Below are 144,179 nucleotides of genomic sequence, written 5' to 3'. Positions count from 1 at the left end.
TACTTGCGTTTGTCGGGAGGTAACTCAGTTATTCATGAACAAGCGAATTAAATGAATAAGGTCAGGCAGAGTAATGTAAAGACTTAACCTGCAGGCTTTTATTACCTGTGTGTGTGTGTGTGTGCCTAATATTTAACTGCTATATATTCAACCACAGGGCCATTATTTACACGACCACAGTTATTACAATCTGACATGCCTCAGCATTAATTTATGACGTTTTTACTTCTGTTCATAAATACATAGAGTTGAAGTCGGAAGTTTACATACACTTAGGTTGGAGTCATTTCAACCACTCCACAAATTTCTTGTTAACAAATTAAAGTTTTGGCAAGTCGGTTAGGACATCTACTTTGTACATGACACAAGTCATTTTTCCAACAATTGTTTACAGACAGATTATTTCACTTTTCATTCACTGCATCACAATTTCAGTGGGTTATAAGTTTACATACACTAAGCTGACTGTGCCTTTAAACAGCTTGGAAAATTCCAGAAAATTAGGTCATGGCTTTAGAAGCTTCTGATAGGCTAATTGACATCATTTGAGTCAATTGGAGGTGTACCTGTGGATGTATTTCAAGGCCTACCTTCAAACTCAGTGCCTCTTCGCTTGACATCATGAGAAAAGCAAAAGAAATCAGCCAAGACCTCAGAAAAATAAAAGTCTGGTTCATCCTTGGGAGCAATTTCCAAACGCCTGAAGGTACCATGTTCATCTGTACAAACAATAGTACGCAAGTATAAACACCATGGGACCACGCAGCCATCATACCGCTCAGGAAGGAGTCGCGTTCTGTCTCCTAGAGATGAACGTACTTTGGTGCGAAAAGTGAAAATCAATCCGAGAACAACAGTAAAGGACCTTGTGAAGATGCTGGAGGAAACAGGTACAAAAGTATCTATTTCCACAGTAAAACGAGTCCTATATCGACATAACCCGAAAGGCCGCTCAGAAAGGAAGAAGCCACTGTTCCAAAACCACCATAAAAAAAGAAAACTACGGTTTGCAACTGCACATGGGGACAAAGATTGTACATTTTGGAGAAATGTCCTCTGGTCTGATGAAACAAAAATAGAACTGTTTGGCCATAATGACCATCGTTATGTTTGGAGGAAAAAGGGTGAGGCTTGCAAGCCGAAGAACACCATCCCAATCGTGAAGCACGGGGGTGGCAGCATCATGTTGTGGGGGTGCTTTGCTGCAGGAGGGACTGGTGCACTTCACAAAATAGATTGCATCATGAGGAACCAAAATTATGTAGATATATTGAAGCAACATCTCAAGACATGAGTCAGCAAGTTAAAGCTTGGTCGCAAATGTGTCTTCCATATGGATAATGACCCCAAGCATACTTCCAAAGTTGTGGCAAAATGGCTTAAGGACAACAAAGTCAAGGTATTGGAGTGGCCATCACAAAGCCCTGACCCCAATCCTATAGAAGATTTGTGGGCAGAACTGAAAAAAGCATGTGTAAGCAAGGAGGCCTACAAACCTACACCAGCTCTCTCAGGAGGAATGGGCCAAAATTCACCCAACTTATTGTGGGAAGCTTGTGGAAGGATACCCGAAACGTTTGACCCAAGTTAAACAATTTAAAGGCAATGCTACCAAATACTAATTGAGTGTATGTAAACTTCTGACCCACTGGGAATGTGATGAAAGAAATAAAAGCTGAAATAAATCATTCTCTCTACTATTATTCTGACATTTCACATTCTTAAAATAAAGTGGTGATCCTAACTGACCTAAGACAGTGAATTTTTACTAGGATTAAATGTTAGGACTTGTGAAAAACTGAGTTTAAATGTATTTGGCTAAGGTGTATGTAAACTTCCTACTTCAACTGTACATGAACACCTTAATCTAAATACATACATGAATACCTTAATCTAAATACATACATGAATACCTTATTCTAAATACATTTAGAGGAGGAAAGAGGGAGACAGAAAGAGGGAGGCAGACAGACAGAGGGAGACAGAAAGAGGGAGGCAGAAAGAGGGAGACAAAAAGAGGGAGAGAGACAGAGGGAGACAGTCATGACGTGGCCCTTTTTGGGTATAGCTAGTGGCTTCCCTCTCCCTCTCTCTCTCCTACACCCAGGTTCTGTTATCTCAGGTCGTAAATTCCTGGAGGAGACTCTCTCCCTCTGACCATGCAGAAAGAGACACATAGAGAGAACAAAGGATTTCACATGGCTAACATCTAAATCCCCAAAATGGGGATTTGATACAAAAGGTCCACTTTTGAGAAGCTACATCCACAGGGAGAGAGGGAGGGGACAGACAGACGGACGGACGGACGGACGGACAGAGAGACAGACAGACAGACAGACAGTGTGAAAGAGAGAGAGACAGAGAATCTGTGGGAATTTCAGTGCTTCCGCATGTTTTCTACAGGTTGGTTCTATTTCAAGTCATGTTCTCAGAACATTCAGTGAATGTTAAACAACGTTCTTCTGTGGGAATTTCAGTATTCCAGCATAACGTTTACTGCATGTTTCCTCATGGTTCTATTTCAAGTCAAATCACATTTTATTTGTCACATACACATGGTTAGCAGATGTTAATGTGAGTGTAGCGAAATGCTTGTGCTTCTAGTTCCGTCAATGCAGTAATATCCAACGAGTAATCTAACCTAACAATTTCACAACAATTACCTTGTACACACAAGTGTAAAGGAATGAATAAGAATATGTACATGAAAAAATATATGAATGAGTGATGGCATAGAACGGCATAGGCAAGATGCAGTGGATGGTATAGAGTACAGTATATACATATGAGATAAGTAATGTAGGGTATGTAAACATATAAAAGTGGCATTGTTTAAAGTGACTATTGATACATTACATCAAGATGGCAAGATGCAGTAGATGGTATAGAGTACAGTATATACATATGAGATTAGTAATGTAGGGTATGTAAACATTATATGAAGTGGCATTGTTTAAAGTGGCTAGTGATACATTTATTACACCAATTTATCCATTATTAAAGTGGCTGGAGTTGAGTCAGTATGCTGGCAGCAGCCACTCAATGTTAGTGATGGCTGTTTAACAGTCTGATGGCCTTGAGATAGAAGCTATTTTTCAGTCTCTCGGTCCCAGCTTTGACGCACCTGTACTGACCTCACCTTCTGGATGATAGCGGGGTGAACAGGCAGTGGCTCGGGTGGTTGTTGTCCTTGATGACCTTTATGGCCTTCCTGTGACATCGGGTGGTGTAGGTGTCCTGGAGGGCAGGTAGTTTGCCCCCGGTGATGCGTTGTGCAGACCTCACTACCCTCTGGAGAGCCTTACGGTTATGGGCGGAGCAGTTGCCATACCAGGCGGTGATACAGCCCGACAGGATGCTCTCGATTGTGCATCTGTAAAAGTTTGTGAGTGTTTTTGGTGACAAGCCACATTTCTTCAGTCTCCTGAGGTTGAAGAGGCGCTGCTGTGCCTTCTTCACCACACTGTCTGTGTGGTTGGACCATTTCAGTTTGTCCGTGATGTGTACGCCGAGGAACTTAAAACTTTCTACCCTCTCCACTACTGTCCCATCGATGTGGATAGGGGGCTGCTCCCTCTGCTGTTTCCTGAAGTCCACGATCATCTCCTTTGTTTTGTTGATGTTGAGTGTGAGGTTATTTTCCTGACACCACACTCCGAGGGCCCTCACCTCCTCCCTGTAGGCCGTCTCGTCGTTGTTGGTAATCAAGCCTACCTCTGTAGTGTTGTCTGCAAACTTGATGATTGAGTTGGAGGCGTGCATGGCCACGCAGTCGTGGGTGAACAGGGAGCACAGGAGAGGGCTGAGAACGCACCCTTGTGGGGCCCCAGTGTTGAGGATCAGCGGGGTGGAGATGTTGTTATCTACCCTCACCACCTGGGGGCGGCCCGTCAGGAAGTCCAGGACCCAGTTGCACAGGACGGGGTCGAGACCCAGGGTCTCGAGCTTGATGACGAGTTTGGAGGGTACTTTGGTGTTAAATGCTGAGCTGTAGTCGATGAACAGCATTCTCACATAGGTATTCCTCTTGTCCAGATGGGTTAGGGCAGTGTGCAGTGTGATTGCGATTGCGTCGTCTGTGGACCTATTGGGGTGGTAAGCAAATTGGAGTGGGTCTAGGGTGTCAGGTAGGGTGGAGATGATATGGTCCTTGACTAGTCTCTCAAAGCACTTCATGATGACAGAAGTGAGTGCTACGGGGCGATAGTCATTTAGTTCAGTTACCTTAGCTTTCTTGGGAACAGGACCAATGGTGGCCCTCTTGAAGCATGTGGGGACAGCAGACTGGGATAAGGATTGATTGAATATGTCCGTAAACACACCAGCCAGCTGGTCTGCGCATGCTCTGAGGACGTGGCTGGGGATGCCGTCTGGGCCTGCAGCCTTGCGAGGGTTGACACGTTTAAATGTTTTGCTCATGTCGGCTGCAGTGAAGGAGAGGCCGCAGGTTTTGGTAGCGGGCCATGTCAGTGGCACTGTATTGTCCTCAAAGCGAGCAAAGAATTTGTTTAGTCTGTCTGGGAGCAAGACATCCTGGTCCGTGACAGGGCTGGTTTTCCTTTTATAGTCAGTGATTGACTGTAGACCCTGCCACATACCTCTCGTGTCTGAGCCGTTGAATTGCGACTCTACTTTGTCTCTATACTGACACTTAGCTTGTTTGATTGCCTTGCTGAGGGAATAGCTACACTGTTTGTATTCGGTCATGTTTCCGGTCACCTTGCCCTAGTTAAAAGCAGTGGTTCGCGATTTCAGTTTTGCGCGAATGCTGCCATCAATCCACTGTTTCTGGTTTGGGAATGTTTTAATAGACGCTGTGGGTATGACATCGCCGATGCACTTGCTAATAAACCTGCTCACCGACTCAGCGTATTCGTCAATGTTGTTGTTCATCGCAATGCAGAACATATCCCAGTCCACGTGATCGAAGCAATCTTGAAGCGAGGAATCCGATTGGTCGGACTAGCGTTGAACAGACCTGAGCGCGGGAGCTTCCTGTTTTAGTTTCTGTCTATAGGCTGGAAGCAACAAAATGGAGTCGTGGTCAGCTTTCCCGAAAGGAGGGTGGGGGAGGGCCTTATATGCGTTGCGGAAGTTAGAATAGCAATGATCTAGGGTTTTGCCAGCCCTGGTAGCGCAATCGATATGCTGATAGAATTTAGGGAGCCTTGTTTTCAGATTAGCCTTGTTAAAATCCCCAGCTACAATAAATGCAGCCTCAGGATATGTGGTTTCCGGTTTACATAGAGTTAAATTAAGTTCGTTCAGGGCCATCGATGTGTCTGCTTAGGGGGGATATATGCGGCTGTGATTATAATCAAAGAGAATTCTCTAGGTAGATAATGCGGTCGGCATTTGATTGTGAGGAATTCTAAGTCAGGTGAACAGAAGGACTTGAGTTCCTGTATGTTGTTATGATCACACCACATCTCGTTAATCATAAGGCATACACCCCACGGCCCTTCTTCCTACCAGAAAGATGCTTGTTTCTGTCGGCGCGATGCATGAAGAAACCAGCTGGCTGTACCGACTCCGATAGTGTGTCTCGAGTGAGCCATGTTTCCGTGAAACTGTCACGTCCTGACCAGTAAAGAGGTTATTTGTTATTGTAGTTTGGTCAGGACGTGGCAGGGGGTGTTTGTTTAATGTGTTTCGGGGTTTGTTGGGCAATGTTCTATGTTAGTCTATTTCTATGTCGGTGTCTAGTTTATCTATTTCTATGCTTAGTTTATTGGTTTGATCTTCAATTGGAGGCAGCTGTTTCTCGTTGCCTCTAATTGAAGGTCCTATTTAGTAGGGGTGTTTTTTCATGGGTTTTTGTGGGTAGTTGTTCCATGTGTAGCTGTATGTCTCACAGGACTGTTTTTTCATCGTTGTTGTTTTGATTAAGTGTTTTTGTTTCGTTTTCTTCTCAATAAACAAGAAGATGAGCATACCCATTCCCACTGCGCCTTGGTCCCATCTTTACGACGATCGTGACAGAAACAAAGAACGTTACAGTCTCTGACGTCTCTCTGGAAGGCTACCCTTGCACGGATTTCGTCTACCTTGCAGTCAAGAGACTGGATATTGGCGAGTAGTATGCTCGGGAGCGGTGCGCGATGTGCCTGTCTACGGAGCCTGACCAGAAGACCGCTCCGTCTGCCCCTTCTACTGCGTCGTTGTTTTGGGTCGCTGGCTGGGATCTGATCCATTGTCTTGGGTGATGAGCAAACAGAGGATCCGCTTCGGGAAAGTCGTATTCCTGGTCGTAATGTTGGTAAGTTGATGTTGCTCTTATTTCCAAAAGTTCCTCCCAACTGTATGTAATAAAACCTAAGATTACCTGGGGTAACAATGTAAGATACAACACATAAAAAAACTGCATAAAAAAATACTGCATAGTTTCCTAGGAACGCGAAGCGAGGCGGCCATCTCTGTCGGCGCCGGCTGTCATGTACTCAGAACATTAAAAAACCCATTCCATAAAAACCACAAGTAAACATTAGTAGACTAATGTTCAAAGAACATTCTAAGAATATTATTTAAAAGTGTACATTCCGTTCTCAGCATCAACAAAACTCTGTCTTGTTAAGTGTGTTCAGGTGTATCGGCCATGCCCACTAATTGGTCACACCTGATCTTAATGAGTGCTTGTTTCCTTTAAATAGGTTCTGTTTGAATACACTAAAATGAACATGAGTTAAAAAAAAACATGGCAACTTTTAGGGAACCATAGAAATACGTTATCACAACCTGCCTGGAAACAAAAACAATTGCATTCCCTGAACAGGCATAATGTTCACTTCTGTTCTCAGAATGTTAAAAAAAAGTTCAGTTTTAACAGTCAAGAAACTTCCAAGACACTAAATCTGCTAGCTGGGATGTACTGTATGCAGTGTTGCCAACTTAGTGACTTTGTCGCTATATTTAGCAAGTATTCAGACCCCTCTAGCGACACATTTTCAAAAAAGCGACTAGCGACAAATCTAGCAACTTTTTCTGGTGTTATTGGAGATTTCGGAGACTGACGTGAAAGCACGTGTCGTTCTTATTCTTCTCAACGAGCAGCGTGTGCTGCCATGGGCCCCACCCCAGTCCCAAAGCACTCACAGACGGCCCAGTCCTCACGCAGCAGTCCCTCCCAGCTGCAGTCAGAGCAGGAGATGTTCACCCCTCCGCGTCTAGACTGCAAATGAATTGCTCATGGGGGAAGCCGCCGCTGGCTGATCCCGCCATGGCTTACATTCAGGGCGGGATGTAAATGTAAAAAACTAAACTAAAAACAAAAAAATTAAATAAAAAATTAAATAAAAAACTAAGTAACTCTGCCAGAGTGTCTCTTTTGGGTCACTTTTGCCGGTCCCAAGCCCGGATAAAGGAGGAGGGTTGGAATTGTGACATAAAAAAATACAAGAATTGACAGAAGAAAGTTCATTTGTAGTTCTAAACATATTTAGTGTGTTATTTACTCACTTTTTGTCACAATTACATGCACGTGGCCAATTATGCAAATTCGGTCATGACGTCATTTAGTGACTTCTAGCGACTTTTAGGAAAGCCATAGCTACTTTCCTTACTGAGGAGTTGGCAACACTGACTGTATGTTGTTGCTGCATCAGAAATACTTCATCATCATCATCATGCGGTTTGTTGTTGAGCATGCGTGTCAGTAAACTATAGGCCTTTAAGCCAATCATGTCGATTGTTTTTTTTTTAACACATTTTTTTTATTTAACCTTTATTTAACTAGGCAAGTCAGTTAAGAACAAATTATATTATTTACAATGACGACCTACAGTGAGGGGAAAAAAGTATTTGATCCCCTGCTGATTTTGTACGTTTGCCCACTGACAAAGAAATGATCAGTCTATAATTTTAATGGTAGGTTTATTTGAACAGTGAAAAACAGAATAACAACAACAAAAAATCCAGAAAAATGCATGTCAAGAACGTTATAAAATTATTTGCATTTTAATGAGTGAAATAAGTACACACATGACAAGAGAGAGACAACACAACACTACATAAAGAGTGACCTAAGACAACAACATTGCATGGCAGCAACACAAACCATGGTACAAAAAATACTGGGCACAGACAACAGCACTAAGGGCAAGAAGGTAGAGACAACAATACATCACACAAAGCAGCCACAACTGTCAATAAGTGTCCACGATTGAGTCTTTGACTGAAGAGACTGAGATAAAACTGTCCAGTTTGAGTGTTTGTTGCAGCTCGTTCCAGTCGCTAGCTGCAGCTTCTTAGAAATGGTTCAGTACTACTTCTTACCTGATCATAATCCAACCAAAATCTGTTGCATGGACATGAAAAAGTTTAGCTTTGATAATGTTTTGGCCAATGTCAATCTCGCGAACGGGAGCCAAACAACCGAAGTATGTTTTACACTCGTGGATTTCTATTCCTTTGCTACTACTGGTATGTAACTGACATTTGGCCCTAGTTGCAGGTGGAAATGTTACATGCTTGATTCAGTGAATGTGACTGTCGCCAAATTGTGTTCCTTTCAGTCCCATTGTGTTCAGGGTTGCCGGGTCAAAGTAACATTTCTCGCCTAATGACTTTCAAAACCCGCGCACAAGGCCAGAAAACTAGCCCAAAATGTTTGTTTTTTCGCAGCAAGACAGAAGTTGCCACATTTATCCAATAAACCCTTTTTCCTTAACGTTATCGACTGAATTAAGAAGGAGACTCGATTTAGCGTCTAACACCTAAGATCAAAATTGGGTTTTCCATCTAAATAATAATTATTGCGAGCTAACGATAATGTGACTAATAAAGGAATTTGAATATGTCGCAAGAGTAAATATAAATAACCCTTATTAAACTTTTAAAAAGTTTTGTCTATTTTCTGGTAACTGTGCCATTACTAAGTACCAGATGTTAAGACTACAAACCGTTATAAATGGCCTGTTTGGGAGATTGATGTGTTATTTCATTAGGCATTGGATAGGCCTACTGACTAAAATCTGGGTTTATGATTGTAATTCAATTTTGCCATAGTTTGCTTAGCTAGATGCAGGTAACCTATAGCCCCTGATAGGCCTACATCTAATTTCAGGTAGCCTATAGTAGTGAAAAAGTTTAGGCAAGATGTAAGATGAACGATCAACATGAACAGCGAGGCGATTTCGAGGTAGTGCTTCGGTTGCCCAGTAGCCAGCTGGAATAGGCTACTGAATCAAATATTAAAATATGGATATGAACTGAATAGGCCTATGCTTGTCAACAACAGCCAGTGTTTTTATTTTATTTTAACCTGTATCCTAATCTGACTGATTTACCTTCAATCTAATACATTCTAACAATAGCTGATCGGCAATTGCGATAGAATTGGTGACCATGATCACAATTGATAAGTTCCAATTTCATTAGCTAAACATGGCCATTAACAATTGCATAATAACACAGCTCCAGGTAGGCTACACAAGTGGCACAAATTGATTTGCAATGACTCAGTGATATCGTCATTTTAACATATTTACTGTATAAATGGTAGGCTACAGGAGCCTACATTGGGCTACAGAGTGGCGCAGCAGTCAAAGGCACTGCATCTCAGTGCTAGAGGCGTCACTACAGACCCTGGTTCGATTCCAGGCTATATCACAACCGGGCGTAATTGGGAGTCCCATAGGGCGGAGCACAATTGGCCCAGCGTCTTCCGGGTTAGGGCTTGGCCAGGGTAGGCTGTCATTGTAAATATTTTTTTCTTAACTGACTTGCCTAGTTAAATAAAGGTTAAATAACATTTATTTGAATTTAATATAAAATTAAAATAAATAGGCTACTTGATAGCCAACATATGCAAATGTGTCATTCTCCACATTTAATGTCACTTTCATTGAGGACTTTTAACCATAACAGAAGCATGCAAGTGAGTTCCATAAGTCCCATTTCAAATTTCCACTCCTGCAGCATGCAGTCGTGAGCATGCGTAAAACCATTCGAATGATATGGTTTTACATTAGCAACGTCGACATTAGAATGCAGTTTAAACCACCTCCGAGAGAGTTTATCTAATGCCTAAAGTCGTTTTCCTGTGCTTTGTCACCGTTATTTTCCGATGCGCATCAGTTCTAGCGCGTTAATATGTTTTATGAAAAAAGGGTTGGAAATAGGTGTCTCCATAATGACAATTTAAATAGCCTACATACAACTGGTAAAAAGTTGTCACGACCTGCGCGTGGCTGCTCTGTCTCCTCTCACTCACGAGATTCCGCTGCAGCGCTCAGTCTCAATACACACCTCTCCAGCCCTCCTCACCAGTCACTCACTCACTCACTCACTCACTCACTCAGAAATAGGCTGCCTCACTGCCTGATAGTCAGCAGCAACTGACAGCCGTTGAGTTACATTTTAAGAAGCCCAAAAACCTGCGACCAATACATTTTCACCCGCGATATCGTTTTGAAACTGCCCCAATTTTGGGAGAACGGCAAACATGGCAACCCTGATTATGTTTGGAGTTGGTCTCACGGAGGACCGATTTGACGGACTTTTAGGTTGTAGTTACAGCTCTGAAGCTCTAGAGGGTATCATTGGACAGTGCATTAGCAGTGGATAGACAGTAGGTTATGGTCAATTTTTCACATTTCTTTTTCACCTTTATTTAACCAGGTAGGCCAGTTGAGAACAAGTTCTCATTTACAACTGCGACTTGGCCAAGATAAAGCAAAGAAGTGCGACACAAACAACACTGAGTTATACATGGAATTAACAAACATACAGTCAATAACACAATATAAAAGTATATACAGTGTGTGTAAATGAAGTAAGATTAGGGAGGTAAGGCAATAGATAGGCCATAGTGTCGAAATAATTACAATTTAGCATTAACACTGGAGTGATAGATGTGCAGAAGATGAATGTGCAAGTAGAGACACTGGGGTGCAAAGGAGAAAAAAAAAGAACAATATGGGGATAAGGTAGTTTGGTGGGCTATTTACAGATGGGCTGTGTAAAGGTGTAATGATATGTAAGCTGCTCTGACAGCTGATGCTTAAAGTTAGTGAGGGAGATATGAGTCTCCAGCTTCAGTGATTTTTGCAATTCGTTCCAGTCATTGGCAGCAGAGAACTGGAAGGAAAGGCAGCCATATGAGGAGTTAGCTTTGTGGGTGACCAGTGAAATATACCTGCTGGAGCGCGTGCTACGGGTGGGTGCTGCTATGGTGACCAGTGAGCTGAGATAAGGCGGGGCTTTACCTAGCAAAGACTTATAGATGACCTGGAGCCAGTGGGTTTGGCGACGAATATGAAGCGAGGGCCAGCCGACGAGAGCATACAGGTCGCAGTGGCGGGTAGTATATGGGGCTTTGGTGACAAAACAGATTGCACTGTGATAGACTGCATTCAATTTGCTGAGTAGAGTGTTGAAGGCTATTTTGTAAATGACATTGGCGAAGTCAAGGGTCGGGAGGATAGTCAGTTTTACGAGGTTCTGTTTGGCAGCATGAGTGAAGGATGCTTTGTTGCGAAATACGGAGCTTATTCTAGATTTAACTTTTGATTGTAGATGCTTAATGTGAGTCTGGAATGAGAATTTACACTAACCAGACACCTAGCTTTTTGTAGTTGTCCACATATTCTAAGTCAGAACCGTCCAGACTAGTGATGCTAGACGGGCGGGCAGGTGCGGGCAGCGATTGGTTGAAGAGCATGCACTTAGTTTTATTTGCATTTAAGAGCAGTTGGAGGCTATGGAAGGAGAGTTGTATGGCATTGAAGCTCGTCTGGAGGTTTGTTAACACAGTGTCAATACAAGGGCCAGAAGTATACAGAATGGTGTCGTCTGCATAGAGGTGGATCAGAGAATCACCAGCAGCAAGAGCGACGTCATTGATGTATACAGAGAAAAGAGTTGGCCGAGAACTGAACTCTGTGGCACCCCCATAGACACTGCCAGAGGTCCGGACAACAGGCCCTCCGATTTGACACACTGAACTCTGTCTGAGAAGTAGTTGGTGAAGCAGGTGAGGCGGTCATTTGAGAAACCAATGCTGTTGAGTCTGCCGATAAGAATGCGGTGATTGACAGAGTCGAAAGCCTTGGCCAGGTCGATGAATACGGCTGCACAGAACTGTCTTTTATTGATGGCGGTTACGATACCGTTTAGGACCTTGAGCGTGGCTGAGGTGCACCCATGACCAGCTCGGAAACCAGATTGTATAGCGGAGAAGGTAAGGTGGGATTCGAAATGGTCGGTGATCTGTTTGTTAACTTGGCTTTCGAAGACCTTGGAAAGGCAGGGTAGGATAGATATAGGTGTGTAACAGTTTGGGTCTAGAGTGTCTCCAACTTTGAAGAGGGGGATGACCGCGGCAAATTTCCAATCTTTGGGGATCTCAGACGATACGAAAGAGAGGTTGAAAAGGTTAGTAATAGGGGTTGCAACAATTGTGGCTAATAATTTTAGAGAGGGTCCAGATTGTCTAGCCCAGCTGATTTGCAGGGGTCCATATTTTGCAGCTCTTTCAGAACATCAGCTATCTGGATTTGGGTGAAGGAGAAATGGGGGATGCTTGGGCAAGTTGTTGTGGGGGGTGAAGAGATTTTGAAAGGGGTAGGGGTAGCCAGGTGGAAAGCATGGCCAGCCGTAGAAAAATGCTTATTGAAATTCTCGATTATCGTATTTCTCGATTTATCGGTGGTGACAGTGTTTCCTAGCCTCAGTGCAGTGGGCAGCTGGGAGGAGGTGCTCTTATTCTCCATGGACTTTACAGTGTCCCAGAACCTTTTGGAGTTTGTGCTACAGGATGCAAATTTCTGTTTGAAAAATATAGCCTTTGCTTTCCTAACTGCCGGTGTATATTGGTTCCTAACTTCCCTGAAAAGCTGCATATCGCGGGGGCTATTCAATGCTAATGCAGTATGCCACAGGATGTTTTTGTGCAGGTCAAGGGCAGTCAGGTCAAGAGTGAACCAAGGGCTTTAACTGTTCTTAGTTCTACATTTTTTGAATAGGGCATTGTTATTTAAAACCTGTTGGGGCTCGGGGGCAGTATTGAGACATTTTGAAAAAAATATGTGCCCATTTTTAACTGCCTCCTACACCAACTCAGAAGCTAGGATATGCATATTATTAACACATTCGGATAGAAAACACTCTGAATTTTCTAAAACAGTTTCAATGGTGTCTGTAAGTATATCAAAACTCATATTGCAGGCAAAAACCTGTGAAAAATAGATAAAAAAAATATGTGAATTTTGTGACTGTACTATTTAGTGTCATTGTTTTATAGATACCATAGTGAGAAAGGATTCATTTCGCAACACCTACGGCTTCCACTAGATGTCAACGATCTTTATAAAGTTGTTTGAAGCGTCTATGATAAACAGAGAGCAAATTAGAATCCGAGGAAGTTGACATGTCATCGCTTCATTTTTTTGCGCCTGCGCATAAATCTGAGAAACGTGAGTTTTGTCTTCATTGTTTATCTAGACATAGGATAGGTTGTGTGAAAATATTACTGATGTTTAACGTTAAAAATGGACCAAAAGATTAATGCTAAACAACATTTGACATGTTTGAACGAACATAAATAGATTATTTACTAGGTTTTTTTTAGCTTTTCGGCGTGAATTACACTCCCCCCACCACGTTTGGTGGGAGCATAATAAACGCTAAGTACTTGGTGTTATTTGGACATAAATTATTAACTTTGTCAAAAGAAACCACATTTGTTCCGGACCTGGGATGCCTTCCGGACCTGGGATGCCTGCCTTCTGATGGAGATAATCAAAGGTAAGGGGATATTTACAATGTTATTATCGATTTTAGATGATGCTAACTGTATAGCATAGCCTGTTGTTCTTAGCATAGCACCCCGTTTATTGCAAAATGTGATTTCCCAGTAAAGTTATTTTGAGATCTGGCCATTCGGTAGCAATTACGAGATGATAATATATTATTCTTTGAATGACAATATTATAATTTACCAATGTTTTCGAATAGTAATTTTGTTATGTTCACCGGAAGCATTTCAGAGAAGAAAAAATCTGAATTTCACGCTACTGTAAAATGCTGTTTTTGGATATAAATATGAACTTGATGGAACAAAAAATGCATGTATTGTATAACATAATGTCCTAGGAGTGTCATCTGATGGAGATTGACAAAAGTTAGTGCATAATTCTAGCTGGTTTCTGCTTTTGGTGACGCCTGACCTTGAATTGAAAATGGATGTTTGTACTTTTGTGGCTATGTACTGTCCTAACATAATCTAACTTTATGCTTTTGCCGTAAAGCCTCTTTGAAAATCGAACAATGTGGTTAGATTAAGGAGATGTTTATCATTTAAATTGTGTAAAATAGTTGATTGTTTGAGAAATTGAAATTATTAGATTTTTGATGTTTTGAATTTCCAGCCTTGTTAGCAATCCCGGCTCGGGGTTCATTGCTAACCTGTAGCCCCAACAGGTTAAGATGGTGAGGAAAACACTTTTAAAGAATAACCAGGCATCCTCTACTGACAGAATGAGGTCAATATCCTTCCAGGATACCCGGGTCAGGTCGATTAGAAAGGCCTGCTCGCAGAAGTGTTTTAGGGAGCGTTTCACAGTGATGAGGGGTGGTTGTTTGACCACAGACCCATTATGGACGCAGGCAATGAGGCAGTGATCGCTGAGATCCTGGTTGAAGACAGCAGAGGTGTATTTAGAGGGCAGGTTGGTCAGGATGATATCTATGAGGGTGCCCGTGCTTACAGATTTAGGGTTGTAACTGGTAGGTTCATTGATAATTTTTGTGAGATTGAGGGCATCTAGCTTAGATTGTAGGACGGCCGGGGTGTTAAGCATATCACAGTTTAGGTCGCCTAACAGTACAAATTCTGAAGATAAATGGGGGGCGATTAATTCACATATGGTGTCCAGGGCACAGCTGGGAGCTGAGGGGGGTCTATAACAAGCGGCAACAGTGAGAGACTTACTTCTGGAAAGGTGGATTTTTAAAAGTAGAAGCTCGAACTGTTTGGGAACAGACCTGGTTAGCATGACAGAACTCTGCAGGCTGTCTCTGCAGTATATTGCAACTCCACCCCCTTCAGCAGTTCTATCTTGGCAGAAAATGTTGTAGTTGCAGATGGACATTTCAGAATTTTTGGTGGCCTTCCTAAGCCAGGATTCAGACACGGCTAGGACATCAGGGTTGGAGGAGTGTGCTAAAGCAGTGAGTAAAACAAACTTAGGGAGGAGGCTTCTGATGTTAGCATGCATGAAACCAAGGCTTTTACGGTTACAGAAGTCAACAAAACAAATGAGAGCGCCTGGGGAATAAGTGTGGCTATGGGGGCTACAGGGCCTGGGTTAATCTCTACATCTCCAGAGGAACAGAGGAGGAGTAGGTTAAGGGTATGGCTAAAGGCTATAAGAACTGGTCGTCTAGTGCGTTGGGGACAGAATAAAAGGAGCAGATTTCTGGGCGTGGTAGAATCGATTCAAGGCATAATGTTCAGACAAGGTTATGGTAGAATGTGAGTACAGTAGAGGTAAACCTAGGCGTTGGGTGACGATGAGAGGTTTTGTCTCTGGAGGGATCAGTTAACCTAGGTGAGGTCTCCGCATGTGTGTGGGGTGGGACGAAAGAGCTATTTAAGGCATTATCCAGCAAATCTGAATTGTGAGTTTATTTTAAATCCAGTTTAGAGTTTGACTTGATGTAGTGCTGATTTAAATCCAGGTATAATGGTATATATATTACAATGGTTATAATGGGATTATAAATGGGCCAACATTCACACACAATAATTACAAGTAGAACACCTTTTAAAACCAAAACGTTTTTATTTTTCTTCTGATACAAAAGTATTTTATTTTTATAAACTTTTTTTTGTGTTTTTTTATGTATTTTTACAAAGATAAATTAGCATTTCTTATAAATTTTATAAACATCAAAACACCTGTTTCTCTTTACAAAAAAGTACTTCATGGAGTTGTGGGGTTGGCAGTACCCAAAGGTCTTAGGTACTAACAGGTTATTAAAATCACACTTCAAAAGGACACTTCCCAAACCACACCTATTCCTCATAGTGTGTAGTGTAGTCACTATATGGGGAATGATAGGGTTGCATTTGAGACCATTTAACCAGAGGACTTGTCCGTCAGACTGGCAACACAGTAGAGATGTCGAGAGACAGGCTGCAGTAACAGAGTCGAGAGACAGGCTGCAGAGTCCCTCTGTCTCTGCTGTGTGTTGTATTTTACTGTTTCTCTGCTGTGTGTGTGTGTGTGTGTGTGTGTGTGTGTGTGTGTGTGTGTGTGTGTGTGTGTGTGTGTGTGTGTGTGTGTGTGTGTGTGTGTGTGTGTGTGTGTGTGTTGTATTTGACTGTCTCTCTGCTGTGTGTGTGTTGTATTTGACTGTTTCTCTGCTGTGTGTGTGTGTGTGTATTGTATTTGACTGTCTATCTGCTGTGTGTGTGTTGTATTTGACTGTCTATCTGCTGTGTGTGTGTTGTATTTGACTGTTTCTCTGCTGTGTGTGTGTGTGTTGTATTTGACTGTCTCTCTGCTGTGTGTGTGTTGTATTTGACTGTTTCTCTGCTGTGTGTGTGTGTGTGTTGTATTTGACTGTTTCTCTGCTGTGTGTGTGTGTGTTGTATTTGACTGTCTCTCTGCTGTGTGTGTGTTGTATTTGACTGTTTCTCTGCTGTGTGTGTGTTGTATTTGACTGTCTCTCTGCTGTGTGTGTGTTGTATTTGACTGTCTCTCTGCTGTGTGTGTGTTGTATTTGACTGTCTCTCTGCTGTGTGTGTGTTGTATTTGACTGTTTCTCTGCTGTGTGTGTGTGTGTTGTATTTGACTGTCTCTCTGCTGTGTGTGTGTTGTATTTGACTGTTTCTCTGCTGTGTGTGTATTGTATTTGACTGTCTCTCTGCTGTGTATGTTGTGATGGTTGCAGCTTAATGCAATAATAACTCAGCTGGTGCAGCAGATTTGATGGGAGTGGATTGCATAAGTGGCAACTCTACAGACTGTATGAGTGTGACTCTCTCTCTCTCTCTCTCTGTGTTTCACTGTTGGTGTATTATAGCATTTGCATAATGTATTTTGGGGGTTGATTGTCTAAAATCATTCATAATAACCCTTAATTCACTTCCATAACCGGTAAAAAGAAATACAGAAAGAACCTTACACCAGTTCATTAATGACCGCCATTCCTAAGGGTTCCATGAGTGACTGAAGAAGGTCAAGGGTTAAAGTTCAGAGTTCATAGTTGAGTGTCTGTTTCCTCATTAAGACTGCGTGTACGTTGGTGGAGGTCAGCTGTGCTGCTTGCTGAGCACTGAGGTAAAGGACATAGGCCTACGTTTCCCAGGTGCCTTAGCTGCAGCACCATTGAGTCAATTCACTACAAATCCCAGGTGCCTTTGCAGTGGCATAGCTTCATAGCCTCCAGAGTGTGGCTGGCCCCAGCCTCCCGTTCCACATAAGGCAAGTTAACCAAGCTACATCCACATCAGCTAGTCATAGTGCATTTCAGTGTGGCTGTAGTTTAGATCTGTACATCATCTGGACCATGACTCTCCAGTGTAAATTCAACCTTTAAAACAACTCTCTAAAGTCAGAAGTTTCTATAGATCAGCCCAGAGCCTGCTGTAGGCTACAGGCTGAGTCTCTTCTCTGGCAGTGGGTTAGTCTGCTAGTAGGGAGAGAACCACAGACAACGTGGGCAAAGGAGACCACTGTCTGATTAGTGGGGCTATTTATCTGTCTGTCCTTCTCTCTTTCGCTCTCTACATCAGGTAGTAGCACTAGCAGTGGGTTTGGGGCCAGGTTTGCTTTAAAAAGCCACCTGGTTCCCATCTTCCCCTCTCTCTACTCACACCACCGTCTCATTGCCCTTGCCAGGTTTTATCCAGCTGTCCCCCGGTGCCCGCTTGCCCCTCCCTGCCCGGCCGTCCCTCCACAGGTGGGCAGAGCAGCGTTGCCAGGTGTGAAGGGTCTTGGCCGACCAGATCCACATGCCCGACGTGATGCCCACCAGCAGAGACATAAAGATCCTCAGCATCTCTGCTGCCACGTATGAGTCCCTGGCACTGGCCCTGAAGTCCCCCCAGTGGGACAGCTGGTAGAGGTAGCAGCCTATCACGGTGGACGCAGGTACCATGTACAGCACAGAGAACACCCCGATCTTCACCATCAGACGCTCCAGCTTGTCCGTTTTGGCCCCGTCCTTCTGTAGGTTGGAGCGGATCTTGAACAGGGCCACCAAGCCGGCGCAGATGAACAGTGTGCCAATGAGGAGGTATGCAGCGAGCGGGGCGACCACGAAGCCCGTCAGGGCCTCCTGCTGTAGGTTACCCACGTAGCACAGCCCCGTGAGGTCATCAGCGTCTACTAGTCGCATGATGAGGATGACGATGGTCTTGACGGCGGGGATGGCCCAGGCTGCTATGTGGAAGTAGGAGCTGTGCATCTCGATGGCCTCGTGACCCCACTTTAACCCTGCAGCCAGGAACCAGGTCAGAGTCAGAATCACCCACCTGGGAGGAGGCAGAGAGACGGGTTAGAGAGCTGGGAGTCCACTGTTCTAACAGTTTCATTAAAGTCTATTCCTTACAGTGTAATACTTTTGTCCAGAGTTTGTGTGTGTGTGTGTGTGCTCACCACAACGAGGAGGCCATGCCAAAGAAGTAGAGCAGGAGGAAGACGATGGCACAGCTGGTACTCTTTAACCCCTCCTGTACCAGAACAGGTACCGCTGCCTCCTCCAGGTCACAGGACACACGCTCCCGACCCAGAGTCAGGCGCACCTACAGGGAAAGACAGAGACACAGGGGTTAGACATGGACCAGGTCATCCAGGAGACCAGGGGTCATCAGGTCATCCAGGAGACCATGGCTAGGTCTACGTACTCTAGCATGTCTTCCTGTCCTTGTCTACTTTCCTCATTACCACTGGTACCTGAAAGGACTGGACAGGTTTACAACAAACTGCTTCCACAGGTCATATTAGTGATCATGGAGAAGAGGAGACTAATTTAAACTATTGAGAAACATCCCAGTGCTTTAAGCATTAGTTTAATCATTTAACTCAGGGGAAGGCAAACCATTTTTTTGTTCCAACTATGCACCCTGTAGGTACAGTATGCCTCCAGTCTTGTATATATTATGGATTGATTGTTGTGTATGTATGTATGTATGTATTATGTATGTATGTATATATATATATATATATATACACACACAACAATAAATCCCTAAAATAAATATATATATATATTAGGGGTATGTGAGACAAGGGAGATGTACCTGCCCAAAGTTGTTTATTAGGAAATGGAACTGTACTAATTAGCTCATTTTATGAAACAAACAATTTTGTCTGTCATTCTTTGTTGCCACTACCATTGCGCCTAACCTTTCTGCAGCCCCCCACCCTTCCCCCTCCAAAAGGACCACAATGGAAATAAGCTTTCTAGCCTTATTGTGTTATCCTTGATGATTTTCTTAAATTGTATGTGGAGGCGTCACTGGCTGGAACACCCTTATGTATATGTTTTAAACGTTTCAAAGTCAAATCAATCAATCAGTTCAGTGGTTGCCTAAATTAGAACACACCTGGTCTTCCAGGTCAGTGAAATCAAACCATGAAGTGACTGCAACAGTCCAGTACCAGGGCTACCTACCCCTGCTCTAAGTCCTATGTCCTCACCAGGTAGGCCACGCTGTAGAGGTTGGAGCACATGGAGAGGAAGATGATGGGTCTCTCGGGGTAGGAGAAACGTGTTGAGTCCAGGAGGAAGGTGAGGACGGTCAGGGTGGTAGAGAGGAAACACAACACTGCCCACACTGCCATCCACACGTCTGTAAACACCTTGGCCCCGCGCCGGTACAGCCCCGCGTCATACCCACACTGCAGTGCACAGCTGTGGCTCCGCCTCACCCAGGCATACTGGTCTGGCCCGGCCCCCAGGGCCTGGCACTCCTCCTCCTGCGGGGGCAGAGGTCGGACGGGGTGGAACGAGGCCTCCTCGTCCCCCGGACCCTCCATACACATGTGGTTGTGGTCGTTCTGAGGGGGAAACAGGCTGCAGTTCAGCAGCTCTGGCCAGACGAAGCCAAACTCTACTAGGACTGGCAGACACTTCCTCTTGACAGACAGACACATGCTGCCACACGGCCCGATGGGGATGGGAACCTTGTCTGTACACATGGGCACGTACACCGCACACAGGAAGAACTGGAGAGAGAGACAGAGAGGGGTGTTATCTTGGCATATTCATTCATTTCTAAAATAGTTTCTACGATGATTCTGTGTGCATTGCTCTGTCTGCTTTCCCTGTGTTGCATCATGGTCCTTAGTCTGCTTCCTATTCTAATTTCAGACAACAACTGGAAATCAAAGGAATTGTGTTTCAAGCTTAGTCAGGAAAACCAGCCAAGTAGCAGAAAACATTGTGTTGAAACCTTTAGGGAATTTCAAAATGATTATTAAAGCTACTACAACAAATAAACAGGTGATTGAGGTCGTACAGATAATTCCCTGGAGAGATGGATGTCTCAGGGCCACAGGGGCTACCCTGTAGCATGGGAAGCGCAGGGCAGCATTGTGGGTGAGAGACGATATATATCAGTGACGCTTGTCTCTGTTGGAGCTGTGCTACTGTTCTCTGATCACTAGCTGGACCGGAGAAGGCTTGTTTTCCTCCCTCTGCAGCAGGTAACCGGACTGCTACCACTGTTCACAGCCAAGTGTGTGTGTGTGTGTGTGGATACCTGAGGGATTCTTCCTATTAGAAAAGCAATGTGCAAGATCTAGTTTCCATTTCCTCGGGTGAATGTCTGAGAGTGTGTAAGAAAAAGCCTAATCTGAGGGATGTTTCTGTGCTCAGATAGGAAATGGCAACATTTCACCTCCGTCACTCCAGAGAGCTCACATAACACGCTCACACACTGAACCACAAGAGACAGACAATCACAACACAAACTCATAATAACCTATAGCATCCAGACAACTACAATGCCACAGTAATACCACAAAAGCTCGTAAATCAATTAGAATTGGACTAATGGACTGAATGTTTGTTAATATATGTCAATGGTCAGGATAAGGGATGTCCTTAGAGACAGAGTAGCCAGTGGGTTGCTGTGTCTACAGACTATGGAGTGGTAAACCACAGTAAATATCCACAGAACTGGGTGTCTTCATCCTCACATTTCCATCTAACCACACAAATAACTACACTTAAAGGGTTCTGCGGCTGTCCCCATAGAACCCTTTTTGGTTCCAGGTAGAACTCTTTTGGGTTCTACCTGGACCAAAAGGGTTCTACCTGGAACCTAAAGGGGTTCTCCTATGGGGACAGCCGAAGAACCCTATTTGGTTATAGATTGCACCTTTTTTTGTAAGCGTGTACTCATTGGTCATTTCAGTCAAGACAATAAAAACCTTATGAAAAATACAAAATGGGAAAGGATTTAATTTCCAGCTTCATGGTGGTTCAGGCAGACAAGCGGCCTTACAGAGAGTAGTACTGAGAGCAGTATTGTTGTTGCCATGTGGAGCTGGCCTGGCCCTCTCCTCAGATATGTATTATCTCATTGCCCCGTGCTGCTGAACCAAGACTGGCTGCCTCCCTGCAACTCTGTCATGTGCTCTCTTTTTCTCTTTCCACTATACACTGCCTGCTCAATCACACATCCCAGCCTGAGAACCAACAGTCTGTGTGTGTGCACCTTTAGTCGGCTGGAGTAGCTAGAGTGTGTGTGTGGGTACCGGAAATCCGCCAAAGTCCACACAAGGATAGTAACACAAGGAAAATTCTCCCATGTGAGGACATTTCCCTGGTCCCCACGAGGACAAAAGCTATTTTAGGCTTAGGGCTAGGTTTAGGGTAACAATTAGGGGTAAGGGTTAGGGTTACGTTTAGGGAAAATTTGGATTTTTTATGGAAATCAATGTGGTTCACACAAGGATAGTAAAACATATGCAGGTAGCCTAGTGGTTAGAGCATTGGGCTAGTAACAGAAAGGTTGCTGGATTGAATCCCAGGCTGACAAGGTAAAAATGTAATTCTGCCCCTGAACAAGGCAGTTAACACACTGTTCCCCGTAGTCCGTCATTGTAAATAAGAATTTGTTCTTAATAACTGACTTGCCTAGCTAAAAAAAGGTAAAATATGAAAATAAAAGTGTGTGTGTGTGTGTGTGTGCCTACCTTTAACTGGCTGGAGCAGCCATACTGTATGAGTGGTGTGAAGGTGGTGAGTTGGAGCTCGGCGTCTGACTGCAGGACGTTGCCCACCAGGTTGGGCATCTTGGTAACGTTGTAGCCCAGGTCCTGGCACATGGCGATGCGTATCGGGTCGCACGTCATCTCCTCTGTCTCGTCGCCGAATGCACGCACCAGACCAATGGATCCTGGACCGCACAGCAGCAAGAGGGAGAGCGCTACCGCCGCAAGAGTGTACACAGCCCGACTCATTGTTACGAAGGGGGAAAGGTCCAAACTAATCCCACTAAGAATCCAAACTGATCAACTGATTGGGTTCCGGGCGTTGCCTGGTAGTCCACCGGGTGCTGGGGAAAGATTAGTCCACTTCAGAGTTCACGGTCAGCGGCTGTTTATATCCGCTCCTGTCTCGCCAAGACGAAACTCTCCACTGGAAGCACAGTTGGTAGCCCACTCCGACCCGTCAAGCAAAGTTGGAAACAACGTATCCAACGGCAATAATAAGAGGAACTGTTATATCCAGATTTCCTTCTAATTAAAACTCCTGCCTCGCTTTGCAGTGTCTGTTTCGATAGTTCCTTATGTGGTTTCTCACGGACGAGACATCCCGGAGCCCTGTCCGTTCCAGTTTCCCAGTATAGTAGCTCTGTTAGGTCTGCGCTCTATACGCTGTGGTGACAGGTTGCTGGTCGGTCTCTGCGTGTTCTGCCCGCGCGCCTCCGTCCCACTCCGTAAAGAACAAATTCTCCGTTTGTCTCGCGAGGGACAGCCAACCAGCGGCCAGGAGAGGTCTCAGAAGCCAATCAGAAGGCGGAACAGTACTCAAAGGGCGGTGTTTTATGATGAGGAACGTTGCCTGTGGCCCTCTTCTCATGTTCAGAATCAGAGCGGACTCAACAGTTCTTCTGACGAAATCCAGAACAGAACTAGTATTTCTTTTGGCTTTGGGTCTTATTTTTATTTTCCGTATTTTTAGATATAAAAGGCAGTCTCGCTCCTGAAACGGGACAGTTGTATTGGTATTTTTAAATCACTAATGGTCTTAAAAACAGGCTGCATCTCCACCACAGGCCCATATCTTCAGCTCTTCAACTAAAGTGTTTATGACATTCTAATGGATGTAGTCTACAGCAGTGGTTCCCAACATTTTTCCCTTACTGTACCACCAACGGAATTATGCTCTTCCTGGAGTACCCCTGATTTACCCCCTTATGTGCATTTTACCAGTAGGCCTATAGCCTCATGAGTCTTCTCAAGTACCCCCTGTGGATAGGCCAAGTACCCCTGGTTGGGAACCACTGGTCTGCAGTAACCACTGGTCTGCAGTAACCACTGGTCTGCAGTAACCACTGGTCTGCAGTAACCACTGGTCTGCAGTAATGCTGTTGCATTGGACACCTCTAGCCTATTGGACATCCACAGACTAAATGCTGTTATTTGGACTGGAATGCCTAGTCACTATCACTGTGTGTGTTTATGTTGGTGTGATGACCCCTGGGTGGGGACGCCCCTGATGCTGGTAGAGATATGACCGGCATATAAGCATTCCATGCCCGACCAACCTAAACACAGGGTTGGTGGGGGTAGGTTATTCAACAGCTGCCTGTCTCCTACTTGTAGTTTATTCATATTTACAAGAGATAAAGAAAATACAATAGAAGAAAAGCATGATCAGCGGGCTGCTTTTGTCTGTGCGTCCTAATTGAAAGGCCACTTGGTTTTCCCTAAAGTGATCCCGTTCAGGGGTATTTAACGTGACACCGACCTCCACCCGCTGCCATACATGATGGATCCTCCCCGCGCTCCAGGTCAACTCTTCAGTAATCAGCCCGCAGGTGAAACAATGGCACACGCGCCATGTCGCTGATGCTGATCGGAGTGGGGGAGAGCGCGCTGTCTGCAGCGGTGTCAAATACTTACATAAAAATAAACTACTACTTAAGTCGTTTTTTGGGGTATCTGTACTTTAATTTACTTTTATGTATATTTTTTACAACATTTACTTTCACTACATTCCTAAAGAAAATAATGTACTTTTTACTTCATTTTCCCTGATACCCAAAAGTACTCATTACATTTTGAATGCTTAGCAGGACAGGACAATTGTAAAATTCAGACATTTATCAAGAGAACATCCATGGTCATCCTTTGCCTCTGATCTGGCGGACTCACTAAACACAAATGTTTAATTTGTAAATGATGTGTTGGTGTGTGCCCCTGGCTATCTGTAAATAAAACAAAAAACAAAATGGTGCCATCTGGTTTGCTTAATATATGGAATTTGAAACGATTTATACTTTTACTTTAGCTTTAAAAACATAAGTGTATTTTAGCAATTACATTTGACTTTTGATTACTTAAGTATATTTAATACAAATACTTTTAGACTTTTACTCAAGTAGTATTTTACTGGGTGACTTTCCCTTTTTCTTGAGTAATTTTCTATTAAGGATTCTTTACTTTTACTCAAGTATGACAATTGGGTACTTTTTCCTTCGGGCTCAGCTCACCATAAAGAGCTGGCTCTTTTGGCTCCCAAACGGCTCTTTAAAAAATATATGTTTTTTATTATTTCAAGTCAAACAGTTTGTGATAGTTTGACTATGATTGGTGTTAAAACAATTCTAATTAAATGATTAAATGAAATCATACTCTACCTTAACCACAATGCATTTAAAAATGCATTGGTTTGTTATGAAAAATAGTGCTATTAAACATTTGCATTTAAAGTGTACCTTTTTAATGTATATAAACAAAGTGCATATAAATCTAAACATTCAAAACAAATACAATCTGAACAGCATAATAGAATATTGCACCATATCAAAGAAAAATAAATAACAATGTGCACAACTGCAGCATCCCACTTAAAACATTCAACTGGTCCCTCTTTTCTCTCTCTTCTTTATTGCCATGTTAAAACCAGCAGCACACAGCAATGCTGACCATATTTTGCTTTTATGAGAGATTTGCATTCAGAAATGCAAGCTGCCTCACTTTCGAGGGGCTGATGCGGTTTTTTCTCTCAGTAATTATTTGTCCCGTTTTCGAGAAGACCCTCTCAGAGGGAACGGATGAGGCCACTATGCAGAGTCTCCCTGTCATGACTTTAGTAAGCCATGGGTAGACAGAGGCCTTGTTCTTCCACCAGCTTATTTTTTCATTTTTTGAATTAGTTAATTCTATTCATTTAAATCTTTTGATTATTCATATCTTAATTTTTGTATATTTTTATAAATAGATTCGGCTCTTCTGATATGCGAGCCGGGTCCCAACGTTCACCTACAAGAGCCGACTCGTTCGCCAACGACCCATCACTAGTGTGGGGGGGGGGGGGGGTCTGAATGGTGGCTGGTGGGAGAAGCTGGTGTGGTTGAGGAAAATAATGCGCCATCTGATGCATTTATTGTTCCCGATTAATAACATAACATAAACTGTTAAAACACAAGACCCATGTTTACTTAACAGTAAGAGGGTACACACTCTATTACTACGGAACTGTTGTATTTACCAGGACACAAACATATGCCATAATAAGGGGTTCTTCTTCTAACCTTTCAGTCAGTGAATTGCAGTATACCCTGCAGACAGAAGTGTGTATCAGTCACCCGACAGCGTCTCATGGCTCATTGCCCAATCCCTCAGTCCTTGAAGTAGGCTATCAATAGGGATGCAAACTCCTTGGAATGACAAGTGTGTGTTGGAATGGCTGCTTAGAGAGACTGGGGGTCCACAGATGATGGTTCCCCTCTGGTGCAGTTAGCTAGCTCACATTACATTGCTTCAGCGTAATAAGGGGCTCTGAGGGGCTGTCAATAGTCTTCTCTCTCTACCCTCACCCTCTCCCATCCCTCTCTCTACCCTCACCCTCTCCCATCCCATCCCTCTTTCTACCCTCACCCTCTTCCTCTCTCTATCATGTTCTCTTTCCCAAATGCCCCTCCCTCTCCCTATCATGTTCTCTTTCCCACTCTGCCCTCACCCTCTCTCCACCAAAATACAGTGTTTCGTTGCAGAATTCTTAATACTCTCAGCTGGTAATAGTATTGTGGAGACCTACAGTACAGCTTGTACAGATTGTGTGTATGCTCTCTGATAGCTGGTAGTAGTATTGTGGAGACCTACAGTACAGCTTGTGTGTGTTCTCTGATAGCTGGTGGAAGTATTGTGGAGACCTACAGTACAGCTTGTGTGTGTTCTCTGATAGCTGGTAGTAGTATGGTGGAGACCTACAGTACAGCTTGTGGGTGCTCTCTGATAGCTGGTGGAAGTATTGTGGAGACCTACAGTACAGCTTGTGTGTGTTCTCTGATAGCTGGTAGTAGTATGGTGGAGACCTACAGTACAGCTTGTGTGTGTTCTCTGATAGCTGGTAGTAGTATGGTGGAGACCTACAGTACAGCTTGTGGGTGCTCTCTGATAGCTGGTAGAAGTATTGTTTTCTTTGTTTTGATTTGTAAATGTCTACATAGCATATCGGTTTGCATTATCTCTTGTGCGGGAACGTTACAGTAGGCCTATACCAATATGCTGAGGTTATCGAATGTCTTTCCGTGCTGGGGTGGCAGTGTTGAGGTTGAGGAGGCCAATGGGGTAGGGTCGGAATGCCTCAACAGAATTCCGGGAGGACTCGGGAGTCTGGTGCTCCTGATGATTGTGACAATGAGCAGAGCGCTGATGAATGGCCGGTGTCCGCGGCAGTAAATCTGGCCTCATTGTAGCGTCAACCCCTCTTCACCCTACAGCGTGAGGCTTGCAGTGGCACTAAAGAGTCAGCTGAAGCAAGGACTTCCTTCTCGGAAATAGTGAGACTAGACTAGGGTCTGATGTCTATACGTGACAGGCCTATCAGTCTAATGGGAGGGCCTGTTGTCCGGACCTCTGGCAGTCTCTATTGGGGTGCCACAGGGTTCAATTCTCAGGCCGACTCTTTTCTCTGTATATATCAATGATGTCGCTTTTGCTGCTGGTGATTCTCTGATCCACCTCTATGCAGACGACACCATTCTGTATACTTATGGCCCTTCTTTGGACACTGTGCTAACAAACCTCCAAACGAGCTTCAATGCCATACAACACTCCTTCCGTGGCCTCCAACTGCTTTTAAATACTAGTAAAACTAAGTGCATTCTAGCATCACTAGTCTGGACGGTTCTGACTTAGAATATGTGGACAACTACAAATACCTAGGTGTCTGGATGGACTGTAAACTCTCATTCCAGACTCACATTAAGCATCTACAATCAAAAATTAAATCTAGAATCAGCTTCCTGTTTCGCAACATAGCCTACTTCACTCATGCTGCCAAACATAACCTCGTAAAACTGATTATCCTACCGATCCTTGACGTCGCCGATGTCATTTACAAAATAGCCTCCAACACTCTACTCAGCAAACTGGATGTAGTCTATCACAGTGCCATCCATTTTATCACCAAAGCCCAATTTACTACCCACCACTGTGAACTGTATGCTCTTGTTGGCTGGGCCTCACTACATATTCGTCGCCAAACCCACTGGCTCCAGGTCATCTATAAGTCTTTGCTAGGTAAAGCCCCACCTTATCTCAGCTCACTGGTCACCATAGCAACACCCACCCATAGCACGCGCTCCAGCAGGTATATTTTACTGGTCACCCCCAAAGCCAACACTCCCTTTGGCCGCCTTTCCTTCACGTTCTCTGCTGCCAATGACTGGAACGAATTGCAAAAAAAATCACTGAAGCTGGAGACTTATATCTCCCTCTCTAACTTTAAGCATCAGCTGGCAGATCAGCTTACATATCATTACACCTTTACACAGCCAATCTGTAAATAGCCCACCCAACTACCTCATCCCCATATTGTTACTTATACACTTGCTCTTTTGCACCCCAGTATCTCTACTTGCACATCATCATCTGCACATCTATCATTCCAGTGTTAATGCTAAATTGTAATTATTTTGTCTCTACGGCCTATTTATTGCCTTACCTCCCTACTCTTCTACATTTGCACACACTGTACATTTGCACACACTGTATATAGATTTTTCTATTGTGTTATTGACTGTACGTTTGTTTGTGTGTAACTCTATGTTGTTGTTTTTGTCGCACTGCTTTGCTTTATCTTGGCGAGGTCACAGTTGTAAATGAGAACTTGTTCTCAACTGGCCTACCTGGTTAAATAAAAGTGAAATATATATTTTTTAAATCTACTTATTGTCATGTGGGGTCTACTAGGCTGTTTATTTAGCATAATCAAATTAAACACATGACAAAACAAGTTTACAAAATCACATCAGATGAACAAAAGCCAATAAATATATTGTCAAAATGCCCCCCCAACCCACCCCATTCTCAGCTCTCTCTCTCATTCTCTCTGTCTCACACACACACACACACACACACACACACACACACACACACACACACACACACACACACACACACACACACACACACACACACACACACACACACACGCATGCACACTAAGAGAGTGAGAGGGGGAGAGAGACCTCTCCTCCTGCTGACCTTCTGAAGGGACAGCTGGATCTCATCGTCTGACTGGGGCGTTTTTAATGTGTTGTAACTAAGTAACCCCATAATATGTGTCTGCAGGCCTGTTCACATGGTGATTTGTCCTCAGCATGTGTGTGCATCAATGCATGTCTTTGTGTAGGGTATATCTAGTGTGTCCCCGGGCCATTCCTACTGTATGAAAAATATCTCTGTGGGAGAAAGGCAGCATTACAGAATGTGTGTGTGTGTGCTTTTATGTCTGTGCATTTCTGTATAATAATTGTCTGGATGACTGTCATCCTCTGTAGGTCACTGTAGGCCTACTGGTGTATATAATGTGTGAGTTGTAGTGGCTTGCCTGTCTTTGTATTCCAGTGATGTGTGTGGGTGTGGGTGTAACGTGTGAGTTGTAGTGCCGTGTCTGTCTGTGTATTCCAGTGATGTGTGTGGGTGTGTGTATAATGTAGGGAAGTGTGTGTGGGCTATGCGGTTTATGATCCACCTCTCACTCCCTCTGAACGTGTGTCTGTGGTGTTTACATAACAATTCCCTGTGTGTGTCGGCAGCACACAACCATTTGTGTGTATGTGTGTGTGTGTGTGTGTGTGTGTGTGTGTGTGTGTGTGTGTGTGTGTGCACACATTCAGCTTGTACACTGGGAATGTGTCCAAGACATGGACTCTGCTGGACCGTGGCGACACCATCAGGCGAGAATGTGGGTCTCGTCAACCCCCTGTGTGCTTTGGGGGTGTACGGGGAGGATGGGGTGGGGGGGTGGGGTATGCTGAACAGTTTTTGGGTGATATCCTGTGGCCATGGAGGTAGGGGGCTGAGAGGGGGAGGTATGGATTGGGGAGTTGTACAGTGCTTGGCTGAGTGGTGTGTGGTGTGTGTGGGGGGAGACACTAAAGGAGTCTACACAATCTACACAAACGGAGCCGACGGAGGTCCATTTGCGTTGCTCGCTACGTAGTTCTACGTACATTTGTGCGGATGAATTTTTCTAATGCGACTCAAACTGATCTCTGTCGGCTCTGTTTCCGAGGACTATTTAGAGTCCTTATTAAAGTGAAAATGTTCTGTCAAATGCTGTGCTGAAAAGGTGAAGGGCTGGGGGCTAACAGTCAGCTGTGGTGAGAGAGAATCTAGTGTGTGAGAAAGAGAAAGGGTGTGTGTGAGGGAGGGAGACAGAGAAAGAACCAGAGAAACAGAGGGAAGGAGAGAGGGGAGAGAGAGTCAGAGAGAGATGCAGAGAAACAGAGGGAAGGGGGGAGAGAGAGTCAGAGAGAGACGCAGAGAAACAGAGGGAAGGAGAGAGGGGAGAGAGAGTCAGAGAGAGATGCAGAGAAACAGAGGGAAGGGGGGAGAGAGAGTCAGAGAGAGATGCAGAGAAACAGAGGGAAGGAGAGAGGGGAGAGAGAGTCAGAGAGAGATGCAGAGAAACAGAGGGAAGGGGGGAGAGAGAGCGTCAGAGAGAGACGCAGAGAAACAGAGGGAAGGAGAGAGGGGAGAGAGAGCGTCAGAGAGAGACGCAGAGAAACAGAGGGAAGGAGGGAGGGGAGAGAGAGAGTCAGAGAGAGACACAGAGAAACAGAGGGAAGGAGGGAGGGGAGAGAGAGTCAGAGAGAGACGCAGAGAGACTGTGGGAAGGAGGGAGGGGAGAGAGTCAGAGAGAGATGCAGAGAAACAGAGGGAAGGAGGGAGGGGAGAGAGAGTCAGAGAGAGATGCAGAGAAACAGAGGGAAGGAGGGAGGGGAGAGAGAGTCAGAGAGAGACGCAGAGAGACAGAGGGAAGGAGGAGGGGAGAGAGAGTCAGAGAGAGAGTCAAAGAAACAGAGGGAGGGAGGGGAGAGAGAGTCAGAGAGAGAGTCAAAGAAACAGAGGGAAGGAGGGAGGGGAGAGAGAGTCAGAGAGACACTAGAACTCAAAGAAGATCTGAAGCCAAAGCAGATAAAATAAAATAAAATACAATGTTATTGATCACATACAGATATTTAGCAGATGTTATTGGTCACATACACATATTTAGCAGATGTTATTGGTCGCATACACATATTTAACAGATGTTATTGGTCACATACACATGTTTAGCAGATGTTATTGCGAGTGTAGTGAAATGCTTGTGTTCCTTGATCCAACAGTGCAGTAGTATCTAACAACTCACAACAATACACATAAATGTTTTGCAAAATAATGGAATTAAGAAATATATAAATATTAGTAGATTGAGCAATGTCGGAGTGGCATTGAGTAAAATACAGATGTGAAACCAAAGCAGATGTGAAACCAAAGCAGATCTGAGGTGAGAAGACATTAGTGTATAATCTATGTAGGCCTAGTGTATATAGCTGTGTGTGTTGTCTGTTATAATTAGTGTTCCTCACTGGTTTCCTTGGCACCTGTCTCTTCGCTGTCTCGCTCCTCCTGCTTCTTGAAATAGACTGCGTCTCCAGAGGGAGAGGGAACAGTCTCAGCCGTGGGAACACAGCACATCACCACTGGCAGTTAACATTTAGCCAACCTCAGAGCTAACAATTGCTAGCCTCATAGCTAACACTCAGCTAGCATTAGAGCCAACAATCAGCTAGCCACAGAGCTAACAATCAGCTAGCCAAAGAGCTAATAATCAGCTAGCCACAGAGCTAACAATCAGTTAGCCATCAAGCTAACACCCCACTTGCCACAGAGAAAACAGTCAGCTAGCACAGAGTTAACTAGCTATGATTCTAATGCTCAGCTTGCAATAGATCCTGTTACAGAGCAAACACTCTGCAAGACACAGAGCTATCTCTTAGTAGAGTATGTGTGTGTGTCAGGGCTTTAGCTGCATTAGTGGTAGGGGTTATTAGGCGGGTATCCAGTCCAGCCCCAGTGCCAGAGTCAGAGTCCAGAAGCCACATCCAGCTCCTGAGTGCTGCTGAGTTGTGCTGGCATCTGGGCCTGGTAACCTCTTCCCCTTATCACTGATAGGGCTACTGATACTACAGAGAGAGGGAGAGACAGAGAGATAGAGGAAGAGAGAAAGTTAAAAAGAGAGGAAGCTAGAGAGAGAAAGCGAGTGAGAGAAAGCTAGAGAAAGCGAGAGAGAAAGTAAGTGAGAGAGAAAGTGAGGGAGAGAGAAAGTGAGGGAGAGAGAGAGGGAGCAGGGAGGGGAGGAGAAGGAGTGAGGGAGTAGGGAGGAGAAGGAGAGAGGGAGTAGGGAGGGGAGGAGAGAGGGAGTAGGGAGGAGAAGGAGAGAGGGAGTAGGGAGGAGTAGGAGAGAGGGAGTAGGGAGGAGAAGGAGAGAGGGAGTAGGGAGGAGAAGGAGAGAGGGAGTAGGGAGGAGTAGGAGAGAGGGAGGAGGAGGAGAGAGGTTGGGAGGAGGAGAAGGAGAGAAGGAGTAGGGAGGAGAAGGAGAGAGGGAGTAGGGAGGAGAAGGAAAGAGGGAGTAGGGAGGAGAAAGATAGAAGGAGCAGGGAGGAGGAGGAGAGAGGGAGGAGAAGGAGAGAGGGAGTAGGGAGGAGGAAAGGGGGAGTAGGGAGGAGAAAGAGAGAAGGAGCAGGGAGGGGGAGGAGAAGGAGAAGGAGAGAGGGAGTAGGGAGGAGAAGGAGAGTGGGAGTAGGGAGGAGGAGGAGAGAGGGAGTAGGGAGGAGATGGAGTAGGGAGAAGGAGGAGAGACGGAGGAGGAGAGAGGGAGGAGGAGGAGAGAGGAAGTATGGGACCTTCAATGCTGCAGAAATGTTTTGGTACCCTTCCCCAGATCTGTGCCTTGACACGATCCTGTCTCGGAGTTCTATGGACAATTCCTTCGACCTCATGGCTTGGTTTTTGCTCTGACGTGCACTTTCAACTGTGGTACCTCATGTAAACATGTGTGTGTCTTTCCAAATAATGTCCAATCAATTGAATTTACCACAGGTGTTCTCCAATCAAGTTGTAGAAACATCTCAAGGATGTTTAATGGAAACAGGATGCACCTGAGCTCAATTTCGAGTCTCAAAGCAAGGGATCCGAATACTTCTGAAAATAAGGTATTGCTTTTTAAAAAAATATATAAATTAGAAAACATTTCTAAAAACCTTTTTTCACTTTGTCATTATGGGGTAGATTTACTTAACCTTTATTTAACAAGGGAAGTCAGTTAAGATCACATTCTTATTTACAATGATGGCCTACTCCAGCCAAACCCAGACAACGCTGGGCCAATTGTGCGCTGCCCTATAGGACTCCCAATTATGGTCAAATGTGATACTGCCTGGTTTTGAAGCAGGTACTATAGTGACAACACTTTCACTGAGATGCAGTGCCTTAGACCACTGTGCCACTCGGGAGCCCAGATTGATGAGTATTTTTATTTATTTAATCCATTTTAGAATAAGGCTATAACGTAAAAACATTTGGAGAAAGGGAAGGGGTCTTACTTTCTCATGTTCTTCTTATTTCTATTTCTCTTGTGTTTTTGTTCCACATTACTTTATTAGTACTATTGATATTGATTACTGCATTGTTGGAAAAGAGCTGGCAAGAAAGGCATTTACAGTGAGGGAAAAAAGTATTTGAACCCCTGCTGATTTTGTACGTTTGCCCACTGACAAAGAAACGATCAGTCTATAATTTTAATGGTAGGTTTATTTGAACAGTGAGAGACAGAATAACAACAACAAAAAAATCCAGAAAAACGTATGTCAAAAATGTTATAAATTGATTTGCATTTTAATGAGGGAAATAAGTATTTGACCCCCTCTCAATCAGAAAGATTTCTGGCTCCCAGGTGTCTTTTATACAGGTAACGAGCTGAGATTAGGAGCACACTCAGCGTCTCATCCCGTCAGCGGGATCAAAATCCAGCGAAAAATCATATCGTCAATTAGCATTAAAAAAAAAATCATAATTAAATTTTAGATACACCTCTTCTGAATCGACCCACGTCGTCCGATTTCAAAAAGGTTTTACAGGAAAAGCAAATCATTAGATTATGTTAGATGAGTCCATCGTAAAAAAGCAGCAACATAGCCATTTTCCGACCAACCACTTGCATCACAAATAATCAAAAAACAGCTAAATTCAGCACTAACCTTTTACAAACTTCATCAGATGACACACCTAGGACATCATGTTATACAATGCATGCATTCTTTTGTTCAATAAAGGTCATATTTATATATAAAAACAGCATTTTACATCGGCGTCTGACATTGACTAAATAATTTCCCCTCAAATGCGTCCCGGTAAACAATGCTACAATTCCCTAAATTACTATCCGATAACGATTTTTTAAATTTATATTGTCAATCTAACATTTATAGATGAATATCTCTTGAGAACACCTGTCATACCAGATTTTAAATTAACTTTACTGGGTAATCACACTTTGCGATAAAAGGAGATGCGATACTCAGAAAATGAGCTAATATACAGAGCTCGGCGCCATCTTGGAACAATCGCATGTCACATCTCATCTTGTATAATATTGTCAATAATCGCCTACCTTTAGTTGTCTTCATCAGAAAGCATCCCAGGTCCACAACAGATGTATTTTTCGGTCGAAAAAGTCCATACTTCACGTTCCATTAGCCTGCTGTTGGTAGCGCGTCCTAGGGCTCTCTCCAAGCGCAGGGCTGAAGTTCCGGATAAAATGAGATTCTCCCGCCTGTAGGTTCGTTCAAACATGTCAAACGTTGTAAAACATTAATCTTCAGGGCCTGTAACACCAAGAGAGCCAATAAGATTCGAGGGGGATGATTTCATTGCCTTTAAAACCGTTTCCAAAGGTGGGGGTAGACATGGCCGCCGGCGTCATAATGGTGATGGCCCATTCCCTGTGACCAATTTCCAATGAGTCTCATTCACTGAGTTTCGACTGTATAAGGCTCAAACCACTGTGAAAAGACTGGCGACATCTAGTGGAAGAAATAGGAAGTGCTCACTGAACCATGGTTAACGGTGTGATTTATAGGGAAAGATGAGAAGTCGAGTCCACAATTCTGAATTCCACTTCCTGTTTCAATCGGTCTCGGGGTTTTGACTGCCATTTGAGTTCTGTTATACTCACAGACACCATTCAAACAGTTTTAGAAACTTTAGGGTGTTTTCTATCCATATATAATAAGTATATGCATGCCCTAGCTTCTGAGTTTGATTAGTAGGCCGTTGAAAATGGGAACGATTTTTTTTCAAAATGCGCTGTGGCGCCCCCCTATCCTAGGGTATCCTCAAGAGGTTTTAAAGGAAGTGCTCCTAATCTCAGTTTGTTACCTGTATAAAAGACACCTGTCCACAGAAGCAATCAATCAATCAGATTCCAAACTCTCCACCATGGCCAAGACCAAAGAGCTCTCCAAGGATGTCAGGGACAAGATTGTAGACCTACACAAGGCTGGAATGGGCTACAAGACCATCGCCAAGGAGCTTGGTGAGAAGGTGACAACAGTTGGTGCGATTATTCGCAAATGGAAGAAACACAAAATAACTGTCAATCTCCCTCGGCTTGGGGCTCCATGCAAGATCTCACCTCATGGAGTTGCAATGATCATGAGAACGGTGAGGAATCAGCCCAGAACTACACGGGAGGATCTTGTCAATGATCTCAAGGCAGCTGGGACCATAGTCACCAAGGAAACAATTGGTAACACACTACGCCGTGAAGGACTGAAATCCTGCAGCGCCCGCAAGGTCCCCCTGCTCAAGAAAGCACATATACATGCCCGTCTGAAGTTTGCCAATGAACATCTGAATGATTCAGAGGACAACTGGGTGAAAGTGTTGTGGTCAGATGAGACCAAAATGGAGTTCTTTGGCATCAACTCACCATGTTTGGAGGAGGAGGAATGCTGCCTATGACCCCAAGAAAACCATCCCCACCGTCAAACATGGAGGTGGAAACATTATGCTTTGGGGTGTTTTTTTGCTAAGGGGACAGGACAACTTCACTGCATCAAAGGGACGATGGACGGGGCCATGTACCGTCATTGAAAATGGGTCGTGGATGGGTATTCCAGCATGACAATGACCCAAAACACACAGCCAAGGCAACAAAGGAGTGGCTCAAGAAGAAGCACATTAAGGTCCTGGAGTGGCCTAGCCAGTTTCCAAACCTTAATCCCATAGAAAATCTGTGGAGGGAGCTGAAGGTTCGAGGTGCCAAACGTCAGCCTCGAAACCTTAATTACTTGGAGATGATCTGCAAAGAGGAGTGGGAAAAAAATCCCTCCTGAGATGTGTGCAAACCTGGTGGCCAACTACAAGAAACGTCTGACCTCTGTGATTGCCAACAAGGGTTTTGCCACCAAGTACTAAGTCATGTTTTGCAGCGTGGTCAAATACTTATTTCCCTCATTAAAATGCAAATCATTTTATAACATTTTTGACATGCATTTTTCTGGATTTAGTTGTTGTTATTCTGTCTCTCAATGTTTACGTTTTAGTCATTTAGCAGACGCTCTTATCCAGAGCGACTTACAGTAGTGAATGCATACATTTCCGAAATTTTTTCTCCGTACTGGTCCCCCGTGGGAATCAAACCCACAACCCTGGCGTTGCAAACACCATGCTCTACCAACTGAGTCACACAGGACTCAGCTGGTGTTCAAATAAACCTACCATTAAAATTATAGACTGATCATTTCTTTGTCAGTGGGCAAACGTTCAAAATCAGTAGGGGATCAAATACTTTTTTCCCTCACTGTAACTGTACTTGAAACCTCATGTTTAAGAAAATAAAAACTGTATTCTGAATTGAAATCTCCCTGGATGATTTTGTGGCTGTGTGGGACTGGTGCAGTAGGCTAGAGGGCACTCCAGTGGGATTCTGCTGTGTCTGCAGTGTAGACAGTTAACCAGCCAACTGGCCATTGTAGTGTGTTGAGGTGAGTGTGTGTGACTGTGTGTTTCCCTCTCAGGACAATGCTGTAGTGCTCAAGGATGTTGTTAATATTGGAATGTCTTTCGGGAAAACAGAAGTCAGCCGTTTCTTACTACCATGAACAGTGTGAAATATTCGGAGAGAGAAAGAGAGAGATAGCGACCTCTTCTCCAATCCTTTTGGCCCTATAACAAAGACAAACATATACATGATCAAATACAAATATTAGAATCAACTCTTAAAGACTACCATAACCCACTGGATTCTCCATTTACATTGAATGAACCACAGGAGAAAATGCAAACCCTCCAACCCAAAAAGGCCTGTGGTGTTGATGGTACTCTCAATGAAATGATAAAATATACAGACAACAATTTCCAATTGGCTATACTAAAACTCTTTAACATCCTCCTTAGCTCTGGCATCTTACCCAATATTTAGAATCAAGGACTGAGCACCCCAATCCACAAAATTGGAGACAAATTTGACCCCAATAACTACAGTGGGATATGCGTCAACAGCAACCTTGGGGAAATCCTCTGCATTATCATTAACAGTAGACCCGTTCATTTCCTCAGTGAAAACAATGTACAGAGCAAATGTCAAATTGTCTTTTTACCAAATTACCATACGACAGACCACATATTCACCCTGCAAACCCTAATTGACAAACAAACAAACCAAAACAAAGGCAAAGTCAAAAAAGCTTTTGACTCAATTTGGCATGAGGGTCTGCTATACAAATCTATGGAAAGTGGTGTTGGGGGAAAAACATGCGACATTATAAATTCCATTTGCGGTTAAAAACACAAACATTTCTTTCCACTGGGCCGTGGGTTGTGACAGGGATGCAGCTTAAGCCCCACCCTCTTCAATGTATATATATCAACGAATTGGCGAGAGTACTAGAACAGTCTGCAGCACCCGGCCTCACCCTACTAGAATCTGAAGTCAAATGTCTACAGTTTGCTGATGATCTGGTGCTTCTGTCCCCAACCAAGGAGGACCTACAGCAGCACCTATGTAGATCTTCTGCACAGATTCTGTCAGACCTGGGCCCTGTCAATAAATCTCAGTAAGACAAAAAGAATGGTGTTCCAAAAAAGGTCCAGTCGCCAGGACAAGTTCCATTTAGATACTGCAAAGAGGTGCCTTCTATGCCATCAAAAGGAACATACAATTCCACATACCAATTAGGATCTGGCTAAAAATACTTGAATCAGTTATAGAACCCATTGCCCTTCATGGTTGTGAGGTCTGGGGTCCGCTCACCAACCAAGAATTCACAAAATGGGACAACCCCCAAATTGAGAATCTGCATGCAGAATTCAGCAAAAATATCCTCTGTGTACAACATAAAACACCAAATAATGCATGCAGAGCAGAATTAGGCCGTTACACGCTAATTATTAAAATCCAGAAAAGAGCCGTTAAGTCGTTAAGTTCTACAACCACCTAAAAGGAAGCAATTCCCAAACCTTCCATAACAAAGCCATCACCTACAGAAAGATAAATCTGGAGAAGAGTCCCCTAAGCAAGCTGGTTCTGGGGCTCTGTTCACAAACACAAACAGACCCCACAGAGCCTCAGGACAGCAACACAATCAGACCCAACCAAATCATGAGAAAACAAAAAGATAATTACTTGACACATTGGAAAGAATTAACAAAAAAACTGAGCAAACACGAATGTTATTCGGCTCTAAACAGAGAGTACACAGTGGCAGAATACCTGACAACTGTGACTGACCCAAACTTAAGGAAAGTTTTGACTATGTAAAGACTCAGTGAGTATTGCCTTGCTATTGAGAAAGGCTGCCGTAGGCAGACCTGGCTCTCAAGAGTAGACAGGCTATGTGCACACAGGCCACAAAATGAGGTGGAAACTGAGCTGAACTTCATAACCTCCTGCCCAATGTATGACCATATTAGAGACACATATTTCCTTCAGATTACACAGATCCACAAAGAATTCGAAAACAAACCTAATTTTGATAAACTCCCAAATCTACTGGGTGAAATATCACAGCAGCAAGATTTGTGACCTGTTGCCACAAGAAAAGGGCAACCAGTGAAGGACAAACACCATTGCAAATACAGCCCATATTTATGTTTATTTATTTTCCCGTTTATAATTTAATTATTTGCACATCGTTACAACACTGTATATAGACATAATATGACATTTGAAATGTATTTTGTTTATTATCTACTTGCTTTGGCAATGTTAACATATGTTTCCCATGCAAATAAATCCTTTAAATTGAATTGAATTGAGAGAGTGAGAGAGAGAGAGAATGTCTGGCTGAAGCATGATGGGACACAGGAGACAGATTCTGGGAAAGATACAGAGAGGACATTTACTTTACCGCTTCATGTAAGAGAAGCCGCAGATGTGTGTGTGTGTGTGTGTGTGTGTGTGTGTGTGTGTGTGTGTGTGTGTGTGTGTGTGTGTGTGTGTGTGTGTGTATGTGTGTATGAGGAGCCATGAATGTGTGTGTGTTCACTGACTGCCTGCTGAATGCAATCCTCTTCCTGTGTTTGTCATTCCCTGAGCTGGACTGGGAATCCATTCAGTAGGACAGGACGTACTGCTGGGATCCCAGGAATAACCACCAAAAACACACACATACACAGATTCAAAATCCTATTTTCCCTAACCCCTACCCCTAACCTTACCCTAACCCTAACCCTAACCCTAACCCTAGCTCCTAACCCTAAGAATAATTTTAACCCTAGCTCCTAACCCTAAGAATAATTCTATGGAGAGGGGAGAAGGATGAAAAGGGGAGAGGAGATCGGGGGAGGGAGGGAGTGAATGATTGAGAGGGGAGAGGAGTGAGAGGGGGAGAGAGGGGGAGAGGAGAGAGGGGGAGAGAAGGATTGAGACGGGAGAAGAGAGAAAGAGTGGTGGAAGAGGAGCGAGTGGGAGAGAAGGATGGAGAGAGCGGGGGAGAGACCGGGATGCAGTGTTAAATGTAATACATTTTTTCTGGCAGGATGTCCGAGACATGAAGCCTGTCAGGCCACACACTGTGTGAGTGAGTGAGTGAGTGAGTGAGTGAGTGAGTGAGTGAGTGAGTGAGTGAGTGAGTGAGTGAGTGAGTGAGTGAGTGAGTGAGTGAGTGAGTGAGTGAGTGAGTGAGTGAGTGAGAGAGAGAGAAGCAGTGTTGTGAGTAAGAAAATGTCTGTTTATGCTTTTCCAAATGTGCGTATTACCATGTTTCTGTCAGTAAGTGTGATTGTTTTCTTTAGATATGCATGTCTGTGCATGCTCACTGTTATGCTACTGTTTACAGTAAGTAGGGCTGGTGTGTGTGGCTGTTTATATTAGATTTGCTTGAGTTGGTGGTTTCACAGTATGTCTGTCATGTGTTGTGATGTGTGTGTTGGTCAGGGGAATGCCTGCTGATACAAATGACTTATTCATGTTGTTGCAGCAGTGGGCGCCTCCCTAACATTCTCACCATACCAGCTCCACTCAATGCACGGTTTCCTGTGTGTGTGGGGGCGTGTGTGTATGAGTATGTGTGTGTGTGTCTGTCTGTCTGTCAGTGTGTTTGAATGTCTATAAGTATGTTTCCTGCCTTTGTTTAAAACCCGTACCACACTGTATCTTAATCACTGACATGCACGCACGCACGCACGCACACACACACACACACACACACACACACACACACACACACACACACACACACACACACACACACACACACACACACACACACACACACACACACACACACACACACACACACACACACACACACACACACACACACACACACATACACTGCCTCTTGTGTGAACTGTCCTCTGGTAGACCTTGTAGGGGAGGTTGAGGTTGAGAGAATACATTTTCTCTGCAGCTGGGAATCCTATTCTCTAACCCCTGTCTCTCTACTCTACCCCACTGCTCCCATCTCTCTCTTTCTTTCTGTCTCCCTCCCTCCTTCTTATCTTTCTTCCATCTGTCTATCCCCCATCAGCTCATACTGTATCTCAAAAAATACTAATCTTAGACCTGCTTCTTTCTCTCTTCTTAGTGTGTTTGTCTTTCTACTGTTGTTCTTTCAGAATGTACTGTGAACTCTGACCCCTGTGAGGTCGTGGCTGGCCCTAGCGGACACCATCTTGTTCTCCTGGCTGCTGCGCGTCGCTTGCTCGGTCACATGGATTTATTTATTTCCAATTCCTCCCTTTTTCCTTTTCAGCAAAAAAACCCACATTGGTTCTGCTGTCTGTGTTTCAGGACATAAAGTTTTCATTCAAAAAGCCTCTAGTAAGCGGTGAAAGGAGAGGAGGGGAGGTGTGTGTCTGTGTGTGTGGTGTGTGTCTGTGTGTGTGGTGTGTGTCTGTGTGTGTGGTGTGTGTCTGTGTGTGTCTGTGTGCGGTGTGTGTGTGTGTGTGTGTGTGTGTGTGTGTGTGTGTGTGTGTGTGTGTGTGTGTGTGTGTGTGTGTGTGGTGTGTGTCTGTGGTGTGTGCGTGTTTGTAGTGTGTGTGTGTGTGTGTGTGTGTGTGTGTGTGTGTGTGTGTGTGTGTCTGGGTGTTTGTTTGTGTGTGTAGGGTCCAGAGGGGCTTTTGGCTGCAGATGTAAAAGTCATTCCTATGTTGCCAATCACACTCTTTCCCCACTGTCTCCCCCTCTCTCTCCTCTTCCTCCCCCATCTCTCCCCATATTTATTTCTCTTTCCCCTCTGTTCCCCTCTGTTCCCCTCTCCCTCCCTCTCTCCAGGGTAGTGTGTAGCTGTATACCTGGCAGAGGGTTTTATTGGGCTGTCAGGGGGTTGGAAAATACTAATTTCACCCATAAAAGTAGTTAAGAACAAGGAAACTGCAAGGGAAAAAAGATTTGGGACAATTTATTGGAATAGTTTCATTTCTAAACTTTGCACAAGCTATTATTTTCCCTCTCTACTTTCTCCTTCTTTCCATTCTGGCAACAGAGCAGCTCCACTGCTGATTGGTATTGCTAAACACACACACGCACGCACGCACGCACGCACGCACGCACGCACACACACACACACACACACACACACACACACACACACACACACACACACACACACACACACACACACACACACACAGTGAGTGGCAGTGGTTGGGTTAGTGTGTGTGTTTGTTTGCCTTGCTGAGTGCTACCGCGTACCACAGAATGTGTTCCCGACCACAGAGTGTGTTTAGTAAGGCAACCATTTTGTATGACTTTGGCTGCCGGCCCGGGTGTCGCGACTGAGGCTTAGCTAGAGGAAAATAAAAAAACTCAGAGTTCACAAGATAATGGAGATATCGGCTTGTTTTTCTGTGGGAGTCTGTGTCTTAGTCTCTCTCTCTGTGTGTGTGTGTGTGTGTGTGTGTGTGTGTGTGTGTGTGTGTGTGTGTGTGTGTGTGTGTGTGTGTGTGTGTGTGTGTGTGTGTGTGTGTGTGTGTGTGTGTGTGTGTGTGCGTGTGTGTGTATAGAATGCACATCACATACAAGTATTTCCATTGCTTTCTCAAGCTTTCCCTCGGAATGAGAAAGGATGTTTCCTCCCAAGGAAGGAAGCACAGAAGGAAAAGGCCTTTCCAGCCAATCATGTCTGTGGATATCTTTACACAAGCTATTTACAGTATATACACAACATAGATATGCAATAACGTTATGCAGATATATGGTGTTAAGGTATTGAAAAATGTATGTGAAAACAATGTCTGCCGTTAAAGTTTTCTTGAGATATCATTTTTTTAAATAGATTTTTATCTCCTAAAAAGTTAAGAATGGTAACGAGGCTTCAGATTCACCTTTGGTAACTAAAAATGAGCAATGTTACTGAAAACCCAGTCAGGTCAGTCCAGATCTAAGGCGAAATTCAACGTTCATCCATGTACCCAGGACGTTGTGAGATGCATTCAAAACCGGCCACCTGGGGGCAACGGTGAGCGCTATTGCCTTCAAGTAGTCTCGCGGCTTGCTAGGGCATTGGGGATTAGGATAGCAGTTGGAAGCGGCAAGCTCCGGCTTCGAGGCTCGTGAGTTCAATCGCAGTTCTAGGATCTTGTTTTTATTTTGGGAGTTTTAACCCTATTCCCAACATTAACCCTTATTTTAACCATTAACGCCCAACCTTAACCTTTATTTTAACCATTAACGCCCAACCTTAACCCTTACCTTAACCCTTAATGCCCAACCTTAACCCTAACCTTAACCCTTAGTGCCCAACCTTAAGCCTTACCTTAACCCTTAATGCCCAACCTTAACCCTAACCTTAACCCTTAGTGCCCAACCTTAAGCCTTACCTTAACCCTTAATGCCCAACCTTAACCTTTACCTTAAGCCTTACCTTAACCCTTAGTGCACAACCTTAACCCTTAATGCCCAACCTCAACCCTTATCTTAACCCTTAGTGCCAACCTTAACCCTTACCTTAACCCTTAATGCCCAACCTTAACCCTAACCTTAACCCTTAGTGCCCAACCTTAAACCTTACCTTAACCCTTAATGCCCAACCTCAACCCTTACCTTAACCCTTAATGCTCAACCTTAACCCTAACCTTAACCCTTAATGCCCAACCTTAACCCTAACCTGAACCCTTAGTGCCCAACCTTAACCCTTACCTTAACCCTTAATGCCCAACCTTAACCCTTACCTTAACCTGTTGGGTCTAGGGGGCAGCATTTGCACGTCTGGATAAAAAAAATGTACCCGATTTAATCTGGTTACTAATCCTACCCAGTAACTAGAATATGCATATACTTATTATATATGGATAGAAAACACTCTAAAGTTTCCAAAACTGTTTGAATGGTGTCTGTGAGTATAACAGAACTCATTTGGCAGGCAAAACCCTGAGACATTTTCTGACAGGAAGTGGATACCTGATGTGTTGTATTGACTTTAAACCTATCCCATTGAAAAACACAGGGGTTTAGGAATATTTTGGCACTTCCTATTGCTTCCACTAGATGTCACCAGCCTTTACAAAGTGTTTTGAGTCTTCTGGAGGGAGATCTGACCGAACAAGAGCCATGGAACGGTGATGTCCCATTAGACACCTGGCGCGCTACTTCATGTTGGGTACCCTCGTTCCAATACGTTATAAAAGAGTATGCATTCGTCCACCTTGAATATTATTCATGTTCTGGTTAAAAAAGGCCCTAATGATTTATGCTATACAACGTTTGACATGTTTGAACGAACGGAAATATATTTTTTCCCCTCGTTCATGACGAGAAGTCCGGCTGGCTTACATCATGTGCTAACGAGACGGAGATTTTTGGACATAAATGATGAGCTTTTTTGAACAAAACTACATTCGTTATGGACCTGTGATACCTGGAAGTGACATCTGATGAAGAGAATCAAAGGTAATGGATTATTTACATAGTATTTTCGATTTTAGATCTCCCCAACATGACGTCTAGTCTGTATCGCAACGCGTATTTTTCTGGGCGCAGTGCTCAGATTATTGCAAAGTGTGATTTCCCAGTAAGGTTATTTTTAAATCTGGCAAGTTGATTGCGTTCAAGAGATGTAAATCTATAATTCTTTAAATGACAATATAATATTTTAACAATGTTTTCTAATTTTAATTATTTAATTTCTGACGCTGACTTGACTGCCGGTTATTGGAGGGAAACGATTTCCTCAACATCAATGCCATAGTAAAACGCTGTTTTTGGATATAAAAATGAACTTGATAGAACTAAAAATGCATGCATTGTCTAACATAATGTCCTAGGAGTGTCATCTGATGGAGATTGTAAAAGGTTAGTGCATCATTTTAGCTGGTTTTATGGTTTTGGTGACCCTGTCTTTGACTTGACAAAACATTACACACAACTCTTGTAAATGTACTGTCCTAACATACTCTAAATTTATGCTTTCGCCGTAAAACCTTTTTGAAATCGTAAAACGTGGTTAGATTAAGGAGATGTTTATCTTTCAAATGGTGTAACATAGTTGTATTTTTGAAAAATTAGAATTTTGACATTTATTTGGATTCAAATTTGCCGCTCTTGAAATGCACCTGCTGTTGATGGAGTGCACCACGGGTGGCACGCTAGCGTCCCACCTAGCCCCAAGAGGTTAAGCCTTACCTTAACCCTTAATGCCCAACCTTAACCCTTAATTTAACCCTTAACGCCCAACCTTAACCCTTACCTTAACCCTTAATGCCCAACCTTAACCCTTACCTTAACCCTTAATGCCCAACCTTAACCCTTACCTTAACCCTTAGTGCCCAACCTTAACCCTTACCTTAACCCTTAATGCCCAACCTTAACCCTTACCTTAAGCCTTACCTTAACCCTTAATGCCCAACCTTAACCCTTACCTTAACCCTTAACGCCCAACCTTAACCCTAACCTTAACCCTTAGTGACCAACCATAACCCTTACCTTAACCCTTAACGCCCAACCTTAACCCTTACCTTAACCCTTAATGCCCAACCTTAACCCTTACCTTAAGCCTTACCTTAACCCTTAGTGCCCAACCTTAACCCTTACCTTAACCCTTAACGCCCAACCTTAACCCTAACCTTAACCCTTAGTGCCCAACCTTAACCCTTACCTTAACCCTTAATGCCCAACCTTAACCCTTACCTTAAGCCTTACCTTAACCCTTAGTGCCCAACCTTAACCCTTACCTTAACCCTTAATGCCCAACCTTAACCCTTACCTTAAGCCTTACCTTAACCCTTAGTGCCCAACCTTAACCCTAACCTTAACCCTGAATGCCCAACCTTAACCCTTACCTTAAGCCTTACCTTAACCCTTAATGCCCAACCTTAACCCTTACCTAAACCCTTAATGCCCAACCTTAACCCTTACCTTAACCCTTAGTGCCCAACCTTAACCCTTACCTTAACCCTTAATGCCCAACCTTAACCCTTACCTTAAGCCTTACCTTAACCCTTAGTGCCCAACCTTAACCCTTACCTTAACCCTTAATGCCCAACCTTAACCCTTAACTTAAGCCTTACCTTAACCCTTAGTGCCCAACCTTAACCCTTACCTTAACACTTAATGCCCAACCTTAACCCTTATCTTAACCCTTAATGCCCAACCTTAACCCTTACCTTAAGCCTTACCTTAACCCTTAGTGCCCAACCTCAACCCTTACCTTAACCCTTAGTGCCCAATCTTAACCCTTACCTTAAGCCTTACCTTAACCCTTAGTGCCCAACCTCAACCCTTACCTTAACCCTTAGTGCCCAATCTTAACCCTTACCTTAACACTTAATGCCCAACCTTAACCCTCACCTTAACCCTTAATTCCCAACCTCAACCCTTACCTTAACCCTTAATTCCCAACCTCAACCCTTACCTTAACCCTTAATGCCTAAACTTAAATGTCAAACTTTGACGTTTATCTCCCCCCTGGACAAACGTTAAATACTGAAGTCCAACCGTGTCAAACGGTGAGATCTTGTTGTGAAAACCCAACCTGATCTCATAGTTTCACTTTGGAATTTGCCGTAAAACCACCATGAAGCTCCATAATGAACTGATTGCTGACACACACACACACGTACATACATACATAAACACACATGAACACACACGGCACTGCCAGGTTTTTGTGGTTAGATCCAGATAGAACATTTGTTTTCCACATACACCCAGTAGGGTTTCTGATGCCCCCCACCAGGCAGAACCTCTCATCTCATTTGTTTTCCACACACCCAGTAGGGATTCTGATGCCCCCCACCAGGCAGAACCTCTCATCTCATTTGTTTTCCACACACACACAGTAGGGTTTCTGATGCCTCCACCAGGCAGAACCTCTCATCTCATTTGATTTCCACACACACAGTAGGGTTTCTGATGCCCCCCATCAGGCAGAACCTCTCATCTCATTTGATTTCCACACACACAGTAGGGTTTCTGATGCCCCCCATCAGGCAGAACCTCTCATCTCATTTGATTTCCACACACACAGTAGGGATTCTGATGCCCCCCACCAGGCAGAACCTCTCATCTCATTTGATTTCCACACACACAGTAGGGATTCTGATGCCCCCCACCAGGCAGAACCTCTCATCTCATTTGATTTCCACACACACAGTAGGGATTCTGATGCCCCCCACCAGGCAGAACCTCTCATCTCATTTGATTTCCACACACACAGTAGGGTTTCTGATGCCCCCCATCAGGCAGAACCTCTCATCTCTTCAAACACATTTGTCTTTGACATAAATTTATGATTTATGCAAAAGTCGAAGTTTTGTGTGCAGAGTTCAAGTTAGAATTGATCCCACTGTGTCCAGCCACACACACACACACACACACACACACACACACACACACACACACACACACACACACACACACACGGTGAGTTCACCCCCCACGCCCCCGGAGTGTAGCGTGTGCTAGGATGCTAACCAGCACATTACTTGACAACCATATGACCTGAGACAGCTTATGATACTCCCTTAGTGTGTTAGCACAAGACGTGTGTGTGTGTTACAGAGGATATTTGGTGCCCAATGGGGACCGAACAGGATCCAGGAAATTCCACTGGCAGCCAGTTGTTTTGTGTCAGAGTTCACCTCCTGACACTCACCCCCCTTCCTAAAAATCAAATATCTAAATAAACCTTGGTATAACCATCTTAAAACATTTCCATATGTTAGCTTAGTACCCCCCCGGAGGCAAATCTTTAGCGACCTGGCTGGTGTGTGTTTGTGTGTGTGTGTGTGAAGTCATTAGTAATAATTAGCTGTGTTCAAGGTGATTAAAGCTGAAGCCCCAGGAGTGGTTGTTAGAGTCCCACTGAAGGAGCAGAAACATCCGGACTAAATCACACATCTACAGTTACATCTCTCTCTCTCCTCTCTTCTCTCCTTATCTCTCACTCATTTCCTCACTCCGTCTGACCTTTAACAATCGCTAGCTGTGCTCCCTGGCAAGGGTGTGTGTGTGTGCTGTAAGTAGATTTTATTTCAAAGGCATTTCTGAAGCCCATTTGAATCATTAAGTGTGATTAGCGGAGAGGGAAAGAGGCCTTCTGCACTACCCCTGAGAGAGAGAGAGAGAGAGAGAGAGAGAGAGAGAGAGAGAGAGAGAGAGAGAGAGAGAGAGAGAGAGAGAGAGAGAGAGAGAGAGAGAGAGAGAGAGAGAGAGAGAGAGAGAGAGAGAGAGAGAGAGAGAGAGAGAGAGAGAGAGAGAGAGAGAGTTATACTGCACTCCCCCTTTGAAAGAGAGAAGGAATGAAGAGGGAGAGAGATATGGAGAAACAGATAGAAAGGTTCTCCTGCACTCCCCCTTCTAGTATGTCATAATGGAACTGGGGCCAAATTGCCTTCCCCTGCCCTTACTGTTCAGACCAGCAAGGGAAGGACACCAAGGCCAGGAGATACTGTATGTGTTTTGATTCAGTGTGGAATGCAGTGGGATTCCTTGCTGTAGTTTGTGTTTGTTGTGAGTCAGGCTGAAACAGTCTTCTGATGGTTTTCATAACTCTCTGTATAGTTCAATTATTATTCTTGGCAGAGTTTTGCTCCAATAAAAACACTCACAAACAGCTCCCACTGTTCAGAGCTGATGGCTGTGTGTGTGAGAGAGAGAGAGTGTGTGTAAAGTATCCCTCCATCAGTGCTCAGACTGTCTGCAATAGGCTGAGAGAGGCTGGACTGAGGGCTTGTAGGCCTGTTGTAAGGCAGGTCCTCACCAGACATCACCGGCAACAATGTCGCCTATGGGCACAAACCCACCGTCGCTGGACCACACAGGACTGGCAAAAAGTGCTCTTCACTGACGAGTCGCAGTTTTGTTCACCAGTGGTGATGGTCGGATTTGCGTTTATCATCGAAGGAATAAGTGTTACACCGAGGCCTGTACTCTGGAGCGGGATCGATTTGGAGGTGGAGGGTCCGTCATGGTCTGGGGCGGTGTGTCACAGCATCATTGGACTGAGCTTGTTGTCATTGCAGGCAATCTCAACGCTGTGCGTTACAGGGAAGACATCCTCCTCCCTCATGTGGTACCCTTCCTGCAAGCTCATCCTGACATGACCCTCCAGCATGACAATGCCACCAGCCCTACTGCTTGTTCTGTGCGATATTTCCTGCAAGACAGGAATGTCAGTGTTCTGCCATGGCCAGCGAAGAGCCCAGATCTCAATCCCATTGAGCACGTCTAGGACCTGTTGGATCTGAGGGTGAGGGCTAGGGCCATTCCCCCCAGAAATGTCCGGGAATTTGCAGGTGTCTTGGTGGAAGAGTGGGGTAACATCTCACAGCAAGAACTGGCAAATCTGGTGCAGTCCATGAGGAGGAGATGCACTGCAGTACTTAATGCAGCTGATGCCCACACCAGATACTGACTGTTACTTTTGATTTTGACCTCCCTTTGTTCAGGGACACATTATTCCATTTTTGTTAGTCACATGTCTGTGGAACTTGTTCAGTTCATGTCTCAGTTGATGCATCTTGTTATGTTCATACACATGTAACACATGTTAAGCTTGCTGAAAATAAACACAGTTGGCAGTAAGAGGACGTTTCTTTTTTTGTTGAGTTTATTTATATTTTGGACAATTTTTTGCTTTTATTTCACTACATTCCTAAAGAAAATAATGTACTTTTCACTGACACCCAAATGTACTTTTTACATTTAGAATATTTAGCAGAACAGGAAAATGGTCCTATTCACCAGTTATGAAGAGAACACCCCTGGTCATCCCCTGCCTCTGATCTGGTGGACTTACTAAACACAAATGCTTCATTTGTAAATGATGGCTGAGTGCTGCAATGTGTCCCTGGCAATCCGTAAATAAATAAAAACCTGAAAATCATGCTGTTTGGTTTGATTCAAATAAATAATTTGAAGTTATTTATACTTTACTTTTGATTCTTAAGTATATTTTAGCAGTTACATTTGCTTTTGATACTTAAGTATATTTAAAACCAAATCCTTTTGACTTTTTCTCAAGTAGTATTTTGCTGGGTGACTCACTTTTACTTGAGTCAGTTTCTATTAAGGTACTTATTAAGGTAAGAATGACGTTTGGGTACTTTTTCCACCATTGCTCACAGTCTCACTGCAGAATCTGACATTAAGTTTAGGCATTCATTCCAAATGGTTAAGGTATGGGTTTGGGATAGGGTTAAAACTAAAAAGAATGTGTGTGTGCAGGTGTCACGACTATCAGTGTAGCAGGAAGGGTCAGAGTCAAGGGCAGGAGACGGAGGTCCAAAAACACGGATGTTTATTAACACCGTTTGGAAAAAATAAGCAGCCGTAATACTGGGTGCGCCTAAACACCCGACAGGAGCACCTCTCCAAAACAATAAAGAGAACGGGGTGCAGCCCGGCAATAATAAATTGACAGCTCCACAAAACGCTGCATAAACAGGCAGCGTAAATACGAACAGCCCTTCGACATGACACACAACAATCCCGACAGAATACCTGAACAAAAAGGACAAACTAAATACCCCCCCCCCCCACACTAATTACAAACAAGGAACAGGTGCAGACCTAGACAGATAAAACCAAACAACACAGAAACATAGATCGGTGGCAGCTAGTAGGCCAGCAACGACAACCGCCGAGTGCCGCCCGACCGGGGAGGGGTGCCACCTTCCGTGGAAACTGTGACAGTACCCCCCCCCTGACGCGTGGCTCCAGCAGCGCGCCGACGCCGGCCTCGGGGACGACCCGGAGGGCGAGGTGCCGGTCGATCCGGATGGAGGCGGTGGAATTCCTGCAGCAGGGCTGGATCTAGAATGTCCCCCACCGGGACCCAGCACCTCTCCTCCGGGCCGTACCCCTCCCAGTCCACGAGGTACTGCAGGCCCCCTACCCGACGTCGGGAGTCCAGGATGGCCTGGACTGTGTACGCCGGGGCCCCCCCAATGTCCAGGGGGGGCGGAGGAACCTCCCGCACCTCAGCGTCCTGCAGCGGACCAGCTACCACCGGCCTGAGGAGAGACACATGAAACGAGGGGTTAATACGGTAATATGAAGGAAGTTGTAACCTATAACACACCTCGTTTATTCTCCTCGGGACTTTGAACGGCCCCACAAATCGTGAACCCAGCTTCCGGCAGGGCAGGCGGAGGGGCAGGTTCCGGGTCGAGAGCCAGACTCTGTCCCCCGGTTTAAACACGGGGGCCTCACTGCGGCGGCGGTCAGCGCTCTCCTTGTGCCGTCCTCCCGCCCACTTCAGACACTCCTGGACAGCACTCCAGGTCTCCTTCGAGCGCTGTACCCATTCCTCCACTGCAGGAGCCTCCGTCTGGCTCTGATGCCATGGCACCAGGACCGGCTGATACCCTAACACAACCTGGAAAGGTGACAGGTTAATAGAGGAGTGGCGCAGAGAGTTCTGGGCCATCTCGGCCCATGGCACGAACCTCGCCCACTCCCCTGGCCGGTCCTGGCAATATGACCGCAGAAACCTGGCCACATCCTGGTTAATGCGTTCTACCTGCCCATTACTCTCGGGGTGAAAACCCGAGGTCAGGCTGACCGAGACCCCAGCCTCTCCATAAATGATCTCCACACCCTGGACGTGAACTGGGGACCCCGATCAGATACGATGTCCTCGGGCACCCCGTAGTGCCGGAAGACATGTGTAAATAGGGCCTCCGCGGTCTGTAGGGCCGTAGGAAGACCGGGCAAAGGGAGCAGACGGCAGGACTTCGAGAACCGATCCACAACGACCAGGATTGTGGTGTTCCCCTGAGATGGCGGGAGATCCGTGAGGAAATCCACCGAGAGGTGAGACCAAGGTCGCTGTGGAACGGGGAGGGGCTGAAGTTTCCCTCGAGGCAGGTGTCTAGGAGCCTTACACTGGGCGCACACCGAACAGGAAGAGACATAGTGTCTAACATCCTTAACCTCTCTAGGGTCGGCGGGACGAAATCGTTCCACCTACGTAACAGCCAGTGGAATCCTGTGGCGCGTTATTCAAATACCTTAGAAATGCTATTACTTCAATTTCTCAAACATATGACTATTTTACAGCATTTTAAAGACAAGACTCTCGTTAATCTAACCACACTGTCCGATTTCAAAAAGACTTTACAACGAAAGCAAAACATTAGATTATGTCAGCAGAGTACCCAGCCAGAAATAATCAGACACCCATTTTTCAAGCTAGCATATAATGTCACATAAACCCAGAAGACAGCTAAATGCAGCACTAACCTTTGATGATCTTCATCAGATGACAACCCTAGGACATTATGTTATACAATACATGCATGTTTTGTTCAATCAAGTTCATATTTATATCAAAAACCAGCCTTTTACATTAGCATGTGACGTTCAGAACTAGCATACCCCCCGCAAACTTCCGGTGAATTTACAAAAAATGTACTAAATTACTCACGATAAACGTTCACAAAAAGCATAACAATTATTTAAAGAATTATAGATACAGAACTCCTCTATGCACTCGATATGTCCGATTTTAAAATAGCTTTTCGGTGAAAGCACATTTTGCAATATTCTCAGTAGATAGCCCGGCATCACAGGGCTAGCTATTTAGACACCCAGCAAGTTTAGCACTCACCAAAGTCCGATTTACTACAAGAAAAATGTTATTACCTTTGGTGTTCTTCGTCAGAATGCACTCCCAGGACTTCTACTTCAATAACAAATGTTGGTTTGGTTCAAAATAATCCATAGTTATATCCAAATAGCGGCGTTTTGTTTGTGCGTTCAAGACACTATCCGAATGGTAAAGAAGGGTGACGAGCACGACGCATTTCGTGACAAACAAATTCTAAATATTCCATTACCGTACTTCGAAGCATGTCAACCGCTGTTTAAAATCAATTTTTATGCAATTTTTCTCGTAAAAAAGTGATAATATTCCGACCGGGAATCTGCGTTTAGGTAAAAAGACGAAAGAAAATAAAGCATGGGGTCGACTCGTGCATGCGCCTAAGCCCATTGTCCTCTGATCGGCCACTTACCAAAGGCGATAATTTGTTTCAGCCAGGGGCTGCCTCGATATCATTCAGCTTTTTCCCGGGTTCTGAGAGCCTATGGGAGCCGTAGGAAGTGTCACGTTACAGCAAAGATCCTCAGTCTTCAATAAAAAGAGCCAAGATGAACAAGAACTCGTCAGACAGGTCACTTCCTGTATGGAATCTTCTCAGGTTTTTGCCTGCCATATGAGTTCTGTTATACTCACAGACACCATTCAAACAGTTTTAGAAACTTTAGGGTGTTTTCTATCCAAAGCCAATAATTATATGCATATTCTAGTTTCTGGGCAGTAGTAATAACCAGATTAAATCGGGTACGTTTTTTATCCGGCCGTGTAAATACTGCCCCCTACCCCCAACAGGTTAACCAAGGTGGGCCACCAGTACTTTCCTTTCAGGCCCCGCACTGTCCGTTCCACCCCAGGATGACCCGAGGAGGGTAGGGTGTGGGACCATCGGATCAAGCGATCGCGAACACCAAGCTGAACGTACTTCAGACCTGCGGGACATTGAGGTGGAGTGGGTTCTGACTGACCCGCCCGCTCGATGTCCGCATCCACCTCCCATACCACCGGTGCCACTAGACAGGAAGCAGGGAGTATGGGAGTAGGATCAATGGTCCGCTCCTCGGAGTCGTAGAGACACGACAGTGCGTCGGCCTTCCGGTTCCGGGAACCTGGAATATATGAGAGGGTAAACTGAAACCTCGTAAAGAACATGGCCCACCTGGCCTGACGAGGGTTAAGTCTCCTCGCTGCCCGGATGTACTCCAGGTTACGGTGGTCAGTCCAGATGAGAAAAGGGTGTCGTGCCCCCTCAAGCCAATGTCTCCACACCGTCAAAGCCTTGACCATGGCTAACAACTCCCTGTCCCCCACATCATAGTTGCGTTCCGCCGGGCTCAGCTTCTTCGAAAAGAATGCGCAGGAGCGAAGCTTTGGAGGAGCGCCCGAACGCTGCGACAGCACTGCTCCTGCCCCAGCCTCGGACGCGTCCACCTCCACTCTGAATGGCAAAGAGGGGTCCGGATGCGCCAGCACCGGAGCGTCGGTAAACAGAGCCTTCAGACGACGGAAGGCTCTGTCTGCCTCTGCCGACCACCGCAGCCGCACCGGACCCCCCATCATCAGTGAGGTAATGGGAGCCGCCACCTGGCCAAAACCCCGGATAAACCTCCGGTAATAATAAGAACTGCTGCACCTCCTTCACCGTGGTTGGGGTCGGCCAATTACGCACAGCTGTAACGCGGTCACATTCCATCACCACCCCAGTGGTGGAAATGCGATATCCCATAAAAGAGATGGCTCGTTTGGAGAACTCACATTTCTCAGCCTTGACATATAGGTTATGCTCCAGCAGCCGCCCAAGCACTTTACGCACCAGAGCCACATGCGCGGCATGTGTGGCGGAGTAGATCAAGATGTCATCGATTTACACCACCACACCCTGGCCGAGCATGTCCCTGAGAACCTCGTTCACAAAGGATTGGAAGACGGCGGGAGCATTTTTTTAACCCATACGGCATGACGAGTTACTCATAATGGCCAGATGTGGTACTAAATGCGGTTTTCCACTCATCTCCATCTCGGATACGCACCAGGTTATACGAACTCCTGAGATCTAGTTTTGTGAAGAAGCGCGCCCCGTGAAATGACTCCACTGCCGTAGCAATGAGAGGTAGCGGGTAACTGAAACCCACCGTGATAGAATTTAGACCTCTATAGTCAATGCACGGACGCAGACCCCCCTCCTTCTTCTTCACAAAAAAGAAGCTTGAGGAGACGGATGACTTGGATGGCCGAATGTATCCCTGTCTCGAGGACTCAGCGACGTATGTTTCCATAGCCGCTGTCTCCTCCTGAGACAGAGGATACACGTGACTCCTAGGAAGGGCCGCGTCAGCCTGGAGGTTTATCGCACAGTCCCCTCGTCGATGAGGGGGTAATTGGGTCGCCTTCGTTTTACTGAAGGCGATAGCCAAATCGGCATATTCTGAGGGAATGTGCACGGTGGAGACTTGGTCTGGACTCTCCACCGTGGTCGCACCGATGGAAACTCCCAGACACCTACCTGAGCACTCCCTCGACCACCCCTTAAGAGCCCTCTGCCTCCACGAAATCTGAGGGTTGTGAGTGGCTAGCCAGGGGATTCCCAGTACCACCGGAAACGCCAGGGAATCAATGAGGAATAGGCTGATACGCTCCTCATGCCCCCCCCACGTTACCATGACACTGTGGCACTGTAACATTCCCCACTTGGCCGGACCCTAGCGGTCGACTGTCTAGGGCGTGCACAGGGAAGGGGTGGTCCAACTGAACCAGGGGAATCCCTAACTTCTTAGCTACCCCACGGTCCATAAAATTCCCAGCTGCGCCTGAATCGACTAGTGCCTTATACTGGAAGTGAGGGGAAAACTCTGGAAAACAAACTGAGGTGTACATGTGGTCAACAGGGGGCTCTGGGTGTGACGGGTGCTGACTCACCTGAGGGGTCGACGTAGTGCTATGCCTGCCATCCGAACTCCCGGGTGGACCTCTCCAGCACCGGTCCGCAGTGTGCCCTCTACGTCCACAGTGAGTGCAGGAGAGCAGCCACTCCTATCTCCATGGGCAGTGGAGCAGGAGGGCTGGGAGGTGGAACGAGCAGACCCCGACTGGAACGTCCCCGGGCAGCCAGCAGGTTGTCCAGCCTGATGGACATGTCTATAAGCTGGTCTAGGGTGGTGGTGTTATCCCGACAAGCCAGCTCCCGGCGGACATCCTCCCGGAGACTACATTGGTAGTGATCAATTAGGGCCCGCTCATTCCACCCCGATCCTGCGGCGAGAGTCCGGAATTCCAATGCGAAGTCTTGAGCGATCCTCGTCTCCTGTCTCAGGTGAAATAAGCGCTCACCCGCCGCCTCGCCCTCCGGGGGATGATCGAATACCGCCCGGAAGCGGCGGGCGAACTCCGGGTAGTCGCTCCTAGCCGAGTCTTGGCCATCCCAGACTGCGTTGGCCCATTCCAGGGCTCTACCCGTGAGACACGAGACGAGGACGCTCACCCTCTCTTCGTCGGAGGGAGAGGGGCGGACGGTCGCCAGGTACAGTTCCAACTGGAGTAAAAACCCCTTGCACCCCGCGGCCATCCCATCGACCTCCCTGGGAGGTGTCATCTGGATCCCACTCGAGCTTGCTTCCATGGGTGTTGGTAGGGATGCAGGATGGGGAACCGGGGCTGGTGTGGCTGGGGACGCACCTCTCTCCCAGCTCTCCAACCGGGCTAGCACCTGGTCCATCGCCGAACCTAGGCGGTTGAGGAGGCTGGCGTGTTGAGACACCTGCTCTTCCATAGATGGTGCTTCTGCTCCTGCTGACTCCATTGTAGTTGGTGCGGGATTCTGTCACGACTATCAGTGTAGCAGGAAGGGTCAGAGTCAAGGGCAGGAGACGGAGGTCCAAAAACACAGATGTTTATTAACACCGTTTGGAAAAAATAGGCAGCCGTAATACTGGGTGCGCCTAAACACCCGACAGGAGCACATCTCCAAAACAATAAAGAGAACGGGGCGCAGCCCGGCAATAATAAATTGACAGCTCCACAAAACGCTGCATAAACAGGCAGCGTAAATACGAACAGCCCTTCGACATGACACAAAACAATCCCGCATGAATACCTGAACAAAAAGGACAAACTAAATACCCCCCCCCACACTAATTACAAACAAGGAACAGGTGCAGACCTAGACAGACAAAACAAAACAACACAGAAACATAGATCGGTGGCAGCTAGTAGGCCGGTGACGACGACCACCGAGCGCCGCCCGACCGGGGAGGGGCACCACCTTCCGTGGAAACTGTGACAGCAGGGTTGGTAGGTTACTTTCTAATTGTAATCCGCTACAGTTACTAGTTACCTGTAAAATTGTAATCCGTAATGTAACGGATTACCCACACTCGGTAACGTAATCTGACTACTTTCAGTTACTTTTGGATTACTTTCCCCTTAAAAGGCATTAGAAGAAGACAAAAAGGACCCATCAAAAGCGTTTGGTGTGTCATCATAGTGGTCTCTGACTTGTAGTCAGACTCGCTCAAGTGGAACGAACTTAAACTTGCACCTTGTTTTAATGCTGAATTGATGTCATTGAGAAAACAGAAAGGTGTCATAATGTATTTTTTCGCAAACATCCTTTTCGAATTTAAAAGCAATCCAAGAAGTAGCTATCTAATTTTTCAAAAATGTCTGTAATCTGATTACAATATATTTACTGGTAACGTAACTGATTTCAGTTACAATTTTTCTGTAATCAGATTACATGCAACTGATTAGCACATTTTAGTGCGGTCAAAGTGTGAGCCTAGTTTATCAAAACAACTCTTTTGATGCTCTCTCAATAATACTCTGTTACTTTCCACCTCCACAAACGGCCCTGAAACACTTTCACCTCAGATCACTGCTATAAATCCTGTTGTCTGGAATCCTTCCCAGCTCCCACTCCTCCCTCCCTCCCTCTTTCCCTTCCCTCCCTTTCTCCCTACCCTCTCCCTCTCTCTCCTACTCTGACTGGGTCTCATTTGTTTCATCGTGATCTAGAGACTACCTTCCTCCCTCTCTCCTCCTTCTCTCCCTCTATTTCTGCAGTCCACCAAGGACAAGCATCTACTATGCCTTGATTTATCCACGCCCAAATGTCTACACCCAACCAACCAAGCACACACAAACATGTTCAGACTCCCAAACAGATGGATGGATGGATAGCAGCAGTACTGGCAGTAACATTGACATTGACTAGGTTTGGGTTTAGGGGCTAGGGAAAATTGGATTTTGAATGGAAACCAATTGTTTGGTCCCCACAAGAATAGTAAAACAAACACATGTGCCTGCCAGCACTTTGATCTAGCCTTAGAGTAAAATGGTGAACGTGGAGAAATGAAGCATGTGATGAACTCATATATTGTTGCCTGGGTAGTGAACCTTTACAGTAGTGAAGGTTTGTTGATTTGTGGAATTTCATCTAGCAGAGCAGAGTGGCTCTTTTCTTTCCCTCTGACAAACAATATCATGTCTGTTTATGTTTGAGATAGTTTGTATTGGTGTATACTGAACATGGATGAGTGGTGTGCATTTTCTCAACATAAACAGGAACATAAGGAGCGTGTTGTTTTAGTGCATGTTAACCAGCCATGAAGAGATGTATTTCCTTTACAACCTTATAATGCAGAGCTTGAAGCTTCTGACCCTGCTGTGTGTGTGTGTTTGATAGAGAGAGAGAACGAGAGAGAACAAGTTAGAAAGAGACAGAGAAAGAGAATGAAAAAGACAGAAAAACACACATAAGGATGTGTGTTTTGATTTGATTTGATTTGTAGATCTCTTTTAGTCCCCATTTGGACTAATCTTCCAAGAGTCCTTAAACATTAAAATACAATTTATAATAAGAACACATTTTCACATATAACACGCTATTACAAACATACATAATAGACTAACATAATGACCCAATAAATACTCAATCTAAAAAATATTGATTCTTCATCTACTATAGTGCCACAACATTTCTATGTATTATATTTAAATCGTTTAAAAATAATGTTTAAATGTATATATTGAAAGGTTTCTGGTTTGCTCAGTTAATTTATTCAATTTCTTTATTGCTCTAAATTGAAATGTTATTTTGCCTATTTCTCCTAGTCTTTGTGTTGGTGGTGAGTCTGTGTGTTGGTGATGAGTCTGTGTGTTGCTGGTTAGTCTGTGTGTTGGTGGTAGGTCTGTGTGTTGGTGGTTAGTCTGTGTGTTGGTGGTTAGTCTGTGTGTTACTGTTAGTCTGTGTGCTGCTGGTTAGTCTGTGTGTTGGTGGTTGGTCTGTGTGTTGGTGGTGAGTCTGTGTGTTGCTGGTTAGTCTGTGTGTTGGTGGTTAGACTGTGTGTTGGTGGTTAGTCTGTGTGTTGGTGGTTAGTCTGTGTGTTGCTGGTTTGTCTGTGTGTTGGTGGTGAGTCTGTGTGTTGCTGGATTGTCTGTGTGTTGGTTGTTAGTCTGTGTGTTGGTGGTACATTTGTGTGTTGGTGGTTAGTCTGTGTGTTGGTGGTTAGTCTGTGTGTTGGTCTGTGTGTTGGTGGTTAGTCTGTGTGTTCTTGGTGAGTCTCTGTGTTGGGGGTTAGTCTGTGTGTTGGTGGTTAGTCTATGTGTTGGTAGTTAGTCTGTGTGTTGGTGGTTAGTCTGTGTGTTGGTGGTGAGTCTGTGTGTTGATGGTTAGTCTGTGTGTTGATGGTTAGTCTGTGTGTTGGTGGTAAGACTGTGCGTTGGTGGTTAGACTGTGCGTTGGTGGTTAGTCTGTGTGTTGCTGGTGAGTCTGTGTGTTGGTGGTGAATCTGTGTGTTGGTGGTTAGTCTGTGTGTTGGTGGTTAGTCTGTGTGTTGGTGGTTAGTCTGTGTGTTGCTGGTTAGTCTGTGTGTTGGTGGTTAGTCTGTGTGTTGCTGGTTAGTCTGTGTGTTGGTGGTTAGTCTGTATGTTGGTGGTTAGTCTGTGTGTTGGTGGTGAGTCTATGTGTTGGTGGTGAGTCTGTGTGTTGGTGGTTAGTCTGTGTGTTGGTGGTGAGTCTGTGTGTTGCTAGTTAGTCTGTGTGTTGGTGGTTAGTCTGTGTGTTGGTGGTACGTCTGTGTGTTGGTCTGTGTGTTGGTGGTTAGTCTGTGTGTTGGTAGTTAGTCTGTGTGTTGGTGGTTAGTCTGTATGTTGGTGGTTAGTCTTTGTGTTGGTGGTTAGTCTGTATATTGGTGGTTAGTCTCTGTGTTGGTGGTTAGTCTGTGTGTTGGGGGTTAGTCTGTGTGTTGGTGGTTAGTCTGTGTGTTGGTGGTTAGTCTGTGTGTTGGTGGTTAGTCTGTGTGTTGGTCTGTGTGTTGGTGGTTAGTCTGTGTGTTAGTCTGTGTGTTGGTGGTTAGTCTGTGTGTTAGTCTGTGTGTTGGTGGTGAGTCTGTGTGTTGGTTGTTCGTCTGTGTGTTGGTGGTTAGACTGTGTGTTGGTGGTTAGTCTGTGTGTTGGTGGTTAGTCTGTGTGTTGATCTGTGTGTTGGTGGTTAGTCTGTGTGTTGGTCTGTGTGTTGGTTGTTAGTCTGTGTGTTGGTCTGTGTCTTGGTGATTAGTCTGTGTGTTGGTGGTTAGTCTGTATGTTGGTGGTTAGTCTGTGTGTTGGTGGTGAGTCTATGTGTTGGTGGTGAGTCTGTGTGTTGGTGGTTAGTCTGTGTGTTGGCTGTGAGTCTGTGTGTTGCTAGTTAGTCTGTGTGTTGGTGGTTAGTCTGTGTGTTGGTGGTTAGTCTGTGTGTTGGTGGTTAGTCTGTATGTTGGTGGTTAGTCTGTATGTTCGTGGTTAGTCTGTGTGTTGGTGGTTAGTCTGTATGTTGGTGGTTAGTCTGTGTGTTGGTGTTTAGTCTGTGTGTTGGGGGTTTGTCTGTGTGTTGGTGGTTAGTCTGTGTGTTGGTTTTTAGTCTGTGTGTTGGTCTGTGTGTTGGTGGTTAGTCTGGATGTTGGTGGTTAGTCTGTGTGTTGGTGGTTAACCTGTGTGTTGCTGGTGAGTCTGTGTGTTGGGCGTAAATATGTGTGTTAGTCTCTGTGTTGGTGGTTAAACTGTGTGTTGGTAGATTGTCTGTGTGTTGGTGGTTAGTCTGTGTGTTGGTGGTTAGTCTGTGTGTTGGCCTGTGTGTTGGTGGTTAGTCTGTATGTTGGTGATTAGTCTGTGTGTTGGTCTGTGTGTTGGTTGTTAGTCTTTGTGTTAGTCTGTGTGTTGTTGGTTAGTCTGTGTGTTGGTGGTGAGTCTGTGTGTTGGTGGTTAGTCTGTCTGTTGGTGGTTAGTCTGTGTGTTACTGTTAGTCTGTGTGTTGGTGGTTAGTCTGTGTGTTACTGTTAGTCTGTGTGTTGCTGGTTAGTCTGTGTGTTGGTGGTAGGTCTGTGTGTTGGTGGTAGGTCTGTGTGTTGGTGGTTGGTCTGTGTGTTGGTGGTTAGTCTGTGTGTTGGTGGTTAGTCTGTGTGTTACTGTTAGTCTGTGTGCTGCTGGTTAGTCTGTGTGTTGGTGGTTGGTCTGTGTGTTGGTGGTGAGTCTGTGTGTTGCTGGTTAGTCTGTGTGTTGGTGGTTAGACTGTGTGTTGGTGGTTAGTCTGTGTGTTGGTGGTTAGTCTGTGTGTTGCTGGTTTGTCTGTGTGTTGGTGGTGAGTCTGTGTGTTGCTGGTTTGTCTGTGTGTTGGTGGTGAGTCTGTGTGTTGCTGGATTGTCTGTGTGTTGGTTGTTAGTCTGTGTGTTGGTGGTACATTTGTGTGTTGGTGGTTAGTCTGTGTGTTGGTGGTTAGTCTGTGTGTTGGTCTGTGTGTTGGTGGTTAGTCTGTGTGTTCTTGGTGAGTCTCTGTGTTGGGGGTTAGTCTGTGTGTTGGTGGTTAGTCTATGTGTTGGTAGTTAGTCTGTGTGTTGGTGGTTAGTCTGTGTGTTGGTGGTGAGTCTGTGTGTTGATGGTTAGTCTGTGTGTTGGTGGTAAGACTGTGCGTTGGTGGTTAGACTGTGTGTTGCTGGTTAGTCTGTGTGTTGCTGGTGAGTCTGTGTGTTGGTGGTGAGTCTGTGTGTTGGTGGTGAATCTGTGTGTTGGTGGTTAGTCTGTGTGTTGGTGGTTAGTCTGTGTGTTGCTGGTTAGTCTGTGTGTTGCTGGTTAGTCTGTGTGTTGGTGGTTAGTCTGTGTGTTGCTGGTTAGTCTGTGTGTTGGTGGTTAGTCTGTATGTTGGTGGTTAGTCTGTGTGTTGGTGGTGAGTCTATGTGTTGGTGGTGAGTCTGTGTGTTGGTGGTTAGTCTGTGTGTTGGTGGTGAGTCTGTGTGTTGCTAGTTAGTCTGTGTGTTGGTGGTTAGTCTGTGTGTTGGTGGTACGTCTCTGTGTTGGTCTGTGTGTTGGTGGTTAGTCTGTGTGTTGGTAGTTAGTCTGTGTGTTGGTGGTTAGTCTGTATGTTGGTGGTTAGTCATTGTGTTGGTGGTTAGTCTGTATATTGGTGGTTAGTCTCTGTGTTGGTGGTTAGTCTGTGTGTTGGGGGTTAGTCTGTGTGTTGGCCTGTGTGTTGGTGGTTAGTCTGTATGTTGGTGATTAGTCTGTGTGTTGGTCTGTGTGTTGGTTGTTAGTCTTTGTGTTAGTCTGTGTGTTGTTGGTTAGTCTGTGTGTTGGTGGTGAGTCTGTGTGTTGGTGGTTAGTCTGTCTGTTGGTGGTTAGTCTGTGTGTTACTGTTAGTCTGTGTGTTGGTGGTTAGTCTGTGTGTTACTGTTAGTCTGTGTGTTGCTGGTTAGTCTGTGTGTTGGTGGTAGGTCTGTGTGTTGGTGGTAGGTCTGTGTGTTGGTGGTTGGTCTGTGTGTTGGTGGTTAGTCTGTGTGTTGGTGGTTAGTCTGTGTGTTACTGTTAGTCTGTGTGCTGCTGGTTAGTCTGTGTGTTGGTGGTTAGACTGTGTGTTGGTGGTTAGTCTGTGTGTTGGTGGTTAGTCTGTGTGTTGCTGGTTTGTCTGTGTGTTGGTGGTGAGTCTGTGTGTTGCTGGTTTGTCTGTGTGTTGGTGGTGAGTCTGTGTGTTGCTGGATTGTCTGTGTGTTGGTTGTTAGTCTGTGTGTTGGTGGTACATTTGTGTGTTGGTGGTTAGTCTGTGTGTTGGTGGTTAGTCTGTGTGTTGGTCTGTGTGTTGGTGGTTAGTCTGTGTGTTCTTGGTGAGTCTCTGTGTTGGGGGTTAGTCTGTGTGTTGGTGGTTAGTCTATGTGTTGGTAGTTAGTCTGTGTGTTGGTGGTTAGTCTGTGTGTTGGTGGTGAGTCTGTGTGTTGATGGTTAGTCTGTGTGTTGGTGGTAAGACTGTGCGTTGGTGGTTAGACTGTGTGTTGCTGGTTAGTCTGTGTGTTGCTGGTGAGTCTGTGTGTTGGTGGTGAGTCTGTGTGTTGGTGGTGAATCTGTGTGTTGGTGGTTAGTCTGTGTGTTGGTGGTTAGTCTGTGTGTTGCTGGTTAGTCTGTGTGTTGCTGGTTAGTCTGTGTGTTGGTGGTTAGTCTGTGTGTTGCTGGTTAGTCTGTGTGTTGGTGGTTAGTCTGTATGTTGGTGGTTAGTCTGTGTGTTGGTGGTGAGTCTATGTGTTGGTGGTGAGTCTGTGTGTTGGTGGTTAGTCTGTGTGTTGGTGGTGAGTCTGTGTGTTGCTAGTTAGTCTGTGTGTTGGTGGTTAGTCTGTGTGTTGGTGGTACGTCTGTGTGTTGGTCTGTGTGTTGGTGGTTAGTCTGTGTGTTGGTAGTTAGTCTGTGTGTTGGTGGTTAGTCTGTATGTTGGTGGTTAGTCATTGTGTTGGTGGTTAGTCTGTATATTGGTGGTTAGTCTCTGTGTTGGTGGTTAGTCTGTGTGTTGGGGGTTAGTCTGTGTGTTGGTGGTTAGTCTGTGTGTTGGTGGTTAGTCTGTGTGTTGGTGGTTAGTCTGTGTGTTGGTCTGTGTGTTGGTGGTTAGTCTGTGTGTTAGTCTGTGTGTTGGTGGTTAGTCTGTGTGTTAGTCTGTGTGTTGGTTGTTCGTCTGTGTGTTGGTGGTTAGACTGTGTGTTGGTGGTTAGTCTGTGTGTTGGTGGTTAGTCTGTGTGTTGATCTGTGTGTTGGTGGTTAGTCTGTGTGTTGGTCTGTGTGTTGGTTGTTAGTCTGTGTGTTGGTCTGTGTGTTGGTGATTAGTCTGTGTGTTGGTGGTTAGTCTGTATGTTGGTGGTTAGTCTGTGTGTTGGTGGTGAGTCTATGTGTTGGTGGTGAGTCTGTGTGTTGGTGGTTAGTCTGTGTGTTGGCTGTGAGTCTGTGTGTTGCTAGTTAGTCTGTGTGTTGGTGGTTAGTCTGTGTGTTGGTGGTTAGTCTGTGTGTTGGTGGTTAGTCTGTATGTTGGTGGTTAGTCTGTGTGTTGGCTGTGAGTCTGTGTGTTGCTAGTTAGTCTGTGTGTTGGTGGTTAGTCTGAGTGTTGGTGGTTAGTCTGTATGTTGGTGGTTAGTCTGTGTGTTGGTAGTTAGTCTGTGTGTTGGGGGTTTGTCTGTGTGTTGGTGGTTAGTCTGTGTGTTGGTTTTTAGTCTGTGTGTTGGTCTGTGTGTTGGTGGTTAGTCTGGATGTTGGTGGTTAGTCTGTGTGTTGGTGGTTAATCTGTGTGTTGCTGGTGAGTCTGTGTGTTGGGCGTAAATCTGTGTGTTAGTCTGTGTGTTGGTGGTTAAACTGTGTGTTGGTAGATTGTCTGTGTGTTGGTGGTTAGTCTGTGTGTTGGTGGTTAGTCTGTGTGTTGGTGGTGAGTCTGTGTATTGGTGGTTAGTCTGTCTGTTGGTGGTTAGTCTGTGTGTTACTGTTAGTCTGTGTGTTGGTGGTTAGTCTGTGTGTTACTGTTAGTCTGTGTGTTGGTGGTTAGTCTGTGTGTTGGTGGTTAGTCTGTGTGTTGATGGTACATCTGTGTGTTGGTGGTTAGTCTGTGTGTTGGTGGTTAGTCTGTGTGTTGGTGGTTAGTCTGTGTGTTGGTTGTTAGTCTATGTGTTGGTGGTACATCTGTGTGTTGGTGGTTAGTCTGTGTGTTGATGGTACATCTGTGTGTTGGTGGTGAGTCTGTATGTTGGTGATGAGTCTGTGTGTTGGTGGTTAGTCTGTGTGTTGGTGGTTAATCTGTGTGTTGGTGGTTAGTCTGTGTGTTGGTGGTTGGTCTGTGTGTTGGTGGTTGGACTGTGTGTTGTTGGTTAGTCTGTGTGTTGGTCTGTGTGCTGGTGGTTAGTCAGTGTGTTGGTCTGTGTGTTGGTGGTTAGTCTGTGTGTTGGTCTATGTGTTGGTGGTTAGTCTGTGTGTTGGTGGTTAGTCTGTGTGTGTTTGTCTGTGTGTTGGTGGTTAGTCTGTGTGTTGGTGGTTAGTCTGTGTGTTGGTGGTTGGTCTGTGTGTTGGTGGTTGGACTGTGTGTTGTTGGTTAGTCTGTGTGTTGGTGGTTAATCTGTGTGTTGGTGGTTGGACTGTGTGTTGTTGGTTAGTCTGTGTGTTGGTCTGTGTGCTGGTGGTTAGTCTGTGTGTTGGTCTATGTGTTGGTGGTTAGCCTGTGTGTTGGTGGTTAGTCTGTGTGTTAGTCTGTGTGCTGGTGGTTAGTCTGTGTGTTGGTGGTTAGTCTGTGTGTTGGTGGTTGGACTGTGTGTTGGTGGTTAGTCTGTGTGTTGGTCTGTGTGCTGGTGGTTAGTCTGTGTGTTGGTCTATGTGTTGGTGGTTAGTCTGTGTGTTGGTGGTTAGTCTGTGTGTTAGTCTGTGTGCTGGTGGTTAGTCTGTCTGTTGGTGGTTAGTCTGTGTGTTACTGTTAGTCTGTGTGTTGGTGGTTAGTCTGTGTGTTACTGTTAGTCTGTGTGTTGGTGGTTAGTCTGTGTGTTGGTGGTTAGTCTGTGTGTTGGTGGTGAGTCTGTGTGTTGATGGTTAGTCTGTGTGTTGGTGGTAAGACTGTGTGTTGGGGGTTAGTCTGTGTGTTGGTGGTTAGTCTGTGTGTTGGTGGTTAGTCTGTGTGTTGGTGGTTAGTCTGTGTGTTGGTGGTTAGTCTGTGTGTTGGTCTGTGTGTTGGTGGTTAGTCTGTGTGTTAGTCTGTGTGTTGGTTGTTCGTCTGTGTGTTGGTGGTTAGACTGTGTGTTGGTGGTTAGTCTGTGTGTTGGTGGTTAGTCTGTGTGTTGATCTGTGTGTTGGTGGTTAGTCTGTGTGTTGGTCTGTGTGTTGGTTGTTAGTCTGTGTGTTGGTCTGTGTGTTGGTGATTAGTCTGTGTGTTGGTGGTTAGTCTGTATGTTGGTGGTTAGTCTGTGTGTTGGTGGTGAGTCTATGTGTTGGTGGTGAGTCTGTGTGTTGGTGGTTAGTCTGTGTGTTGGCTGTGAGTCTGTGTGTTGCTAGTTAGTCTGTGTGTTGGTGGTTAGTCTGTGTGTTGGTGGTTAGTCTGTGTGTTGGTGGTTAGTCTGTATGTTGGTGGTTAGTCTGTGTGTTGGCTGTGAGTCTGTGTGTTGCTAGTTAGTCTGTGTGTTGGTGGTTAGTCTGAGTGTTGGTGGTTAGTCTGTATGTTGGTGGTTAGTCTGTGTGTTGGTAGTTAGTCTGTGTGTTGGGGGTTTGTCTGTGTGTTGGTGGTTAGTCTGTGTGTTGGTTTTTAGTCTGTGTGTTGGTCTGTGTGTTGGTGGTTAGTCTGGATGTTGGTGGTTAGTCTGTGTGTTGGTGGTTAATCTGTGTGTTGCTGGTGAGTCTGTGTGTTGGGCGTAAATCTGTGTGTTAGTCTGTGTGTTGGTGGTTAAACTGTGTGTTGGTAGATTGTCTGTGTGTTGGTGGTTAGTCTGTGTGTTGGTGGTTAGTCTGTGTGTTGGCCTGTGTGTTGGTGGTTAGTCTGTATGTTGGTGATTAGTCTGTGTGTTGGTCTGTGTGTTGGTTGTTAGTCTTTGTGTTAGTCTGTGTGTTGTTGGTTAGTCTGTGTGTTGGTGGTGAGTCTGTGTATTGGTGGTTAGTCTGTCTGTTGGTGGTTAGTCTGTGTGTTACTGTTAGTCTGTGTGTTGGTGGTTAGTCTGTGTGTTACTGTTAGTCTGTGTGTTGGTGGTTAGTCTGTGTGTTGGTGGTTAGTCTGTGTGTTGATGGTACATCTGTGTGTTGGTGGTTAGTCTGTGTGTTGGTGGTTAGTCTGTGTGTTGGTGGTTAGTCTGTGTGTTGGTTGTTAGTCTATGTGTTGGTGGTACATCTGTGTGTTGGTGGTTAGTCTGTGTGTTGATGGTACATCTGTGTGTTGGTGGTGAGTCTGTATGTTGGTGATGAGTCTGTGTGTTGGTGGTTAGTCTGTGTGTTGGTGGTTAATCTGTGTGTTGGTGGTTAGTCTGTGTGTTGGTGGTTGGTCTGTGTGTTGGTGGTTGGACTGTGTGTTGTTGGTTAGTCTGTGTGTTGGTCTGTGTGCTGGTGGTTAGTCAGTGTGTTGGTCTGTGTGTTGGTGGTTAGTCTGTGTGTTGGTCTATGTGTTGGTGGTTAGTCTTTGTGTTGGTGGTTAGTCTGTGTGTTAGTCTGTGTGTTGGTGGTTAGTCTGTGTGTTGGTGGTTAGTCTGTGTGTTGGTGGTTGGTCTGTGTGTTGGTGGTTGGACTGTGTGTTGTTGGTTAGTCTGTGTGTTGGTGGTTAATCTGTGTGTTGGTGGTTGGACTGTGTGTTGTTGGTTAGTCTGTGTGTTGGTCTGTGTGCTGGTGGTTAGTCTGTGTGTTGGTCTATGTGTTGGTGGTTAGCCTGTGTGTTGGTGGTTAGTCTGTGTGTTAGTCTGTGTGCTGGTGGTTAGTCTGTGTGTTGGTGGTTAGTCTGTGTGTTGGTGGTTGGACTGTGTGTTGGTGGTTAGTCTGTGTGTTGGTCTGTGTGCTGGTGGTTAGTCTGTGTGTTGGTCTATGTGTTGGTGGTTAGTCTGTGTGTTGGTGGTTAGTCTGTGTGTTAGTCTGTGTGCTGGTGGTTAGTCTGTCTGTTGGTGGTTAGTCTGTGTGTTACTGTTAGTCTGTGTGTTGGTGGTTAGTCTGTGTGTTACTGTTAGTCTGTGTGTTGGTGGTTAGTCTGTGTGTTGGTGGTGAGTCTGTGTGTTGGTGGTTAGTCTGTGTGTTGATGGTACATCTGTGTGTTGGTGGTTAGTCTGTGTGTTGGTGGTTAATCTGTGTGTTGGTGGTTGGACTGTGTGTTGTTGGTTAGTCTGTGTGTTGGTCTGTGTGCTGGTGGTTAGTCTGTGTGTTGGTCTATGTGTTGGTGGTTAGTCTGTGTGTTGGTGGTTAGTCTGTGTGTTAGTCTGTGTGTTGGTGGTTAGTCTGTGTGTTGGTGGTTAGTCTGTGTGTTGGTGGTTAGTCTGTATGTTGGTGGTTAGTCTGTATGTTGGTAGTTAGTCAGTATGTTGGTGGTTAGTCTGTGTGTTGGTGGTTAGTCTGTGTGTTGGTGGTTAGTCACACACACACACACACACACACACACACACACACACACACACACACACACACACACACACACACACACACACACACACACACACACACACACACACACACACACACACACACACACACACAGTCCTCCGGCTCGTTCTCAGGCTCTTCTGTAATTAGAGGTCAGAGTTGGGCCCCTCGTCAATCAATGGGTCATTAGTACTCTTTAATGACCTCACCCCTCCTCAACCCTCCCCTTCACCCTCACCCAATAACCCTTTCTTTCTTCTTCGCTCACTCTCTCATTCTCTTCTCTCCTTCCTGCATCTCTCCTTTTCTCCTCTCTCCTGTCCCTCTCTTCTCTCTTCTCAGACTCCACCAGGGGAAGTGACACAGCCTGGGGGATAGGCTATTCTGTCCATCTCTCCCTCCTCCTCCTTTCCTGTCCCCTCTCAATGAATGAGTTGTCATTGTACAGCTCCATACATCATGACTGTGGCAGACTGAAGGCTCCTTATCACTAGTCAACTGACTGAGACTAGAACATACAGCCACTCCCTCCTCACCCTTGCACAACCCTCAATCGCTCCAACCTTCCCTAACACTCTAATTTGTATTTGTATTTATTATGGAACCCATTAGTTCCTGCCAAGGCAGCAGCAACTCTTTCTGGGGTCCAGCAACATTAAGGCAGTTATACCATTTTATAAACATGACAATACATTCACAATAGTCCTCCTCAGTCCAACCTCACCCCTCACCTCTTAACCTCCTCACCCCAAACCTCCCTTCCAGTCTCTCCTGATGATTGTAGTGGGTTCTGAGAGAGAGAGAGAGAGAGAGAGAGAGAGAGAGAGAGAGAGAGAGAGAGAGAGAGAGAGAGAGAGAGAGAGAGAGAGAGAGAGAGAGAGAGAGAGAAGAAGAGGGAGAGTCTGTGCTCTGTTCATTTCACTGTGTTCTATTTTATGTTTGACTGTCAGCCATGGGTACATCTGAAACATGTATCTCTCTCTCTCTCTATCTATCTTTCTTTCTTTCTTTCTTTCTCTCCCTGTCTCTCTCTCCCTCTCTCTCCCTCTCCCTGTCTCCCTCTCCCTGTCTCCCCCTCCCTGTCTCCCTCTCCCTCTCTCTATCTTTCTCTCTGTATCTTTATCTCTCCCTCTGTGTCTCTCTCTCTCTTTCTCTCTTTAATGAACACTCCCCAGGTCCTCAGTCTTATCAATCTCCCTTCACTCCCAGAATTCTGTCAGGGCGATGAGGGGATGAGGGGTATTGGCTGAGAAACAGGAAGGAGGGAAAGTGATCATCTAATTTTTAGGAGTAGACTAACCACGCAGAGAGAAAGAAAATAGATAAATAATAGAAAAGTAAAACGCGTAATAATAAAAGTAATAATAAATACACAATGAGCAACGAATACTTAGCTACATACAGTGCATGGGGTACCAGTACCGAGTTGTGCAGGGGTACGAGAGAATTGAGGTAGATACTGTATGCACAAATAGATTGCATTATGAAAGTATTCAGACCGCTTTACTTTTTCCACATTTTCTTAAGTTACAGCCTTGTACTAAAATGGATTAAATTGTTTTTTCCCCTCATCAATAGCCCATAATGACAAAGCAAAAACTGGTTTTAGAAATTTTTGCTAATTTACTAAAAACAAAAACTTAAAAATTACATTCACATAAGTATTCATACCCTTTACTCAGTACTTTGTTGAAGCACCTTTGGCAGCCATTACAGCCTCGAGTCTTCTTGGGTATGACGCTACAAGCTTGGCACATCTGTATTTTGGGAGTTTCATCCCATTCTTCTCTGCAGATCCTCTCAAGCTCTGTCAGGTTAGATGGGGAGCTTTGCTGCACAGCTATTTTCAGGTCTCTCCAGAGATGTTAGATCGGGTTCAAGTCCTGGCTCTGGCTGGACCACTCAAGGACTTTCAGAGACTTGTCCCGAAGCCACTCCTGTGTTGTCTTGGCTGTGTGCCCCCAGCGGGCTGTCATGTGCCTTTTACTGAGGAATGGCCTTCGCCTGGCCACTCTACAATAAAGGCCTGATTGATGGAGTGCTGCAGAGATTGTTGTCTTTCTGGAAGGTTCTCCCATCTCCACAGAGGAACTGTAGAGCTCTGTCAGAGTGACCATCAGGTTCTTGGTCACCTTCCTGACCAAGGCCCTTCTCCCCTGACTGCTCAGTTTGGTGGGGCAGCCAGCTCTAGGAAGAGTCTTGGTGGTTCCAAACTTCTTCCATTTAAGAATGATGGAGGCCACTGTGTTCTTGGGGACCTTCAATGACGCAGACATTTTTTGGTACCCTTCCCCAGATCTATGCCTCGACACAATCCTGTCTTGGAGCTCTACGGACAATTCCTTCAACCTCATGGCTTGGTTTTTGCTCTTACGCAATGTCAACTGTGGGACCTTATATAGACAACTGGTTTCCTTTCTAAATCATCTACAATCAATTGAATGTACCACAATTGGACTCCAATGAAGTTGTAAAACATCTTATGGATGATAAATGGAAACCGAATGCACTTTAGCTCATAGCAAAGGGTCTGAATATTCATGTAAATAAGGAATTTCTAAAATTGTGTTTTCACTTTGTCATGATTTGGTATTGTGTGAAGATTGCTGAGGATTTGTAAATTTGTTATCCATTTTAGAATAAGGCTTTAATGTAACAAAATGTGGAAAGATTCAAGGGGTCTGAATACCTTCCGAAGGCACTGTAACTAGGAATAAAGTGACTAGGCAACAGTATAGATAATAAACAGTAGCAGCAGTGTATGTGATGAGTAAAAAGTCCGGGTAGCTATTTGGTTAACTATTTAACCAACTATTTTGCAGACTTATGGCTTAGAAGCTGTTCAGGGTCCTGTTGGTTCCAGACTTGTTGCATCGGTACCGTTTGCCATGCAGTAGCAGAGAGAACAGTTTATGACTTGGGCCTTCCTCTGACACCGCCTAGTATAGACGTCCTGGATGGCAGGGAGCTCGGCCCCAGTGATTTCCTGATCTGTATGCACTACCCTCTGAAGCACCTTGCGGTTGGATGCCAAGCAGTTGCCATACCAAGTGGTGATGCAGCCAGTCAATGCTCTCAATGGTGCAGCTGAAGAACTTTTAAAAAATCTGAAGGCCCATGCCGATAGGGAGAGGGAGTGGAAGAGGGGGTTGGAGAGGGGGAGAAGGAGGAGAAGAGGGGAGAGGGAGGAGAAGAGGGGGTAGGAGAGGGAGAGGAAAGGGGGAGAGGAAGGAGAGGGGGAGAGGGAGGAGAAGAGAGTGTAGGAGAGGAGAGGATAGGGGAATGAGGGTGACTGGGTGTGTTCAGTGGAGGAAGGGGTGAGGAGGGGTGAGGAAGGGAAGGATGCAGGGAGGTGCAGAGGAAACCCAGACCATGGTGTCAGGGGAGGGGAAGGGCTCCAGCACTTCTATAATTTCCTGCATCCTTCTCTCTGTGTTTATACTGTTTTCTTCCCCCAATCCACCTCTCTCTCTCTCTCTCTCTCTCTCTCTCTCTCTCTCTCTCTCTCTCTCTCTCTACCTCCCTCCCTCCCTCCCTCTGTCTCTCTGTCGGTGACATATGGCAGTCATATGTCTTCAGTCTAAATGTGGTCCTCATTACAGCAGCAGCTCCTTATTAACATGATCAGGACACACAAATTAGTCAATTTCCCCCCAATCGCCTGCCACACATGCCTATGTGTGTGTGTGTGTGTGTGTGTGTGTGTGTGTGTGTGTGTGTGTGTGTGTGTGTATGTGCGGGTGTGTATGTTTTTTGTGTGGAATAATCTTCTCTCAAGCTTGGCGGAGCATGTCACTGTAGTCTGTGGTTTTTCACAGCTTTGGCCTTTAGTGATAAATTGTGTGTGTGTGCAGGGCTCTGTGTGTGTGTATGTGAGTTTAAGAGAGTAACCAGAGGTCTCTCTTTGTGTAAGCTTGCACATGCCTGGGTATGTGTGTGTGTGTGTGTGTGTGTGTGTGTGTGTGTGTGTGTGTGTGTGTGTGTGTGTGTGTGTGTGTGTGTGTGTGTGTGTGTGTGTGTGTGTGTGTGTGTGTGTGTGTACAGGGGCAGGCACAGAAGAGTTGGTTGTAAAGAAATTAGGAGAATAATCCAAGCAGCTCTCACAGTCTCATGTCAGAATTAGATGTTGATACAGGCATTAACTCTGAATTCTTAACTCTGAAATATTCAGGCATTAACTCTGAATTCTTAACTCTGAAATATTCAGGCATTAACTCTGAATTCTTAACTCTGAAATATTCAGGCATTAACTCTGAATTCTTAACTCTGAAATATTCAGGCATTAACTCTGAAATCTTAACTCTGAAAAATTCAGGCATTAACTCTGAATTCTTAACTCTGAAATATTCAGGCATTAAATCTGAAATCTTAACTCTGAAAAATTCAGGCATTAACTCTGAATTCTTAACTCTGAAATATTCAGGCATTAACTCTGAATTCTTAACTCTGAAATATTCAGGCATTAACTCTGAAATTAACTCTGAATGGTTATGGTAAGGGTTAAGGTTTGGGATTAAAACAAAAATCTCAAAAACAACTTTCTACTGTTGGATTCAGAAATGCAACCTTTGGTACCAGAAGCAGATGTTGACACCCATCTGCCATCCCCGTCCACAACCAGAACCTACTGGAAATGAATAGCGCTCACTGTTGCCCCTAGTGGCCGGTTTCCACATCCTCTCCTGACGTCCTCGGACAAGGATAGACGTCGAACACTGACTTGTATCACGTGTGACCTGGCTGGCATGATCACTGTTCTTACCACCTCACTCACAACACAGCACAGGGAAACGGCTCAAACTCCACTGTATGTGTGAGTGTATATGTGTGTGTGTTTGTGTGTGTCTGACTCTAGCGTCCCAGACGGACGTTTAAGTCCTGTGTGTAGCAGGCAGAGGGTTGTGTTCAGCCTCGTTAAGGTAAATGGATGTTGATGTTTGGCACAGATAAACACATAGTTTCCCCGGAACACAGAGAAACATTCACAGTCTGTCTGTCTGTCTGTCTGTCTGTCTGTCTGTCTGTCTGTCTGTCTGTCTGTCTGTCTGTCTGTCTGTCTGTCTGTCTGTCTGTCTGTCTGTCTGTCTGTCTGTCTGTCTGTCTGTCTGTCTGTCTGTCTGTCTGTCTGTCTGTCTGTCTGTCTGTCGGGAAACCACATGCAAACCACTGGAGGAACCACGCATGCATACATGCGCACACACACACAGACAAACACACACACACAATTATGCACGTACACACTATGGCTGATATCCTGTTGGAGTAGCCAACACACAGTCATGATGACATACTCTGTTAGAATAGCCAGTTATACTATACAGTACACCATGCAGCTGCTGATGGGAGTCTGGGACGGGTATGACCTCTAACCTTTGACCTCTAACCCAGAGCTTTCTCTTTTCCTCTCAATGTTCTCTGTGCATTAGGTTGATGTTCTCTGCATCACACCGCCCTGAGCATGAGAAAATGTCACAGTGGCTGACCGGGGAGAGGGAAACACACACACACACACACACACACACACACACACACACACACACACACACACACACACACACACACACACACACTAGCGCTGGCTGTGTTGCTAGTTCCTGCCACTTTGAAGGGTGTGTGTTTGGACATTTGCGAATAGTACTGTTAGACGTAAGCTTGGCTCTGTGGTGTGTGTGTGTTTGTGTGTGTTTGAACAGTGGTGAATAGTACTGTTAGACGTAAGCTTGGCTCTGTGGTGTGTGTGTGTTTGTGTGTGTTTGAACAGTGGTGAATAGTACTGTTAGATGTAAGCTTGGCTCTGTGGTGTGTGTGTTTGTGTGTGTTTGAACAGTGGTGAATAGTACTGTTAGACGTAAGCTTGGCTCTGTGGTGTGTGTGTGTTTGTGTGTGTTTGAACAGTGGTGAATAGTACTGTTAGACGTAAGCTTGGCTCTGTGGTGTGTGTGTGTTTGAACAGTGGTGAATAGTACTGTTAGACGTAAGCTTGGCTCTGTGGTGTGTGTGTGTTTGTGTGTGTTTGAACAGTGGTAATAGTACTGTTAGACGTAAGCTTGGCTCTGTGGTGTGTGTGTGTTTGTGTGTGTTTGAACAGTGGTGAATAGTACTGTTAGACGTAAGCTTGGCTCTGTGGTGTGTGTGTGTTTGTGTGTGTTTGAACAGTGGTGAATAGTACTGTTAGACGTAAGCTTGGCTCTGTGGTGTGTGTGTTTGTGTGTGTTTGAACAGTGGTGAATAGTACTGTTAGACGTAAGCTTGGCTCTGTGGTGTGTGTGTGTTTGTGTGTGTTTGAACAGTGGTGATTAGTACTGAGATACTTAAGCTTGGACGAAAATGCAGGTAACTTATTTGTAATGTCCATTTAAGGACTTGTGTAAAACTCCATATTTCAGTGAAAAAAAAATAGGAAAGTTAAAAGTAAAAGTAAATGAGTGTTTAAAAAGTTTCTTTGGGAAGGTAGAGCTGGAGAAAGGAGAGCATCAGAGAGAGAGAGAGCATCAGAGAGAGAGAGAGAGAGAGAGAGAGAGAGAGAGAGAGAGAGAGAGAGAGAGAGAGAGAGAGAGAGAGAGAGAGAGAGAGAGAGAGAGAGAGAGAGAGAGAGAGAGAGAGAGAGAGAGAGAGAGAGAGAGAGAGAGAGAGAGAGAGAAGGAGAGAAACAATAAAATGTGTTTGGAAGTGTTTACCTTCAGGAGAGAGAACTGAAACCAGACACAGCTCAATGGGAAAACATATCACTCATTCAATTGACCTCTCTTTTTTCTCTCTCTCTCCCGCTCACCCTCACTTTAGTGTTCCATCGTTCCTGTCATTCTGAAAACCACAAATCCTCTGGATGGATTCCACAGACCAAATGAGGTACCTGGGGAGTGTTGTGTGTGTACATGCCTGTGTTTGTGTGGATGTGTTTAACTCTACTTGTGGGTACCAGAAGTCCCCACAAGAATAGTAAACAAACAAAAATTAGACCAACTGGGGACATTTTGTGAGTCCCCACAAGGTTAGTTGTAAAAGACTGTGTGTGTGTGTCTGTGTGTTTGTAACCATCTGTGTGTATCTCTCCCCTGAATCTGTGTACACAGAATCTCAGCTGACAAAACATTAGAATAGAGAACTGTTTGAGGAACCCCCTTAGAACCCTGTTTATTCCTCGGAGAATCCACAGGGATTGGGTTTATGTTGCCATCCGCCTGACATTCATTTCTACCATCCAGATCATAACTGTATTAAAGAGCTAAATGTATCAGGGTTTTGATCCTACTGATTCTGGTATAATGACTACCATGGAGTTATAGGGATTAGGATGATGATGAGATGCTAATGGTATTACTGTCATTCTGGCATATAGAAAAAGTAGATTTCTTAAAAAAAAGATTCTCTCTCTCTCTCTCTGTCTCTCTCTGTCTCTGTCTCTGTCTCTGTTTCTGTCTCTGTCTCTCTCTCTCTGTCTCTCTCTCTCTCTGTCTCACTCTCTCCATTTGTCTATCTTTACCTTTCTCTCTCTCTTTCTGTCTCTCTCTCTCTGTCTCTCTCTCTCTCTCTCTCTCTGTGTGTCTGTCTCTCTCTCTCTCTGTCTCTCTCTTTCTGTCTCTCTGTCTCTGTCTCGCTCTCTCCATTTGTCTTTCTTTACCTTTACCTTTCTCTCTCTCTCTCTCTCTCTCTCTCTCTCTCTCTCTCTCTCTCTCTCTCTCTCTCTCTCTCTCTCTCTCTCTCTCTCTCTCTCTCTCTCTCTCTCTCTCTCTCTCTCTCTCTCTCTCTCTCTCTCTCTCTCTCTCTCTCTCTCTCTCTCTCTCTCTCTCTCTCTCTCTCTCTCTCTGTCTCTCTGTCTCTCAATTCAATTCAATTCAAGAGGCTTTATTGGCATGGGAAACATATGTTAACATTGCCAAAGCAAGTGAGGTACATAATGTACAAAAGTGAAATAAACAATAGAAATGAACAGTAAACATTACACTCACAGCAATTCCAAAAGAATAAAGACATTACAAATGTCATATTATGTATACATGCAGTGTTGTAACGATGTGCAAATAGTTAAAGTACAAAAGGCAATATAAATTAACATAAATATGGGCTGTATTTGTGGCCTTCCCCGTGGTTCAGTTGGTAGAGCATGGTGTTTGCAACACCAGCATGGTGTGTGCATCGCCAGGGTTGTGGGTTTGATTCCCACAGGGGGCCAGTACAACAAAAAAATGCATGAAATGAAATGTATGAAATGTATGTATTCGCTACTGTAAGTCGCTCTGGATAAGAGAGTCTGCTAAATGACTAAAATGTAATAATTACAATGGTGTTTCTTCTTCACCGGTTGACCTTTTCTTGTGGCAACAGGTCACAAATATTGCTGCTGTGATGGCACACTGTGGTATTTCACCCAGCACATATGGGAGTTTATCAAAACCGGGTTTGTTTTCAAATTCTTTGTGGATCTGTGTAATCTGAGGGAAATATGTGTTTCTAATATGGCCATAAATTTGGCAGCCGGTGTGTACTTTCTGTTTAGGGCCAAAAAGCATTCTAGTTTGCCCAGTTTTTTTGTCAATTCTTTCCAATGTGTCAAGTAATTATCTTTTTGTTTTCTCATGATTTGGTTGGGTCTAATTGTGTTGCTGTCCTGGGGCTCTGTGGGGTGTGTTTGTGTTTGTGAACAAAGCCCGAGGACCAGCTTGCTTAGTGGATTTTGTGAATTCTTGGTTGGTGAGCGGACCCCAGAACTCACATCCATGAAGGGCAATGGCTTCTATAACTGATTCAAGTACTTTTAGCCAGATCCTAATTGGTATGTCATTTTATGTTCCTTTTGATGGCACAGAATGCCCTTCTTTCCTTGTCTCTCAGATTGTTCACAGCTTTGTGGAAGTTACCTGTGGCGCTGATGTTTAGGTCAAGGTATGTGTCGTTTTTTGTGTGCTCTAGGGCAACGGTGTCTAGATGGAATTTGTATTTGTGGTCCTGGTGACTGGACCTTTTTTGGAACACCATTATTTTGTTCTTACTGAGATTTACTGTCAGGGCCCAGGTCTGGCAGAATCTGTGCAGAAGATCTAGGTGCTGCTGTAGGCCCTCCTTTGTTGATGACAGAAGCACCAGATTATCAGCAAACAGTAGACATTTGACTTCAGATTCTAGTAGGGTGAGGCTGGGTGCTGCAGACTGTTCTAGTGCCCTCGCCAATTTGTTGATATATATGTTTAAGAGGGTGGGGCTTAAGCTGCATCCCTGTCTCACCCCACGGTCCTGTGGGAAGAAATGTGTGTGTTTTTTGCCTATTTTAACCGCACACTTGTTGTTTGTGTACATGGATTTTATAATTTCATATGTTTTCCCCCAACACCACTTTCCATCAATTTGTATAGCAGACCCTCATGCCAAATTGAGTCAAATGTTTTTTGAATTCAACAAAGCATAACAAGACTTTGCCTTTGTTTTGGTTTGTTTGTTTGTCAATTAGGGTGTGCAGGGTGAATACGTGGTCTGTCATAAGATAATTTGGTAAAAAGCCAATTTGACATTTGCTTAGTACATTGTTTTCACTCAGGAGAGTCTGCTGTTAATGATAATGGGGGACCAGTACGGGGAAAAAAATTATGAAATGTATGCATTCACTACTGTAAGTCGCTCTGGATAAGAGCGTCTGCTAAATGACTAAAATGTAAAAATGTAAAATAATGCAGAGGATTTTCCCAAGGTTGCTGTTGACACATATCCCACGGTAGTTTTTGGGGTAAAATTTGTCTCCACTTCTGTGGATTGGGGTGATCAGTCCTTGGTTCCAAATTTTGGGGATGATGCCAGAGATGAGGATGATGTTAGAATATAGCCAACTGGAATTTTAGGTCTGTATATTTAATCATTTCATTCATGATACCGTCAACACCACAGGCTTTTTTTGGGGTTGGAGGGTGTTTATTTTGTCCTGAAGCTAGTTCAAGGTAATTGGAGAATCCAGTGGGTTCTGGAAGTCTTTAATAGTTGATTCTAAGATTTGTATGTGATCATGTATATGTTTTTGCTCTTTGTTCTTTGTTATAGAGCCAAAAAGATTGGAGAAGTGGTTTACCCATACATCTCCATTTTGAATAAATAATTATTTGTGTTGTTTGTTTAGTGTTTTCCAATTTTCCTAGAAGTGGGTTGAGTCTATGGATTCTTCATTTATATTGAGCTGATGTCTGACGTGCTGTTCCTTCTTTTTCCGTAGTGTAATTCTGTATTGTTTTAGTGATTCACCAGAGTGAAGGCATAGACTCAGGTTTTCCAGGTCTCTATGTTTTTGGGTTGACAGGTTTCTCAATTTCTTTCTTAGATTTTTGCATTCTTTATCAATCCATTTGTAATTTTTGTTCATTTTCTTCAGTTTTCTATTTGAAATTAGCTGAGAGGTCAAATATACTGTTAAGATTTACACCTTCACTATTACAGTGGAATGTTTTGTCCAGGAAGTTGTCTAAAAGGGATTGACTTTGTTGTTGCCAAATTGTTTTTTGGTAGGTTTCCACACTACATTCCTTCCATCTATAGCATTTCTTAATATTACTCGGTTTCTTTGGCTTTGATGCCTCATGATTGTGTATTACTCTGTTCAAATAGACTGTGACTTTGCAGTGGTCTGACAGGGGTGTCAGTGGGCTGATTGAATGCTCTGAGAGACTCTGGGTTGAGGTCAGTAATAAAGTAGTCTACAGTACTAATTCCAAGAGATGAGCTATGGATGTACCTACCATAGGAGTCCCCTCAAAGCCTACCATTGACTATGTACATACCCAGCGTCCGACAGAGCTGCAGGAGTTGTGACCCGTTTTTGTTGGTTATGTTGTCATAGTTGTGCCTAGGGGGGCATATGGGGGAGGGAATGCTGTCTCCTCCAGGCAGGTGTTTGTCCCCCTGTGTGCTGAGGGTTTCAGGTTCTTGTCCGGTTCTGGCATTTAGGTCGCCACACACTAGTACATGTCCCTGGGCCTGAACATTGTTGATCTCCCCCTCTAGGATGGAGAAGCTGTCTTCATTAAAGTATGGGGATTCTAGTGGGGGGATATAGGTAGCACACAGGAGGACATTTTTCTCTGTTGAGATCATTTCATTTTGAATTTCTAGCCAAATGTAAAATGTTCCTGTTTTGATTCATTGAATAGAGTGAGTTAGGTCTGCTCTATATCAAATTAGCATACCCCCTGAGTCCCTTCCCTGTTTCACACCTGGTAGTTTGGTGGATGGGACTACCAGCTCTCTGTAACCTATAGACAACCAGTGGGTCCATATCCTCTATATTACGTTTCTTGTAGGATGACAATGTCTGTATTTCCGATTTATTTGATGAAGTCCAGATTCCTGCTCTTTAGGTCAAAGGCAGATGACTTCAGGCCTTGGATATTGCAGGATGAGATAGTGAAGGCTTTGTGTTCCATAAAGTGTCCAATGTTGTTAGTCATGGGTGTGTTTGGTCTCAGACTAGTAAGTATGAGCAGAGCCTGCTGAGCATCTGGTACATGCCATTGGCTTGGGCTAGTGTAAGAGTGGGGGTTGGGCCTGTTTGCCCACTCACAGCCTGGGCATATGTGTGACTTCCATGTTGAGGCCCTCTTTGCAGGGGTGGGCAGGAGGGGCATAGGTCTCATCTGAGGAGGCCTAAATTGTGTGTGGGCATAGTTGACTTTTTATTTTACCAGGTAAGTTGACTGAGAACACATTCTCATTTACAGCAACGAGCTGGGGAATAGTTTCAGGGGAGAGGAATGAGCCAATTGTAAGCTGGGGATGATTTGGTGGCTGTGATGGTATGAGGGCCAGATTGGGAATTTAGCCAGGACACCAGGGTTAACACCCCTACTCTTACAATAAGTGCAATGGGATCTTTAATGACCTCAGAGAGTCAGGACACCAGTTTAACATCCCTTCCTACACAGGGCAGTGCCCTGGGGTATTGGGATATTTTTTTTTTTTTAGACCAGAGGAAAGAGTGCCTCCTACTGGCCCTCCAATACCACTTCCAGCAGCATCTGGTCTCGGGGCTGCGTTTAAGAGCGATGTCCTTTAGAGTCCAGGTGAAGGTGGGCACTGCTGCCTTGTATAGGTGGACCTGGTCATAGAGGCTGTTCAAGTCCAGGGTGGAGTGGGGGGCTAGGTAAACATTTGGTTTTGAGGCACAGTCATGGGAAATACTTGCGTTTACCCGCTGTATGGTAGCAGGGTGGAGATAACCACTTGTGCATTGGGGAAAGTAGAAGAAGCTTTTTCAATCACTCACTGCAGTGCTGTGGCCACCCTTTCCTGCTGTGTTCTTAGGTCATTTGTGCCAGTGTGTATTATTATGTGGCTACGTGAACCTAGTTGTTCCTCAGACAGAAGGTCTAGGGAGCGCTGTTTTAGACACACTGTGTCTAGGAAAAATATTTTTTCTTGTATATATTTCCCTATTTTTAGCTAGGCAAGTCAGTTAAGAACACATTCTAATTTTCAATGACAGCCTAGGAACAGTGGGTTAACTGCCTTGTTCAGGCGCAGAAAGACAGATTTTTATCTTGTCAGCTTGGGGATTTGATCTTGCAACCTTTCGGTTACTAGTCCAAACCACTAGGCTACCCTGGCAGTCCATGAGTACATAAGGAGTACAATCTGTGTCTTGTGTATGTCCTCAGTCGGTGTGGGGGGGTTGTCAGGAGGGGTATCAGGGTGGCTGATGGGGGGGGGGGGGTGCTCAGAGGGGGTGAGATCCCCTGGGCTTGGGGTTCTTCATTTGTCTGTTCTGCTGTGATGTCTCTCTCTGTCTCGCTCTCTCCATTTCTCCTTCTTTACCTTTTTTTTCTCTCTCTCTGTCTCTCTCTCCTTCTCTCTGTAACAGCTAGTTAGTAGTGGGACATTGTAAACATCCTGTTTTAATGGCAGCTTGTTTGGGACAGCAGGCAGCAGATAACTATTGTGTATGGGGTCTTATTCAGTAAGCATGAAACAGCAGAAAACCCTTTGGAATGGAGGTATACCTGAGGTAATTTTCCCTTTCCTATTGAAAACGCACTCTTCCGTTTGTTCCTGAACGCGACCCAGGAGCCCACAGGAGCATGCTGGGCCGTGGGAGCAGGCGCCGCTGAATCTGATTAGCCCAGTCTGAGCTGACAAATCTAATAATTCACACACACACACACGAGAGAGAGAAAAGAGATGTCAGTTAAATGAGTGATGTTTTTCCAGGGAGCTGTGTAACTTTTTTAACCTCATTCATTTGGCTAACGAAGCTAACAGGCTAAACCCTTTCTTCATTATTACACCACATCACAGACACACACGCACGCACGCTCACAATCACACGCATGCACGCTCGCTCGCACGCACGCACACACAAAATAGTTCTGAGTTGCATTTGGAGTGTTGTTACACAGAGTAGTGTTCTGATTGGTTTAGCCCTGTGGAGGACAAACTGCCAAGCAAGAGGGAGGGAGGGAGACAGAGTGAGAGAGAAAGTGGGAGAAGGAAAAATAAATGGATGAAGGGAAGGAGGTAGAGCGAGGGATAAAGAGAGAGGGATAAAGAGAGAGAGGGATAGAGAGAGAGGGAGAGAGGCAGAGAGAGGTAGAGAGAGGCAGAGAGAGGGAGGGAGATAGAGGTAGATAGAGAGGGAGAGGAAGAGAGGGGGAGAGAGAAGGAGAGAAAGGTAGAGAGATGTAGAGAGGGACAAAGAGGGAGGTATATAGAGGTAGAGAGAAGGAGAGAGAGGGAGAGAGGAGAGAGGGAGAGAGAGGGAGAGAGAGAGAAGGAGAGAGGTGACTAGCCATGCCAGAAGGCTGAAAACACAGTGTTAGGTTTCACCTGGTGGTTAAATGATCCAGTTGATGCTGCACTCGCCCTTTCTTATCTCCTCTTCTGCTCTTAAATCAGCGAGCAGCAAGGGACCAGTTTGCCTTTAGTAATGGAATATATAGCACAGAGAGAGAGAGGGGAAAGAGAGAGAGAGAAGTGGAGGTAGGGAAGCAGGACAGGGCAAGTGAAATAACTAAATTGTACCTCTGAGGATGCACACATACACACACACGCGGGGCTCAGGTCCTCTCTCTTTTCTCTGTTTCCCTTTAGTCCTTTCCCTCTCTTTTCCTCCCTTCTGTTTCTCCTCTCTCTCTGTTCCTTGTCTTTTTTTTCTTTCTTTTCCTTTTGTTCCCTCTGTTTCGTCCATGTCGTTCTCTATCTCTGGTCTGGAGACGTCGAATAACCAGACCCCACACACCATTAGTGAAAGAAATCGATACAGTTACATATACACATCATTTTGAAAATATCACAAGATCATTTTTGTTCTCGTTGGGTCTACCAGCACCAAAACTCCAGTAGTTCTCCTTCATAGCTTCTTCTCCATCTTCTTTTTAAACAGGGAGCCAAATTGTTTTCATCACTTTTATTTCCCTGACTGATCAAAACTAATTTTCTCATGTTCTCTCATGTCTCTCTGCAGCAGACATATGGTGAGCAGTATATTTGGAACATCGAATCACAATAAAATCTCATTAAATAAAATCAAATGTTATTTGTCACATGCGCCAAATACAACAGGTGTAGACCTCACCGTGAAATGCCTACTTACAAGCTCTTAACCAGCAATGCAGTTTTAAGAAAACACTCCAACAAAAAAAGTAAGAGATAAGAATAACAAATAATTAAAGAGCAGCAGTTAATAACAATAGCGGGGCTATATACAGGGGGTACCGGTACAGAGTCAATGTGGAGACTATATACAGGGGGTACCGGTACAGAGTCAATGTGGAGGCTACATACAGGGGGTACCGGTACAGAGTCAATGTGCGGGGGCACTGGTGTCGAGGTAGTTGAGGTAATAATGTACATGTAGGTTGAGTTATTAAAGTGACTGTGCATAGATAATAACAGAGAGTAGCAGCAGCATAGATGAGGGTGGGGGGGGGGGGACAATGCAAATAGTCTGGGTAGCCATTTGAGGAGTCAGGAGTCTAATGGCTTGGGGGTAGAAGCTATTTAGAAGCCTCTTGGACCTAGACTTGCCGTGCGGTAGTAGAGAGAACAGTCTATAACTAGGGTGGCTGGAGTCTTTGACAAATTTTAGGGCCTTCCTCTGACTGGTATAGTGGTCCTGGATGGCAGGAAGCTTGATGTACTGGGCCATTCGTATTACCCTCTGTAGTTCCTTGTGGTCAGAGGCCGAGCAGTTGCCATACCAGGCAGTGATGCAACCCATCAGGATGCTCTCGATGGTATAACTGTAAAACCTTTTGAGGACCTGAGGACCCATGCCAAATCTTTTCAGTCTCCTGAGGGGGAATAGGTTTGGTTGTCTTGATCACGTTGAGGGAGAGGTTGTTGTCCTTGCACCACATGGTCAGGTCTCTGACCTCCTCCCTATTGGCTGTCTCATCCTTGTCAGTGATCAGGCCTGCCACTGTTGTGTCATCAGCAAACTTAATGATGGTGTTGGAGTCGTGTCTGGCCGAGAAGTCATGAGTGAACAGGGAGTATCGTTGGGGACTGAGTACGCACCCATCCAGGGGCCCCCACGTTGAGAATCAGCGTGGCAGATGTGTTGTTACCTACCCTCACCACCTGGGGGTGCCCCGTCAGAAAGTCCAGGATCCAGTTGCAGAGGGAGGGGTTTAGTCCCAGGGTCCTTAGCTTAGTGATGAGCTTTATGGGCACTATGGTGTTGAATGCTGTGGTCAATGAATAGCATTCTCACATAGGTGTTCCTTTTGTCCATGTGTGAAAGGGTAGTGTGGAGTGCAGTAGAGATTGCATTATTTGTGGATCTGTTAGTGCGGTATGCAAATTGGAGTGGGTCTAAGGTTTCTGGGATAATGGTGTTGATGTGAGCCATGACCAGCCTTTCAAAGCATTTCATGGCTACAGATGTGAGTGCCACAGGTCGGTAGTCATTTAGGCAGGTTACCTTAATGCTCTTGGGCACAGGGACTATGCTGGTCTGCTTGAAACATGTTGGTATTACAGACTCAGACAGGGAGATGTTGAAACTGTCGTTGAAGACACTTGCCAGTTGGTCAGCTATTGCTCAGAGTACACATCCTGGTAATCCGTCTGGCCCTCCGGTCTTGTCAATGTTGACCTGCTTAAAGGTCTTACTCACATCGGCTGCAGAGAGAATGATCACACAGTCGTCCGGAACAGCTGATGCTCTCATGCATGTTTCAGTGTTACTTACCTCGAAGCGAGCATAGAAGTTATTTGGCTAGTCTGGTACGCTCGTGTCACTGAGCAGCTTTTGGCTGTGCTTCCCTTTGTAGTCTGTAATAGTTTGCAAGCCCTGCCACAACTGACAAGCGTTGGAGCCGGTGTAGTACAATTCGATCTTAGTCCTGTATATAAGCTTCCGGGTTAGAGTCCTGCTCCTTGAAAGCGTCAGCTCTACCCTTTAGCTCAGTGTGAATGTTTCCTGTAATCCATGGCTTCTGGTTGGGGTATGTACGTACAGTCACTGTGGGGACAACGTCCTCAATGCACTTATTGATGAAGCCGTGACTGATGTGATATACTTCTCAATGCCATTGGAAGAATCCCGGAACATTTTCCAGTATGTGCTAGCAAAACAGGCCTGTTCTTGTCGTGACATTTTATTAGCTAATGTGACGACTGCTGCTCATCGAATGATTAACCTGTTGGGGATAGGGGGCAGTATTGACACGGCTGGATAAAAAACGTACCCGATTTAATCTGGTTACTACTCCTGCCCAGTAACTAGAATATGCATATAATTATTGGCTTTGGATAGAAAACACCCTAAAGTTTCTAAAACTGTTTGAATGGTGTCTGCGAGTATAACAGAACTCCTATGGCAGGCCAAAACCTGAGAAGATTTCAAGCAGGAAGTGGCCTGTCTGAGAAGTAGTGTTTCATCTTGGCTCTTTTTATTGAAGACTCAGGATCTGTGCAGTAACGTGACACTTCCTACGTATTCCATAGGGTCTCAGAGCCCGGGAAAACGTTGAACGATATCGAGGCAGACTCTGGCTGAAACACTTTATCGCTTTTGGCAAGTGACCACTCAGAGTACTATGGGCTTAGGCGCGTGCCCGCTTCGACCGAATGCTTTGTTTTCTTTTGTCTGTTTATCTAAACGCAGATTCCGGGTCGGAATATTATCGCTTTTTTATGAGAAAAATGGCATAAAAATTGATTTTAAACAGCGGTTGACATGCGTCGAAGTACAGTAATGGAATTTTTAGAATTCTTTTGTCACGAATTGCGCCATGCTCGTAACCCTGATTTAGCCTTTAGGATAGTGTCTAGAACGCACGAACAAAACGCCGCTGTTTGGATATAACGATGGATTATTTTGGACCAAACCAACATTTGTTATTGAAGTAGAAGTCCTGGGAGTGCATTCTGACGAAGACAACAAAGGTAAGAACATTTTTCTTATAGTAAATCTGACTTTGATGAGTGCTAAACCTGCTGGGTGTCTAAATAGCTAGCCCTGTGATGCCGGGCTATCTACTGAGAATATTGCAAAATGTGCTTTCACCGAAAAGCTATTTTAAAATCGGACATATCGAGTGCATAGAGGAGTTCTGTATCTATAATTCTTAAAATAATTGTTATGTTTTTTGTGAACGTTTATCGTGAGTAATTTAGTAAATTCACCGGCAGTGTTCGGTGGGAATGCTAGTCACATGCTAGTCACATGCTAATGTAAAAAGCTGGTTTTTGATATAAATATGAACTTGATTGAACAAAACATAAATGTATTGTATAACATAATGTCCTAGGGTTGTCATCTGATGAAGATCATCAAAGGTTAGTGCTACATTTAGCTGTGGTTTGGGTTTATGTGACATTATATGCTAGCTTGAAAAATGGGTGTCTGATTATTTCTGGCTCGGTACTCTGCTGACATAATCTAATGTTTTGCTTTCGTTGTAAAGCCTTTTTGAAATCGGACAGTGTGGTTAGATTAACCTCTATGGGCTTGCGTCCCACCCGTGGTGCACTCCATCAACAGCAGGTGCATTTCAAGAGCGGCAAATTTGAATCCAAATAAATGTCAAAATTCAAATTTTTCAAACATACAACTATTTTACACCCTTTGAAAGATAAACATCTCCTTAATCTAACCACGTTTTACGATTTCAAAAAGGTTTTACGGCGAAAGCATAAATTTAGAGTATGTTAGGACAGTACATTTACAAGAGTTGTGTGTAATGTTTTGTCAATTCAAAGACAGGGTCACCAAAACCATAAAACCAGCTAAAATGATGCACTAACCTTTTACAATCTCCATCAGATGACACTCCTAGGACATTATGTTAGACAATGCATGCATTTTTAGTTCTATCAAGTTCATATTTATATCCAAAAACAGCGTTTTACTATGGCATTGATGTTGAGGAAATCGTTTCCCTCCAATAACCGGCAGTCAAGTCAGCACCACAAATTAAATAGTTAAAATTAGAAAACATTGGTAAAATATTATATTGTCATTTAAAGAATTATAGATTTACATCTCTTGAACGCAATCAACTTGCCAGATTTAAAAATAACCTTACTGGGAAATCACACTTTGCAATAATCTGAGCACTGGCCCAGAAAAATACGCGTTGCGATACAGACTAGCCGTCATGTTGGGGAGATCTAAAATCGAAAATACTATGTAAATAATCCATTACCTTTGATTCTCTTCATCAGATGTCACTTCCAGGTATCACAGGTCCATAACGAATGTAGTTTTGTTCAAAAAAGCTCATCATTTATGTCCAAAAATCTCTGTCTTGTTAGCACATGATCTAAGCCCGCCGGACTTCACTTCATGAACGAGGGGAAAAAATATATTTACGTTCGTTCAAACATGTCAAACGTTGCATAGCATAAATCATTAGGGCCTTTTTTAACCAGAACATGAATAATATTCAAGGTGGACGAATGCATTCTCTTTTATAACGTATTGGAACGAGGGTACCCAACATGAACTCGCGCGCCAGGTGTCTAATGGGCCATCATCGTTCCATGGCTCTTGTTCGGTCAGATCTCCCTCCAGAAGACTCAAAACACTTTGTAAAGGCTGCTGACATCTAGTGGAAGCAATAGGAAGTGCCAAAATATTCCTCAGCCCCTGTGTTTTTCAATGGCATAGGTTTAAAGGTAATACAACACATCAGGTATCCACTTCCTGTCAGAAAATGTCTCAGGGTTTTGCCTGCCAAATGAGTTCTGTTATACTCACAGACACCATTCAAACAGTTTTAGAAACTTTAGACTGTTTTCTATCCATATATAATAAGTATATGCATATTCTAGTTACTGGGTAGGATTAGTAACCAGATTAAATCGGGTACATTTTTTTATCCAGCCGTGCAAATACTGCCCCCTAGCCCTAACAGGTTAACGAGAGTCTTATCTTTAAAATGGTGTAAAATAGTCATATTTTTGAAAAATTGAAGTAATAGCATATCTAAGGATTTGAATAACGCGCCACAGGATTCAACTGGCTGTTGAGTAGGTGGGACGCAAGCGTCCCACCTAGCCCATAGCGGTTAACAGTTTATAATTTAGTGATTAAATGAATCAGGCAATTATTAAGAACAAATTCTTATTTTCAATGACAGCCTAGGAACATTCTGCCTTGTTCAGGGGCAGAATGACAAATTTGTACCTTGTCAGCTCGGGGATTTGATCTTGCAACCTTTCGGTTACAAGTCCAATACTCTAACCACTAGGCTACCCTGCCACCCTGTAACTTCTCTGGTTGTCCTCATGATGTCAGTGTCCTTTTTGCTTAGTGGTCTGATTCCTTGCCCTTGTTCTGAAAGGGTTCTTCTGAGGACAGCCAGCCCTGTAGCTCAGGGCTCACAGCGTAGGAATGAAAACAGTGTAGATACCACGATTCGATGGGGGGTGGAGACCGGGTGGTCTGGCTTGAATTCACCCGCTTAGACGCAGCTATTCATCCGTAGCATGGGTAGAAAAGGATTCCTTTGTCTTCAACCTCGTGTTGCATTTTGGGTTCGTTGACTACTCAGACCTTTGCTGCAGCTCGGGTCACTTAGTCTGATATGTTAATTCTTAACTCACATGTCTTACACCCTCGGGTCAGAAGTGGGCGTAACCTCCTTTAGGGCAATTCTGTGGGCGTACCAAGTTAACCTCTCTGGGGTATGTGGGACGCTAGTGTCCCACCTGCGGGACACACTCGCCAACAACCAGTGAAATAGCAGGGCGCCAAATTCAAAACAACAAAAATCTCATAATTCAAATTTCTCAAACATACAACTATTATATCCCATTTTAAAGATACACTTCTCGTTAATCAAACCACAGTGTCCGATTTCAAAAAGGCTTTACAGCGAAAGCATAACATTAGATTATGTTAGGACAGCGCCTAGACAAGAAAAACCACACAGCCATTTTCCAAGCAAGGAGAGGCGTCACAAAAAACAGAAATACAGCTAAAATGAATCACTAAGCTTTGATGATCTTCATCAGATGGCACTCATAGGACTTCATGTTACACAATACATGTATGTTTTGCTCGATAAAGTTCATATTTCTATCCAAAAACCCCATTTTACATTGACGTGTAATGTTCAGAAATGTTTTGCCTTCCAAAACTTCCGGTGAATGAGCACATCAATTTACAGAAATATTCATCATAAACGTTGATAAAATATACAACTGTTATTCAAAGAATTATAGATACACTTCTCCTTAATGCAACCGCTGTGTCAGATTTCAAAAAAGCTTTACGGCGAAAGCAAACTTTGCAATAATCTGAGTACAGCGCTCAGACATCAAAACAAGCCATACAGATACCCGCCAATTTGGAGTCAACAGAAGTCAGAAATAACATTATAAATATTCACTTACCTTTGATGATCTTCATCGGAATGCACTCCCAGGAATCCTAGTTCCACAATAAATGTTTGTTTTGTTCGATAAAGTTCATCTTTATGTCCAAATACCTCCATTTTCTTCGCGCGTTCAGTCGAATAATCCAAATGCACTGTGCTCGCGCAGTAAGTTCAGACGAAAAGTCAAAAAAGTTATATTACAGTTCATAGAAACATGTCAAATGATGTATACAATCAATCTTTAGGATGTTTTTATCATAAATCTTCCATAATATTCCAACCGGACGATTCCTTTGTCTTCAGAAATGAAAAGGAACACAGCTAACTCTCATGGGAGCACGCATGATTGAGCTCATGTCATTTTCTCAGTCATCTGATTCCAAGCACTCTTATTCTCTCCCCATTCACAGTACAAGCATTACTATTTATATTTTTGACAACTTTTACTTTCACTTCACTACATTCCTAAAGAAAATAATGTACTTTTTACTCCATACATTTTCTCTGACACACAAAAGTTTGAATGCTTAGCAGGAGAAGAAAATTGTCAAATTCACGCACTTATCAAGAGAACATCCATGGTCATCCCTACTGCCTCTGATCTGGTGGACTCACTAAACACAAATGCTTAATTTGTAAATTACGTCTAAGTGTTGGAGTGTAACCCTTTCTATCCGTAAATAAAAAAAACGACAACATATATATATATATATATATACTGCTCAAAAAAATAAAGGGAACACTTAAACAACACAATGTAACTCCAAGTCAATCACACTTCTGTGAAATCAAACTGTCCACTTAGGAAGCAACACTGAATGACAATAAATTTCACATGCTGTTGTGCAAATGGAATAGACAACAGGTGGAAATTATAGGCAATTAGCAAGACACCCCCAATAAAGGAGTGGTTCTGCAGGTGGTAACCACAGACCACTTCTCAGTTCCTATGCTTCCTGGCTGATGTTTTGGTCACTTTTGAATGCTGGCGGTGCTTTCACTCTAGTGGTAGCATGAGACGGAGTCTACAACCCACACAAGTGGCTCAGGTAGTGCAGCTCATCCAGGATGGCACATCAATGCGAACTGTGGCAAGAAGGTTTGCTGTGTCTGTCAGCGTAGTGTCCAGAGCATGGAGGCACTACCAGGAGACAGGCCAGTACATAAGGAGACATGGAGGAGGTCGTAGGAGGGCAACAACCCCGCAGCAGGACCGCTACCTCCGCCTTTGTGCAAGGAGGAGCAGGAGAAGCACTGCCAGAGCCCTGCAAAATGACCTCCAGCAGGCCACAAATGTGCATGTGTCTGCTCAAATGGTCAGAAACAGACTCCATGAGGGTGGTATGAGGGCCCGACGTCCACAGGTGGGGGTTGTACTTACAGCCCAACACCGTGCAGGACGTTTGGCATTTGCCAGAGAACACCAAGATTGGCAAATTCGCCACTGGCGCCCTGTGCTCTTCACAGATGAAAGCAGGTTCACACTGAGCATGTGACAGACGTCACAGAGTCTGGAGACGCCGTGGGGAACGTTCTGCTGCCTGCAACATCCTCCAGCATGACCGGTTTGGCGGTGGGTCAGTCATGGTGTGGGGTGGCATTTCTTTGGGGGGCCGCACAGCCCTCCATGTGCTCGCCAGAGGTAGCCTGACTGCCATTAGGTACCGAGATGAGATCCTCAGACCCCTTGTGAGACCATATGCTGGTGTGGTTGGCCCTGGGTTCCTCCTAATGCAAGACAATGCTAGACCTCATGTGGCTGGAGTGTGTCAGCAGTTCCTGCAAGAGGAAGGCATTGATGCTATGGACTGGCCCGCCCGTTCCCCAGACCTGAATCCAATTGAGCACATCTGGGACATCATGTCTCGCTCCATCCACCAACGCCACGTTGCACCACAGACTGTCCAGGAGTTGGTGGATGCTTTAGTCCAGGTCTGGGAGGAGATCCCTCAGGAGACCATCCGCCACCTCATCAGGAGCATGCCCAGGCGTTGTAGGGAGGTCATACAGGCACGTGGAGGCCACACACACTACTGAGCCTCATTTTGACTTGTTTTAAGGACATTACATCAAAGTTGGATCAGCCTGTAGTGTGGTTTTCCACTTTAATTTTGAGTGTGACTCCAAATCCAGACCTCCATGGGTTGATAAATTGGATTTCCATTGATTATTTTTGTGTGATTTTGTTGCCAGCACCTTCAACTATGTAAAGAAAAAAGTATTTAATAAGATTATTTCTTTCATTCAGATCTAGGATGTGTTGTTTAAGTGTTCCCTTTATTTTTTTGAGCAGTATATATATATATATATATATATATTATTTTACCTTTATTTAACCAGGTAAGCTATTTGAGAACAAGTTCTCATTTACAACTGCGACCTGGCCAAGATAAAGCAAAGCAGTACGACACAAACAACAACACAGAGTTACACATGGAATAAAGAAGCGTACGGCTGGCCCTCGCTACATATTCGTCGCCAGACCCACTGGCTCCAGGTCATCTATAAGTCTATGCTAGGTAAAGCTCCGCCTTATCTCAGCTCACTGGTCATGATAACAACAACCACCCGTAGCATGCACTGCAGCAGGTATATCTCACTGGTCATCCCCAAAGCCAACACCTCTTTTGGCTGCCTTTCCTTCCAGTTCTCTGCTGCCAATGACTGGAACGAATTGCAAAAATCGCTGAAGCTGGAGACTTATATTTCCCTCACTACTTTAAACATCAGCTATCTGAGCAGCTTACCGATCGCTGCAGCTGTACATAGCCCATCTGTAAATAGCCCCCCCATCTACCTACCTCATCACCATATTGTTTTTATTTACTTTTCTGCTCTTTTTACACCAGTATTTCTACTTGCACATCATCATCATCTGCTCATATTTCATTCCAGTGTTAATTTGCTAAACTGTAATTACTTCGCTACTATGGCCTATTTATTGCCTTACCTCCTTACGCTATTTGCACACACTGTATATATACTTACTTTTTTCTATTGTGTTATTGATACAATATCATGCACTTATCATGCATTTAGTTTTACTAGCCTTTAAGAGCAGTTGGAATGCCACGGAAGGAGTGTTGTATGGCTTTGAAGCTCGTCTGGAGGTTATGTAACACAGTGTCCAAAGAAGGGCCAGATGTATACAGAATGGTGTCGTCTGCATAGAGGTGGACCAGGGAATGACCCGCAGCAAGAGCGACATCATTGATATATACAGAGAAAAGTCGGCCCGAGAATTGAACCCTGTGGTACCCCCATAGAGAATGCCAGAGATCCGGACAACAGGCCCTCCGATTTGACACACTGAACTCTGTCTGAGAAGTAGTTGGTGAACCAGGTGAGGCAGTCATTTGAGAAACCAATGCTGTTGAGTCTGCCGATAAGAATATGGTGATTGACAGAGTCGAAACAGAGTCGAACATTGTGCTGTCTGGTTTGCTTAAAGCTGCAATATGTAACTTTTTAGAAGACCTGACCAAATTCACATAGATATATTGAGTTATAGATCTGCAATTCTCATTGAAAGCAAGTCTAAGAAGTGGTTGGTCTGTTCTATGTGGGCTTTTCTATGCTTCCTGTACTTTCGGTTTTGTACATCAACTTCAAACAGCCGAGAATACAACATTTTAGATTATGGAAAATATATTTCACAGCAGTTTAGATGGTACAATGATTCTCAACACAATGACTGCTTGTTTTGCATATTGCGCCTTTTAATATAAGTAATTTGAAATTTTTCATATTTTTACTTTTGATACTTGAGTATGTTTAAAACCAAATACTTTTAGACTTTTACTCAAGTAGTATTTTACTGGGTGATCATTTCCACCATTGAGTGTAATGCAAATATTTTATCATGAGGTCCCTGACAAATCCCAGCCCGACTCACCATATGATACAGTAATGCTGCGTGTGTGTGTTCATGTGTGATTTTTCCTTTATTTAACTAGGCAAGTCAGTTAAGAACAAATTCTTATTTTCAATGACGGCCTAGGAGCAGTGGATTAACTGCCTTGTTCAGGGGCAGAAAGACAGATTTGTACCTTGTCAGCTCAGATGATTCAATCTTGCAACCTTTCGGTTACTAGTCCAATGCTCTAACCACTAGGCTACGCTGCCGCCCCATGAGTTATTTATTTTATTTTATTTTTATTTCACCTTTATTTAACCAGGTATGCAAGTTGAGAACAAGTTCTCATTTACAATTGCAACCTGGCCAAGATAAAGCAAGTCGTTTGACACATACAACAACACAGAGTTACACATGGAGTAAAACAAACGTACAGTCAATAATATAGTAGAAAAATAAGTCTATATACAAAGTGAGCAAATGAGGTGAGATAAGGGAGGTAAAGGCAAAAAGGCCATGGTGGCGAAGTAAATACAATATAGCAAGTAAAACACTGGAATGGTAGATTTGCAGTGGAAGAAAGTGAAAAGTAGAAATAGAAATAATGGGGTGCAAAGGAAAAAATAAATAAATACAGTAGGGGAAGAGGTAGATGTTTGGGCTAAATTATAGATGGGCTATGTACAGGTGCAGTAATCTGTGAGCTGTTCTGACAGCTGGTGCTTAAAGCTAGTGAGGGAGATAAGTGTTTCCAGTTTTAGAGATTTTTGTAGTTCGTTCCAATCATTGGCAGCAGAGAACTGGAAGGAGAGGCGGCCGAAGGAGGAATTGGCTTTGGGGGCGACCAGAGAGATATACCTGCTGGAGCACGTGCTACAGGTGGGTGCTGCTATGGTGACCAGTGAGCTGAGATAAGGGGGAACTTTACCTAGCAGGGTCTTGTAGATGACCTGGAGCCAGTGGGTTTGGCAACGAGTATGAAGCGAGGGCCAGCCAACCAGAGCATACAGGTCGCAGTGGTGGGTAGTATATGGAGCTTTGGTGACAAAACGGATGGCACTGTGATAGACTGCATCCAATTTATTGAGTAGGGTATTGGAGGCTATTTTGTAAATGACATCGCCGAAGTCGAGGATCGGTAGGATGGTCAGTTTTACGAGGGTATGTTTGGCAGCATGAGTGAAAGATGCTTTGTTGCGAAATAGGAAGCCAATTTTAGATTTAACTTTGGATTGGAGATGTTTGATGTGAGTCTGGAAGGAGAGTTTACAGTCTAACCAGACACCTAGGTATTTGCAGTTGTCCACATATTCTAAGTCAGAACCGTCCAGAGTAGTGATGCTGTATGGGCGGGCAGGTGCAGGCAGCGATCGGTTGAAGAGCATGCATTTAGTTTTACTTGTATTTAAGAGCAGTTGGAGGCCACGGAAGGAGAGTTGTATGGCATTGAAGCTCGTCTGGAGGGTAGTTAACACAGTGTCCAAAGAAGGGAAGAAGTTATGTGTTATATTTCTTTGTAAAAAGTGCAGGTCTGTGTGCTGGTCTGTCTAGCCATCCCCCTGGGCCTGTTGTGTCATAAATCTGTTCTGGACACACTCGGGGCCCCTGCTGTATGTGTGTGTCAGGGTCTCTCTCTCCACTCTAGGCCCAAGCCCCATGTGTGCGAGAGAGAGAGAGAGAGAGAGACAGAGGTAGGGGGAGGGGAGGGAGAGGGAGGGAGGGAGGGAGGGGGAAGGAGGGAGAGGGAAGGAGAGAGAATAAGGAAATTATCTCAACAGAGAAAAATGTCCTCATGTGTGCTACCTATATCCCCCCAATAGAATCCCCATACTTTAACGATGACAGCTTCTCCATCCTAGAGGGTGAGATCAACAATGTCAAGGCCCAGGGACATGTACTAGTCTGTGGCAACCTAAATGCCAGAACTGGATAAGAACCTGACACCTTCAGCACACAGGGGGACAAACACCTACCTGGAGGTGACAGCATTCCCTCCTCCATATGCCCCCCTAGACACAACTACAACAACTTAACCAACAAAAACGGGTTACAACTCCTAAAGCTCTGTCAGACGCTGGGTACATACGTAGTCAATGGTAGGCTTCGAGGGGACTCCTATGGTAGGTAGACATATACAGTTGAAGTCAGAAGTTTACATACACCTTAGCCAAATACATTTAAACTCAGTTTTTCACAATTCCTGACATTTAATCTTAGTAAAACATTCCCTGTCTTAGGTCAGTTAGGATCACCACTTTATTTAAAAAATGTGAAATGTCAGAATAATAGTAGAGAGAATGATTTATTTCAGCTTTTATTTCTTTCACCACATTCCCAGTGGGTCAGAAGTTTACATACACTCAATTAGTATTTGGTTAGCATTGCCTTTAAATTGTTTAACTTGGGTCAAACTTTTCGGGTAGCCTTCCACAAGCTTCCTACAATCATTTGGGTGAATTTTGGCCCATTCCTCCTGACAGAGCTGGTGTAACTGAGTCAGGGTTGTAGGCCTCCTTGCTCGCACACACTTTTTCAGTTCTGCCCACAAATGTTCTATAGAATTGAGGTCAGGGCTTTGTGATGGCCACTCCAATACCTTGACTTTGTTGTACTAAAACCATTTTGCCACAACTTTGGAAGTATGCTTGGGGTCATTGTCCATTTGGAAGACCCATTTGCGACCAAGTTTTAACTTCCTGACTGATGTCTTGAGATGTTGTTTCAATATATTCACATAATATTCCTCCCTCATGATGCCATCTATAAAGCACCCCCAAAACATGATGCTGCCACCCCCGTGCTTCATGGTTGAGATGGTGTTCTTTGGCTCGCAAGGATCCCCCTTTTTCTCAAAACATAAGGATGGTCATTGTGGACAAAAAGTTACATTTTTGTTTCATCAGACCAAAAGACATTTCTCCAAAAAGTACAATCTTTTTCCCTATGTGCAGTTACAAACTGTAGTCTGGCTTTTTTATGGCAGTTTTGGAGCAGTGGCTTCTTCCTTTCTGAGCGGCCTTTCAGGTTATGTCGATATAGGACTCATTTTACTGTGGATATAGATATTTTTGTACCTGTTTCCTCCAGCATCTTCTTAAGGTCCTTTGCTGTTGTTCTGGGATTGATTTTCACTTTTCGCACCAAAGTACGTTCATCTCTAGGAGACAGAACGTATCTCCTTCCTGAGCGGTATGCGTGGTCCCATGGTGTTTATACTTGCGTACTATTGTTTGTACAGATGAACGTGGTACCTTCAGGCATTTGGAAATTGCTCCCAACAATGAACCAGACTTGTGGAGGTCTACAATTTTTTTCTGAGGTCTTGGCTGATTTCTTTTGATTTTCCCATGATGTCAAGCAAAGAGGCACTGAGTTTGAAGGTAGCGCTTGAAATACATCCACAGGTACACCTCCAATTGACTCAAATGATGTCAATTAGCCTATCAGAAGCTTCTAAAGCCATGACATCATTGTCTGGAATTTTCCACGCTGTTTAAAGGCACAGTCAACTTAGTGTATGTAAACTTCTGACCCACTGGAATTGTGATACAGTGAATTATAAGTGAAATAATCCTTCTGTAAACAATTGTTGAAAAAATGACTTGTGTCATGCACAGAGTAGATGTCCTAACCGACTTGCCAAAACTATAGTTTGTTAAAACCTGTTGAGGACCCCTTCGAGATAGGATCCTGTTAACGGGATCATTTGACAAAATAGCATGGCGCGAAATTCAAAACAACAAAAATCTAATAATTTCAATTTCTCAAACATACGACTATTTTACACCATTTTAAAAATACACTTCTCGTTAATGCAACCATATTGTCCGATTTCAAAAAGGCTTTACAGCGAAAGCAAAACATTACATTATGTTAGGACACCACCTAAACAAGAAAAGCCACACAGCCATTTTCCTAGCAAGGAGAAGCGTCACAAAAACCCAAAATACAGCTAAAATTAAGCTCTAACCTTTGACGATCTTCATCAGATGACACTCATAGGACATCATGTTACACAATACATGTATGTTTTGTTCGATAAAGTTCATATTTATATCCAAAAACATTATTTTACATTGGCATGTGATGTTCAGAAAATGTTTAGCCTCCAAAACTCCCGGTGAATGAGCACAATGAGCACACATATTACAAAAATGCTCATCATAAACGTTGACAAATTATACAACAATTATTTAAAGAATTATAGATATACTACTTTTTAATGCAACCGCTGTGTCAGATTTCAAAATAACTTTACGGAGAAAGCAAATTGTTCAATATTCTGAGTACATAGCTCAACCATCAATGCAAGCTATACAGTTAGCCAAGAAGTCACGGCGTCAACAAAACTCTAAAATAGTGTTATAAATCTTTTTTTACCTTTGCTGATCTTCGGCGGAATGCACTCGCAGGATTCCCACTTCCACAAGAAATGTTCCTTTGTTCGATAAAGTCCATAATTTATGTCCAAATACCTCTGTTGATTTGGCGCTTCCAGAACACTATTCCAAAGGCACGAGGCGGGGGCGCAAATAAATAGACGAAAAGCTCAAAAGTTCCATTACCATTTGTAGAAACATGTCAAACGATGTTTACAATCAATCTTTAGGGTATTTTTAACGTAAAAATGCTATAATTTTCCAACCGGACAATAGCGTATTCATTCCAGAAGAAAAAAAGTAATGGCACGCGCGCATCATCAAGTCCCTTGTCCTCAGACAGGCCACTGATTGACTGCGGTCCTATTTTCTGCCCAGTAACAGGAGAAGGAGAAGGCTGTTGACAGCCAATGGAAGCCTTAGGAAGTGCAATGTGACCCCTTTGACACCGTAGTCTTGATAGGGATTCAAAAGAAGAACTACAATTCTCAGATTTCCCACTTCCTGGTTGGATTTTTCTCAGGTTTTTGCCTGCCATATGAGTTCTGTTATACTCACAGACATCATTCAAACAGTTTTAGAAACTTCAGAGTGTTTTCTATCCAAATCTACTAATATGCATATCTTACCTTCTGAGTCTGAGTAGGAGACAGTTTAATTTGGGCACATTTTTCAACCGAACGTGAAAATACTGACCCCTATCCCTAAGAGGTTTTAACCTCTTACATCTAGACGTTCCGCTAGTGGAACACCTGCTCCAATATCCAATGATGGGCGTGGCGCGAAATACAAATTCCTCTAAAATCCGAAAACTTCAATTTTTCAAACATATGACTATTTTACAGCATTTTAAAGACAAGACTCTCGTTAATCTAACCACACTGTGCGATTTCAAAAAGGCTTTACAACGAAAGCAAAACATTAGATTATGTCAGCAGAGTACCCAGCCAGAAATAATCAGACACCCATTTTTCAAGCTAGCATATAATGTCACAAAAAACAAAACCACAGCTAAATGCAGCACTAACCTTTGATGATCTTCATCAGATGACAACCCTAGGACATTATGTTATACAATGCATGCATGTTTTGTTCAATCAAGTTCATATTTATATCAAAAACCAGCTTTTTTACATTAGCATGTGACGTTCAGAACTAGCATACCCCCCGCAAACATCCGGTGAATTTACTAAATTACTCACGATAAACGTTCACAAAAAACATAACAATTATTTTAAGAATTATAGATACAGAACTCCTCTATGCACTCGATATGTCCGATTTTAAAATAGCTTTTCGGTGAAAGCACATTTTGCAATATTCTCAGTAGATAGCCCAGCCATCACAGCTAGCCATTTAGACACCGACCAAGTTTAGCCCTGATCAAACTCCGATTTACTATTACAAAAGTTTCATTACCTTTGTTGTCTTCGTCAGAATGCACTCCCAGGACTGCTACTTCAATAACAAATGTTGGTTTGGTCCAAAATAATCCATCGTTACATCCAAATTGCGCCGTTTTGTTCGTGCGTTCCAAGACACTATCCGAAAGGGTAAATAAGGGTCGTGCGCATGGCGCAATTCGTGACAAAAGATTTCTAAATATTCCATTACCGTACTTCGAAGCATGTCAACCGCTGTTTAAAATCCATTTTTATGCCATTTTTCTCGTAAAAAAGCGATAATATTCCGACCGGTAATCTCCGTTTAGCTAAACAGAGGAAAGAAAACAAAGCTTTCGGTCGACGCGGGCACGAGCCTGAGTCTCACAGTACTGTAACCAGCCACTATCCAAACGCGCTACTTTGTTTCAGCCAGAGCCTGCAAAGCCACGATTCAGCATTTTGCCGCCTTCTGAGAGTCCATGTGAGCCGTAGAAAGTGTCACGTAAGAGCAGAGATCCCCTGTAATAGATAGAGATAATCAAGAAGGGCAAGAAATGGTCAGACAGGGTACTTCCTGTACAGAATCTTCTCAGGTTTTGGCCTGCCAAATGAGTTCTGTTATACTCACAGACACCATTCAAACAGTTTTAGAAACTTTGGAGTGTTTTCTATCCAAAGCTAATAATTATATGCATATTCTAGTTTCTGGGCAGGAGTACTAATCAGATTAATTCGGGTACGTTTTTTTATCCGTCCGTGAAAATACTGCCCCCTAGCCATAACAGGTTAACAAGACATTTGTGTAGTAGTTTAAAATCGAGTTTTAATGACTCCAACCTAGTGTATGTAAACTTCTGACGTCAACTGTAGCTAATCACTTGGCAATATTACTGTAGACTATTTTACCACTGATCTCAACCCAGAGTCTCAGAGCGTTCACAGTCAGCCCACTGACACCCATATCAGATCACAGCAAAATCACACTCGATTTGAACAGAGAAATACTCAATCATGAGGCATCAAAGCCAAAGGAAATGAATAATATTAAATAATGCTATCGATAGAAGGAAAGCAGTGTGGAAATAGACAAAAAATAAATTAGGCAACAACAAATTCAATACCTTGTAGACAATTTTCTTGACAAAATGTTTCACTGTAATAGTGAAGGTGTAAACATGGCAGTAGAAAACCTAAAAAGTGTATTTGATCTCTCAGCTTCCCTATCAAATCTGAACATTTTAAGCAGGCAACCTAAGACAATTAACAAGAATCACAAATGGTTTGATGAAGAATGCAAAAACCTAAGAAAGAAACTGAGAAACCTGTCCAACCAAAAACAGAGACCCAGAAAACCTGAGTCTACTCCTTCACTATGGTGAATCATTAACCTCTATGGGCTAGGCGGGACGAATTCGTCCCACCTACGTAACAGCCAGTCTAATCCAGTGGCGCGATTTTTGAATCGTTTGAAATACTATTACTTCAATTTCTCAAACATATGACTATTTTACAGCTATTTAAAGACAAGACTCTCGTTTATCTAACCACACTGTCCGATTTCAAAAAGGCTTTACAACGAAAGCAAAACATTAGATTATGTCAGGAGAGTGCCCAGCCAGAAATAATCAGACACCCATTTTTCAAGCTAGCATACAATGTCACATAAACCCAAAGCCACAGCTAAATGCAGCACTAACCTTTTATGATATTCATCAGATGACACACCTAGGACATTATGTTATACAATACATGCATGTCTGTTCAATCAAGTTCATATTTATATCAAAAAACAGCTTTTTACATTAGCATGTGACGTTCAGAACTAGCATACCCCCCGCAAACTTCCGGTGAATTTACTAACAATTTTACTAAATTACTCACGATAAACGTTCACAAAAAGCATAACAATTATTTTAAGAATTATAGATACATTACTCCTCTATGCATTCGATATGTCCAATTTTAAAATAGCTTTTCGGATGAAGCACATTTTGCAATATTCTAAGTACATAGCCCAGCCATCAAGGGCTAGCTATTTAGACACCCAGCACGTTTAGCCTTCACCAATATCAGATTTACTATTATAAAAGTTTGATTACCTTTTGTTGTCTTCATCAGAATGCACTCCCAGGACTTCTACTTCAATAACAAATGTAGGTTTGGTCCCAAATAATCCATCTTTATATCCAAATAGCGTCGTTTTGTTCGTGCGTTCTAGACACTATCAGAATGGTAATCCACGGTCGTGCGCATGGCGCAGAACGTGACAAAAAAATTCTAAATATTCCATTACCGTACTTCGAAGCATGTCAACCGCTGTTTAAAATCAATTTTTATGCAATTTATCTCGTAGAAAAGCGATAATATTCCGACCGGGAATCTGCAATAAGCTAAACAGCCTAATGAATATACTCCACGGGGGCTAATCGCGCACGCGCCTCATTCAATGGTCCTCTGATCGGCCACTTGGATAAGGTGATAATCTGTTTCAGCCTGAGGCTGCCTCGTCATCCTTCAGGATTTTCCCGGCTTCTGAGAGCCTATGGCAGCCGTAGGAAGTGTCACGGGACAGCTAAGATCCTCACTCTTCAATAAACAGAGACAAGAAGAACGACACCTTGTCAGACAGGCCACTTCCTGCATGAAATCTTCTCAGGTTTTTGCCTGCCATATGAGTTCTGTTATACTCACAGACACCATTCAAACAGTTTTAGAAACTTTAGGGTGTTTTCTATCCAAAGCCAATAATTATATGCATATTTTAGTTACTGGGCAGGAGTAGTAACCAGATTAAATCGGGTATGTTTTTTATCCAGCCGTGAAAATACTGCCCCCTAGCCATAACAGGTTAACTTCTATGGGCTAGGTGGGATGTTTGGGTCCCACCCTAGTCAACAGCCAGTGGAATCGCGTGGCGCGAAATACAAATACCTAAAAAATGCTATAACTTCAATTTCTCAAACATATGACTATTTTACACCATTTTAAAGACAAGACTCTCGTTAATCTAAGCACATTGTCCGATTTCAAAAAAGCTTTACAGCGAAAGCAAAACATTAGATTATGTCAGGAGAGTACCCTGGCAAAAATAATCACACAGCCATTTTCAAAGCAAGCATATATGTCACAAAAACCAAAACCACAGCTAAATGCAGCACTAACCTTTGATTATCTTCATCAGATCAGACTCCTAGGACATTATGTTATACAATACATGCATGTTTTGTTCAATCAAGTTCATATTTATTTCAAAAGACAGCTTTTTACATTAGCATGTGAGTAGATAGCTCGGCCATCAAGGCTAGCTAAACAGACACTCGCCAACATCGAGGCTCAGTAAACTCAGAATTACTAGTAGAAAAATTGGATTACCTTTGATGTTCTTTGTCAGAATGCACTCCCAGGACTTCTACTTCAACCACAAATGTTGTTTTGGTTCAAAATAATCCATAGTTATGTTCAAATATACTCCGTTTTGTTTGTGCGTTCAGGTCCCTAAGGGTGACGCGCGGACGCATTTCGTGACAAAAAAAATCTAAATATTCCATTACTGTACTTAGAAGCATGTCAAACGCTGTTTAAAATCAATTTTTATGCTATTTTCCTCGTAAAAGAGCAATAATATTCCAACCGGGCAATGTTGTATTCATTCAAAGGCTGAAAGAAAAGAAATGGAGAAGTCTCGTGAACGCGCATCTCAGTCTCACTGTCCCCAGGCTGACCACTTACAAACTCTGCTGCTGTACTTTGCCCAGAGACAGCAGACACCCCATTCCACTTTCTGGCGGCTTTAGAGAGCCAATGGAAGCCTTAGAAAGTGTCACGTTACAGCAAAGATTCTGTATTTTTGATAGAGATGCAACAGAAGGACAACAAATTGTCAGACAGGGCACTTCCTGTATGGAATCTTCTCAGGTTTTAGAAACTTTAGAGTGTTTTCTATCCAAATCTACTAATTATATGCATATTCTCGTTCCTGGGCAAGAGTAGTAACCAGTTTAAATCGGGTACGTTTTTTATCCGGCCGTGAAAATACTGCCCCCTAGACCCAACAGGTTTTAACAAAGAACAAAGAACAAATAGCAAAAACATATACATGATCAAATAAAAATCTTAGAATCAACTATTAAAGACTACCAGAACCCACTGGATTCTCCAATTACATTGAATGAACTACATGTCAAAATACAAACCATCCAACTCAAAAAGGCCTGTGATGTTGATGGTATCCAAAATTAAATGATAAAATATACAGACCACAAATTCCAATTGGCTATACTTTAACTTTTCAACGTCATCCTCAGCTCTGGCATATTCCCAATATTTGGAACCAAGGACTGATCACCCCAATCCACAGAAGTGGAGAACATTTGACTGTAAAATCTACAGTGGGATATGCGTCAACAGCAACCTTGGGGAAATCCTCTGCATTATCATTAACAGCAGACTCATACATTTCCTCAGCTAAAACAATGTACTGAGCAAATGAAAAATTCAATTTTTAGCAAATTACCGTACAACAGACCACCTATTCACCCTGCACACCCTGATTGACAAACCAAAACGAAGGCAAAGACTTCTCATGCTTTGTTGATTTCCAAAAAAGCTTCTGACTCAACTTGTCACAAGGGCCTGCTATACAAATTGATGGAAAATGGTGTTGGGAGAAAAACAAACAACATTATAAAATCCATGTACACAAACAACAAGTGTGTGGTTAAAACACATTTCTTTCCATAGGGCTGGGGGGTGAGACAGGTTTAGCCCCACTCTCTTCAACATATATATCAACGAATTGGCGAGGGCACTAGAACAGTCTGCAGCACCCGGCCTCACCCTACTAGAATCTGAAGTCAAATTTATACTGTTTGCTGATGATCAGGTTCTTCTGTCACCAACCAAGGAGGAACTACAGCAGCACCTAGATATTCTGCACAGATTATGTCAGAGCTGGGCCCTGACATTAAATCTCAGTAAGACAAAAATAATGAAGTTCCAAAAATGGTCTAGTCGCCAGGACCACAAATACAAATTGCATCTAGACACCGTTGCCCGAGAGTACACAAAAAGCTATACAAACCTCGGCCTAAACATCAGCACCACAGGTAACTTCCACAAAGGTGTCAACGAGCTGAGAGACAAGGCAAGAAGGGCATTCTATGCCATCAAAAGGAACATACAATTTTACATACCAATTAGGATCTGGCTAAAAATACTTGAATCAGTTATAGAACCCATTGCTCTTCATGGTTTTGTGGTCTGGGATCCGCTCACCAACCAAGAATTCACACCAAATTGAGACTCTGCATGCAGTCTTCTGCAAAAATATCCTCTGTGTACAACGTAGAACACCAGATAATGGAAGCAGAGCAGAATTAGGCCGATACCTGCTAATTATCAAAATCCTGAAAAGAGACGTTAAATTCTACAACCACCTGAACGAAAGCGATTCCCAAACCTTCCATAACAATGCCATCACCTACAGAGAGATGAACCTGGAGAAGGGTCCTCTAAGCAATCTGGTTCTGGGGCTCTGTTCACAAACACAAACAGACCCCACAGAGCCTCAGGACAGCAACACAATTAGACCCAACCAAATCATGAGAAAACAAAATGATAATTACTTGACACATTGGAAAGATTTAACCTCTATGTGACCGGCGGGACGAATTCGTCCCACCTACGTAACATCCACTGCCAGCCTGTGGCGCGATTTTCAAAATCTTCAAAATCCTATTACTTCAATTTCTCAAACATATGACTATTTTACAGCCATTTAAAGATAAGACTCTCGTTAATCTAACCACACTGTCCGATTTCAAAAAGGCTTTACAACGAAAGCAAAACATTAGATTATGTCAGCAGAGTACCAAGCCAGAAATAATCAGACACCCATTTTTCAAGCCAGCATATAATGTCACCAAAACCCAGAAGACAGCTAAATGCAGCACTCACCTTTGATGATCTTCATCAGATGACAACCCTAGGACATTATGTTATACAATACATGCATGTTTTGTTCAATCAAGTTCATATTTATATCAAAAACCAGCTTTTTACATTAGCATGTGACGTTCAGAACTAGCATACCCCCGCAAACTTACGGGGAATTCGCTAACATTTTACTAAATTACTCACGATAAACGTTCACAAAAAGCATAACAATTATTTTAAGAATTATAGATACAGACCTCCTCTATGCACTCGATATGTCCGATTTTAAAATAGCTTTTTGGTGAAAGCACATTTTGCAATATTCTAAGTATATAGCCCAGGCATCACGGGCTCGCTATTTAGACACCCGGCAAGTTTAGCACTCACCATAATCATATTTACTATTATAAAAATGTCATTACCTTTTGTTGTCTTCGTCAGAATGCACACCCAGGACGTCTACTTCAATAACAAATGTTGGTTTGGTCCAAAATAATCCATCGTTATATCCGAATAGCGGCGTTTTGTTCGATGCGTTCCAGACACTATCCGAAATAGTAAAGAAGTGTCGCGCGCTTGGCGCAATTCCTGACAATAAAATTCAAAGTATTCAATTGCCGTACGTCGAAGCATGTCAACCGCTGTTTAAAATCAATTTTTACGTCATTTTTCTCGTAGAAAAGCGGTAAAATTCCGACAGGGAATCTCCTTTTCGGCAAACAGAGGAAAAAATCCCAAAGGCGGGGGCGGTCGGGGTCACGCGCATAAGCTAGTGTCTCTTGATGGGCCACTTGAGAAAGGCGATAATGTGTTTCAGCCTGGGGCTGGAATGACGACATTCTCTTTTTTCCCGGGCTATGAGAGCCTATGGACGACGTGGGAAGTGTCACGTTAGAGCAGAGATCCTTAGTAAATGATAGAGATGGCAAAGAAGTTCCAGAAATGGTCAGACAGGCCACTTCCTGTAAAGGAATCTCTCAGGTTTTGACCTGCCATTTGAGTTCTGTTATACTCACAGACACCATTCAAACAGTTTTAGAAAATTTAGGGTGTTTTCTATCCATATGTAATAAGTATATGCATATTCTAGTTACTGAGTAGGAGTGGTAACCAGATTAAATCGGGTATGTTTTTTATCCAGCCGTGTCAATGCTGCCCCCTAGCCCTAACAGGTTAACAAAAAAACATAGCAAACTAGAACGCTATTTGGCCCTAAACAGAGAGTACACAGTAGCAGAATACCTGACCACTGTGACTGACCCAAACTTAAGGAAAGCTTTGACTATGTACAGACTCAGTGAAAAAAGCCTTGCTATTGAGAAATGCCGCCGTAGGCAGACCTGGCTGTCAAGAGAAGACAGGCTATGTGCACACTTTCCACAAAATGAGGTGGAAACTGAGCTGCACTTCCTGACCTACTGCCAATTGTATGACCATATTAGAGACACATATTTCCCTCAGATTACACAGATCCAAAAAGAATTCGAAAACAAACCCAATTTTGATAAACTCCCATATCTACTTGGTGAAATACCACAGTGTGTCATCACAGCAGCAAGATTTCTGACCTGTTGCCATAAGAAAAGGGTGACCAGTGGAGAATTAACATCATTGTAAATAACTATTTGCACGTAATATGACATTTGTAATGTCTTTATTCTTTTGGAATTTGTGTAATGTTTACTGTTAATTTTAATTATTTATTTAACTTTTGTTCATAATCTTGTTCACTTGCTTTGGCAATGTTAACATATGTTTCCCATGCCAATAAAGCCCTAAAATTGAATTGAAATGAAATTGAGAGAGAGAGAATGCCATTAGAGTATTCTGTTTGACTGAACTGAGTCCTTGGACAGAAGTGATCTGCATTGTACTCCTCACAGACACTAGGCCAGTATCACCATCACTTCTCATTGACAACCATCAACACTGACCAGAAAGCACTCACACACACACACACGCACACACGCGCACACACACATTCATGTACGCTCTAATGAGACAAGAGCACTCTGCCTTGGGCTAATGTCCTTTTTCTGTTCTCTGTTTTCTCTTCCTCCACTTGTCTGTTATTCATCTGTTGTGTGGTTAATTAGCATTTATAGGAAAGCATCTGTTTGATCATTAACTCACTTAGCCAGACAAGACCTATTTAAATATGCCACCCCTTCTCTCCATTGGTCCCTCCCTCCCCTTCATCGCCTCCTCTCACTATCGCTCTCGCTCTCTCTCTCGCTCTCGCTCTCTCTCTCTCTCTCTCTCTCTCTCTCTCTCTCTCTCTCTCAATTCAGTTTCAATTTAATGTTGCAGATCAATGTCAGCCTACAGTGTGTTTGAATCCATAAATACTCACAAAATCAATTAATAGTGAGTACAGTATGTGTGTGTTCACAGAGGCATGACATTTGTGATGTCATTGAATGTACTCATTTGAATGCTGATTGGATAAGAGTGGTTTTTAACCCCGCACACACACACACACTTTATTCCACTCTACCCCTCAAAGTATCTTCTCTTGTTCAGTGCTGATTGCCAATTTGTCTAAGGAGGTTTTACAAGACAGAATAAAAAGAGTAAAGGAATGAAAGAAAGAAATACAGAAAGGCAGAGAAACAATGAGTGATCAGGGAATGAGAGTGCAGACTGAAAGCGTGGATAAGAGAGGAGAGGACGAGAGAGGTTCAGGCAAATTAAAAAGGTTGCAACATTGAAAAGGTTTACTGCCATTTTAATAATGATTAAAAATATATATTTTCAAGAATGGAGCTGTTACGCTGTTTTCAGACTGTTCTCCTGTATGTTATTTTTTGTACTAGGTTTTTAAAACCGGCTATATAGTACAGCCCATACATGTCCCACTACTGTAGAGTTGTTATGGAAGAGTGTGTGTGTGTGTATTTCTATTCCGTTGTTGTTGTAGTTTATCTGTCTGCTTTGAAAGTTGATAAACTTGTAACCCCACTTTTGAGAAAATGGACCTTGAATATTTTGTACAGCTACTGCAGAGCTCTTCTTTGTCTACACCCATTCAGCATTGTCCACACCCTCTTAAACTTTAGCCCAACCCATCTCTTTAAGGATTCACATGTGAGGCCATGTGCTAAACCAAGTGAGTAGTGAAGTAAACCACCAAATATTTATAGACTAAAAGTGGTAAAAGTAGTAGCCTACAATAAGGAAAAACTCCAGGTAAAAATACTCTTTATCTTGTCCTTTGCCTATATCATAATCTGACTTTGGTGCATGTTATCTCTGGTAAACACACACTATATCAAATAAAATCTAAGTTTATTTGTCACGTGCACAGGATGCAAAAAGTATAAACGGTACAGTGAAATGGTTACTTGCATAGAAGCAAAATAAAAAATAGAAAGTGTCAAAAAATTCACAAAAAGTGTCATTGGCAGTAGAGAAAGAACAAAATAATATACATTATGCAGAAGAACAATATCAATAATGATAGCAGGGATACTGGTGATAGATCAGGTAGTTATATGCATACAATAATGGGTAAAGTGGCTGAGCAACAGGATAAAAAATAAATAATATTAGTAGTAATTTATGTGTTAGGAGAGAGTCATGGAAATGTGCATAGAGGCACTGCAGATAGTCTAGATGACTGGGAACTCGCCCCCAGTGATGAATTGGTCTATCCGCACCATGCATGAACAAGGGAATCTATATTCGGATAGCCTGTTTCTGTCCTGCCCTTGACTTTGATGCAGGGTGTCTTTGTCACAAAACTCCCTGATCTTCTCAAAACGATACGTTTGTCTAGTTGTGTCCAGTCCAGGTGGTGCTTGTACAGGCAGACCATCTACGGGAGGAAGGATGTCAGCGTTGCACAGCAGCTGAAACCTGGTCCCGACTGAGTCCAAACACCTTGGCGACATCAACACCAGGCTCCAGAGCATCGAAGCTGTAAAACAATATAATAGACACAAAAATAGAGAAGACATTATAGTCTTGTATAACATCAATTGACCTTCCAAGTTTAGATAATAAGATTAACCTCATACAATGCAACAAAAATTATGTTCACCTGAAGTGCTGGTACTGCTTGATCTGTGGCAGTGGCCTGAAGTAAAGAGTCAGGTGTTGTTGCCAGCACTGTACCATCCTCCAGTCCAACCAGCTGTGGGATGTTGACCCCTGTCACAGTGCTGTCCTCCACAACAACAGAGATCTCTGACGAAGTCTTCACTTAGGTCTTTCTGAAGTGTCTGCTTGATGAGGCCGAATCACCAGTTCGGGGCAAACTTGTTGAGGACTGTGATCAGGAAGTGAAGGTCCAGACTGTTGTGGAGCTTCTGCATGGTCCACCAGGCACAATACCAGAGCACAAACATGTTCTTATTTTGGTCACTGTAGTTATCACAACTCCGTAGTTGGTGAAGAAATGGTGCATGTGGTTGATGACTGTGCTGCTGCCTTTGCTGGATGACATGCCTTCATCAATCAACTAGTTGACTTGTTGTAGCATTCCTTCACAGTAGAAACCAAACAAGTCACACTTGTGAGGAGTTAAAAAGTAGATGGGACCTGGCAGCATTGGGTCAAAAGAATTGTGCACCTGCAAACATCAACAAAATAATATTAAACTTCTTCAGGATTGCTGGGTACCCTGCGGGACGGTTGAGCTAACGTAGGCTAATGCGATTAGCCCTTTGCCCCTGATTGCTCTGTTTGGCCGGGCGGCTAGCTCTAGGAAGAGTTTTGGTCATTCGAAACGTCTTCTATTTAAGAATGATGGAGGCCACTGTGTTCTTGGGGAACTTCAATGCTGCAGACATTTTTTGGTACCCTTCCCCAGATCTGTGCCTCGACACAATCCTGTCTTGGAGCTCTAAGGACAATTCCTTTCGACCTAGTAGCTTGATGTTTACTCTGACATGCACCGTCAACTGTGGGACTTATAACTAGCAAAGAAAATGGCTCTGAAATGTGAATAATATTACTACACAGATCATACACATAACATTAGCTAGCGAGCCAAGAACATTTTCCCAGTAAATAGACATATCTGATATTGGCAGAAAGCTTAAATTCTTGTTAATCTAACTACACTGTCCAATTTACAGTAGCTATTACAGTGAAATAATTCCATGATATTGTTGGAGGAGAGTGCACAGTTTTGAACATGAAAAGTTATTAAGAGAAATTAAAATGAATTGTCGCACCCCTGTCAGTCTGTCACAGCTCAGTGAAATACACATGCTTGCTTCCCGTCTGTCTGTCTGTCTGTCTGTCTGTCTGTCTGTCTGTCTGTCTGTCTGTCTGTCTGTCTGTCTGTCTGTCTGTCTGTCTGTCTGTCTGTCTGTCTGTCTGTCTGTCTGTCTGTCTGTCTGTCTGTCTGTCTGTCTGTCTGTCTGTCTGTAGTGCATTTGGAAAGTATTTAGACCTTGACTTTTTACACATTTTGTTAATTACAGCCCTATTCTAAAATGGATTAAATCGTTTTTTTCCCCCCTCATCAATCTAAACAAAATACCCCATAAAGACAAATATTACAAATAATAAACTTAAATATCACATTTACATAAGTATTCAGACCCTTTATTCAGTACTTTCTTGAAGCACCTTTGGCAGAGATTACAGCCTTGAGTCTTCTTGGCTATAACGCTACAGGCTTGGCACACCTGTATTTGGGGAGTTTATCCCATTATTCAAGCTCTGTCAGGTTGGATGGGGAGCATCGCTGCACAGCTATTTTCAGGTCTCTCCAGAGATGTTCAATCGGGTTCAGGTCCGGTATCTGGCTGGGCTACTCAAGGGTATTCAGAAACTTGTCCCAAAGCCACTCCTGTGTTGTCTTGGCTGTGGGCTTAGGTGAACTTTTGCCCCAGTCTTAGAACCAGTGCTCTGGAACAGGTTTTCATCAAGTATCTCTTTGTACTTTGCTCCCTTTATCTTTTCCTCGATCCTGACCAGTCTCCCAGTCCCTGCCGCTGAAAAACATCCCCACAGCATGATGCTACTACCATTATGCTTCACCATGGAGATGGTGTTTCCTCCAGACGTGAGATGTGTGGCATTCAGGCCAAAGCGTTGGTTTCATCAGACCAAACAATCTTATTTCTCATGGTCTGAGATACCTTAAGGTGCCTTTCGGCAGACTCCATGCGGGCTGCCATGTGCCTTACTGAGGAATAGCTTCCGTGTGGCCACTCTACCATAAAGACATAATTGGTGGAGTGCTGCAGAGATGGTCGTCCTTCTGGAAGGTTCTCCCATCTCCACAGAGGAACTCTGGAGCTCTATCAAAGTGACTATCGGGTTCTTGGTCACCTCCCTGACCAAGGCCCTTCGCCCCTGATTGATCCGTTTGGCCGGGCGGCCAGCTCTAGGAAGAGTTTTGGTCGTTCCAATCTTCTTATATTTAAGAATCATGGAGGCCACTGTGTTCTTGGGGAACTTCAGTGTTGCAGACATTCTTTGGTACCCTGCCCCAGATCTGTGTCATAACAAAATCCTGTCTTGGAGCTCTACAGACAATTCCTTTCGACCTCATGGCTTGGTTTTTGCTCTGGCATGCACCGTCAACTGTGGAACTTGTAACTGGCAAAGCAAATGGCACTGAAATGCAAATAATATTACTACACAGACCATGCACATAACGTTAGCTAGTAAACCAGCTAACGTTAGCTAGCTAGATAACAGTCCACTTTAAATTGAAAATAAAATGACTTTCTGACTAAATTAGAAACGTGTAATATCTGAAAATGTCGCTAGCTAGACTATCTTACCTGTATACATGGCTGGACGTTTCTCCCTCTCCTTCACTAATGCCATGGTTGCCTTTAGTTCGAAGACAGGTATTTTATCCATGTCCTTAGCTATCATACTCTAATTCCACTGATTTCAAAACTCGATCCTCCAGAATGTGGAGAGCAACACTTATGCAGTCCTATCACACAATATTTTTTTTTAAAGCCGCGTTAGACATGATTACTTACACAAGCTGAAAAGCTCAAATAGACAGAAACGTGGCAGACCAATCCGAACTCATCTCTCGGCATGTCCAGGACACTCATTATCTCAGCCAATCATTGCTGTCTTTTTGTGTGGCTAAACCAACTAGTCTCGTAATTTAACATTTTATCATATTTACAGATGACATACGAATTTTTTTTTTTTTAAATGCCTTTCATGTGAAGAAGTGACGTGCAACATACAGTGGCCAGAAAAGTATGTGAACCCTTTGGAATTACCTGGATTTCTGCATAAATCCAATCAATCAAGAGTCCAATCAATGAGATGAGATTGGAGATGTTGGTTAGAGCTGCCTTGCCCTATAAAAAACACTGACAAAATTTGAGTTTGCTATTCACAAGAAGCATTGCCTGATGTGAACCATGCCTCGAACAAAAGAGATCTCAGAAGACCTAAGATTAAGAATTGTTGACTTGCATAAAGCTGGAAAGGGTTACAAAAGTATCTCTAAAAGCCTTGATGTTCATCAGTCCATGGTAAGACACATTGTCTATAAATTATGAAAGTTCAGCACTGTTGCTACTCTGCCTAGGAGTGGCTGTCCTGCAAAGATGACTGCAAGAGCACAGTGCAGAATGCTCAATGAGGTTAAGAAGAATCCTAGACTGTCAGCTAAGACTTACAGAAATCTCTGGAACATGCTAACATCTCTGTTGGCGAGTCTATGATACGTAAAACACTAAGAAAGAATGGTGTTCATTGGAGGACACCACGGGAAGAAGCCACTGCTGTCCAAAAAAAACATTGCTGCATGTCTGAAGTTTGCAAAAGTGCACCTGGATGTTCCACAACACTACTGGCAACATATTCTGTGGACAGATGAAACTACAGTTGAGTTGTTTATAGGAACACAAAACACTATGTGAGGAGAAAAAAAGTCACAGCACACCAACATCAAAACCTCATCCCAACTGTAAAGTATGGTGGTGGGAGCATTATGGTTTGGGGCTGCTTTGCAGCCTCAGGGCCTGGACAGCTTGCTATCGTCGATGGAAAATGAATTCCCAAGTTTATCAAGACATTTTGCAGGAGAATGTTAGGCTATCTGTCCGCCAATTGAAGCTCAACAGAAGTTGGGTGATGCAACAGGACAACGACCCAAAACACAGAAGTAAATCAAAAACAGAATGGCTTCAACAGAAGAAAGTATGCCTTCTGGAGTGGCCCAGTCAGAGTCCTGACCTCAACCCGATTGAGATGCTGTGGCATGACCTCAAGAGATCAGTTCACACCAGACATCCCAAGAATATTGTGGAACTGAAACAGTTTTGTAAAGAGGAATGGCCAAAGGAGGGTCAGCCAGTTATTAAATCCAAGGGTTCACATACTTTTACTTTACAGCTTTCTCCAAACATCACGTTAATTCGGTTAAGTTTGGGTTAGGATTACGGTTACAACATAAAAAACTCCACAGTTAAGTTTAGACATTAATTCCAAAAAGTTAAGGTAAGGGTTAAGGATTGGGATAGGTTTATAATCCAATAAATAAATATAAATATCTAGTGCGTAGCACTGGGATTGAAAACGCGATCGTTGGAGCTCGCAGCTTACGCCACACAGCAATCTAGCAAAGTCAAGCACACCTGATGGTGACAGCGCTCACTCAGTCTGTTTTGTTTCATGTGAGAAATGGATCTCTGAATGTGCCCATCTCTATTTCTTGTGAGTCTGTGAGTATCTGTTCAGGGCAGTTCTTCTGGGTGTGTGAGTCTCTGATCAGAGCTGTTCCCTGGCTGTGTGAGTCTCTGTTCAGGGCTGTTTCCCTGACTGTGTGAGTCTCTTTTCAGGACTGTTCCTCTGGCTGTGTGAGTCTCTGTTCAGGGCTGTTCCTCTGGCTGTGTGGGTCTCTGTTAAAGGCTGTTCCCCTGGCTGTGTTCGTCTCTGTTCAGGTCTCTTCCCCTGGCTGGTTGAGTCTCTGTTCAGGGCTGTTCCTCTGGTTATCATTTCAGGGCTGTTCCCCTGGCTGTGTTAGTCTCTGTTCAGGTCTCTTCCCCTGGCTGGTTGAGTCTCTGTTCAGGGCTGTTCCTCTGGCTGTGTAAGTCACTATTCAGGGCTGTTCCTCTGGCTGTGTTAGTCTCTGTTCAGGTCTCTTCCCCTGGCTGGTTGAGCCTCTGTTCAGAGCTGTTCCACTGGTTCTCTGTTCAGGGCTGTTCCTCTGGTTCTCTGTTCAAGGCTTATCCTCTGGTTCTCTGTTCAGGGCTGTTCACCTGGCGGTGTGAGTCTCTGTTCAGGGCTTTTGCTCTGGTTCTCTGTTCAAGGCTTATCCTCTGGTTCTCTGTTCAGGGCTGTTCCCCTGGTGGTGGGAGTCTCTGTTCAGGGCTTTTGCTCTGGTTCTCTGTTCAGGGCTGTTCCTCTTGTTCTCTGTTCAAGGCTCTTTCTCTGGTTCTCTGTTCAGGGCTGTTCCTCTGGCTGTGTTAGTCTCTGTTCGGGGCTGTTCCCCTGGCTGTGTGAGTCTCTGTTCAGGGCTTTTCCTCTGGTTCTCTGTTCAGGGCTGTTCCCCTGGCTGTGTGAGTCTCTGTTCATGGCTTTTCCTCTGGTTCTCTGTTCAGGACTGTTCCTCTGGTTCTCCGTTCAGGGCTGTTGCTCTGGTTCTCTGTTCAGGGCTGTTGCTCTGGTTCTCTGTTCAGGGCTGTTGCTCTGGTTCTCTGTTCAGGGCTGTTGCTCTGGTTCTCTGTTCAGGGCTGTTGCTCTGGTTCTCTGTTAATGGCTTTTCTTCTGGTTCTCTGTTCAGGGCTGTTTCTCTGGTTGTGTGGGACCAGCGTGAGAATAATTCACTTATACTGTGTCCCAAATGGCACCCTATCCCTGTCTGGTGCACTAGAGGTCATAGGGCTCTGGTGAAAAGTAGTGCATTATATACGGAATATCATGCCATTTTGGACTCACCCTCTCCCTAGCTCTGTGATTACTATTACCATATGAACCATACGAACCTCAGAAGGCTGCTTCTGGTTCTACCCGGCTGTAGAGTGCACGTAAGCATGTACAAGTTTGTGCATGTGTGAGAGTGTATAAGTCTGTGCGCATTAGTATTTGTGTGTGTGTGTGTGTGTGTGTGTGTGTGTGTGTGTGTGTGTGTGTGTGTGTGTGTGTGTGTGTGTGTGTGTGTGTGTGTGTGAGGGTGTGCATTGTTTAAACAGCTTGGCTCCATTTGTCATTCCTGTCACAGACGAGTTTGTTTTGTGTCCCTCCAAGCCTGTCTGGCCTGTTTTTGTGTGTGTGTGTGTGTGTGTGTGTGTGTGTGTGTGTGTGTGTGTGTGTGTGTGTGTGTGTGTGTGTGTGTGTGTGTGTGTGTGTGTGTGTGTGTGTGTGTGTGTGTGTGTGTGTGTGTGTGTGTGTGTGTTCTGTTGATTCTGTTATTTTCTCGGGATAATCTCCACTGACTCTTCCACACTAACAGGTTGTGTGGGGGTGAGGGAAAGTGGTATGTGTGTTTGTGAGAGAGAGACAGTTGGTGCTACTATAATTCTTCTGCATGTTATGTATCCTCCTGTCCTTCCCCATCTGCAAATCACATACCACCCCTAACTACACCTCCTCCCCCTCCAACTCTCTGTCTCTCTGTCTCTGTGTCTCTGTCTGTCTGTCTGTCTGTCTGTCTGTCTGTCTGTCTGTCTGTCTGTCTGTCTGTCTGTCTGTCTGTCTGTCTGTCTGTCTGTCTGTCTGTCTGTCTGTCTGTCTGTCTGTCTGTCTCCTTACGTGCATTCCTCCAGCTGATTCTCAAGCTCTAGAAACGCTAAATATCTGTGACACTGCAGCCTGTAGCAGATCAGGGTAATCTGACATTTTAACAGTTGTTTCCTAATTAGGGAAGGGTACAGGGTGTGGCAGTGTGTGTGTGTGTGTGTGTGTGTGTGTGTGTGTGTGTGTGTGTGTGTGTGTGTGTGTGTGTGTGTGTGTGTGTGTGTGTGTGTGTGTGTGGTCTTGTTTTGCTGACCCAATGGGGCAATAGAACTGTTTGCACACCTTCCGTATGGGGACGTCATGACTAACTGGGGACAAAATCTTGGTCCCCACAAGGCGGACCATTGGAACTGATAGAAAACGGTATGCTAATATCCCTAGTGTGAATGTCTCGTTATTTGGGTTTGGTCCCCAGAAGGTGGTTTTTTCGGTCACGGTGTGTGTAAGTGTGTATCCGGACAGCGCCCCCTATACCTGGGTTTTGGGACTGGTGTGCATATTTAATGAGGCGCCGCCTTCATTTGCATAAAATGTGCATATTTGGAGACTTGTGGAAAGGGTATCAAGGACCTTGGCTCCGCCTGCATTTGCATAACATTAGCATTTTTGGGGGACTTGAGGAAGGGGTATCAAGGAGGACCTTTCTCACTCAACATTTTGCATTTCTTATTTTAGTGTTGATTTGTTTTATGCATGTCAGTTTTACATAAAAGTAAATTAAAAAAATATAAATTATACCTGACCAGAAGTGTTCTCTATATAAAATATGCTGACCAATCTAATCCTATTAGACACACATATTATATTTTATATTAGGTCTATATTATATAGTAAAACTAAAACACTTGCTAAATGCATTGTAAGACCAACCAAAGATAGATTTGCAAAACTCCCATTTATTGTTCGCAAGCATTATTGGAGTACTATACATACGCTGAAAGCATTGTATCATGCCTAAAACGTATAGATTTATTGATAAAACAAAAGTAGAAAGACAAGTCCCCTTTCCAATGATTCCACGACTACTACCTTAACCCCAAAACCTAACCTTAACCACAAAACCTTAACCTAAACCCTAACCCAAATTCTTACCCTAAACCCCCTAGAAATAGCCTTTTCTTTGTGCTAGCCTTTTCTTTGTGCTAGCTTGAAAAATGGGTGTCTGATTATTTCTGGCTGGGTACTCTGCTGACATAATCTAATGTTTTGCTTTCGTTGTAAAGCCTTTTTGAAATCGGACAGTGTGGTTAGATTAACGAGAGTCTTGTCTTTAAAATGGTGTAAAATAGTCATATGTATGAGAAATGGAAGTAATAGCATTTCTAAGGTATTTGAATATCGCGCCACGGGATTACACTGGCTGTTGAGTAGGTGGGACGCAAGCGTCCCACCTAGCCCATAGAGGTTAACAGTGAAAACAAGGTGTTTTCATCTAACAGTTTACAATGACATCTCTCCCCATAGGAATACATTGCCTGCTCCCCTAACTTCAACCTGAAGCCTATGTGTGTTATAATTGCCATATCACATCGTCTTCGATGACAATCCATCAGGCTGCTATGAAGACTATCTGAAATATGTGATAGATGGCTTCTAAAATAGTTGGACCAAGTGAGTTTGGTGTCAGTATGTATAAGTTTGGTGTCAGTATGATATCTTATTGACTGATGGCTGACTTGATGGCAGTGTAATATATTGGTATTGTACATTTCACATTGCAAATGGACAGTGTACATTTCCAATGTATTTAATGAGGGATATACCATCACCAAATGGACAAGCTGAAATCAACATCAACGAGTGATGGAGAGGAACCACTATCACTGCTTGGCCATTCTGAGTTCAACGAGCCAGTCAATTGAGAATCTCTGCAGTATATTAAAGCATGTCCAATTTGTGTTGCTAAATGCCCATTGTAAGACATTGCAAATGGACAGTGTACATTCCCAATGTGTTTAATTAGGGACTTACCATCACCAAATGGACATGCTGAAATCAACATCAATGAGCGATGGAGAGGAACAACTATCACTGCTTGACCATCCCGAATTCAACGGGCCAGTCAATTGGGCATTTCTGCAGTATATTAGAGCATGTCCAATTCGTGATGGTAAATGCGCATTGTAAGACATTGCAAATGGACAGCCGTGAACATGGTAATCTGAACGGGTTATCAGGAGCACATTTTTAAAATGTTTTTTAATGCCTTTAAGGGGGTTCAAGGGGTCCATAGCCGGGTAGGGAGCACCCCCCACCCGGGCCCATCCAATAGACTGTAACTACCAATTGGATACCATGAAAAAGGGGGGAAAAATAAATATATAAAAATATAAATAAATAAAAACATAGCTTAGGGTGAGGGTATTTAATTCATTTCAGACTTTCCGATGCCACTTTTATTAACATCTTATACCCTATAGGTTGTAAAAAAAACATTGAAAGCTGTTATAACTTGTATCATTATTATAGGGCTGTGAAACCCAGAGCTGAATGGCTTCAGTCTGAGCATTTCTCACTGGAAAATACTGCTGACATTGAACATAGCTTAGGGTTGAGGGTATTTCATTCCAGCTGGGATTCCCCTCTATTTAACAGTAGCAATGTAATTGCGACAATGTAAAAAATATTCTAAGAATAGCCTAATTTACAAATAACTTACTGTGCATAGATCTCCCCTGAAACATGAACATTTGAGCATTATATATAAACATGTCTAGTTAGTTACCTTGCTTTGAAGTAGCCTACCTAATCCCTGATTTGTTGAATGCAGGAAAAGTATTTGGTTATAAGGATAGGCCCCTATTTTCTCCACTTCCTGTCTGACTGACGTGCCCTAAGTAAACTACCTGTTACTCAGGACCAGAAGCCAGGATATGCATATAATTGGTATCATTGGATAGAAAACACTTTGAAGTTTGTAGAAATGTTAAAATAATGTATGAGACTATAACACAATAGATATGGTAGGAGAAAATCCAAAGAAAAACTAACTGGAAATAAAAACAATTGAGATCCCATGCTTTTCCATTAGAACATATAGGGACAATGTTAAATCCAATTCCTATGGCTTCCACTAGATGTCAACAGTCTTTGTTCAAGGTTTCAGGCTTGTTTCTTCCCAAACGGGGAAGAATTCTGAGTTTGGAAACAGGAACCCACTGTTGGAAATTAGTCTGTGCGCTCTAGATGAAGAGGAATAATATCATGCTAATATCATTTAGAGTTAATTTGGGAAAAAAAGGGAGGGATTAACCTCTCTAGGCTAGGCGGGAGGAATTCGTCCCACCTACGTAACAGCCACTGCTATCCTGTGGCGCGATTTTCAAAACCTTAAAAATCCTATTACTTCAATTTCTCAAACATATGACTATTTTACAGCCATTTAAAGACAAGACTCTCGTTAATCTAACCACACTGTCCGATTTCAAAAAGGCTTTACAACGAAAGCAAAACATTAGATTATGTCAGCAGAGTACCAAGCCAGAAATAATCAGACACCCATTTTTCAAGCCAGCATATAATGTCACCAAAACCCAGAAGACAGCTAAATGCAGCACTCACCTTTGATGATCTTCATCAGATGACAACCCTAGGACATTATGTTATACAATACATGCATGTTTTGTTCAATCAAGTTCATATTTATATCAAAAATCAGCTTTTTACATTAGCATGTGACGTTCAGAACTAGCATACCCCCCGCAAACTTCCGGGGAATTCGCTAACATTTTACTAAATTACTCACGATAAACGTTCACAAAAAGCATAACAATTATTTTAAGAATTATAGATACAGACCTCCTCTATGCACTCGATATGTCCGATTTTAAAATAGCTTTTTGGTGAAAGCACATTTTGCAATATTCTAAGTACATAGCCCAGGCATCACGGGCTCGCTATTTAGACACCCGGCAAGTTTAGCACTCACCATAATCATATTTACTATTATAAAAGTTTGATTACCTTTTGTTGTCTTCGTCAGAATACACACCCAGGACTGCTACTTCAATAACAAATGTTGGTTTGGTCCAAAATAATCCATCGTTATATCCGAATAGCGGCGTTTTGTTCGTGCGTTCCAGACACTATCCGAAATAGTAAAGAAGTGTCGCGCGCATGGCGCAATTCGTGACAATAAAATTCTAAGTATTCCATTACCGTACTTCGAAGCATGTCAACCACTGTTTAAAATCAATTTTTACGACATTTTTCTCGTAGAAAAGCGATAATATTCCGACAGGGAATCTCCTTTTCGGCAAACAGAGGAAAAAATCCCAAAGGCGGGGGCGGTCGGGGTCACGCGCATAAGCCAGTGTCCCTTGATCGGCCACTTGAGAAAGGCGATAATGTGTTTCAGCCTGGGGCTGGAATGACGACATTCTGTTTTTTCCCGGGCTCTGAGAGCCTATGGAAGACGTGGGAAGTGTCACGTTAGAGCAGAGATCCTTAGTAAATGATAGAGATGGAAAACAAGTTCAAGAAATGGTCAGACAGGCCACTTCCTGTAAAGGAATCTCTCAGGTTTTGACCTGCCATTTGAGTTCTGTTATACTCACAGACACCATTCAAACAGTTTTAGAAAATTTAGGGTGTTTTCTATCCATATGTAATAAGTATATGCATATTCTAGTTACTGGGTAGGAGTGGTAACCAGATTAAATCGGGTATGTTTTTTATCCAGCCGTGTCAATACTGCCCCCTAGCCCTAACAGGTTAAACAGTTATTGGCATGCTTGAAAAATGTATTGCTTTTCAAAATACATTTGTTCTTTTCTCCTCTGATTTGAGCCCACAACAAAATCATTAATTTCCCTACAGTGTGTAACTATATCCAGTCATCATCAGAACAGATGACTCCAGTGATGTCAGAGATTGTAATTAAACTGAAAGGTAACTTTGAAACAAGATTTGATGAGTTTATTCTCCCCACAGAGGTGATGCAGTTTGTTAGGGACCCATTTGATTCAGATTTTCTTTTTTTAACCTTTATTTAACTAGGCAAGTCAGTTAAGAACAAATTCTTATTTTCAATGACAGCCTAGGAACATTGGGTTAACTGCCTTGTTCAGGGGCAGAATGACAAATTTGTACCTTGTCAGCTCGGGGATTTAAACTTGCAACCTTGCGGTTACTAGTCCAATGCTCTAACCACTAGGCTACCCTGATGCGGAGGGTAGATAAGGGTCCACTCTTCCTAAAGTTCATAGACATACAAGCATCTTATCTGAGGCAGGCACTTCAGTTTGTGGGCTGTGCAAAGTTTTGGACTGAGCATATTATTGCAGAAAATTTCCCAAACATCTAGGAGTAAATCACAATATTCTCTAAAATACAACAATATACAAACAAAAAAACGATTTAATAATGTGTGTAGATTGTGTGTAATAGAGTGGACATGTTTAACTATACTTGTGGTGACCAAAAGTCCCTGCAAGAATAGTAAACTAAAAGAAATTCGACCAACTGGGGACATTTGCATGGCCGGATAAAAAACGTACCCGATTTAAACTGGTTACTACTCTTGCCCAGAAACGAGAATATGCATATAATTAGTAGATTTGGATAGAAAACACTCTAAAGTTTCTAAAACTGTTTGAATGGTGTCTGTGAGTATAACAGAACTCATATGGCAGTCCAAAACCTGAAAAGATTCCATACAGGAAGTGCCCTGTCTGACAATTTGTTCTCCTTCTGTGGCATCTCTATCGAAAATACAGCATCTCTGCTGTAACGTGACATTTTCTAAGGATTCCATTGGCTCTCAGAATGCGCCAGAAAGTGGAATGACGTTTCTCCTGTCTCTGGGCGAAGAACAGCAGGAGATTGTGTGAGTGGTCAGGCTGGGAACAGTGACACTGGAGATGCGCGTTCATGAGAATTCAAAAAAAAATTCTTTCAGCCTTTGAATGAATACAACGTCGCCCGGTTGGAATATTATCGCTATTTTACGAGAAAAATAGCATAAAATTTGATTTTAAACAGCGTTTGACATGCTTCAAAGTACGGTAATGGAATATTTTGAATTTTTTTGTCACGAAATGCGCTCGCGCGTCACCCTTCGGATAGTGTCCTGAACGCACGAACAAAACGGAGCTATTTGAATATAACTATGGATTATTTGGAACCAAAACAACATTTTTTGTTGAAGTAGAAGTCCTCGGAGTGCATTCTGACGAAGAACATCAAAGGTAATCCAATTGTTCTTATAGTAAATCTGAGTTTTGTGAGGGCCAAACTTGGTGGGTGTCAAATTAGCTAGCCGTGATGGCCGGGCTATGTACTCAGAATATTGCAAAATGTGCTTTCGCCGAAAAGCTATTTTAAAATCTGACACCGCGATTGCATAAAGGAGTTCTGTATCTATAATTCTTAAAATAATTGTTATGTATTTTGTGAACATTAATCGTGAGTAATTTAGTAAATTCACCGGAAGTTTACGGTGGGTATACTAGTTCTGAACATCACACACTAATGTAAAAAGCTGGTTTTTGATATAAATATGAACTTGATTGAACAAAACATGCATGTATTGTATAACATAATGTGCTAGGAGTGTCATCTGATGAAGATCATCAAAGGTTAGTGCTGCATTTAGCTGTGGTTTTGGTTTTTGTGACATATATGCTTGCTTTGAAAATGGCTGTGTGATTATTTTTGGCAGGGTACTCTCCTGACATAATCTAATGTTTTACTTTTGCTGTAAAGACTTTTTGAAATCGGACAGTGAGGTTAGATTAACGAGAGGCTTGTCTTTAAAATGGTGTAAAATAGTCATATGTTTGAGAAATTGAAGTTATAGCATTTATGAGGTATTTGTATTTCGCGCCACACGATTCCACTGGCTGTTGACTAGGTGGGACGCAAGCGTCCTGCCTTGCCCAGGGAGGTTAAATATACCACAGTTTCAGCCAATCACCATCCAGGACCCAAACTACCCAGTTTATAATGTGTGCTTTATTCCACAGATTAAGGATAGATGTGAGTTGGCCTGATGGAGAGATCTTCCAGGCGGCTCCGCCCCATGGAGGATGCAAAGCATCACATAAGATCAAACATTGATAAACCAGTACTTTACCAGCATTTTATCAATATCTTTAAACATAAGGTGAATATTGAATATATTTCTGACAGGCCTAAATATGACAGCTATGAATCAGTACATTTTAGAGGTTAGTGGGAAACAGTGAATTGGGATATATGGGCACAGTCACCCAGGAAAAAGGTTTAAAGGAATAGTTTGCCATGTCTTTGTATTATGGTCATAGGATTCTTAAAGGTCCACCACAGTCACATGATGCTCCATCTGAAATCTCCTTCCACCTGAAAAGGCCCACCTTGAAAACGAATCATTGGTTTAGAAGACAAAGTAAGAGTGACAACTGAATCTAGCCTCTTGAAACAGACAGAGCAGTGCATCCCCCTCCCCAAACCCCCTGCTGCACACCTGAACCTCATTTTGATTGGCGGTGATATGTGTGAGATCACTTTTAGACCATGTGAGGTCACTTTATGAGACCATTTGTTTTTGTAGAAGCTTGGCAAGTTGAATGGGGTGATCATGTGACTGGAGTAGACCTCCAGACAGTGATTATTCTCTGTTATAATTGACAAGCACAATACAATATCCCCTAATGTTTGTATTTTATGTCTGCTAAGGACGAGGAGTTTTCGCCAAAGGAGGCTTTGTTGTGGAGTACCGAGGTGAACTGCTTACACAACAGGAGGGCGAGGTCCGAGCTGATCACTACAATGATTCTGCAAAGGTGTTTCTTTTCGATTTTCAATGGAAAGGAAGAACATGGTGGTAAGTAAGATTGATGAGAACAAAATAAACATATTACTACCTTTTGAGATCTTAAAAAAGCAACAACATTCAAATGGAGACAGACATTTTAATGGTAGACCTATCTCAGGCCCAGATCCTAGTTTGACCTTGTCCCTGACCTAAACAGTGAGGAAAAATATTAGTCATCAGACCAACTGGTTTGCTATCATAGCATCTGCACTCCTTTTTTAAACAACGCGTTAGGGACTTTTCTGCCCCTTTTCTGAAATAGAAACCCTGTGCTGCAATATCTTCATTAAACTGTGACATGTTATGTTTCTATGCAGCACGAGATGCATCTGAAGAGGACTCCTCTCTTGGGAGACTCTTTAATGATGATCACAAAAGACACAATCTCAAAATGAAGGCCATACAAGCAAAGGAGGAGCCACACTTGTGCCTCTTCGCGACTCGAGATATTGTAGCTGGCGAAGAGTTGACTTATAGTTACGGTGATTCAGACTGGCCATGGAGAACACAGGTGAGGAACTTTTTTTAAAGATGCTAGATGAAATTACCACCCATCTTGGAAGAGCCGGGATGATGAGCAATTCACTACCCTGTCATGCAATATGTTGTAATGCAGACAGTGTCTCTTAACTACCAAGATGTAATTGATGTCTAATTGTTGTCTTGGTTCACTTATTTCAGGTCATCAAAGCTGATGTGTCATCCAGCCCAAAACCTACGGTAAGAACTTTACTAAAGTCATAGATCAATGAGTTTCTTTTTTCTATTTTCACATTTACTATTTCACTTTCACAAATACACATTTATAGTCTAACATAAATTTTTTGCACTGGAATGCAGTGCACTTGTTGCATACATCAAAAGTTAACTAAATATACAATACATTCAAATATATTAAATAAAAACATTAGCAATAAGAACTCAGTAGTTAGGCTCTTGTGGGCTCATTTAGTAGCCCAACTAATGAGGGTATTGCGCTTCTCCTGAAAAGTTCAGTCCTGCATCTGACCAGAATAGGATGTTCAAAACTAAATGTTTCACCTATGGCATTTCCTGTGTGCTTTCTTATACAGTAGGTCCCCAGATGTATACAATGCATTAGATCACTTTTTGGGCCAAAACCTGAGTTGATTTGAGGGGATTTTTCAGAGTTTTAAAAATGTTGATTATGTGTCAGCATCCAGGGGTGTGTCAGTTTCTGCAAAAACAGTCTCTTAGTGCATAGATGTCTGGGACTATTCAGCCTGTTGGTCACAGGCTGGGAGCAGCACAGGGGCTGTGGCAGAGCAGAGCACCTGGAGCACTTAGGGGTGAAGTCCCTTGCTCAAAGCAAAACAGCAGTAGGTAGTACACAGGGACATTGAAGCCAGTAACCCACCAGGATTCAATATCCCCGTATACTACCAATTACTGTTGTGCCCATCAGCAAGGCACTGTACAACACACACATCACAGGCTGATAGCAGGACAGGGGCTCCAGACAGTGATTGTTCTCTGTAACTATTGACAAGCACAATGCAATATCTCCTAATGTTTGTATTTTTGTGTCTGCTAAGGACGACAAGTTTTTGCCAATGAATTCCTGTATACAGTAGCCCCCAGATGTAAACAATGCATTAGATCAGGGGTCGGCAACTAAGTTTGGCCTTGGGCCAATTTATTTCTGAGCTAATAGTTGGCAGACCAGAAAATAATTAGTATAATAACAGCCCAATTCATAGACCTATACAACACTACAAATTATACACCATTTTTTAACACCTGCTGGTTAGTATATTAATCAATTCGATGTCAATAACATCATCATTTCGATCTGATTACACTGATAAAATCACCAGTCTATTAAATTAGTATTTTTTAATTCTCTGTGCATTCTTATCATATTTCTTGTTTCAACAAAACTGTTGCTGTTAGCAAATTATTAGATCTTAGACGTGCTTATGAATCAAAGCATGGTACTTTCAAAAGTTACCTTTCCACTCAGAGGCCCGACTGACACAGAGAAATGTATGCGTCAACTGCTAGCTACTCGTCCGTTGCTTAACCCAACAACGGAAGGTCACAAGTGCTTCCTTAAAAGCTGTCAGGGTTTAAACATCTTGTCTTTTCAGAAAGTGAATAGCAAATTCCATTTTATGTCTCCTCGAATATAGAAGGCTGCAGCTCAGCCTCATAGTCATAGAGACGATCCTTATGGCGGCAGAACGGCAAAGACCAGCCTTGGCTGTCGGTCAGGCAGTATTATACACTATTCGGATGAGATTCGATTTGCTGGGGGAGGTCGGGTAATGTAATTATGACCACGAAACACCATATCTGTAATTTTTGTCCTGTCTAAATCTGCCATGTCAGTCATTTTTAATTCCAACCTGAATAACCTAATGTTTTTCTGGTCTCCTGAAAGTACTAGTCCCGTGCGAATCGACATCAAGTTTTATTTATCACATGCGCCGAATACAACAGGTGCTTACTTACAAGCCCTTAACCAACAATGCAGTTCAAGAAATAGAGTTAAGAAAATATTTACTAAATAAAATAAGTCAGATTTCGCAGGCACATCTCCCCCCGCATCAGTATAGAAAGGGTCCCTAACAAACTGCATCAAACTGCATTGGGGCAGCAGGTAGCCAAGTGGATAGAGTGTTGAACTAGTAACCGAAAGGTTGCAAGATCGAATCCCTGAACTCATAGGATACAAGAAGTGATACGGGAGGCCATGACAGGAAAATCAGATAAGGGACCTGCCCAGGTAAATCTTATTGATGTGTTTGTTCCTATCTCCACTTGCCGCCTCTTTGGTCTCTGCTATTCTGAATTCTCTGAAACTCTAAAAGGTCTGAAACAAAACATTTTGTAAGGAAAATTCACTGAGAAGATTTGGCCATTTTAACAATTTAATTTAATCAAATGTAAATGGCAATATTATTGTCTCTGCTCCTTTTGGAATACTCCTTAACACAAAAGCATCATAACAAGGTACACAATGAAACAAAACAATGGGTAGGGAATGTAATAATCTCCATTCCCCGTAGAGATAGAACAGACACAAAGCAGGTGGGGGATGCAGAAGAAAAGGGGCGGCAAGTAGCCTAGCGATTATAGCGTTGGGCCAGTAACCAAAAGGTTGCTAGTTTGAATCCGAGCCGACAATGTGAAAAAATATTGTGTGCCGTCTGCCTGACTTAACCCTAAATGCTCCTGTAAGTCGCACTGGGTAACAGCGTCTGCTAAATATAAAAAAAATAATTAGCATTTAGTATCCAGTTTGTAAACAGCATGCAACAGTATAACACCTGTATAGAATTGAAACGCAACATGGTATGGTGAGGCAGTAGCAGCATGGTATGGTGAGGCAGTAGCAGCATGGTATGGTGAGGCAGTAGCAGCAGAAAGGAAGTGCATGGTCAAGCAGCAGCTATTAAATGCTTCAGGAATAATGTTTCATTGTGTCCCAAGGTTCTAAGAAGAGGAAGTGGAGTGAGGAGGAGAAAGGGGCAGCGGGGGAAAAATTGATGCAATTCATCCACTCCAGAGATACTCCAGGGAAAGCAGACTGTCTTTCATGCATCAAGGCAGCGCCACAAGCCCTCAGAGAGCAGGACTGGCGGGCAGTAAAGTATTATGTCAAGAATAGAATTACATTACGTGAGAGGGACTACCAGAAAATGATGTATTCATGTAATTTGAACTCGTTGATAAACGGCTAATGGCCAACAACTGCATCAACCAGCCTTCCCTGTGGCTCATTTGGTAGAGCATGGTGTTTGCAACGCCAGCATGGTGTGTGCAACGCCAGGGTTGTGGGTTCGATTCCCACGGGGGGCCAGTACCAAAAATAATGCATGAAATGAAATGAAAATGAAATGTATGTATTCACTACTGTAAGTCGCTCTGGATAAGAGTGTCTGCTAAGTGACTAAAATGTAAACCATAAACTAAAAGTACAGCTATCATGCTTGTAAACAAATTATAGAGTTCAAAAACAGATATATTTTTCTAAATACTGTTTTGTTGCATTTAACTGCCAAAAATGCTGTTATAGAAACAATTTCCTTAGTAGGTGATGTCAGAGGTCACCATGTGGGAGAAGTGGGAGCTCAGGATGATGAGTTTCCCCTAGTAATTACCAGTTGGAGGGCCATTCAAGAGGATTCTCCCCAGTGTTATGTAATAAATTACCACTAGTAATTACCAGTTGGAGGCCCATTCAAGAGGCTTCTCCCCACTGTTATGTAATAAATTACCACTAGTAATTACCAGTTGGAGGCCCATTCAAGAGGATTCTCCCCAGTGTTATGTAATAAATTACCACTAGTAATTACCAGTTGGAGGCCCATTCAAGAGGATTCTCCCCAGTGTTATATAATAAATTACCACTAGTAATTACCAGTTGGAGGCCCATTCAAGAGGATTCTCCCCAGTGTTATGTAATAAATTACCACTAGTAATTACCAGTTGGAGGCCCATTCAAGAGGCTTCTCCCCAGTGTTATGTAATAAATTACCACTAGTAATTACCAGTTGGAGGGCCATTCAAGAGGATTCTCCCCAGTGTTATGTAATAAATTACCACTAGTAATTACCAGTTGGAGGCCCATTCAAGAGGCTTCTCCCCAGTGTTATGTAATAAATTACCACTAGTAATTACCAGTTGGAGGCCCATTCAAGAGGCTTCTCCCCAGTGTTATATAATAAATTACCACTAGTAATTACCAGTTGGAGGCCCATTCAAGAGGATTCTCCCCAGTGTTATGTAATAAATTACCACTAGTAATTACCAGTTGGAGGCCCATTCAAGAGGCTTCTCCCCAGTGTTATGTAATAAATTACCATTACCACTTAACCAGGTGTATATTATCATCATAAAGTCTTTGACATTACGTATCTCTGAATGTACTTTGTGTTTTTTTTTTTTTTTTTGTACTCCAGGGAACAATACTGTACCCTTATTTCTACGTGTGTATACCTGCTTCCTGTCTGCCCCCCTGCCAGCCTGTCTGTCTGTCCCCCTGCTGGCCCGTGTGTCTCTGTCCCTCCGCCTCGCTGTTTGTTTGATTTTATAAATAAAAAAATCTGCCCCCCAAAAATCTGTCCTTCTCCTTCCCTGACTTTTCCTGAATGTTTGTATTTTACACTTGTCAGAATTTTGAAATCACAAAAGTATTCAGAGCCTTTGTACCCATTTTATTTCACACCTATTAACTACTGAACCCGGCAAGACAATGTGCTGTAGGACGTTGGTCCCTATTCCCTATTTAACCCACCAAGACAATGTGCTGTAGGACGTTGGTACCTATTCCCTACTTAACCCACCAAGACAATGTGCTGTAGGACGTTGGTACCTATTCCCTATTTAACCCACCAAGACAATGTGCTGTAGGACGTTGGTACCTATTCCCTACTTAACCCACCAAGACAATGTGCTGTAGGACGTTGGTACCTATTCCCTATTTAACCCACCAAGACAATGTGCTGTAGGACGTTGGTACCTATTCCCTACTTAACCCACCAAGACAATGTGCTGTAGGACGTTGGTACCTATTCCCTACTTAACCCACCAAGACAATGTGCTGTAGGACGTTGGTACCTATTCCCTACTTAACCCACCAAGACAATGTGCTGTAGGACGTTGGTCCCTATTCCCTACTTAACCCACCAAGACAATGTGCTGTAGGACGTTGGTACCTATTCCCTACTTAACCCACCAAGACAATGTGCTGTAGGACGTTGGTACCCAGATGCTGATGCATCTCTCTCTCCTCACTGAATGAATGACGAATGTGCGATAATTGTGCACCTTCACAATTTAATTTAAATTAGGCCTAACTGAGTCATAAGGAGGGTGAAGAGGTTGATTTAATTTACAAAGTGTAAGGATTAGGTTTTTTTGCATATTTATCAGCAGAAAATAATTTGACCGCATGACTTGTGGGTTGATACTAAAACTTTTACATTTTACTTAGTAAAAATCAGTTGTTATGGGACTGTTTTATTTACTTTAACTCTTTAATAATTATCACATTTATTGTAAGGGAAATGAAACCATTCTAAATGTTGCACCAGGCCTTCTGAATAATGCATATTGAGCGGGAAACAAACAATGCCAGACAACCTGATCAACCGGCGCATCGAAACTACACCTACAACTATACCACAACTAATTTCACACATAATAAGAGTTCGCCCATGTAATCTTGTCTATCGGCTATCTGATGAGTGATAATATTAGGCCTGTTTGTCAAATTGTATATGAAGAGATGGGCACATCTTGTAATTGGCCGATGCAGGGAAAGGAGCATCGCTTTATCAAATGGCTGGTTATAGTAGTATTATCATTTTAGTTTCTGTTAGAAGCTGTAACTGGACTTTATTAATGACTATAACTCTATTACTAATCACCTGGCTGGTTATAGTATTATTATTATTATCTGTTAGTTTCTGTTAGAAGCTGTAACTGGACTTTATTAATGACTATAACTCTATTACTAATCACCTGGCTGGTTATAGAATTATTATTATTATCTGTTAGTTTCTGTTAGAAGCTGTAACTGGACTTTATTAATGACTATAACTCTATTACTAATCACCTGGCTGGTTATAGTATTATTATTATTATCTGTTAGTTTCTGTTAGAAGCTGTAACTGGACTTTATTAATGACTATAACTCTATTACTAATCACCTGGCTGGTTATAGAGTATTATTATTATTATCTGTTAGTTTCTGTTAGAAGCTGTAACTGGACTTTATTAATGGCTATAACTCTATTACTAATCACCTGGCTGGTTATAGTATTATTATTATTATTTCTGTTAGTTTCTGTTAGAAGCTGTAACTAGACTTTATTAATGACTATAACTCTATTACTAATCACCTGGCTGGTTATAGTAGTTATTATTATTATCTGTTAGTTTCTGTTAGAAGCTGTAACTGGACTTTATTAATGACTATAACTCTATTACTAATCACCTGGCTGGTTATAGTATTATTATTATTATCTGTTAGTTTCTGTTAGAAGCTGTAACTAGACTTTATTAATGACTTTAACTCTATTACTAATCACCTGGCTGGTTATAGTAGTTATTATTATTATCTGTTAGTTTCTGTTAGAAGCTGTAACTGGACTTTATTAATGACTATAACTCTATTACTAATCACTTGGCTGGTTATAGTATTATTATTATTATCTGTTAGTTTCTGTTAGAAGCTGTAACTGGACTTTATTAATGACTATAACTCTATTACTAATCACCTGGCTGGTTATAGTATTATTATTATTATCTGTTAGTTTCTGTTAGAAGCTGTAACTGGACTTTATTAATGACTATAACTCTATTACTAATCACCTGGCTGGTTATAGTATTATTATTATTATCTGTTAGTTTCTGTTAGAAGCTGTAACTAGACTTTATTAATGACTATAACTCTATTACTAATCACCTGGCTGGTTATAGTATTATTATTATCTGTTAGTTTCTGTTAGAAGCTGTAACTGGACTTTATTAATGACTATAACTCTATTACTAATCACCTGGCTGGTTATAGTATTATTATTATCTGTTAGTTTCTGTTAGAAGCTGTAACTGGACTTTATTAATGACTATAACTCTATTACTAATCACCTGGCTGGTTATAGTATTATTATTATTATCTGTTAGTTTCTGTTAGAAGCTGTAACTAGACTTTATTAATGACTATAACTCTATTACTAATCACCTGGCTGGTTATAGTATTATTATTATTATCTGTTAGTTTCTGTTAGAAGCTGTAACTGGACTTTATTAATGACTATAACTCTATTACTAATCACCTGGCTGGTTATAGAATTATTATTATTATCTGTTAGTTTCTGTTAGAAGCTGTAACTGGACTTTATTAATGACTATAACTCTATTACTAATCACCTGGCTGGTTATAGTATTATTATTATTATCTGTTAGTTTCTGTTAGAAGCTGTAACTGGACTTTATTAATGACTATAACTCTATTACTAATCACCTGGCTGGTTATAGTATTATTATTATTATCTGTTAGTTTCTGTTAGAAGCTGTAACTGGACTTTATTAATGACTATAACTCTATTACTAATCACCTGGCTGGTTATAGTATTATTATTATTATCTGTTAGTTTCTGTTAGAAGCTGTAACTGGACTTTATTAATGACTATAACTCTATTACTAATCACATGGCTGGTTATAGTATTATTATTATTATTATTATCTGTTAGTTTCTGTTAGAAGCTGTAACTGGACTTTATTAATGACTATAACTCTATTACTAATCACCTGGCTGGTTATAGTATTATTATTATTATTATCTGTTAGTTTCTGTTAGAAGCTGTAACTAGACTTTATTAATGACTATAACTCTATTACTAATCACCTGGCTGGTTATAGTATTATTATTATTATCTGTTAGTTTCTGTTAGAAGCTGTAACTGGACTTTATTAATGACTATAACTCTATTACTAATCACCTGGCTGGTTATAGAATTATTATTATTATCTGTTAGTTTCTGTTAGAAGCTGTAACTGGACTTTATTAATGACTATAACTCTATTACTAATCACCTGGCTGGTTATAGAATTATTATTATTATCTGTTAGTTTCTGTTAGAAGCTGTAACTGGACTTTATTAATGACTATAACTCTATTACTAATCACCTGGCTGGTTATAGAATTATTATTATTATCTGTTAGTTTCTGTTAGAAGCTGTAACTGGACTTTATTAATGACTATAACTCTATTACTAATCAAACCTATAAATAAAGTTGATGAAATGGATTCCACTGTAGTGTTTTATTGTCAGGGAAACTAAAATAGGCTATTGGCCTATGTGTTTCTAGGACTAGAATTATACAAAACATATCCTTGACTCTAAACAAATAACTATTGTTTTTTTTATTAATATATTCCCATTATTTCTTCATGATGTTAATCATTTACAGTAGTTTATGCACTATTTATAAAGCATTTATATATCAAGCATATTTGCAAACCTTGTAGGTTGATATGCATCTGATGCATATGCTAAAGAGAACGCCCGGCAACATTCTCTAGTGGGTTCTGATACGCTGAAAGGCAATTCAAACTGATCTAGATTAGAATCCATCTTCCCCTTGTGCCCTAAACAATAGCCTACACGATTGTCCCCAGATGGTACTAGTTGGTCGGAGCTTGGTCCCCAGATGGGACTTCCTGTTGATGCCAAATAAGGAGTTTCCTCTTGTGTCCCCACAATGTCATCTACCCTCATTTCAATCAATCAGTTACATTTGAAGGGGTGTATTCAGTTTAGATTTTTTTTAAGGTTTTTTGACGTTTTCATCTTGTCTCCAGGTTGTCAGGAAAGTGGAGTCCCCAGAATGTGGTGTGAGAACAGGTGTCCCCAGTAGGTGATATAAACACGTATGCGTGTGTGTGTGTGTGTGTGTGTGTGTGTGGATGTTGTGAAACGCTCTTTTGTGTGTCTAAATATGAGTTTCCCCCTGACTGGCTCTCAACTCTCACTGTTCTCATCCATCATTCCCTGACAGCACTCAGAAATACACTCACACACACACACACACACACACACACACACACACACACACACACACACACACACACACACACTCACACAAAAACACACACCCTGTTATTTCACAGCATGTGTAAGTGTAACGTGCTAAAAGTCCATATTACCCATATTTTTATTTTGTAAAATTGTGTGTTCCAACTCTCTGAGTGGAAGCAGTAATTTCAAAGGATTTTTGTTGATGTCTTACTGCAGAGACCACCTCATTTGAGATGTCAACAGACAAAACTAAAAATGTACTCTCTGAGTGCCCATGACATTCTCTCTTTTCTTTTATTAAGGAGGGAGGGAGGGAGTTGGGGAGTAGGGAGAGTGAGTGAGTGTGAGACAGACAGAGGATATATGTAATAATATAGCACTTCTGTCAGCAAAGCTCAAGGCCATCGGTTATTCTACGTGTACACCATTATCTATGGATTACACACACACACACACACACACACACACACACACACACACACACACACACACAAGTATAGGTCCAGAAAAAGTCTCACGGTTAAGATGGCATGGACCGGTTTTAGCCCAAACCCACACCCTATCTCTATGGAGCAATGTGACTGGAGTCCTCCAGGACTGGTAACATCTGACTAATGACCATAGAATTTCACTCTCTTTGTCTCCCTGTCCCTGCAGAAGGGCTCCAATGCCTGGAGGGTTGTGGTGGTGGGTTACTGGATACCACAGCATGACAGGGACAAAAGGGCCCTATTATGTGTGTATTGCAGTGTAGTGTCTGTTTTTGGACTGTGATCGGGGGAGTTACTGGGTTCAGAAGGGGCTTGACTCTAGACCAGCTGGGACCTGAACTGTGGTGCTGTAGAACACCTTCCCCCTCCAAGCCCCGTCAACAGGGGATATAAGACACTCTTCTCAGAACCACATGCAAAACACTCGAGGAACCAACACACACGCACGTACACATGCACAAACACACACACAATTATGCAGGTACACACTATGGCTGATATCCTGTTGGAGTAGCCAACACACAGTCATGATGACATACTCTTTTAGAATAGGCAGTTATACTATACAGTACACCATGCAGCTGCTGATGGGATTCTGGGACGGGTATGACCTCTAACCTTTGACCTCTAACACAGAGCTTTCTCTTTTCCACTCAATGTTCTCTGTGCATTAGGTTGATGTTCTCTGCATCACACCGCCTGAGCATGAGAAAATGTCACAGTTGCTGACCGGGGAGAGGGAAACACACACACACACACACAAAAGGAGAGAGTTTGGAAGATAGAGAGGAAGTGTACTAGGGTTTGAACTGACCTGTTTGTGTGGGTGTGTGTGTGTGTGTGACAGATCAGATAGAGCAGGACTCAATGAGACTGAGGTTGTTCTCCTGTTTCTCACATTATGAGCCATTATTCCTGTCTCTCCTCTTCCTTTCATTATCCCTCCATCTCTCATCTCCTCCTTGTCTGCCTGGCTCTTTGTCCTTTCTCACGCTGCACATCCTTCCTCCCTCTCTCCTCCTCCCTCTCCCTCTCTCTCCTCCTCTACCCTCTTTCTCCTCCTCCCTCTCTCTCATACACCATCTCTCTCCTCCCTCTCCTCCTCCCTCCCTCTCTCTCCTCTTCCCTCCCCCTCTCTCCCCCTCCCTCTCTCTCCTTCTAACTCTCCCTGTTTATCTCCCCCTCTTTCTGTCTCCATGTCTCTTTCTTTCTCGCTTCTTCTCTTTCTAACACACAGGAAGAGGCGTGAGGAGGGTAAGGTTCCTCTTCACAAATGTCAGGGACATTCTGACACTTGGAGGTGTACACACACACACACACACACACACACACACACACACACACACACACACACACACACACACACACACACACACACACACACATTCCTCACTGTTAAGGGTAAGGTGTGTTGAGGAGAACAGGATGGGTGAGGAGGAGTGAGGAGGGAGGATGGGTGAGGAGAAGTGAGGGGTGAGGAGGGAGGAGGGGTGAGGAGGAGTGAGGGGTGAAGAGGGAGGAGTGAGGAGTGAGGGGTGAGGTGGGAGGAGGGGTGAGGAGGAGTGAGGGGTGAAGAGGGAGGAGTGAGGAGGAGTGAGGGGTGAAGAGGGAGGGGGGAGGAGGAGTGAGGGGTGAAGTGGGAGGAGTGAGGAGGAGTGAGGGGTGAGGAGGAGTGAGGGGTGAAGAGGGAGGGGAGAGGAGGAGTGAGGGGTGAAGAGGGAGGGGGGAGGAGTGAGGAGGAGTGAGGGGTGAGGAGGAGTGAGGGGTGAAGAGGGAGGAGGGGTGGGTGAGGGTGACATGGTGGCAACAGGGGAACTGAGTGAGGTGGGGGACACACTTTCAGAACAAAGTGAGTGCTCTCTATTGAACTGACCCTTATCTCAACTAGCTCTCACAGTCTCTTATTATATCTATTTATTATCGAAATGTTATTAAAACAGAGGATCTAGATAATGTTTCTCTCTGGATTAATACCAAATTATGATAAATACATCATATTATGTTATGAAGGCAAAAAAATGTAACTTTTACATTACCTCGTAGTTTACCAATAAAATGGTCCGACGGTGAAGTGGACATACTAAGTATTCATATCCCCCCCCAAAAATTATCTCACTACAATATGTTTTAATAGAAACTTAGGCAAATTAGATGAGATTTTCCTAGCATGGAAAGGACATCACCTGTCTATTTGTGGAAAAAAAATCACCCAGATTCTTTCTTTAATCATATCCCAGTTGACCTATATACTTATGGCCCTGCCTACACCTAATGACATGTTTTTGAAATTATATGAGCAAAAAATATTCCACTTTATTTGGAATGGCAAGCCAGACAAAATTAAACAGGCATATTTATATAATGAATATGAATCTGGAGGGCATAAATGATTAAATATTCAAGCATTGGACCTCTCACTAATGGCTTCTATCATACAAAAGCTATACTTAAATCCTTACTGGCTCTCTAGCAGATTAGTAAGAATGGCTCACCCCATGTTCAAGAATGACCCTTTTCCCTTCATTCAGATTACAATCTCACTTTCTCTTATATGAAAATGAAAATAATCTCCAAAATATCGCTATTTTTTTAAACAAGCCATAGAAAGCTGTTTGCAATTTCAGTTTAATCCACCAGGAAAGACAGAAAAAATATTATGGTTAAACTCAAATATACAAATTGATTAAAAAAAAAACATTATTTGGGGATTTTTTTTTAATTAAACGGTATAATCTTTGTAAATATCATAAATAGGACTGGTGGAGTTATGTCACACATGCAGTTGACAAAAATATATGGAAATGTCTGCTCTATCCAAAATAACAACCAACTGATTGAAGCAGTACCCAAAAAATGAAGAAAGGGAGGGGGAAAAGGGAAGAAGGTAAGGAACTTGTCTGTCTGCATTAAACACCAGAATTGTTTAAATAAAATGGTGATAAATAAAAAAGTGTACCAGTTTCATTTAAGGACCAAAGAATTTACAGCTGCGCCATACAGGTTGCAAAATAGTTGAGAGGAGATTGTCGATGTACCGATTCCATGGCACATGGTTTATTAACCGATACACAATATGACGACGGATTCAAAACTTAGATTTTCAATAAAATTGTTTTACAAAATTAGTGCAACCAATATAATTTTTTATATATGGGGGATACAACTATCCCAGCACTATCCCAGCTCCAGCTCTGCAGATCACTTGTTTTGGTCCTGCGCATATGTAGCTTGTTTTCAGAAATGGCAAGTTCAGAAATGGGAATTTACTTGGAGCTAACCCCGCAAATAGCCCTGCTTGTAATAACCAACACTGGAGTAGAGAAGCAGGTACGGGGAGTTGAACATTTAATGAGGAACAGACATGGAACAAGACAGGAACCGGTTCAGCACACGGGTAACACAATGACATATGAATGCTGCAGTGGGGAACAGAGCTGGGGAACTAACAAATATAGGGGAGGTAATAAACAGGTGATTGAGTCCAGGTGATTCCAATAATTTGCTGATGCGTGTGACGAGGGAAGGTAGGTGTGCGTAATGATGGTGGCAGGAGTGCGTAATGCTTGGGAGCCTGGCGCCTTCGAGCGCCAGGGAGCGGGAGCAGGCGTGACACTGCTGGGTGATTTGAAAAGTCATGGTCAATCGATCAATAATATAATAATACTCATATCTTTCATTTCTAATCTGTAGAGACTATGAGAATAGAAAGGTTCAGAACTTTTGTGAAACATCACAACACATTGGAAATATATATGGCAGCTAGAAATCAAAACTAGATGGTCTTCAGATATAGATGGGAGGGGTTGAGAGTAGCTGAAGGCTGGGACTAAAAACAAACAAAAGACAACTAATGTGAAATATACTGTCTGTAAACGTCAAATTAGGGGAGGTGTGATAGGGTTAGTGGAAAATAATAAAGAAGGAAAATATATTAAAAATATATATACAGTAACAGTAAAGAATTTGGATACACCTACACATTCAAGGATTTTTCATAATTTGTACTATTTTCTACATTGTAAAAAAATAGTGAAGACATCAAAACTATGAAATAGCACTTATGGAATCATGTAGTAACCAAAAAAAGTGTTAAACAAATCAAAATATATTTTATATTTGAGATTCTTCAAAGCAGTCACCCTTTACCTTGATGACAGCTTTGCACACTCTTGGTATTCTCTCAACCAGCTTCATGCAGTAGTCACCTGGAATGCATTTCAATTAACAGGTGTGCCTTTTTAAATGTTAATTTGTGGAATTTATTTCCATCTTAATGCGTTTGAGCCAATCAGTTGTGTTGTGACAAGGTAGGGGTGGTATACAGAAGATAGCCCTATTTGGTAAAAGACCAAGTCCATATTATGGCAAGAACAGCTCAAATAAGCACAGAGAAATGACAGTCCATCATTACTTTGAGACATGAAGGTCAGTCAATCCAGAAAATGTCAAGAACTTTGAACGTTTCTTCAAGTGCAGTCGCAAAAACTATCAAGTGCTATGATGAAACTCGCTCTCATGAGGACCACCACAGGACTGAAAGACCCAAAGTCACCTCTGCTGCAGCGGATAAGTTCATTAGAGTTACCAGCCTCAGAAATTGCAACCCAAATAAATGCTTCAGAGTTCAAGTAACAGACACATCTCAACATCAACTGTTCAGAGGAGATTGCGTGAATCAGGCCTTCATGGTCGAATTTCTGCAAAGAAACCACTACTAAAGGACATCAATAAGAAGAAGATACTTTATTGGGACAAGAAACACAAGCAATGGACATTGAACGGTGGAAATTTGTACTTTGGTTCTGATGAGTCAAATTTGAGATTTTTGGGTCCAACCGCCATGTCTTTGTAAGATGCAGAGTAGGTGAATGAATGATCTCTGCATGTGTTGTTCCCATCATGAAGCATGGAGGAGGAGGTATGATAGTGTGGGGGTGCTTTGCTGGTGACACTGTCTGTGATTTATTTAGAATTCAAGGCACACTTAACTAGCATGGCTACCACAGCATTCTGCAGCAATACGCCATCCCATATGGTTTGGGTTTAGTGGGACTATCATTTGTTTTTCAACAGGACAATGATCCAACACAACTCCAGGCTGTGTAAGGGCTATTTGACCAAGAAGGAGAGTGATGGAGTGTTGCATCAGATGACTTCCACAATCATCCAATCTCAACCCAATTGAGATGGTTTGGGATGAGTGGGACCACAGAGTGAAGGAAAAGCAGCCAACAAGTGGGAACTCATTCAAGACTGTTGGAGAAGCATTCCAGGCAAAGCTGGTTGAGAGAATGCCAAGAGTGTGCAAAGCTGTAATCAAGGCAAAAGGTGGCAACTTTGAAGAATCTCAAATATAAAATATATTTGGATTTGTTTAACACTTTTTTGGTTACTACATGATTCCATATGTGTTGTTTCATAGTTTTGATGTCATTACTATTATTATACAATGTAGAAAATAGTACAAATAAAGAAAAATCCTTGAATGAGTAGGTATGTCCAAACTTTGTACTGGTACTGTACACACACACACACATATATACATATATATACATATATATATATATATATATATATATATATATATATATATATATATATATATATATATATATATATATAACATATATACAAGCAATGGACATTGAACGGTGGAAATTTGTCCTATATATATATATATATATATATATATATATATATATATATATATATATATATATATATATATATATATATATATATACTCTGCTCAAAAAATAAAGGGAACACTTAAACAACACAATGTAACTCCAAGTCAATCACACTTCTGTGAAATCAAACTGTCCACTTAGGAAGCAACACTGATTGACAATACATTTCACATGCTGTTGTGCAAATGGAATAGACAACAGGTGGAAATTATAGGCAATTAGCAAGACACCCTCAATAAAGGAGTGGTTCTGCCGGTGGGGACCACAGACCACTTCTCAGTTCCTATGCTTCCTGGCTGATGTTTTGGTCACTTTTGAATGCTGGCGGTGCTTTCACTCTAGTGGTAGCATGAGACGGAGTCTACAACCCACACAAGTGGCTCAGGTAGTGCAGCACATCCAGGATGGCACATCAATGCGAGCTGTGGCAAGAAGGTTTGCTGTGTCTGTCAACGTAGTGTCCAGAGCATGGAGGCGCTACCAGGAGACAGGCCAGTACATCAGGAGATGTGGAGGAGGCCGTAGGAGGGCAACAACCCAGCAGCAGGACCGCTACCTCCGCCTTTGTGCAAGGAGGAGCAGGAGAAGCACTGCCAGAGCCCTGCAAAAGGACCTCCAGCAGGCCACAAATGTGCATGTGTCTGCTCAAATGGTCAGAAACAGACTCCATGAGGGTGGTATGAGGGCCCGACATCCACAGGTGGGGGTTGTGCTTACAGCCCAACACCGTGCAGGACGTTTGGCATTTGCCAGAGAACACCAAGATTGGCAAATTCGCCACTGGCGCCCTGTGCTCTTCACAGATGAAAGCAGGTTCACACTGAGCACGTGACAGACGTGACAGAGTCTGGAGACGCCGTGGAGAACGTTCTGCTGCCTGCAACATCCTCCAGCATGACCGGTTTGGCGGTGGGTCAGTCATGGTGTGGGGTGGCATTTCTTTTGGGGGCCGCACAGCCCTCCATGTGCTCGCCAGAGGTAGCCTGACTGCCATTAGATACCGAGATGAGATCCTCAGACCCCTTGTGAGACCATATGCTGGTGCGGTTGGCCCTGGGTTCCTCCTAATGCAAGACAATGCTAGACCTCATGTGGCTGGAGTATGTCAGCAGTTCCTGCAAGAGGAAGGCATTGATACTATGGACTGGCCCGCCCGTTCCCCAGACCTGAATCCAATTGAGCACATCTGGGACATCAAATCAAATTTATTTATATAGCCCTTCGTACATCAGCTGATATCTCAAAGTGCTGTACAGAAACCCAGCCTAAAACCCCAAACAGCAAGCAATGCATGTGAAAGAAGCACGGTGGCTAGGAAAAACTCCCTAGGAAAAACTCCCTAGAAAGGCCAAAAACCTAGGAAGAAATCTAGAGAGGAACCAGGCTATGAGGGGTGGCCAGTCCTCTTCTGGCTGTGCCGGGTGGATATTATAACAGAACATGGTCAAGATGTTAAAATGTTCATAAATAATAATAATCATAGTAGTTGTCGAGGGTGCAACAAGCACGTCCGGTGAACAGGTCAGGGTTCCATAGCCGCAGGCAGAACAGTTGAAACTGGAGCATCATGTCTCGCTCCATCCACCAACGCCACGTTGCACCACAGACTGTCCAGGAGGTCGCCACCTCATCAGGAGCATGCCCAGGCATTGTAGGGAGGTCATACAGGCACGTGGAGGCCACACACACTACTGAGCCTCATTTTGACTTGTTTTAAGGACATTACATCAAAGTTGGATCAGCCTGTAGTGTGGTTTTCCACTTTAATTTTGAGTGTGACTCCAAATCCAGACCTCCATGGGTTGATAAATTGGATTTCCTTTGATTATTTTTGTGTGATTTTGTTGTCAGCACATTCAACTATGTAAAGAAAAAAGTATTTAATAAGATTTTTTCTTTCATTCAGATCTAGGATGTGTTGTTTAAGTGTTCCCTTTATTTTTTTGAGCAGTATATATACAAAAATGTATGGGGAATTGGAAATGATGATTATGTTGACAGAAGCCACAATCTATCTGCAGTATTAAAGCTGATCTACCCCCTAAAAAAATAACGCTCTCACAGTCTCACATCAGAATTAGACGTTCGTTCATGTTTCTCAAACGTCATATTTCAAAGTGTTTAAGTTTAAGTTAAGGCATTAACTCCCAATTGTTCAGGTTATGGTTAGGTTTAGATCTTAAGGTTGGGCATTAACTCTGAATGGTTAAGGTAAGGGTTAAGGTTTAGTCACGTCTAGTCCCGCTCCCCCACTCCGTCGCTCAACTTCGCCGGTTTACTAACCACTGGTCCACTAACCACCGGTCCTGGCAACCCATCATTTAGCTCACCTGGCAACCCTCATTACGGCCACCTGGACTTCATCACTACCCTGATTACTCCTCCTTTGTCTAGCACTCCCTAGCGTCACTCTTCAGGCAGTATTGGTTCTGTTTTCAGGTCCAGACTCTTCTCTTGTTTTTGTATCGCGCTTGTTCATTATTATTAAACTCACCAAATGCACCTGCTTCCTGACTCCCAGCGTTTTCCTTATAGGTTTGAAATAAAAAACATAAATCTAAAAAACAACTTTTTATTGCTGAATTTGAACTCGCAACCTTTGAAATCAGAGGCAGATGCTTCCGGCTATCTGCCATCCCCGCCCACAACGCCCGAGCAAAAGTGAAACCTCCCTGAAGATGACAACGCTCACTGTTGCCCTATTGGCATGTTTCCACATCATCTCCTGATGTCCTCAGACATGTATGGACGTTAAATACTGACTTGTATCATGGGTGACCTGGCCGCTTATCTAGCGACACAGAGATAAGGCCACAGCCGTGTCTGTGTGTGTTTGTGTGTGTGAGTCGAATAATTTTGAAATGTTTTATATGCATACAAACAGGCACACTGAGAAATACACACGCTGCATGTGTTTGTGTGTGTTTGTTTGAGTATGGGGCAGGTCTGAGAGTGTGTGCATGTGTGTACTGTATGTGTGCTCAGTGTGGCGGACTGGAGCAGGAATGTGGTCAGGAGTGCAGCTCAGGGGTGAAGAGTTCACAGGTAGAGCCAGACCAACAGTAGAGATACTACAGACAGGTGAACACACAGGGACAGCTGGGAATAGGGACAGACAGGTGAACACACAGGGACAGCTGGGAATAGGGACAGACAGGTGAACACACAGGGACAGCTGGGAATAGGGACAGACAGGTGACACACAGGGACAGCTAGGAATAGGGACAGACAGGTGAACACACAGGGACAGCTAGGATTAGGGACAGACAGGTGAACACACAGGGACAGCTAGGATTAGGGACAGGCAGGTGAACACACAGGGACAGCTGGGAATAGGGACAGACAGGTGAACACACAGGGACAGCTAGGAATAGGGACAGACAGGTGACACACAGGGACAGCTAGGAATAGGGACAGACAGGTGAACACACAGGGACAGCTAGGATTAGGGACAGGCAGGTGAACACACAGGGACAGCTAGGATTAGGGACAGGCAGGTGAACACACAGGGACAGCTGGGGTCAGGGACAGGCAAGTGACACACAGGGACAGCTGGGGTCAGGGACAAACAGGTGACATACAGGGACAGCTGGGGTAAGGGACAGACAGGTGACACACAGGGACAGCTGGGGTAAGGGACAGACAGGTGAACACACAGGGACAGCTGGGGTAAGGGACAGGCAGGTGACACACAGGGACAGCTGGGGTAAGGGACAGGCAGGTGACATACAGGGACAGCTGGGGTCAGGGACAGACAGGTGACACACAGGGACAGCTGGGGTAAGGGAAAGGCAGGTGAACACACAGGGACAGCTGGGGACCATTACAGCTAAAGACTCAAGTATAGGGACAGACACAGAGACAGGAACAGACAGTTGAACACACAGGGACAGCTGGGGACCATTACAGCTAAAGACTCAAGCATAGGGACAGACACAGAGACAGGAACAGACAGTTGAACACACAGGGACAGCTGGGGACCATTACAGCTAAAGACTCAAGCATAGGGACAGACACAGAGACAGGAACAGACAGTTGAATACACAGGGACAGCTGGATACAGGTACAGAGACAGACAGGTGAACACACAGGGACAGCTGGAGACAGGGACAGGTAAAGACACACGCATAGGGACAACAGACACAGAGACAGACACAGGGACAGACATAGGACAGACAGGTGAACACACAGGGACAGACAGACACAGGGACAGCTGGGGACATGCACAGGGACAGACACAGGGACAGCTGGGGACCGCTGGGGACATGCACAGGGACAGACACAGGGACAGCTGGGGACCGCTGGGGACATGCACAGGGACAGACACAGGGAAAGCTGGGGACATGCACAGGGACAGACACAGGAACATGCAGACACAGACAGGTAGGGCAGATGACGTAATGTCTTCTAGTTCTGGCACTCTCTCGCTCTTTCTTTCTCTCTGTGTCTTTCTCTGATTCCCCCGTCTGTAAAGAATGAGAGGTAGAAAGAGTTAGAGAGAAGGGGCCATATCCAGGGTTATTGTCCTGCCTGTTAGTCTGTAGACGAGGAGAACAAAGCCAGCGGAGAGCTGTGCCATATCACATGTCCCTAGAACCCCCTAACTCCCCCCTCCTTCTGCCCCCCCCCTCTGTCTCCACCCCCTCTGTCCCCATCTCCTCCCTCCCCGCTCTCTCGCCCTCCTCTGTCCCCACCACCTCCCTCTCCCTCTGTCCCCACCCCTCCCTTTCCCTCTGTCCCCACCCCTCCCTTTCCCTCTGTCCCCATCTCCTCCCTTCCCGCTCTCTAGCCCTCCTCTGTCCCCAAACCTTCTCTCTCCTGCCTTCCTTCTCCCTCGGGGGATACCTGAGAGACAGGTGGGGCAGGGACAGGAGCAGGTGGGAGATGGGGGGGGGCTGGAGGGCTGAGAAGGGGAGGAAGGGGGTTATGGTTACCTGAAAGAGGATAGGAGGTTGCAGCGAGGCCAACACACAGCACACCTGTCCCCAGGGGAGAGAGAGAGAACGGAAGGGAAGGGACAGAGTGACACCCCTGTCCCCCGGGCCGATAGAGGGAGAGAGGGAGGGAGAGATGAGCGGAGAAGAGAACGGGTAGGACAGCTGGTGTAACTGGAACCTCATTCAATTCAGCATCAATTCCCTGCTTCTGGTCCTCTCCATTTTCAGACATCAATTAAATGATATTTCATCTGAAAGTGTTTGTGTGTGTATGTGTGAGAATACATGCGCGTGAGTGTGTGTGTGTATGCGCCGTGCAAGGGGAGTATGAGCCAGTCTCCTCTCTACCCTGGTCTTCAGCAGTAGTGTGTAAAAGTCTTTGTGGGAGAATTTTCCTCTTTACAGCCCAGGGAATATTTGTTGCTTCCAGAAGCACTCCTATAAAACCAGCTCTCTCTCTCTCTCTCTCTCTCTCTCTCTCTCTCTCTCTCTCTCTCTCTCTCTCTCTCTCTCTCTCTCTCTCTCTCTCTCTCTCTCTCTCTCTCTCTCTCTCTCTCTCTCTCTCTCTCTCTCTCTCTCTCTCTCTCTCTCTCTCTCTCTCTCTCTCTCTCTCTCTCTCTCTCTCTCTCTCTCTCTCTCTCTCTCTCTCTCTCTCTCTCTCTCTCTCTCTCTCTCTCTCTCTCTCTCTCTCTCTCTCTCTCTCTCTCTCTCTCTCTCTCTCTCTCTCTCTCTCTCTCTCTCTCTCTCTCTCTCTCTCTCTCTCTCTCTCAAAATCTGTCCTCATCTGTGTGTGTGTGTCCTCCCGGTGAACTGTGAAAGGGCTCCAGGCCGGGCTATGCCTCGTTTCCCAGAGTGCTCGGGGGCATGGAATTCGAGCTGGTGTTCACAGGAAGTTATCGGGTACAGGCAGAAAGAAGGAACATGGGTCTTAAACGTGATTGTTGGAAAATGGCCGGACTTTAGTCCACATCCTGTCTCTAGTGACCCTGTCCAGAAATGTTGATCCGAACTTTTTGGATCCGTATAAGCAACATATATACTCTATTAACTATAGGGACTAGGGGATGGACCAGAGAGGGAGAGAGAGAGAGGGAGAGAGGAAGAGAGAGAGGGAGGGAGAGAGGAAGAGAGAGGGAGAGAGGAAGGGACAGAAGAATCGAGAGAGTGAGAGAGGAAGGGAGAGAGATTGGTTTGGCAATGTAAACGTGTTTTCCATGCCAATAAAGCCCTTTAATTGAATTGAGAGACAGAGAGTGAGGAGTGGGGGGGTATTTGGGACACCAGTATGTTGCCTGATTTGCTTACCAATTTCACAGCC

General features: G+C 43.5%; 2 protein-coding genes across 2 annotated transcripts; one reads left to right on the top strand and one right to left on the bottom strand.

Annotated features, from left to right (window-relative positions):
- Positions 1 to 16,758: 16,758 nt before the first annotated feature.
- On the bottom strand, positions 16,759 to 22,900 carry LOC106581418 (frizzled-4). The gene is made up of 4 exons (XM_014163475.2): positions 22,155 to 22,900; positions 19,650 to 20,177; positions 18,606 to 18,751; positions 16,759 to 18,481 (listed from the first exon to the last, which is right to left on the bottom strand). The coding sequence occupies exons 1-4, from the start codon at positions 22,419 to 22,421 to the stop codon at positions 17,818 to 17,820; spliced, it is 1,605 nt and encodes a 534-aa protein (XP_014018950.1). The 5' UTR covers positions 22,422 to 22,900; the 3' UTR covers positions 16,759 to 17,817.
- A 51,245-nt stretch (positions 22,901 to 74,145) lies between these two features.
- Positions 74,146 to 127,222, top strand: LOC123729292 (histone-lysine N-methyltransferase PR-Set7). The gene is made up of 5 exons (XM_045703998.1): positions 74,146 to 74,209; positions 122,049 to 122,196; positions 122,505 to 122,698; positions 122,869 to 122,907; positions 125,644 to 127,222. The coding sequence occupies exons 2-5, from the start codon at positions 122,142 to 122,144 to the stop codon at positions 125,698 to 125,700; spliced, it is 345 nt and encodes a 114-aa protein (XP_045559954.1). The 5' UTR covers positions 74,146 to 74,209; positions 122,049 to 122,141; the 3' UTR covers positions 125,701 to 127,222.
- The last annotated feature ends 16,957 nt before the right edge of the window (positions 127,223 to 144,179 follow it).

The sequence above is a fragment of the Salmo salar genome, chromosome ssa20 (assembly GCF_905237065.1).
Source record: "Salmo salar chromosome ssa20, Ssal_v3.1, whole genome shotgun sequence".
Lineage (NCBI taxonomy): Eukaryota > Metazoa > Chordata > Actinopteri > Salmoniformes > Salmonidae > Salmo > Salmo salar.
The sequence above is the reverse complement of the archived record's forward strand: the minus strand, read 5'-3'. Positions and strand labels throughout refer to the sequence as shown.

Excerpts from the sequence above, each read along its gene's own strand:
- LOC123729292 (XM_045703998.1), top strand. The coding sequence starts at position 122,142 with ATGATTCTGCAAAGGTGTTTCTTTTCGATTTTCAATGGAAAGGAAGAA. Across the intron at positions 122,197-122,504 it reads TGGAAAGGAAGAACATGGTG|CACGAGATGCATCTGAAGAG; the intron begins GTAAGTAAGATT and ends GTTTCTATGCAG. Across the intron at positions 122,908-125,643 it reads CATCCAGCCCAAAACCTACG|GTTCTAAGAAGAGGAAGTGG; the intron begins GTAAGAACTTTA and ends TTGTGTCCCAAG.
- LOC106581418 (XM_014163475.2), bottom strand. The coding sequence starts at position 22,421 with ATGAGTCGGGCTGTGTACACTCTTGCGGCGGTAGCGCTCTCCCTCTTG. Across the intron at positions 20,178-22,154 it reads GCTGCTCCAGCCAGTTAAAG|TTCTTCCTGTGTGCGGTGTA; the intron begins GTAGGCACACAC and ends CTCTCTCTCCAG. Across the intron at positions 18,482-18,605 it reads GGCATGGCCTCCTCGTTGTG|GTGGGTGATTCTGACTCTGA; the intron begins GTGAGCACACAC and ends GCCTCCTCCCAG.